Source organism: Xenopus tropicalis, chromosome 6, assembly GCF_000004195.4.
Source record: "Xenopus tropicalis strain Nigerian chromosome 6, UCB_Xtro_10.0, whole genome shotgun sequence".
Lineage (NCBI taxonomy): Eukaryota > Metazoa > Chordata > Amphibia > Anura > Pipidae > Xenopus > Xenopus tropicalis.
The window spans coordinates 119,899,882-120,044,060 of NC_030682.2; the positions used below are offsets into that span (position 1 = coordinate 119,899,882).

The 144,179-nt window shown below is 39.5% G+C and overlaps 2 protein-coding genes across 11 annotated transcripts in view; one reads left to right on the forward strand and one right to left on the reverse strand.

Moving 5' to 3' along the window:
- Positions 1-11,704: 11,704 nt before the first annotated feature.
- sulf1 (sulfatase 1) lies at positions 11,705-93,264 on the forward strand. 10 transcript variants are annotated; one of them, XM_012964156.3, is made up of 20 exons: positions 11,705-12,060; positions 29,269-29,357; positions 51,427-51,647; positions 52,494-52,733; positions 57,940-58,091; positions 63,805-63,974; positions 66,545-66,695; positions 67,949-68,124; positions 68,566-68,694; positions 69,009-69,065; positions 70,103-70,232; positions 77,571-77,787; positions 79,759-80,059; positions 80,878-80,974; positions 82,278-82,372; positions 82,850-82,915; positions 83,473-83,645; positions 84,023-84,165; positions 84,251-84,374; positions 91,219-93,264. In XM_012964156.3, the coding sequence occupies exons 3-20, from the start codon at positions 51,479-51,481 to the stop codon at positions 92,007-92,009; spliced, it is 3,381 nt and encodes a 1,126-aa protein (XP_012819610.1). In that variant the 5' UTR covers positions 11,705-12,060; positions 29,269-29,357; positions 51,427-51,478; the 3' UTR covers positions 92,010-93,264.
- Positions 93,265-97,264: 4,000 nt separating this feature from the next.
- The window catches only part of slco5a1 (solute carrier organic anion transporter family member 5A1), a 56,217-nt gene continuing 9,302 nt past the window's right edge, over positions 97,265-144,179 (reverse strand). The window contains exons 3-10 of the mRNA XM_002935324.5: positions 132,302-132,434; positions 129,983-130,206; positions 123,115-123,279; positions 119,179-119,377; positions 118,180-118,339; positions 109,304-109,545; positions 106,487-106,551; positions 97,265-100,375 (exon numbers count right to left, since the gene is read on the reverse strand). Of these exons, the coding sequence (XP_002935370.3) occupies positions 99,918-100,375; positions 106,487-106,551; positions 109,304-109,545; positions 118,180-118,339; positions 119,179-119,377; positions 123,115-123,279; positions 129,983-130,206; positions 132,302-132,434 (1,646 nt within the window). The 3' untranslated portion in view covers positions 97,265-99,917. The remainder of the gene's footprint in view (positions 100,376-106,486; positions 106,552-109,303; positions 109,546-118,179; positions 118,340-119,178; positions 119,378-123,114; positions 123,280-129,982; positions 130,207-132,301; positions 132,435-144,179) is intronic.

A 144,179-nucleotide genomic window follows, 5' to 3' on the forward strand; every position in this document is an offset into this window, starting at 1 on the left:
AAATGCTTGAAACCTGGGGATTTCTGGATAAGGAGTTTTCTCTTATTTGGATCAGCATACATTTCGGGGCCTATTTATTGAAGTACGACAGGTTTGAAATACAGGAAATGCGTATTTGTATTTGTATTGTCGCGCCAAAAACAAAAGTTTTGGATTCATTCAAGCTTCAGTATCGTGACTATCCTTGGGCCAGGTTGGAGCTGCAGAGTGCCATTGAGCCCTATGGGAGACTTTCCTTGGGCCAGGTTGGAGCTGCAGAGTGCCATTGAGCCCTATGGGAGACTTTCCTTGGGCCGGGTTGGAGCTGCAGAGTGCCATTGAGCCCTATGGGAGACTTTCCTTGGGCCAGGTTGGAGCTGCAGAGTGCCATTGAGCCCTATGGGAGACTTTCCTTGGGCCGGGTTGGAGCTGCAGAGTGCCATTGAGCCCTATGGGAGACTTTTCTTGGGCCGGGTTGGAGCTGCAGAGTGCCATTGAGCCCTATGGGAGACTTTCCTTGGGCCGGGTTGGAGCTGCAGAGTGCCATTGAGCCCTATGGGAGACTTTCCTTGGGCCAGGTTGGAGCAGCAGAGTGCCATTGAGCCCTATGGGAGACTTTCCTTGGGCCGGGTTGGAGCTGCAGAGTGCCATTGAGCCCTATGGGAGACTTTCCTTGGGCCGGGTTGGAGCTGCAGAGTGCCATTGAGCCCTATGGGAGACTTTCCTTGGGCCAGGTTGGAGCTGCAGAGTGCCATTGAGCCCTATGGGAGACTTTCCTTGGGCCGGGTTGGAGCTGCAGAGTGCCATTGAGCCCTATGGGAGACTTTTCTTGGGCCGGGTTGGAGCTGCAGAGTGCCATTGAGCCCTATGGGAGACTTTCCTTGGGCCGGGTTGGAGCTGCAGAGTGCCATTGAGCCCTATGGGAGACTTTCCTTGGGCCGGGTTGGAGCTGCAGAGTGCCATTGAGCCCTATGGGAGACTTTCCTTGGGCCGGGTTGGAGCTGCAGAGTGCCATTGAGCCCTATGGGAGACTTTCCTTGGGCCAGGTTGGAGCTGCAGAGTGCCATTGAGCCCTATGGGAGGCTTTCCTTGGGCCGGGTTGGAGCTGCAGAGTGCCATTGAGCCCTATGGGAGACTTTCCTTGGGCCGGGTTGGAGCTGCAGAGTGCCATTGAGCCCTATGGGAGGCTTTCCTTGGGCCGGGTTGGAGCTGCAGAGTGCCATTGAGTCCTATGGGAGGCTTCCAAAAAAATGCACTGAAGTTGCAAAGTCAGGATATGAAAATTTAGTGACTTTCAGATCGCCAATACGATATTATCATAACTAATACGTTTTTTTTCGTAAGCATTTTCATGATATTTGCGATCATCATAAATTATCGTATTTCAATCCGAATTTTTTCCATTTCGGGATTCGAATTCGTACTTTAATGAATAGACCCCTTAGTCTGCTAAAAATCATTTAAACTTTAAATAAACCCAATAGAACTGTTTTCCATCAATATGGGTTAGTGCAACTTAGTTACCAAGGTACTGCTTTATTATTACACGGAAAAGGGAAAACTTTTGGCATGTGCTAAACCCAGCCCCCCCCCCCCCCCTCCCCAGAGGGTACAGGATAACTAATGCAATTTTAGAATGTTTGTTCTTATAGTTTGTCCTTAAAGTACTTTGTACTTTAAGTCAGCAGTTGTCAAACTTTCTCAGTTTAAGTCCCCTTTGAAGGTCCAACCTTTAGCTAGGGCCCCCATAGAAGTATCCACCTTTGTTCCAAGCCCCACATTAGCTTAAAATATAGATATAAAATTTTTAGATATAGGAAAAGTCTACAATATAAAGAACAGAAAATCTAACTGATCTCCAAGCTAGGCTTTTTAGGTGTATCTAGGAGAACAAATGGCCATTCTGCCCAGTTCTCCCCCTACCTGGCCTTCAGACTGAGCTTTTTTTTCAACCAATAATTCAGAGGCAGTATGTTGCCTGGTTGCTATATATTAGTGGACTTACCAAATATTGTCCATTTTACTTTTCTGCCCCACAGAAAAAAAACCTTAACTAGCAGGCTCAGTAGGCATGGCCTCATTATGGCTAAAATACGTCTATGTAAACTGCTGCCTGCATAAAAAAATAATATAATAAACACATAAACCCACTAAAGATACATGTAAGATGTGTAATGGCAACAATTGCACTGTAAAATCGTACATTATAACATTTTAGTATTTTCAGCTTAACCTCTGACTGTTTTATAAGGTACAGTGTGGGCTTATTCCGGGCTTAGAATATTTCTAATTGATTTTTGGCAGCAAATTTGTTGTAGCGTCATTAAATCCAGCCATCCCAACAAAGGGTTGTTTGCTTTGGAAAACAGCTGGAAGGCTTGAGCACAATTTGTAATTCAAAAGGAATATTTCATATTTATGACACTAATTATACAGAGACTGGAAGATGTGCTGATGTTATTGTTGTTCCTTATGTTTGATGATACCCCTTGCCTGAAGTGTATATGTGGCAACACACTAAGATTGTATTTTTCTGATTTATATGTGTTCTCCTTAGCCACATGAGAAACTTACATAGTGGTAAGGCAACATATATATATATATATATATATATATATATACAGTATATATATATATATATATATATACAGTATATATATATATATATATAGTCTATAGAAAGCACTCACGGCATGTATATCCAAAAACGAGTAACATTTATTCAAACAAACCGTCATCCTGATGACGATCCTATATGGATTTAAACGCGTAGATATTTTTGTTTAAATAAACGTTACTCGTTTTTGGATATACATGCCGTGAGTGCTTTCTATGGACTATGTGGATTTTGTGGGTCAGCACCCGGCCGTTGCTGGTGGGATTGTTGAGTGCCGATTTTCGCGTAGTTATATATATATAGGAAGTCCTGAGAGAGCGGCTTCTCCTTCTTCCTATTTTTGCTCCGATTTTGAAGACTGCACCCAGGCAGATTTGCGGGTTATACGTGAGTGCCAGTATTTTATTTTGATTTTATATATATATATATATATATATATATATATAAGTCCAAAGCAACAGGCACTCACGTCTAATGCAGTATAAGATACAGAAGAGTTTCTATGTGTGCATATTCACTTTGAGAAAGGCTGTGGTAGCAGCCGAAACGTTAGGTTGACGTTGAAATAAATAAGTTTATTTTTTCATCACTAAGTCCTGTGAGTGTGGCATTTTCTTTTTGCATGCTATATATATATATTAAATAAACATTTTCAGTTGCTTTAAAGGAGAAGGAAACACCACTCCCTCCACTTGCCCCTCTTCCCAGTACCTCCCACCAGCCTCAAAAATGTCTCTCTATGTGTACCTCCTTTAAAAATGAGTTGTGCAGCAGGGTTGGCAATTGGTATCTAATGCCACTTCAGGTCCTCTTCTGTTGGAGATCAGCAAAGCACATTGACACGTGTTTCAAGCCAACCCTGGCTGATTTTGGAGGATGAACCGAATTGGTGCAAGATGGCCCCTACCAATTCCACTGCGCAACTCTGATGAAAGGGGGCTATTGCTAATGCTGTAGCAGACCTGAGTCTATTTTATGCAAATACATTATCATGTATTTATAAAGGTCCACTCTATTCAACTGCACTGTACAACACAATAGTGTATACCTCAAATATACAAATTACATACTAACACTGATTGATACAGAAGGTTACAGAGCTTATAAATTAACAACTAATATGATTTTTGACAGCATAGCGAAATCCAGGCCAAAATTTAAGGTTCATCCATCTACTCAATGGCCCAAGGCCAGGAACCACTACTTACCAGATGATTGTGGAGAGACTCAAAGATTGGAAAAAGCTAAGGAAAGAAAGCCTTTTTCTCACTCCACCCAAGGGAAGAGACACCAAAGAAAGACCCCAAGCCTAGAAGAGTCAAATGTCTTTGAATAAAAGTAGTAGGAGACTGATAAGTGAGTCAGGATGTATTAATCTTCTACAGTTACTAGAACTTAGTGGGGAGTATGCAAGAATAAGGCCAAGTCTGGTTATTCAAGACCAGGGGAAAATATAGGAAATTATACTTGGCTTTTAACGGTAGTAAATTTTGAAGTGCTCCAGCAATTTACACCAATATATAGACAGAGGACCTTTTCATAAACCCATTGTCCAGAAAGATCTATTTTATGGGAAGGACATCTACCATAGAGTCAATTTTAAGCAAATAATTCATTTCAGTTTCAATGATCTTCTTTTTCTCTGTAATAATAGTACCTTGTGTTTGATTCTGTCTAAGCTAGCCTAAATCCACATTGGTGTTGAAACAATTCTTATTGGTTTATTTAATGTTTAAATGTTTTTAGTAAACTTAAGGTATAGTTAAGACAGTCAAATGTAACTTGCCTGTCTGCTTTTGGCTGCTATACAAGGCAATAGCTATATAAATGCTGCTCACACAGATGGTCTTTGATGGCATCTCCAGACCTGTACATATAAATATAGCTATAATACATAAACATTGAAATCCTTACAAATTAATGTTTACAGGTTACAGGTTTCTCGGGATTGGATATTTCTGGAGATGCCTATAATCCAGCACTGCCTCCTACTGGATTGTTAGGATTGGATTAGTATTATAATTAATTATAAAGTCACAATATACAGATATGAAACCTGTTATCCAGAATGCTTGGGACCCAATGGTTTCCAGATAAGGGGTCTTTCCATAATTTGGATCACCATAATTTAAGTCTACTAAAAAATATTTAAACATGAAATAAACCCAGTGGGATTGTTTTGCCAGCAATAAGGATTATTTATATCTTAGTTGGAATCAAGCACAAGGCACTCTTTTATTATTACAGAGAAAAAGGAAATAATTTCTAAAAGTTTAAGTTATTCAATTAAAATTGAATCTATGGAAGATGTCCTTCTCATAATTTGAAACTTCTGGATAATGGATACTATTCTGTATTCTGCAGAACTGTACATGAAAGCACAACTGACATACATATACAGTAGGCAATGAGGGCCCTGCCCTCAGTCTATAAGGGTTACAACAAATGAGACTCAAGTTATATTGTGGGATATACTGTAACACAGAAGATGACTAGAAATGGTTACAATTTATATTTATAATAAACTACAGTTTAGTTATATAAGAAATAAAAGGAGGAAATACATATAACAAGATGGAAAGGTATTAAAATAACTGGTTTATGGGAGGGAGAAAGGGATCACCATAAACGCTAAATTTAAGATTACCAATGTCCAGGCCATGGGTCAAATGCATCTGCAGCCATGTGGGATATCCAAGACAGCTGCAATCTTAATGTGACCCTGCAGCTGTACTACTTGCTGTCATTTCAATACTTGACTCAGATCCACCCCATGAAAGGTGAGAACAGCTGTAGGGGCCTATTCACTAAAGCTCAATAAAACGAGCGCTATTTATAGCATGCGTTAAAAATTTTATTGCTTCTTATTTTTTGAGACTTAACGCTTGATTCACTAAAAGGACAGACGTCATAATTTAGACGCGATGTTCTTTGCGTTATTTAACTCGTGACAAGCGTTTTTCTTGCTTTATTTTCTGCTGCGTGCGTTATTTCCCGATGCGTGCGATATATTTCGCCGTGTGCTATATTAGTGCACAATTTAACGCACGTAACCATTACTTTCGGAAAACTACCATTTCCCTGAAAACTGGAGGATGCATCACTCTGGGGCCAACACATACTGCAATTCCATGTTGTGTTGCCAAAAGCTCATGAACCACAATTTTCTTTAAGTACCGCTTGCCCCAAGTAGGTGTTAATTTTCGCACAAACTAATGTGATATTTAGCACATTTAACGCTTCATATGTGTTTGTGAATCATGCATTGGTATTATATCTATGCGAGAATTAACGCAATGAAAAATAAATAACGCATGTGATGGTGCGTTTACTTATTTATCCCGTGCTTTTTAACGCAAAAAAGCATGCGATAAGCGTTATCGCACCTTAGTGCATCGGCCCCATAGTATTAATTGTTTCTAATAACAGGCATGCATGTACTTACGGAAAAAGGACCCAGTAAGATCCAAATTCTATGGTCAAGATCAAGATTGATACTATGGTCAGGTCACATTCCGATACTCTATTCTCCCAGTTATAAAAGTAGAGCTTCAGCGTGTGCCATTAAGTCCACAGTATGCAAGTATAAGTGCTATTGGCAAGCAGGTAACTCACTAGGGAGCTGACACCGCTACTTGTCTCTTTTACCACTGTCGAAGAGGCAGACATAGTAAAAAAAAAAAAAGGTTTATGGAAAAACATACATTGATTCTAAAAGTAACACTATGATTTCTTAAGCCTTTAATCCCCAACTGACAATAATTACTGTTCTTAACATTTCAGCCTTGCGTGTGGGCATTTTTGGCAGGTTTTAACACTTGCTTAGTGAATGCTGGCAAAGAAAGCCATAGTTACGTAAAATACACGTTGTCGCTGTATGAAAGCAGGTTTTTAAGCAATAATAAACATTTAAAGCTCATTGCCGCGTGTATGAATTCTAAGGATGAACCGAAATCATGCATATGTTTAGTACTTAGTTCAGATGCACACTTCTACAATATTAACCACAGAACTAATTACTAACCACTGATACAGAATGTGTACTTTAAAGGTGTCCAGTTGAAATGGATTATATGGCTGGCAGGGACAACCCACACTACCTGTCCAACCTGATATTTTCACTTGCTCCCTAAGCAGGGCACTAATCAATCAGCAATTAGCTTTAACTATACAAGCCCCATTAGAATAATAGAGGTAAATATCTGATAGGTTTCTAAGGAAAAATTGATGCAGCACTTTGCAAATGCTACTATATTACCCCCTTTATATGGAGGTAGATTTTCCCCTAGAAATAGTGATCTCCAAAACACTACTTTAGCTGTTCTCCACTTGGCACACACAGTAATTATCTGGCATTTTGCCTGACAATGTTTTTCACTGCCTAAATATGTGGTTTGAAAATCTGTGAAACTGGCCCCTGTTGCCTCCCATTCAATGGGCATCTTGTAAAAGGGCAAGTGCTGAAGCTTTTTAACCATTATCATGTACATCAGAAAAATCCATGAATAACCTGCACTATTTGCCCAATTTTGCCCCAGATATCAGCCCACCATTATGGCTTGCTGCTTAAAGCAGTTATTTGGGTAATATAGTGATATATATATATATATATATATATATATATATATAGGGTCTTTTAATCACATCAGGCACTTCCCATAGATTTAAAGTTTTAATTTTTCTTAATATTTATCTCCTGCTTCAGGGTGAAAATTAAAGTGGCAAAATCACAGTCACTGAATATCTGGGCTACAAATTGCTAGTTTGAAGTATTTGTATACAGAAACATTGTGTAGCCACACAGAGGTGGATCTGGGGGGAATGCCCTTGAACTGGAGAAAAGAAAGAATGCAAATCAGGAATGTCCAATCAGCTCAGAGCATGATAGGCTCTAGGTTGGACATTTAAGGTGAATATAGTAAAGGCATCCAAAAGTCTCACTAATCATGGGCTTTAAATTGACTATTATGGCATATGGCTGCAACAGGCACCAGTGTAATTTAAGTATATTCCCTTCCTTCTATGCGAGATGGAAAAAAGAAAGTGGAGGTTGATTGGCGGCCTGTAACTTGAAAGATAGAGGGTTGCTGGCTAAGACAAGCGAATGTCAGCCCTATTCCCTAATTCTTATTAAAAAAAACATTTTTAGTCCTTCTGTTACTTGCCCTACAAATGCTGTTACTACTAATAATGTATCTTTTACCAAGTAAATATTCTGAACAGTGAGGTCTCTAAACACTGAGGCCCAGAGTCTATACTTTCTCTGCTCTTCTCTAAAACCAGCCCCACACCAACACACAAACAGGTTACATACTAAGCCAAGCCAAGGGAACTCTCTGTAGAACGTAGTAATAATAGCAGCTCAATTAAGAAAACAGCACTGGAATGTTATGAATTCTTTTACAGATGAGAAACTGATAATTAACCATTATTTATATTTGAAGCAGAGGCGAGAAGGATCCTAACAAATGCTGAGGATCCCCACTGCACTTGGGGCAGATCCCACGGCTTGCACTGCTAGCTCGCACCCCTCAGCATAGCCTTTCACACAATGCTGCAAAGAGACGGGACAATGGCATGAGCAGCAGGATCTCGTGTAGCAGCACATGGCCGGTGTAGGCAAGTTCACAGTTCAACTCACTGACATGAAAAGGGGCGAGTTCTTTTTACTGAATGATATTCGGGTATGGTGGGGAAGTCCCTGCCATCATTCACATTAACCAGCACATTCATACTCTAGAGCAAAAAAGCATATTTAGCAACTTGCAGGCCTCACTTCTGTAGTTATATATTGACAGCTAAACTAAAGGAACTCTATGAATTCATAGGCACATGGCCTGCGTAGCAAATCAAGATGTGTGTATATTTCACCTGCTTATTAGGGTTGCCACCAGGCCTGGACTGGCCCTTAGGTAAAATACCATAGACAGTCAATATTTACTGGGTTGGTAGGGTGTCGTTTGGGCTTCTGTGTATTCAAAGTACCAGGCCCTTTTTTAAATCCCACTCCGGACCTGGTTACCACCTTACCTATTCACATTCATGCTGCATGGCTTCAAAAAAATCAGGGTCAATTATGCAGAAGTCACCAAAATATATTTGGAATTGGCAATGAAGGATCTGTATATCAAATGTAACTATCTTTTAAAGGAGAAGGAAGGGTAAAAACGAAGTAAGCTTTATCAGAAAGGTCTATGTAAATACAACCATAAGCACTTACAGGGAGGATGAGTCTTCTATCAAAAGAAACATAGGATTTCTTGTCTCTTTTTTTTGTAAACATGATGTTCCAGTGTCTGACTTTCTCTCTCAGAAACATCTTTAATTCCCAGGGCCAGAGTCTGTGCAGTTCTCTAAAGCTTCTAAAGCTGTTTACTCAGGTATGTTAATGGTTTCTGCAGAATAAATATATTGTTCTAGGTGGCACTAATGTGGCAAATCTATTGGCAGTAAAATGCCAAAATTAATTTTCTTCTCCTTTAAGGGGTTGAGGTGGCAACAATACAGTGCCCACATACACATCTGTGTGTAAAAGTGCCAGTAACACCCAGGAATGAAAAAGCCCCCGAAGATGTACAGGTACTTGTACAGGTACTAGTAAGGAACCTGTTATCCAGAGTGCTTGGGGTTCTCTGGATAAGGGGTCTTTCTGTAATTTGTATCACCAAAAAAAAATAATGGATTAAAACATTATATAAATCAATAGGAATGTTTTGTCTTCATTAAGGATTAAACATTAAGGCACTGTTTTATTATTACAGAGAAAAGGGAAATCATTTTTCAGAATGTAAATCATTCGATTATAATGAACTTTATGGAATATAGTTTTTAGTGGAGACTTCCAGATAACAGGTTTCTAGAAAACAGGTCCCATATCTGTACATATATTATACTTTGTATGCACTTTTCACATTTGGCACAATTTCTGGGGAGCATATTATTTTTATTTGTAGTTTTTCTGGTTGAGCTTGTGGCGGTGGCACTGTGGATAGCATTGCAGTCCTAGGTTTAGTTCCACCCAGGGCACTATCTGCAAGGAGTCTGTATGTACCCTCCGGGTACCTTGCCTTCTTCCCACACACCAGGTGGCACACATGGGCTGACTTGTATGGTTCACTGGCTGATCAGCCCATGGGCCAGACAGATACTATATGAGGGGCAATACATGAGGGGCTGTCCAAGTTATCAGGGGTGGCAAAAAGCCACTTCTGGTAACTTGAACTAATGATGTGGCCCCCAAACCAACTCTGATGTGAAAAAACAAAGTAAGGGGGACATTCACTTGCCCACCTCATGGCGGCATTGAGCGCCGAGATGGTGCTGACCACTGTTTGGCCCAACTGCTCAACAATGAAACAGCAGGATTTAAGGATCATTCCTTTCAGATAACCAACGGACATTTTCTATCTGCACAGATACTCCTTCATCCACCAGGATCACAGGATTCTCTGTCTAAACAGCACACAATTTGCCATACATGCCCAGATGGTTGGCAGTATGGTCAAAATCGACCAAATCTATGTAAATTCCACTGGGTAAGAGAAAGAGAATGATGTATAATCTCTGTAAAGCCCTGTGAAATCTGTTGCCACGATATAAAGAGTAGTACTTAAGCTGGCCATACACGCACTGATGATATCGTACGAAACCTTGTTTCGTACGATATTCGGTCCGTGTATGGCAAGTCGGTGAGGCGACCGATACCGCAGAAGACTGCGGATATCGGTCGACTCGCCGATCGGGCAGGTTAAAAGATTTTGATCAGGTGCCTTTGAAGACACTTGTGCATAATTTACTTTCAGGGTTGAACCTCCGTATCTTCAGCCTTGAACGTCTGTGGAGGGTGGGAACGATCTTTCCTGCGACCAATGGTGTGTGTGGCCACCTTCAGACTGTAAACTCCACAGGGCAGGGATCGCTTTCTTCTTGTATCTTTGACATTTAGATCTTAATCTTTAATGTAAGTGTATTTTGTATTTCTTTTTTATTTATTGTAATGGCCTCTGTTCTATTCATTTATTGTTTAGCTGTACACTGTTTTGTACGTAAATAGCACTATATTATTAAAAATCATATGCATTATCGAAAGTTCCACTGAACACAATAGACAGGGTGTGGATTTGTTCAGACAACCGATAAAATGGCCAAACACAGCGCAGCTTATGATAACAGCTCTGCTAATAAAAAACAGAACTACTACTTCAAAGAAAGACTTTTTTACGCGCACGACACAAAGGAAAACAGCATAGCAGGTCAAAATCTTTGTTGTGAATTTATTCATTTTACTGGTCCTTTAAACAGTCAAAAATACTCCTTGCAACATCTGAAAAAAAGATCCAAAATGCAATATGGTTTAATGGCACCACATGCACAGACTAATGCCTCTGTCAGGGCAGAATACTGTAGTGGTAACAGATATTGGAAGCATTTTGGGGGTTCTTTATGGCAGATAAAGTGCAATAATGAATAAAGGGGGAATTCTTTGTACATGGCATGAATATAACAGATATAAGTTGTGTGTTGTACTGTTCAGCAGGCTGGATCAGTGCAGTAAAGCTTAACGGGCTCTGCAATTATTTCAGTCTCCAGTATGGAGTTAAGCAGCTCGGGTTTGTAAGCAAATGCTGCGTTATTGGACTGGAACAACTGCATTTAGACTCCCAGTCACACCACTGGACTTATATATTAGCCAAGAGGCATTCGAACTACAACTCCCAGAACCCTCCAAAAGCTTGCTGTTGAGCGAGGGTTGGAAGGTCCCAAATGAAAGCGCAGTTGCATGGAAGCGCAGTTGCATGGAAGCGGCGCAGAGCTGAGTAATGAAATGCGCACTTGCCAGCCCCCTGCTAACTAGCCCTGTATTAGCACTCTCTAGCAGCCGCGGAGGTGTCCCTTTCAGAAGGGTGTCACCAGCAGGATATTGCTGCGATAAAACTTTTGTTTTCCTTCTGGCTGCCCTACTGTGTAGGGTCCTAGTGGTCCCAGGGGATATGAAGGGGGGGTGGTTGTGAAAAGTAACACAACGGGTCATCAGATCACTCCCCTCTACCTTCCCTGCAGCAGCACCTCCCACCAGCCCTCTTTTTATAGCGCTCCCCTCTCCCACTCTCAGGTTACTTAGGGAAGAGTTTGCAGACCTGCCGAGCGTGTGTCCGTCCCTCTCTGTGCGTCTGTGCCCGCAGCGCTGTGAGGAGACAAGCAGCCGCAGCGATCGGATTGGGCAGCCGCTGCCTTGACACAAGCCGCGCTGTGCCGCCGCCGAGTGCCGCCGCTGAGTGCTTCAGGACGTGTTGCAACAGATGGTTGGGGTTACACTGTGTCATCACGTTGGAGTGGGGATTAGATGAGGAAGGGCGCTTTGCTGGAGCTGTGTGGTCCGCTGTCCCGCAAGGGAGAAACTTATCAGAAGAAACCTTTCCAGTTGTGTGAAAATAGGAAAAAAGTGGGTGCCCCCTGTCCATGAGGTAAAGTGAAATGTTCCTGCGTGAGGGAGTGTGTATGCATGGAATGCCTGCCCTGCTCACTTGTCAGGGGCTGCCGCCTTATCAATGCTCTTATTGTGCCCCATAGATAACACTGTGCAGAAGTGGATGCTGCTCCGGCTTGGGAAGAGACAAGGTGCAGATTCACTCACACTTCCACATGCACTGCCCTATGCACTGCCCTATGCACTGCCCTGTCCTAGAAAGAGATCCCTCACACTACCCACAATTCCCTGCTATATCAATTGGGCAGTGTGTGGTAATGCTGCTTTAGAAAGTTCGCTTACTGTATCATATGTGGCATATTTGGCCATCTACTTCTTAATTGTAGTTTCTCGTACAGTTAAATGTTATGTGTCAGGGACAGTTTTAGGGGGAAAAGTGTATTCCTTTGGCTCTCACCATTACTGGGGCCGCTTGGGGGGGACTTAGAAGCAAATTAAACACTATGGGGCAAATTTATTAAAATGTAAGTTTAGATTTTAATACATAAGAACTCACCCACATTCTATTAATTCCTAGAAGCATATTTTTTAAATGGTGAGTTCTAGCTTTTACCAACTAAATATTCTTCTAAAAACCCCATAGGAATGAATAGAACGTGGATGAGTGTTAATGTATTAAGCTCTAAACTCACATTTTGATAAATCTGCCCCTATGCTACATATTTTACTCTACACACAAGGGAGGACAGCATGCTGCTTTATAATTGGTGATTAATTGCAACTCCGCAATACTACACTGTCACAGAGGAGCTGTTGGGAAGGATGCAGGGAGTTGCAGTGGTGCCAGGGAACCCCCCCCCAAACTCTGGCCCTGATACTGGAACATTTATATCGGGTAGGAATGACAGCCTTAATGACTTTTCCACTTTGCACAAAACAGTCCAACATAGCTGGGTCCTGGCCTAAACCCTCTCATATGGGTAGCACATGCAAATAATATGTATGTATTTTGGCATGCATATATTTTTTCTCAATTCATGAATAAAATACCCTAGTGATAACCTCGCCTCGCCAATAAAGTACTTACAGGACACTCATTAGATAACTACTTATATTGAGACAGTGAACAGCACATATCTCTGGCATGAAGATTGCTTTTCCACGTAATCAGATGTAAAAATATAAAAGTTCTCTCTATTACTATTTCTGTAATATGGGTGAACTATATAAATGTAGCACCTTTCTGATTAAAGGGAAAGTTATAGCAAAAGATAAGGGAATTTTAAGTGAAAAGAGAATAAACTGATTTGGTGTTTGCACCAGTTGGTGGTCTTTTGGAAAAGCGAGTGAAAATGGGCAGCCAAAAGGCTGAAGAATGTCAAATTGAACAGTAAATGCAAAGAAATTCACATTGTCAAAATAATGTTACAATGTAAAATGTAGGAGCTTATTTGATTATACTACATATTGTATCAACCTTGTTGCTTGCGGGCTGTAAAACCGCAGATTGTGTTTGCATGCAAATTGTCATTATGACGTTTAATTTTGGGTTACATTATACATTTCTGTTGAAAGTCGTTTTCTTAGTATTTAAGGCTAAGGACATGGAAGAGAATTGTGCATTTGAAATGAAGTACCAAAGTCTTGCAAACATCCCATTTGTAGTGAGACAGGAAATATTTAATGGTGTAGGCGTTGAGCATCATTAGGAAAAAAATGTCACCAGCCACAAATAGCTAAACACAGGATATGTAACCCATGAGCCTTGCAAACGGCAAAACAAAGCTTCTATAGTGAAATGCCTATTTGCCAGTCCGGTAGCTCTAATTGGTATGGTCACTGCACGGGATGTCATACAGATGGCTCTGCTCAGTGCATGGGGGGCACATACAGAAGGGCGCATTGTGTGTGCAAAGTTGTGTTGGGAACCTATCTGCACTAACTGTGGTGTAAATCACTAAGGTTACTAGATCAGACAGACAGAATTCATTGACTAAATGGGAGATGGCTCATTTCCTAAGATGTGTGATAGAGAATCAAGTTCTATTATTCATGCCTGTCATTGGATATACCTGTATGCATTGCATGCTGCTTATCAAGGCTTATGTCATTTTCGGTTACACAGAAATTCTCCAGCCTGTACAGCTACCACCAGCATCCTCGGATATCCTCCTGGTGCAGGTTTACCATCCCTGACAGTAAATATCAACACCTGCAATAAACTGATTTGTTACGTTTTTTATTTCCACTTATCTTTATGGGCCTGATTAAAAACAATGCTGATTTACATTTTGGGTAGGGAACTATAAAGTAGGACTAAATCTGACTACAAATAAGTCCTTAGTAGAAGAATGTCAAATTGATCATTAGACAGGACATTTGGAAAGTATAGATTGGACACGCCATTTGGATGGGCAAATGGGCACACTCCGTATTAGGTTATCAGCTGCCTGAATTTTGCAATTTGCTGTTGTACGATCAGCAGGGGGTAAAATGTACTGAAGTTGATGGAACTACAAGAAGTATGTTTAGGTTAGGTTTAGTCTGCAGAAATCTGCTTCCAAGAAATACCTTCATATGTGCAAAAAACAAACTTTTGTATTAATTAATGGAATGGCTTATTTTATGAATGCAGACTAATGACTTTGTTCCACAATTTCTCCATCTCGCTTTTCTGATTTCTATAACAGCACTGTAGTCTGATGTGCTATATATGTACAGCTCTGTTGCCTGTGTTCTTGGTTCTGGTACTGGATCCAATTGCACAGACCTGATGTTTTGGAGTGGCAGTTTTGAATTGATTTACTATCCTACTGTTGTGTGAAGGTCATATCCACTGGCTTCCTCACCAGTTGATGTATTGTACGTTCCAATAATCAATAATCACAACATATGTCTAAAACAAACTGATTCTTACATTAAATGTATTGCTGGTAATATGCTTTTTGGTGCTTGCCACTAAAATTGTCTTTTTTAAGTTTAAGGGAATCAATTTAAGGTCATTGTCATGCTTGCAGCCATGTCTAAGCTCCGTGCAAAACACTTGGCACAGAAGGATCTATGTGTGTATGTACACATTGTATGTGCATGTTGTACCACTCTTGGATAGGAGTTTGTGCCAATACCTGTGCAAGCCATACATGATCAGTGGAAATGCCAGAGCCTTTAACATCACTTGCTGAGACACTTGCCCCTTAAGATATTTAAAACTTTATTTGATTCTTTCATAGTAGTCATGGTTGCTGGGGACACAGATTTCTTTGTATCCTTATGACATCATGTTCTTCTATACAGAATTCCGCTCTAGGGCATCTGTAAAGCTGCTGTAAAACACAGCAGGGGTTTATTTTGAACCATAATCATTTTACCAGTACAAAGAAGACTGCTCCTATTCAATCAGTTTGAAATCAGAACATAGACAAGGTTGTATTGATCTGTAACCCACCCATCAGTCAGACTTTTTTTTTTTTTTTTAGTCTCGTTGCACTGGACCAGTTAAAGCTAACGTCTGGTTGGTTTTTATGGGCGGGACTGGGGCAAACTGCTTGTAGTTGTGCATGACTAACTTTTAGGTTACATACAGAGTACAAATTTTCAACTGATTTACATAAGAAACATTAGAATTGTTCTGTGCTTAGATCAAATCACCACCAATATTTCTACCAGTTAAGTCAGAAATTGTAGCAAGAGGATCTGATCTAAATCAATAAAAAAGGGCCTTTACCAGACACAGTTTCCTATGCATATAAAACCCTCATATATAACCCTCGTTAACTCATCACGTCATGATGGCAACTCCTTTATCATTACATTGCTCTTTCCATAAAGCCAATATCAATCCTAGCAGCTGTTAAATAGATTAAGAACCTTATTTGTGAAGGCTACAAACCACTGTTTTACTTAAGATCAACAGTTATTGATTTCCTTTGAGCTGGTTAGTTAATAAATCCTATTGCCACCAGAGCATGCGGTCTTTTTACTGCTCTTAATATATTGCATTCATAAACACAAAGCTAGGACACTTGCAGACACCAATTTAGATTTTTTTTTATTAAGTTATTTTCTGTTCCTCTGGTCTTGGGATTTGCACCTTATTATTCAGCTGCTCTTGCTCAACAGTAACTACCAATATGTTCACCCACTTTCTGAGGATTATGGGAACTGCAGGGTAGAAGGTTGTGGGTTACGGTTAACATATTACCTAAATTTTTAAGTAATCTGGTAATCATATTTTGGGCTCAAATATTTGACCTCATAACTATACTACTACCAAATCTTGACATATCATCATACAGTATTCTGGAAAGCTCAAAACATTGTTTACCTTTGCAGAATATGTAGCGTTACGTTGCCTTTTCATGTAAAGTTTTGACATTTGACCAAATAATCTATCAGTCTTTGCCTGGTTTGAGCACCCACTTTGATAGCTAAATCAGGCTAAGCAAAGCAGATCAGAATCTCGCGTGTGGAATAGGGCATCTAGTGCGGTTGCCTGTAAAAGATATACATGGGCCATTGTGACCCTCGGTCAGCTGGAATTTCTGACTAATCAACAAGTCCGACTAGACATTTAGTAGGAAAGTAGATCATATCGTTTCTGTGTTGGCCACTTTTTTGGTGGTTCCTGTCATTGCTTGTCTTAGATGGCAGTACAATAGTACTCCTAGTGGTCCTTGTCCTAGATGGCAGTTGGTGGTCATACACAGGTGATACATTATCACTGCAGTGTAATGACACACAGTATGGCTGCTCACGCAGAGTTGGAATGATTGTGTATACATATATTAACTGTGCCCTGATACTATATGGTATGTGCAGGTATTCTGCTTTTCCTCTGTGCTACTATATCTGAACGGAATGTATTGCTCAGTCGAGCCAAGCAAACAGTCAGCCACTTTGAATAACAATTTGGCCACTGGGGGGAACTGTTTTGTTAAAATTTTGGGAATGAACTTGCTGTGCATAATAACAACTCATTGGAGATATAGAGAATCATCAAGTCCTATTTATAAAAGGGGAATATTTCACTTGCTTGTTTTAGGGTGGCAGTTATGCTAGCCTGTGAGTGGAATTTACAGGGTCCATTATTTTCGCACTTTAGTAAAACATATGAAGTGTGTGGATGAAGATGGAAAGTCATCAGACAAGCCCCAAGGTTGCTGCATTTAATTGTTTGCCTCAAGCACCTTTAGCATGCATTAGTTGTGAGGGATATTTTTGCTAGCAGGCCAAAAGCCCACAAGCCAGACTCGGCTGTCTGTATCTTCTAAACACCTGGTGAGAAGGGAGTATGCAGCTGATTCCTGCTCTTGCGCTCCCTTACTCCTAGAAGCTAAACCAGCAAATAATTACAGGGGATAAGTCTTTCATTACAGTAACGTACTAGGAAATGTGATATGCTGCTATTACACACTGAAACAAGTGCATACTAACTTTGGTCGTATGTTTACAAAATTCAGTAACTCACATGGTCAGAACTATCCACTGAATGGCAGTTGTTGTGACAATGGCACCCAGAGACTCAAGAGAGCCTTCTGCTCATGGAAGTGAAATGGGAGCAGAGTATTGCTATGTATGGGGGCCCTGCAAGGTCTTGCTCTGATTTTTAGAAATGGTTCTTCATTCATCTGACCGGCACATATGTAATGTAAACCTTTTACTAACAGGGCTTCTATAAAACTGACATAGCGAAAAGGATCTCTTTGGTGAGCTCTGTATTTGATTTTACAAGATAATAAATCCACAGCTTTTTTGCTGGATAAAACCCCAAGGTCTTGATGACAAAGCACCCCTGGGACATAAAAACTTGTAAATGCAACTGCATGGTAGTCTAGTACAAAGGAACCCAGACATTGTCCTTTTGGGTCCTAATTTTGCTTTTATTATTTTGTTAGCAATTGCAATAATTGTCCAAATTTTGTTGCAATGCCACAATAAAATCTAAAAGGATAAGTACTATATAAAGCAGAGGTAACCAATGCCCAATGCCCTCCACAGACTAACTAGGTAAGCTATGCTGTACCCAGGTGCATTTTTTTGGCCACTTCTTGGCCCAGACAGGTACACCTGGCTTCACAGATCACTTCTAACCCCCTAACACATTTTTTAAAATGTGCTGAAAGGGAAAAAAACACCTGAAACCTACAGATTTATTGGTGGATAAAAAAAAATTCAGCTGGGTGAACTTAAAAGAAATGAAGTAATTGTCCCAAGTGCAATAAATAGAACACTTCTATGCGTCTGCCTCTAGGGAAGTCCAGCATGTTGTCAAAAAGTAATTTACTGTTCCAGGTGGTGAACACTCAGGCAAAATATTTATGGTGCATTCAGCATTCCTTCATGCCCTTTTCTAGTGACAGCAAGTGTGCGGTACAATTGAGCTCTTACTAGCAACCATGAGGTCCTGTTGTCATTTATAGCAGCAGTCTGGGCTACAGCCTTCCAGCAGACATACAAATGTGCACACAAAGCCATTTAATGGTACTCATTTACTTCAGTGCCTCAGGCCTCATTCACACAGCCAGCATTTATACTAATTTCCTTTCCATTTTTTGTTTCAAGCTTTGCATCATTTCACTACTATTTATTTAGAAAGGCTCAGATTTGACTTATTTTATTCCGGGGGACCCTGTCGAGACACTATGACAACATAAAATGGACATAGACATTCTCCATAACATCACACAAATAAAATGTCAGGCCCTGTTGTGCCAGAAATGGGTATGTCCACCTTAAAACTTGGAAGGGATATACTAAATCCAAGAATTACGGGCACATTCTTTATATTTCTCTTTTTTTATTGAATGTTAATCAAAACTTACTTCCATGAATGTCTGACATTTTCAAAAAAATCCAAACTGAAGGAGTCACCGAAACTGCTTCCAATCTAAACTTTTTCAAATCATCATCCCAAAAACTCACATTTTTTGAACTGTCACAAGAAACCTACGTCAAAAATCCGTAGATGATCTTGCCAACTTTTAGATGGGCAATTTTTGGATTTAAATTTTTAGTTGTTTTGTTGCATAGTAAATCTTGAAAAACGTTGCAACTTTTTTCCTACTACTTTTAGCGCTAAAAATCCGAATCGGGGGAAAAAAAACGATAGTTAGTAAATGGTCCCCTTAGTGTCAAATGTGACCGACTGCTACCATCAGTCAAACCAAACCCTAAAAGGGGACTAAAGGACTGCACAACCCTAGATGACCATTTTTATGTGAAAGTGTCATGCCATGTCACTTAACAGGTCAAGAATGGCTATAATTCTATATGCAATTGCCATAAATCTGTGACTGGTGGCATGGGAGGTTTTGGGTGTGTTGGTCAGCCGTGAAACCACCAGCCCATAGGGTTTTTTTTGTGTTGTGAACAAAACCCATTGATTCGGCTATAACTGAATCTTGGAATTTCACTAGATCCCATGGGATTTTTAAGCTTTGGGCTTAAAAGTGAGCATTTTTATTATGAGAATATCAAGTTTTTATCTTTTTCCAAATTTTTGTAAATTAGGTTTTAGGTTCAACATTGGCCAAAACTGTGGAATCAGTTTTCAACTGAATCCTAAATTTATGGATTCAGAGCATCACAAGGAGATGACTTTCTTTCACTAGATACATATTGGCCTTTGTTACAGAATGTTTCGAGATGACAACTGTGCCATAAATACCAATGATATCATCCTGTAGAGATATGTAGGACACTCACAATGTTGTAGATTCAGTACTGTGATAATTTTGGAAGCAGTTGTCTTGTGGTTTTAGATACTTTAATAAAGCATCAACATTGAACACTGTTCTTCAGTTGTTCATGTTTGATTTATGCAATCATACTTTATGGTGCTGTTCCCCCTGACATATTAAGTTTTTTTACACCAACTGTTAATGTTGTTTTAGACACTCATTCTGTTACAAAACTGTATTACTGTTCTCAAATCTATTATCTAGATTATCTAACACATTTACATTTTACTTTAATATAGTTGTTACTACATAATAAATATGCAGGCTGTTTCACCATAATACCAACTGCTTTATTTAGATATTTTAACCGGTTGCCTAGTCACCTAGTAAGTTGTGTTTTGTGTTCATGGGCTACTCCCAAAAGGCCTTCCAAACAAAGCTACATATATTTTTAAAAATGCTTTATCGTGCTTTGTAGATATTATGCAGATTAAAAAAAAAAATATATATATATATATTTTTCACATTCTAGAGTTACAGTTAGATTGATTTAATGGTAAATCAAATAAAGAATGTTTTAAAGTTCTTGATAATTTTTGTGTAAGCGGAGTGATAGATTTTATTTCAAACAAATGATGACGTTTCCATTGGTCTGAATGAATCAGAACGACAGATTCCAATTCCCAAGAAGTTTGTCAAGAAGATTGATAAGTAGAAAAAAAACCTCTTTTTTTGTCAAGAAGCAATATCTTTTAAGCATTTAGAACAGATTTTCTAGCCAATAATCTGCCTGTAGATTTAGTGCTCTTCTGTCTGCTTACAGCACCATATACATTAAAATCATACAACCCTCTCTCCGCAATTCCTTGCTTTAGTTTCATTAAATAAAAAAGCAAAACATGCAATTGTGGCTCACACCATATTTTCCAGAGAAGTGGGAAATGTTTTGTCTCTTTGTATTATATAATGTACTGCTCTCCTGAAAGCATCTGTATAATAATGAAATTAAGGAATCAGTCTGTAGGATTGGCACATGACAAAATTCAATAAATTCAACAGATGGATTTAAAAAGTAACTTTTTTTTAATGGAGCACTTGAAAAATAGAAAATAAATCAACAGCACTGATAAAGCCATTCTGTGTGCCCATAGCACCTTTTGATGAGACATTATGGGGCAGATTTATCAAAATGTGAGTTAAGAGCTTAATACATAAAAACTCACCCACATTCTATTCATTCTTATGGGATTCTTAGAAGGGTATTTAACATTGCGTGAAAATTAGAATTCACCAGTTGATAAATACAATTGTAAAAGTCCCATAGAAATGAATAGAACATGGATGAGCTTTTATTAAGCCCTAAACTCACATTGTGATAAATATGCCCCTATATGTTAGCTCCCTCTAACAGATATTACAGATATTAATTATTTGGAAACCCATTATCTAAAACCCTTGTAATATGGGAATTTTGCTTTTCCTTGAGTTACATTAAAGCAAACACGTATTTTTTGACTAAATTCCTTTTTCTCTGTAATAATACACAAAACAGTACTTTAACATGATGTTAACCAAGCGGCATAAATCCATGCATGATTTTTGGGAGCTTTAAGTATGGTAATCCTAATTATCCTCTTGTCCAGGAAAATCCCACATCTCAGGCAATCCAGATAATAGATTCCAAACCTGTTTAAATTAATACAAATATGTAGACAGAACTTGCTTTTTGTATGGAATAGTCTATTACTTTATGGCATACTGGACTAGTCTAGGAGAGATAAAGGCAACTTGTATTTCACCAGCCTAGCCACCTAGCCAGTAAAATACCAGTCAGGGCCGGGGCGGTATTTTACTTGCCACTAAATTATGTAATATCTAGTTGTTCTGCCATCCTAATCATTACCTCTTTTACCCTTTCTCCTCATATATTGGCCACCAAGATTATAGTGCCACCCCCTTTACTTCATCAGCATGTCCCCTTTGCATCATATATCTGCCCTTTCTCAGTCCTATGCCCACCCCCACATCCACCCCCCCCCCCCCCACATCCTCAGCCAGTAAGGCGAACCAAAGGGTGGCAATAAAGAAATAATTTACCTTGAAATTACCTTTAATTTTGGTGTTAGCAGCAGAATACTAATAAAACAAATTATGTTTGATATCTAATTAGAAAATGAAAAATAAAGGGCCTGGAAAAAAAGCAATAAAAATGAGACCAACAATAAAAGGCACAAAAATCAATTTGTTTTTTTGGTTGCCTGGGTCAGTGACCCCTGATAAGAGGCAGAATAGGAACAGTAATAAATCAAAAGCAATATGAAGTTAAGGATGAAGATCAGTTAATAAAAATACCATAGCTCTTAAGAATTCTCAAGTAAATGGAGTGATAGAAAGATTTCAAACAAACCCTGACTTGCCAATTGGGTTGGATGCAGTTCAACAGCTTTGAAATAATATTGGTACTGAGAAAAATATTCTAAATCTTAACATTTGGGAGAAATGTAATTCATACAGCTACATTTCTGATTTCAGCTTCAAATATACATGAATGTTTTAGTTAATCCTGAATTAAAAAGCATTGACCCTTTTCAACATAGAAATTATTAAAATATTATTTGTCAAAACACCTCTTTTAGAGAACTTCTCAAAATGCGATACATTCTTGTCTCTGATATTTCACCTGTGTAGAGCGGAATATCAAACATCCAGTGTATGTGTTTACTGTTAGCTCTGTTTAATATTTACTAAGAACTGGAATAAAGAAAATTGTTTCCTTCAGGTTAGCTGTATACTTTTAGCACATGTTAGAATATTAATACAGTATCTCATATACAGGTATAGGACCCGTTATCCAGAATGCTCGGGACAGAGGGTATTCTGGATAAGGGGTCTTTCCGTAATTTGGATCTCCATACCTTAAGTCTACTAAAAAAATCAATAAAACATTAATTAAACCCAGTAGGAGTGTTTGCATCCAATAAGAATTAATTATATCTTAGTTGGGATCAATTACAAGGTACAGTTTTATTACTACAGAGAAAAAGGAAATCAGTTTTAAAATTCTGAATTGTTTGATTAAAATGGAGTTTATGGCAGACAGGCTTTCCACAATTCGGAGATCCCATATGGGATCCCATACCTGTACAATGAGCGACATGCAAACAGTTTTTAGGCTTATTTAGGTGCTTTTCTCAATGCTTAGCCTGATATCTTTAATCTATTGTTGAGTAATGGGATATTCTGCAGAACAGCTAGAAAGCTAATGAGATTGATACTCACTGTTGATCTTGTGTTGTCATGCATAATCTAGCATCTATCTGCCTGTCTATTTGCCTCAAAATCTGAATTGCTTTCTTTTTAGAATACTGTTTGCCAGCAAGGAGCTTCATTTTTACAATTAAACATCCATTTATTAATCTAAGCAATTCGGCACAGTATCCCTCACTGTGAAACTCTTGATGGACAGAATGTGATGGCACTGCCTGATTACAGCTTACTATAAGACCTTAAGTCTACTAAAAAATCAATAAAACAAAAATAAAAACCTAATAGGATTGTTTTGCATCCAATTAGGATCATTTAAATCTTAGTTGGGATTAATTACAAGGTACTGTTTTATTACTACAGAGAAAAAGGAAATCAGTTTTAAAATTCTGAATTATTTGATTAAAATGGAGTCTATGGGAGACAGGCTTTCCTTAATTCTGAGCGTTCTGGATAATGGGTTTCCGGATAAGGGATCCCTTACCTGTATCAAAGTTCTTTGTTTCCCCTTATCATATGCTTATCAAGCCAATTCATAATGTATTGTGAGTTGCCATATCGTTTACTCTACAAAGATAAAATATATTTTCTTTACACACCAATAATACACTTCTCTCATTGTGGATATGGTAGAAAATTAGCATGTCTGTCTTCCCCCCATCATGTGGTTTGTACAATGTTTCTGTCATGACATGTCTTATTGAATATGGCGCTCTCACTGGCACAATTATCTTCTAGGGTCCCACCCATGTGATGTTGAGTTTCTATGTATATTTTTCTTTTTTTAAAAAATCATTTAGATATTGATCAGACAGGTTTAAAAATCCAGTTGGGGTGAGGACCACATCAGATTCTGATGCAGTTTTGCATTTTCGTCAATTGATTACCCTAATTTGACCTGCTATTGCCAACCTTAAGGGCTCTGGCACACGAGGCAGATTAGTCACCCGCGACAAATCTCCCTTGTTGCGGGCGACTAATCTCCCCGATATGACATCCCACTGGCGAAAATGTAAATCGGCGGTGGGATGGCATACACGGCGGCGCGATCGCCGAAGTTGCCTCTCGAGGCAACTTCGCCAATTTCCGCAAATCGTGGCACCGCGTATGCCATCCCACTGGCGATTTACATTTTCACCAGTGGGATGTCATATCAGTCGCCCGCAACATGGAGGATTTGTCGTGGGCGACTAATCTCCCTCGTTTGCCAGAGCCCTAAGTATAGGCAGTTTTAGAACTACTTCTAATGGTACTGTGTGGAAAGCTAAATTAATCAAATGATGTATGCAGAATTCAATGTAGTTATGGACAGATGCATGAAGCATGGAGATTCCTGATTCCAGGTGAACACATTTATGGTGTGCCAGGGTGGTAGATCTTGGAATATAGAATTGGCAATGTGTTAGCTCCGTGTTTTTGCCAGTGTTTAAGCAGGTGGGAATGTGATACTGCTAGTGTGGGGCAGATTGGAAAGTAGTAAATCTGTGCAACTGGCAGTGGAGGAGAGTTGAGAATGTTGGAATGCTGGGGTACTGCAAATGTGTGTGTGATAACTAAGAATGTGCTGTGCTATTGGCAATGCAGGAAAGCTGTAATAAACCTGTTCCATCAGGCAGTGTTGGAGGTTTGGGAATGTAGGAAAGCTGTGCCACTGCCAGTGTGGGAGGGTTTGGAATGTTGGAAATTTGTGCCCCTGCCAGCGTGGGAGAGCTGGGAATGTAGGTAAGCTGTGCCACTGCCAGTGTGGGAGGGTTTGGAATGTTGGAAATATGTGCCACTGCCAGTCTGGGAGAGCTGGGAATGTAGAGAAGCTGTGCCAGTGTGGGAGAGCTGGGGATGTAGGAAAGCTGTGCCACTGCCAGTGTGGGAGGGTTTGGAATGTTGGAAATTTGTGCCCCTGCCAGCGTGGGAGAGCTGGGAATGTAGGAAAGCTGTGCCACTGCCAGTGTGGGAGGGTTTGGAATGTTTGAAATTTGTGTGTGTGGGAGAGCTGGGAATGTAGGAAAGCTGTGCCACTGCCAGTGTGGGAGGGTTTGGAATGTTGGAAATTTGTGCCACAGCCAGTCTGGGAGAGCTGGGAATGTAGAGAAGCTGTGCCAGTGTGGGAGAGCTGGGGATGTAGGAAAGTTGTGCCACTGCCAGTGTGGGAGAGCTGGAAATGTAGAGAAGCTGTGCCACTGCCAGTCTGGGAGAGCTGGGAATGTAGAGAAGCTGTGCCAGTGTGGGAGAGCTGGGAATGTAGGAAAGCTGTGCCACTGCCAGTCTGGGAGAGCTGGGAATGTAGAGAAGCTGTGCCACTGCCAGTGTGGGAGAGCTGGGAATGTAGGAAAGCTGTGCCACTGCCAGTGTGGGAGAGCTGGGAATGTAGAGAACCTGTGCCACTGCCAGTGTGGGAGAGCTTGGAATGTTGGAAAGCTGTGCCACTGCCAGTCTGGGTTGGTAGGGTGGTTATACGAGCATCAGGAAGTTACATTATCATAATCCGATTCAACTACTGTGTTACTATCACATGATGACAGGTTGCCTGATATGTAGAATGCCGCATTCTGATTTCCTGAGCATATCGGTTACGCTGCTCATTAATATTTTGAACACCTGTTGGCCATTAGAGAAATAGATCGGTTTAACTGTGTACTTGTTCCCAGAAAAGCACTAGCAGCACCGAGCAATGTAGGTATCAGTGGGTCTGCAGTTAATGAGATATACAGCCATACATAAATGGTAATTTATCGATTATTTACTCAAACCAGTTACACTGCAAAGGCTATTTTATTCTTTAACATTTAGCTGCAGTTAGACAGCTAGGTGGGTAACCAGTTTATCTAGTAAACCTGTTGTCCCAGTGCTGAAAATATTAATTGCTTAATTGTGTACTGGTTGGAACTCTCATCTCCTATACTTGTTACTGTACTGACTGGAACCCTAATATACACAACTGACTATTGTAATTTATCCTCCTTATTAGTGTATGTGTTGGAATTTTAATCCAATACTCATTACTGTACTAGAATGAACTGTGTTATCACATGATTATTACTGCACTGGCTGGAACTTTCTCATCCACTACTGGCTACTGTACTTTCTCAGCAGCTACTTATTACTATATGTGTTGAACTTTAATCAAATACTCATTGCTGAAATGATTAATGGGCTCATTTATCAACACTGGGTAAATGTGCCTGTGGGCAGTAACCCATAGCAACAAGTCAGTGATTGGCATTCTTTAGCCAGCTGCAGGTAGAACAACAACAATTTGGTTGCCATGAGTTACTGCCCATGGGCACATTTGCCCAGTGTTGATAAATGACCCCCACTAGTCTAATGACCCAACTGTCTCTCATCCACTGCCCATCACTTCACTGGTTGGAACTATTCATTCACTGTGTCTATGATAGATTCACCCAGGTCATGAAATAATCTACTTGTGATATGTCTAAAGCAACTGGACTTGCTGAGTCATCTTTAAAAAGTCACAGTCTTTCCATTGAATGTAGCCTGATCGGTGTCAGCAGAAACTCACTGAGGCGTGAAAGTATGATCCAGTCACACTAATACCATGAATCTTATGGCTGTATACTTATTTCTATCCACACTGACCATTACTTCAATGGCTGGAACTCTCTCGCTCATTACTGATTACTTCACTGGCTTAAATTCTCTCTTTAATTCACCTCTGTTTGTCTGACTGAAACTGTGACAACTAGTATTGATTCATTAATGATTTGCAACTATTATTTACAATTTCTTTACTACATTGTTTTGAACTAGCACGTCCCATGGCCCCACAATTTGGAACTAGCTTGGGCACATTTCATTACACTACTTTTGGAACAACCTTATCTTTCATCATTGCGCCACTGTTTGGAATAAGCAAATGTCATTTTTACTCCATTGATTTATGTAGATTGGACATTTCTCATTGTTCTGTGGTTTGCAAATAGCTTGTCCACGTCTCAGCTTTACAAATTGGAATTAGCCTGACCACTTCTCATTACTCATCTGTTTGGCGGTAGCTTGGCCACTTCTCATTACTCAGCTGTTTGGCGGTAGCTTGGCCACGTCTTATTACTCAGCTGTTTGGCTTTAGCTTGGCCACTTTTCTTTACTCAGCTGTTTGGCTTTAGCTTGGCCACTTCTCATTACTCAGCTGTTTGGCGGTAGCTTGGCCACTTCTCATTACTCAGCTGTTTGGCGGTAGCTTGGCCACTTCTTATTACTCAGCTGTTTGGCGGTAGCTTGGCCACTTCTTATTACTCAGCTGTTTGGTGGTAGCTTGGCCACTTCTTATTACTCAGCTGTTTGGCGGTAGCTTGGCCACTTCTTATTACTAAGCTGTTTGGCGGTAGCTTGGCCACTTCTCATTACTCAGATGTTTGGCGGTAGCTTGGCCACTTCTTATTACTCAGCTGTTTGGCGGTAGCTTGGCCACTTCTTATTACTAAGCTGTTTGGCGGTAGCTTGGCCACTTCTCATTACTCAGCTGTTTGGCGGTAGCTTGGCCACTTCTTATTACTCAGCTGTTTGGCGGTAGCTTGGCCACTTCTTATTACTAAGCTGTTTGGCAGTAGCTTGGCCACTTCTCATTACTCAGATGTTTGGCTTTAGCTTGGCCACTTCTCATTACTCAGATGTTTGGCGGTAGCTTGGCCACTTCTTATTACTCTGCTGTTTGCCGGTAGCTTGGCCACTTCTTATTACTCTGCTGTTTGCCGGTAGCTTGGCCACTTCTTATTACTCTTCTGTTTGGCGGTAGCTTGGCCACTTTTCTTTACTTAGCTGTTTGGTTATAGCTTGGCCACTTCTTATTACTCTGCTGTTTGGCGGTAGCTTAGCCACTTCTCATAAGTCCAGTTACTTGACCACTACTCATTCATTTTTATTACTCCAATCTCTTTTCAGGGGTGCGTGTTCTCTCTAAATACATATCATAGAATCAGTCAGAGCAACACAAAGAGTCACACACACTATATGATGTAAGGATCCACTTCTATAATACAATTCTTGTGACTCCATTGTGGAAGTAGCTTTCCCGCTTTATAGTTCCACTCTTTGGAATTAGCTTGATCACTTCTCATTGTGCCACTGTTTGGAACTTGATTGGTCACTGTCATGAAGTAGCTTGGACACTTCTCATTCATGAACACATTCATCTGTTTCTTATTACTACTCTGTAAGTAACTTCAGTTGACAGTCTTGTTGTGTAGATGCACCATGTGCAGTAGTTCTTGAAAGAAATGAATGTGGCGAGTGATGTGGAGGAAATATTTTTTGCTATAATCAAAGTCATCCCAGCCATCATTAGTTTTGTAAAGACCTCCTTACAAGAGTTTTTCATTTTCCAAAGCAAAAGGCTAAATGTAACCTTTAAATAAAAGTTAAATATTTTGTTTGGCCAGACTGTAGAGGGAAATGGCTTAATTCTAAACACATTCATATATTTAATTTACTAGTTAACTGGTTACTAGTGTTTTTACAGCAGTGAATACTTTTCTCTCTGTGTACCATTTATTGGATGTATACAAAATATATTGGATGTGTGCAAAACTTTTGATGAAAAGCAAGCCAGTGACTTTGATTTTGCTTTCATCTATATCTGCAATGTGCAACCTGAATTCCCTAAGCTTATTGGGATGCTGGAATTTGTTTCATATCACCTGGAAGATTGCAGTCTGAACATCCATGATCTAAAAGCTCTTGTTTATCTAAATGGCCACCATTATTTTGTACCTGGCACTGATGCTAGTTGAAAAATAAACTGCAAATTTAGGAAGAAAAAAACAGCTAAATAATTTTGTAATGTAAGTGCAATGAGGCCTTGTTACACAAAGTACAAATGTGCTTTCAGGGACACTTTTGTCAACTTAGCTCATGTGTCACACAAGGAGGGATGCACAAATTTAAGTGGCCCTGATGATCTCCGTTCTTTATATTACAGTCATAGGAACATAAAAATTCACTTGTGCAATGCAATTATATAATTCCTTTAAGGGCCACATCAAGTCTGAGAACCTCCAGTTACACTTCCCTGCATTGGAATATCAATTCACAGAGTGCAGTGTGCAGGCTGTATAAGTTCTGTAACCCATAAAGGAACATGTGGTTTTTAAATAAGAAGCTTTCGATGATGTTCCTTTTCAATTCAGTACATGCATGGCTCCTTTGCTCTGACAAGAACAAAACACAACAAGATAAAGTTAATATTCTTTTGCATAGGAATGATTTAGCTTGTGTAAGAGTACAGTAATATGAAAATGAATTGCTTCCTAGGACAGGCAATTAAATTCTGCATTCTTCTGCTTTAGGTATATTCTGCTTTGGACCCTGCTGTTCTGCTTCAAGGATGTTCTAAAACCAAATCTAAGTACATTTTTCCCAGTCTATCTATAAACAGGTAAGATTTACTTGCATTGTCAGTAACTGGGCATAGTGACTTTTGGGATAAAATGGAATTTTAGATGTTTTCATTTTTACGAGTGTCAAAGGGTCATGCTGTACGTCACTGCGGTTCAATGTATGATATGAATTGTTCAGTGGCTGGACTTTATTGAAATTATGATTTCTTACAAAGATGTTTATGAAGCCCTAAAGCAGACTGGAGAATATCACTGAAAATTTCACAACTGTCCAGTGGGTCTTGATTTGTACACTCCTTATTTATATCAATAAAATGCAATTGTTTTATATAACTAATCCCTACGCCTTATCATAGCACTACTTCTGTCATTTCTCAGCACAGCAAAAAAAGTATTTATAAAAAAAGTCTTTTACATTAGGGTTGAGTTTAAATTTACTAGTGATCATGAGTGCTCACTAAACACTCTCTAAACATTGACCAGATTCTTAAATAAAGACTTGCTTTTCCTGAGTTAGGGGCATTCTGGTACTTAAGGTACATTTTTCCTTGAAGGTTCCTTGTGCATTATAAGAAGGTTCTAATATATTGATGGCTGCTGGAAGAATGATAGATTAGTAAAGACAACCTTTGGATCAATTTTATTGAACTCCATTACTTTTGTTTCCTTGTAGAAAAATACAAAGGTCAGCAAAAGCTAAATAGGAAGGCAAATAAAAATGAGAATTGGCAATACTGATAACAGCACAAAATTTGGATGTTGGCGTTGTAAAGGAAGCTGCATTAAATGTGTTATTGTATAACCAGACTGTATGGTCTTATCCAGTACAGTTATAGGATCTATTATCCAAAATGCTTGGGACCTGAGGTTTACTGGATAATGGATATATCTGTAATGGATTGCAGTATAGTAAGTCTGAGCCCGCGCCTTGTGTGCCCTCAACCTTAATCTCCCTGTGCCACAAACACCCATCTTATCATACATGCAAATACCCGCACTTTCAACAGTGGGGGTGCAGCCCCAAGCAGTTTGTTTGTTAACTTATAATGAGCTTTAAAACATGTGTGCTAATTTGTTACCCAAAATTGGTGGTTCTGACACCTCCATTAGTTTTTGGAGAATATGTAGAATGCACATATAAAAAATATGCCCTAAGCAGACAACATTGCATTCAGGGAAGGTGGTGTTATGACTGCTTGTGGCTCTATGAATACTTGCTCTTGTTTTGCCATTCCAAATATGTTAGTGTAGTCACATTGCTTTTTTATTTTTTTGTAAAGGTCGAAGCTGAAATTCTACTGTTAAATGAGGATAAATTACAGCCACTTTTTTGTATATAGTCAGGGATACAAAAAATGTCCTGTTGCATTTACATGAGTCATGAGAAAATTTAACTTCTTGGCTATATCCCAAAATATTCCCAGTATAGCTGTTTCTGCCAAGAAGAAATGGATGGAAATCAGCTTATGTGTGCCTTCATTCTGTGTGCCCTCTTTGTTCCAGTATATTTTTTCGTTTTCTATAGATATGAAATTAATGGCTAAAAGTACTAAACAATGGAAGGAATCAAGTTGAGATAGAGAATAAAAGTCTCTCCGCAGCTTTATATCAGTCTATTTTTTATTTTAATTTCTGCCCCAGCCCGGGTCTTTCTGCCACAAAGACAAAAGGGCTGACAGTCGGCAGGTATTAAGAGTACATAGGGTTCATAAATGGTAACTAACAGTAGTTAGGTTGGAGGATGTATTTTTTTCCCTTCCCCTGTATACAGAGCAATAAAGTGTCAGTATAGTTGTGGTTTCTAAAGTCAGCCAGGCATAATATGGTTATCATTGTGTGGCAGTAAGTAATTAATGCTGTTTGGTTGCTAAGGGGATGCCTACTTAGCAAAGAAGGCAGACTGATATCGTATTCTGTTAAGCTTTCCATCCCTTGGACACTTTTTCATGCAGTGTGGTCAATTTCCCATCAAACTTGGTGTATCCGTGGACAATTTTAAAGGAACAGTAACACCAAAAAATGAAAGTGTATAAAAGTAACTAAAATATAATGTGCTGCTGCCCTGCACTGGTAAAAGTTGTGTGTTTACTTCAGAAAGTCTACTATAATTTATATAAATAAGCTACTGTGTAGCCATGGGGGCAGCCATTCAAAGGAGAAATGGCACAGGCACATAGCAGATAACAGATAAAACACTATTGTATTCTACAGAACTTATCTGTTATCTGCTATGTAACCTGTGCATTTTCTCCTTTTTCCCAGCTTGAATGGCTGCCCCCGTGGCTACACAGCAGCTTATTATATAAATTATAGTAGTGTTACTGTAGCAAACACACCAGTTTTACCAGTGCAGGGCAACAGTACATTATATTTTTATTACTTTAAAGCTTTTATTTTTTGGTGTTACTGTTCCTTTAATAAATCAGTGATTGTCCATCTTCTGTGGTACAGAGGGCCAGAATTTTCCCTTGCACCCACTTCAAACCACACCCACAAGTGCTTTTAAAACCCACATTAATGGTGGTAGCACAGGAAAAACCCAAATGGTTGGTGCTCACTGCAGGGATATCACCCTACATTTATATGTGAAAAAAGTTCATTATGTCATATTAAGACATACCATTAAGTCCAAATGCCTCCCCTGTGGATAGCACAGTAACTCAGCAGGGACTCCGCAAGCTTGTTTTTTAAAAAAAATGGAGCAGTAAGAAGAGCTATAGAGTAGTAGATAAAGGCACAGCAGCACCAGCGTAACTTTTGTGACCCACAGCCTGAGCAGCACCAGCACCCAGGACAAAAAGAACCGAGATGACCCAAAGCACCTGAAGGAGCTGGAAAGAGCCGAAGGCAAATGCACAGGAAGAAGTCGTGAAGATCCAAAGACAGCGGTGACAGGAGGAGCCAAGAGAACCTGAAGGAAGACGAGCGGGACACTTAAAGGCTTTTGTATTCAGTTAAAAAATCCTTTCTGTTTCACTGTAGCAGTGAATACAGTATGTTTTAACTAGTCAGAACATAACAAGTTTAAATGGATAATTATTTGCTGTTAATACAAACTGTCGACATGCATTTGCAGGGGCAAATGTATCTTGGAGATCTTGTTGAGCTGTGGAATAAAATATCAGTTTATTTTCAGAGGCTTTGGATGGAAACCAGCTTTGAGGGCAGTGCAAGCAGCCTATGAATACACTTTCAGTTAACATTTTAATACTACTTCACAGGAGGTTTAAAAGGTAGCATGTTTTATAAATGAAAGCTTACCCTGCCACAGACTACAAAAGGGATTTGTGATTGTACAAATCCCATGACTTCAGCATTAATGTCACTTTCATTACTGTGCTCTGCGTTACTTATGTTAAACCCTTACGGGGCAATAAGGTGCAAAGGTGCAAAGGTCTCGCATCTTCAAGGCCTGAAAGGGCATGTAATGACAAGTTGCTTCTTTGTTGGGTCAGGCCCAGCCTTTATTGGCTTGGCAAGTTTCTGCCCTTCGAATATGCTGCATAGGGATTTAGAAAACCACAGGACTGACCTTTATAGCTTCATTTCATCTGGACCCCTGTGGAACTTTGTGTGCAGTTGGCTGACAAGTTAGAAAATCCTTAGCTGCCTTATGTATCTTCATATTGCCAGAATAGAAACTATTGTATGGTGCATTAAAGCTGCATTAACTAGAGGCCAATAAAAATTATTTAGATTTTTATATGTTGCAACGTCATGTTTCAATTGCTTTCCTTATATTTTTTAAACAAATGTCGGATGATAATGTATGGAGCAGTGAAGCTCCCATTAAATTTTATAGCTTTTGACTTCCACCTATCTGTGCTTTCATGAGCAGGCAAGGAATTATCTTTTTGCCACTCTCCCATTTTTCAGGGGACCTTTATGAGCCATTTGGCACAGCAGTTTTACCTGTGCCAGTAACTGTAACTGACTAAAGGTCCCCATACACGGGCTGATAGTAGTTGCCGATAACGGTCCCTTGGACCGATTCGGCAGCTTATTGGCCCGTGTAGGGGCAGAAACGAGGGGCCTGCCCGACCGATATCTGGCCTAAAATTGGGCAGATTTCGATCGGGCAGGTTAGAAAATTCAGCCGGATTGGGGACCACATCGGCTCGTTGATGTGGTCCCCGAACCGACTGCCCCATTGACGCCAATATAATTATTTGTTTTTTTACCTACACGCTCCCTGATATCGCCCACCCTTAGGTGGGGATATCGGGTAAAGATTTGCTCGCTTGGCGATCTCAGCATGCGAGCGGATCTCAACGTGTATGGGGGCCTTTACAAAGAGCGTTATTACATTGTTCTGATAAAGAATATACAAGAGTCAAAACTTTATTTGCACAGAACTGGTGCAATAGAGAAAGCATACAACCAACTTCATGCAATGAGAAAACAAAAGAATTATCTGGGCTTCAGTTACTGGTAGGTCAGCTTCAGTTTTAGGACAGGTAGGATAAATTCCTGCACTGGACTCGAGGCTGCTAGTACTACCAGTAGAAGGATTGATGAGCACAAATAATTTACTGTAATAAATGAATACTGATTTTAAAGGGATGACATGGAGAGGATGAGCATTGTTAATAGATAGAATGAGATGTAATGTGGTAAATGGATGAATGTATGGAGGGTTGTATGGAAGGGAAGGAGTATATGGTTATCTGGCACAAGATTACAAACCCAGAGTATTCATACGTGCCAAAGATGCTCTAGTTCATTCCTTAATAGCTGCCATACAGTCAATACATATCTGTAGCACAGTTCATAATTACCTGGTTTACTTTATTAGGAATAGGAATTTTAGATGGAATGTTACTACTTTAACTTAGAACATGATGAATTCAGAAGTTTCAAGTTCCTTGTACTTTTTTTGTTATTGTTAAATGAAATGCCAAAAGATGGGGGCAGCAATTAATGTTTAGTTTGTGATCGCTGCTTTTCTATAGGCTGCACGGTAAACATGTTCTGATTGATATAGTTTCTTTACAGACCTCCATGGCGAAGCGAGGAGGAAATAATGGGCAGGTGACATGCTCAGTTAGAGACGAGTTCTCCACTCTACATAATCTTTTATACTGCATAAATTCCTCTTGCCTACTGAATTCCTCACTTTGATCATTTCAGGGCTTATGGAAAAAGAGAAAACAAATGTGGGCACATTGGATTACAGTGCAGGCTTGTTTGTTAAATCAGCGTCAGGTATAGCATGCCTATTGTCTTGCTTGCATGCATGAGTGCCAAAAAGGCTTTGTGTTGGCAGGAGCCTTTCATAAGAAAGTTGCACTTAAGGAAAGTTTTTGCACAAAAAAATGTGGTATAGGGTTTTACTCTTGTTGGGGAGTTACTGGGAAGCTGTTATATTTCTTTATTTCTTAGTGTAACTACACAAGTTGTCATTTATAACCTTTGGGTTTTTCAAAGCTGCCAGATACCTGTCAGGCAGGGCTGCCGGTGGCCCCATACACAGGCCAATAATTTGCTGACTTGGTAGCAGCTTTTGTTAACCTATGTATGGCCACCTAAAACTTCTGAATCATTGCACTCATTTTGTATGTTTTCTGAAGTCTTCATACTTTTGGGGGCTGTAGCCCAACCTTGCAAATAAATGCAGGTTTCCAGAAACATTTTTGAGAGTGTTCTAACAAGTGCGCAGAAAGCCAGTGCTAAAGCTGTAGGTATAATTGTTAACGTATTGGACATACCCTGCAGGTATAAAGACACTACCTCAGCACTTGCTGCCAATGGCTGCAGAATTTGAAAATGGATTGCAAGATAGGGCCAGAGAGCAAAATAAAGCAATGCTGCAAAACTTGTACCTGAAAACCAGTAGAGGGGTTTTAATAGACAGGTATACATTGATATACATTAGAGAAAATAATCAAAGCATACTTTGCTCTGGGCTGCTCTAGTAATGCCAGTCCAATCTTTGATACACTCAGTTTTCCTCACTCTTAGGGCCGTGGTAGACCGGGAGATTTTCCGGAATCGCGGAAGTTTCCTCTCAAGGCAACTTCCGCGATTTCAGGAAATCGCGGCGCCGCATATGCCATCCCACGGGTGATTTACATTCAAGCTGGTGGAATGGCATTTCAGGGAGATTAGACGTGGTAGACGAAGAGAATAGTCGTTTGGCCAAACAATCGAATTATAATGACTGTTAAGGGCGCAGTTGGTTCGGGGACTGCATCAACGAGCCAATGCGGTCCCTGATCCGACTGAATCTTTTAACCTGCCCAATTTCAGGCCAGATATTGGTTGGGCAGGCCAGTCATTGCTGCTCCTACACGGGCCGATAAGCTGCTGAATCAATATCGGCAGCTACAATCGGCCTGTGTATGGCCACCTTAATTCTGGGGACAAAAATCTGTCTTAGCACAGCCATATTCAATACTTTATGAACTGCTTTAGTTTTGCTACTGTTCTTATGATAATGTAAGCCTTTTCATTAGGTCATTATTCTCTCTGGCTTTTTTGTGTTTGCTGAATGTCAGGAGCTAAAACCTCATTAAGATAACTATTCTTGTGAAAACAAGGGTTCAGGAAAATGGCACACTGAATTGTTCCTTATTGGTTTAAAATCGAGTTTTGCCAACAGGCAAAAAAAACTATTTTTATTACAGTTCCCAACGTTTTTTTACCTGTGACCCGCATTCAAATGTAAAAAGAGTTGGAGAGCAACACAAGCAAAAAAAAAAATAAAAAATCCTGGAGGTGCCAAATATGGGCTGTGATTGGCTTTTTTATAGCCCCTAGGTGGGCTGGCAGCCTCTGTTTGTCAGTAAACATGGTCTTTATGCCTCCAAAACTTGCCAGAATTTAAAAAATGGGCACCTGCTTTTGAGGCCACTGGGAGAAACACCCAAGGGGCTGGTGAGCTACATGTTGCTTACCAGCAAATGGTTGGGGATCACTGGTCTACTATATGTATTTTGTGACATTTGTTTCATGATTACCGAACCACCTTGTCCTCAGTAATGGTAAAGAACACCACTAATTAAGCCAAACATCAATTTGGACATTTCATTCACTCATTTAAATGCCCCCGTCTGTACATTTTGTAGGCGTTCAATTGACTTTTTTACCTTTTATAAATAAGAAGGAAAGAAATCACTTACCCCCATCCGTACTTCATGGTTGTAACAACAAAATGTAGTCCATTGATAGACACGTGTATATTGTGTTGCACCTACAGAACTCCCACATATGTTGGCGTGCAGCAGAACTAGTATTCTTTATTTTATATTCAGCAAACAGGAAATTAATGCCCACTTCTCATCTATAATCTTGTATTGCAAGATTATCAGGTACTTTTGCTCCAGATTAATCTGTAATATTGTGCAGCAGTGTTGCTGTGGGAAAAAATTTAATATTCCCTTGTTTATGCATGTAATGGGCAGTGTAATTCCTGGTACTGAAATGGTTGTCTCTACTTTATTTTTAGACAGTAGATCTGCCTTGCTTTCTGGTGTGAATTCCTAAATCAGAACATTGTATTAGTTTATCTCAAGGCGGTCTCATCAACCCTTTTGACTTTTTTGTTAATCTATCTGTAAGCAAACCTTCCTTCTTCCAACTATTGTACCACATCTAAAAGGAGAGCAACAAGCTGGAGCTCACTGATCCAGTTGAAATCCACCATGTGTTGACATATACCATTGGTGTAAAAACAGTGATCTTATCACTTTGAGAACTACTGTGGACACTGGCTGAGAATCTGTACTGCATGTCGCAGGCTACTAAGGTGGGCATATTGTTAAAAGAAATGTGTGTTCCACATTTAGTATGGCCTTTAAAGCAGTGTCATTGTAGCACAGAAGTAATGTACAGCATATCCTGGAAAAAAAATTATATGTGTGAATCCAATTGTCATTTTATATAAAGTGTGCGAAGCCATGCGCAAGTCTGATATTTAATCATCATGGTTTTTTTTTTACCTAAGGGTTTAAAATCCCTGTTTTCTTTTGTAACATAGCTAAATATGAGATTACATCAGAATCTGGATTATTATCGATATAACATCAGGGTTTTAATAAGCCTCCTGTATACCGGCCACATGCGCCTGATATGGCGTGGAAACCAAATCGCTGCAGAGAAGGGATTACTTGAGATTGCACTGAAATATGCATTGTTTGCAGTGGCCTCTGGTGACCAGCTTTCATGAATGACTGGTTTTACTTCAAGACCAAGTCAGTTGGTTTAATTATATTAGCCTGCTTTGTATGGCGTAAACATTATTAGCCAGAAAGGAGATCTGGAGTTTAAAGGCGCACAGCAGTGTTAATGTTTGTGAAAATGCTTATCTGTTTGTAAATAGATTTAAATTGAAAGGGATTCTCTGTTGGAATGCAACCATATGAGATCTGTAGTTTAAAGGTGAAGTTTGCCTAAAATGAACTTTTAATTCAGTATTAATTAGAAATCTCTCTGCCTGATACAGATTTATAGTTTGCCATTTTACTTAACATGTTTTACTTGCTTGACTTTATGGTATACAGGCTGCTTTGCTGCTAGAGCCACAGATCCTACCAACCAGCTAGCTGAAATCGTTTTTTGTGCCCTTAATTTGTTTCCAAGACTAATCAACTAAGCTGAAAGATTTCAAGCACTACAACTCCCAGCATCATCTCAGTATTGTATACAAAGGTTATGTCTTTACCTTTAAATCAATGTAGTTCTGACTGTCAGTTAAAACCGCTTACAATTTTTCATTAATGTACACTGGAAGAAGTGTTGAGCTAGCTCTCCAGCATACCAGAAAAAATCCTATTGGGCCCAGCTGCTCACCCAACCATTTTGCCTTGTATGCCTTTTTCTCTGTCATTCATCTTTTCTGTATGAGAACAAAGAGGAGAAATGAGGAGAAAGATAGATGATAGAAGCTTAAGAATAAGGAGCTGGAATAAGTGGAGAACAAATAAGGAAAGTTGGTCCAAATTTTCTGGTGTGCCTCTGGCATCCCAGTCCGACTATGATTGGAAGTTTGTATGGAATTACTTTTTAAATTATTATTTTTTCGTTATTTGGATTGATATCCCCTTTGAAAGATACAGCTGCACTTTATAGTTAAGTTACTGCTCTATTATAACAGCGGGGGTAAAAATTGTAATCACAGAATGTGGCACGTCGACTGTTACAATATAGTCTTCTATATAAAAGCAACTTTATTTTACGGTTTCTTTTAAAGATGTCTGTAAGCAACAAAAACGCTACTTAAACGAACATTGGCACAGCAAGACTTAATTATTTAATTATTTGCATATTTTTGTTTGTATACCTGAGACCCCACTGATCCTGACCTAAATGCCACATGTTCTCTGGTGGCCAAATGTCTGTAAAATGATGGAATGCTGATTTTGTGTTACCAGGCAGTGATCTCTCGCACACACAAGAGCCTTTATTTTAACCATAAAAAAAGTCACGCAAACCTTTAATTCTAATAATTGCTCTGTAAATCCATTATCAGTTAGTAAAAATCCACTTGGCTTCAGTACCTCACACCAATGTAGTTGTCCCTGTTCACTGAACTCAAGTTTGTTATCTCTCCGACAGCACAGGCAGCACAGAGAGAGAAGCTCAGGGACCAATACCCTTATTCCACCTTGCACTGAGTGGAACTCATGGAGGGGGGCTGGAGTAATGAGAAATAATAAAAAGTAATGGAGTCTTTAATGATAACAAAATAAAACAAGAGATATAGCAATTAGCCCCGATTTTATTTGAAGTAAGTGCCAGTCTTTGACATATTTATTTGATCTCTTAAGGTTGTTAAGTTACTATGCTGTGTCATGTTCAAATTATCAGAGGTGCCAATCGAGAAAGAATCTGCCCAGACACATTTGTCTGTAAATCAGTCATTCATGGCAGCACAAGTCCGGGGTGTGTACCTTAGATCTTCCAAATTTTGGCTGCTGGGGGGAATTGATGGGAGCTATATTCACTTGTGCTTGGGACTCGATGTATGCTAAGCAATTAGCAGTTCTGTAAGGATATGCATATATTAATGGATATATAGATATGTATGGGTAGTAAGGCCCCACCCATGCACTAACCTCAAACCCTTCTTCCCACACGTATTTTGCATAGTATCAAGCTGAGAGTTTATAGAATACTGGCTGTAGAGATAAGGAAAGGCACACACATAAGTACCGTTGCCCCAAAGAATGAGGTCTTTTCTTCTGACATACCCATCATTTTGACCATTTTAATAAATGAGTAACAGGGGCATTTTCCCTGGGCCCAGGATAGGGCCACAATATCACACCTTTCTTCTGGGATAACTTTTGGCAAAAGCATCCTGCAGAGATGGCAAACCTCTTATTTTGATGAACAGGAAGAGCTCTATTACCATTTAGTAATTTTTCTGCAGGACAGCACACAAGGGGATCATGTCTACCATAGTAAATGAACGCAATTTTTTCACTGTAGCCTTACTATATTAAACTTTGTTTGCTTGAGGGTTAATCTATAACAAGTTTCTTGGAGCAGTGCTGGCCCACCAAATTAAATTTTGCAGCCCTGGGGGAAGTGGGGTATTGTTGCACACAGTAGCTTACTAATATCCCTCCTTATTCTAGCCTTTTAATTGCTAAGACCTAAAGCAAAAGTGATTACCCCTATGGGGTGGTAAATGCGAGCTGACAACTTGTATTGTGTTCAGTGAACCTTTACCATAGATACCATATTTTCTTGATTTTCTTAACAGATAGAGGCATATAGGATGGGTTTGATGGGTTTAAAAGGGGACTATACCCACCCAAATATCTTAAAGTTTCAAGGTTTTTTTTCCCACCTTTTCCCACTGTAAATATCATGTGTTTTTAAAACCTAAGTTACTGGTACTGATGCAGGGGGTGTCTCCTGAGCTTCTGTACTAAGGTCTTTCACTCATTGTTACGAGCAGTGAAACTGAGCAGAGAAGGATCAAGAGACTTAAGCAATTGGTGAGCAGTAAGGGATACTCCTAAAAACTCCTAAAAAGTGTGCTCAGAAGAGCATTCTGACCATATTAAATTATTTGTGTGGATATAGTTCCTCTTAAAAACAAAGGTTTTTAGACACTTACTGCTTGGAGTTTCCCTTAGCTTTTAACTCATTTCAGGCATACTATTCCTCTGTTGTATTACTCATTCAACTAGAATTCCGAGAATGGCTAGAACAGCAGAAAAGTCGTCTCCCCAAATCTTACCCTAATTTAGCCTCTGAGTTCAAATGTATCTAGGTGAGTAAAAAAGTGGTTTACCTAAATTATATTTTAGCAGGTGTTTAGGCTGGGTTGTACAGCCACAGTTCTGAGTGCTGCTAGGGGCCGAGTTAAGAGTTAGACAGCCTGTAAGTGGAGGCTGTTATAGTCACACATTTACTTGATCTCCTTCACATGGACAAGATATAATGCTGTCCTCCATTGGTTTACAGTCTTTGTGTTCACTGCTTTTTTTCCTTGCAACTGAACAGATTTTAAAGAACAACTTCAGGAAATTCTTGACATTTTTCAGGGTTAATTAAGAATAGTGTATTTTTGTGCCTAAGTTGGCATACAGCAGCAATTTACCAGTGGAATCTGGGAAGTTAATCCTACCACCATAACGATTGCTACTGATCTGTAGAATGTGTGTACTAATTTTCTTTTATGTATATATCTTATGCACTTCTTATGCACTTCCTAAACAGTGTTGGCTGATCTACACATTGTCTTAGTGGTTTGCAGTCAGTGCATTACATTCATAACAAACTGTATTATTTTATTATTATTATTATTATTATTAACATTTATTTATAAAGCGCCAACATATTCCGCAAACTGTATTATATGAGCTGCCATATGAGCCTGTTTGTTAACAGAATAGGGCAGAGATTGTGATTGCAAACAAGAAGTAAAATATTCAGTGGGTTATTGCTTAATCTTGGTTATGGTACAGAAAAGGATCTGGATACTCATAACTTTTAATCTTCTCTTTTCAAATGAGAAATAAGTAGGCGAGCATGGCATCTGACATCTGTTCTGTCCCACATCAGGTATATTTCTTAGGCAAATGGCAGAGAAAATGCCAACCCAAGCAGATTCGCTCCTCGCTGTAAACACAATGACAGACACAGTGTCAGCATTATCACTGTCCAACGCCAGGCCTGTCAGCGCACCTACAGCAGGGAGCAGATCCACTTGGATTTGGTTTTTCTCTTCCTGCATGAAACATTCTGGTGTGCCATTGGCTTTAAAGTTGGCCATACAGTGGCCAATTTACATTAGTATTGTTGTTTCAGTTGTTCTAGTCAACAGCAGCATACCTGTACTGAAAATCTTATTGGTACATGTATGGCCAATATTTGCCTCATGGGGATGTTGCTAGGTATTCACATCTACTTTGTATGAGTTTAAAGAAAGGTTGGAGCTTATCTGGTCTGAAATTTATAATACCCACTGGCATTTCAAGTATACAGAGGCTAAAACAGCCCAATTAATAATGACTGTCTATGGCATCTTACAGCAGCCCCTTTGGCATTTGCAAGAATTTACAGATCTGGGCTTGATTGAAAGCGTAACATCAGCTATGCTGTAGGAGGAGACTGGTTGTGGTTCACTAACAGATAAAACAATTAAAAGATGTAGATATCAGTGTGGGGCATAGCTTGCTGTGTGCAATAGGGATGTGCAAAATACATCATTTCTGGATTAAATACAGAATCCTTCACATAAGCTGTTTACAAATACAGTACTGAATCATAAGATTACTTTGCATAGCAAGTTTCCCAAATAATGAAATATATCTGCACTCATCAAAAATGTTGAAATGCTGAACAGTATTTTTATTTCTGCCATTCAGCAATTTAAAATAGCTAAGTAAAATTTATTAAAGGGTCAGATGTGGTATAAATTTTATATTTATTTTTGGTTCCAAATCTTGCAAACTCACATTTGGTTAATCTTCAGCTGAATCCTTGATGTAGTGACCCCCTAATGCAGTGATCCCCAAGCAGTGGCCCGTGAGCAACATGCTGCTCGCCAACCCTTTGGGTGTTGCTCCCAGTGGCCTCAAAGCAAGTGCTTACTTTTGAATTTTTGGTTAGGAGGCAAGCTTTAGTTGCATAAAAATCCAGTGTAATTGCCAAAGAGAGCCTTCTGTAGGCTGCCACTCAACGTAGGGACTGTCAAATAGCAAATTATAGCTGTCATTGGTACAGTCAGGAACTTTTTTCATGCTTGTGGTGCTCTCCAAAACTTTTTCCGATTTGCCGAAATCGCCTGCGCAGCGTGTGCCATCCCACCGGTGACTTACATTTTTGCCGGTGGGATGGTAGTTCGGGGAGATTAGTCGCCCGTGACAAGGGAGATTTGTCAAGGGCGACTAATCTCCCTGTGTGCCAGAGCCCTAAAAGGTTGGGGATCCCTGCCCTAATGTGTACAGATGTCATTGCATACATGTATTTATTTAAGTGAAGCTGGTCTAATGATTACCCTGAAGAATTCACATGGATATGGGTGGCAATGAAGCCATGTTACTTTGGGCTTTCTGTTGTGACTCAGAACACTTTAGCAAATGCAAACAATATACCAGCTATATCTGATTGTATGACTAAATATTAAAGGAAAAGTCAATGGTGTAAAACCCTACAGAACAAAAGGGCAGCACCTTCTAGCTGTTTCTTTATTTTGCTACTTTCTGTAGAAATTGATTGCACTTGTTAAATAAACATAAAATAGACGAGAGACCCAAAGGATTTGGAGGAGTCTCTGTAGTTAGTAAAAAATGTTGGGAGTTTATGCAAAAACACTGGGAAAGGAATGTGCTATGTATTTAAACAATAAATAATGGAACATGGTAACGGGTCACAGGGCACATAATAACCTTGCTAGTCAAGGGAGACGAGGTATCGCAGTTTATTTTTCTAATGGAAGTTATCTTTCAGCTTCTAATAAATTGTCTCTAGTAGGTTCTTATTTCTAGAGCTGATGTAGGTTTCCTAACCATTCATGGGAAGTTTTATTCTGTGGGAGAATGTCAGCAGCAGGAGTGAATTGTAGATGAGGGGCCAAAGTCCAATGCAACTCTACATAATTCGGATTGGAATGGTGATGACAAGAACTGAATGTGTGTGCAGATTCGTATACCTGCCAACATTCCCACTTCTATTTGCAGTTCAAGTATAAAGGCATATTTTGGCATAGACTTCAGTCTACAGCTCAAGCCCTTGCCTTTTAAAGCTTGCAATCAAATAACTGACATCGGACTTATATATATGCGAAAACGGAGCTCTGTTTCTCCTGCAGCTAAGCCCATGATTATTTATTGCTCATTGAAGGCATTACTCATGCATTTGTCCTTTGTACTCATAAATGTTCTCTGGAACATAGACACCACTGAACTTTAGTAAATCCATCCAGACCACCAATATATATTTAAACTATATACATTTATAACTCTAAAGTTGTTGGTAAGCTCCCCCACCATTTCCAGTGTTAACTGGCAAGTTAAAAAAAAAAGTCCTGTATTTAAATATCTCTACTGATTTAAGCATAGATCATATTTTGATGCTGCTTAGAGGAAACCCTATACCCTTTAACCAAATATAGGTAGAAAATAAGTTTTTTTATATACTCAAGTTACTACTCCACCCTAAAGGTCCAGTAACTCCTAATAATTTAAGGCTCCAAAGTTTTGCACAGGGAGTTACCATTTTATTAGGAGTGTCAGGGACACTCACATTCTCAGTGGGCTCTGAGACATGTTGAGAAGTTAAACTTAGAGGTCATTGTAAATCATCAAGGTAGAAAAATAGGTTTGCCTGTCATAGAAAGTAATGCTACAGGGCTGATTATTAAATACTATAGAAAAATGTACCCACTTTATGTTCATTCCGTACATATCCGTATTTATCAATGACTAAAAGTTAGAGTTCACCATTTGATAAATACACTTCTAAAAATCCCATAGGAATGAATAGTAAGTAAGTTTTTCTGTAGGGAGTGCTTACTTTGATAAATCTGCCCCACAGATCGTCCTTTTATCATAATTAGGAATATATAACATTCATTTTTTACTTGACACAGGCATTGCTAACAATTTTAGGACAGTTTATCAATGCTAGTATCCAATTTCCATTTAAACATAATGGGAGGTAGCAAATGCCATTTTTGGGGAATTGAAGCTGCTGCATTTTTAGACAGGGATAGGCATTATCCTATAGGGTATTCCATGGAAATTAGAATTTTAGGAGCAATATTGAGTTTCCTTCTCATTGTTCAGTAAGTAAACATTAAAACTGACATATATTTCCATTCTGCACCCTTTAGGTTTAGGACAGTGCACAGCCCTAAACTATGAACATTACATCCAAAACAATGTTGGGTTATAGTCTGTTGTAACAAAGTTACACAGGTATGGGACCCGTTATCCAGAATGCTTGGGACCTGGGGTTTTCCGGTCCAGAATGCTTGGGACCTGGGGTTTTCCGGATAAGGGGTCTTTCTGTAATTCGGATCTACAAAAAAAATTATTTAAACAGTAATTAAACCCAATAGGATTGTTTTGCCTCCAATAAGTGTTAATTATATTATAGTTGGGATCAAGTACAAGGTACTGTTTTATTATTACAGAAAAAAGGAAACCATTTTTAAAAATGTGAATTATTTGATTACAGTGGAGTCTATGGGAGATGGCATTTCCGTAATTCGGAACTTTCTGGATAATGGGTTTCTGGACAAGGGGTCCGATACCTGTACCAGTGACAAAGGGCTATCATACTGCGTAGCACAGGCTTACTGAGGGTGCTTCATAGCTCAGTTGATTTAAAATACACTGAAGCTGACTCAGGAGTGGGTGATGGGTCAGTCTGATGTGTCACGCATTTGCTAGTTAGGAGACTGCAGGGCTGGCTTCAGGCTCACTGGGTAAGTGATAACATTTTTTAATTTTTTTGGTTCAAAATTGTTAATGAATCAAATGACAAAATAATTAAAACTATTTATTTTATAGTACTCGGTGACTCACTAAGAACAATTCATTTTCATTCATTTTTTGTATTCAAATCTTGCTTGTTGGTTTCCTTAAGGGCAAGGCCTATACCAGTTGGCTCCATCAAATACAGAAAGAAAGGATTATACAAATAATTCAAAAGTAATTATTTTTATTAGAAACATTCCTATTGAATGCAAACAGACATCAAAGGGTAGGAGATAAAGGCAAGGTCTCTAAAGAAGTTCAGTGCCTTATGTTTACCCTTACGGAACCCCTACATATAATATTTATATGAAACAACACAGATGTTCTATATTATCCATCAGCCATTACTTTAGCTGGAGCCCTGGGCCAGGGGCACCTTTCATGGTTTATTGTGAGTAATCTGCGGCCACCTTCTTCAGAACCACAACAATGACCCTTAAATATCATAAAATGCCATTTAGTAGATTATGTATGTAAGGATTCTGCCAGATCATGAAAATATTCCAGAGGAAATATGAATTTCTTGTTTGTTCCAAGAGCTATATTATACTTTTTTTTATTCTCTGCAACTGCAGCCGGAAGCAGAGCTGAGAATAAATGATACATTTGTGAAGGTCACTGTGAAATAAAGAACTGTCTGTATGAAAATAGAATCTGTTTTTTGAAATGCAGAGGACAGTGTTAGTAATTATTTCCTTCTAAATCTTTAACCCCCTTAACAACCCAGAAGCTATAGGAGGCTGTAATAATTATTCAGGTCTTTTTCAATACAAGGTAAATAAATAAAAGTACCATATTGTCGGCAGATGTGTAGGAAAACACAGAACTATTAAGCTGAACTCATGTACAGTATTAGACCTAGTTTCTTGATGTGGTGCTGTGTAACCCCTAGCAATTCCCATCTTATAACCACTTGTGTAAGGCTGTCCTGCTCGCAGCCTCTGGAAGTCATTAATACTCTCCATTAGGCATTCGCTGAGTCTTCAAAGTCCCAAATGTTTCCTGAAATGTCATTTTATTTAATCTGCACGTCCCACGATGGAAGTGGTTGGTATGTTTGGGTCCTGAGAATTATTTGTCACCCAGCATTGAATTTTCCATTGTGCTGGCTATTTAACCTTTAATCTCAAAACCCTGCTCCTGACTAATATGTCAAAAGAAAAACCTCAATATGTTCATCAAAGGCAATGGATCTGCATCACTGTTCCAAAATGTCAGCATTAAAAATGCAAACACTTGTAAAAGCTTGTGTGTCCCAGGGAATGTTGTTAGGAATTTTGCCTGTTTTGTCATTAGTTTTTGAAAACCCATTGGATCAACTTTAGTCAATAGGTTATTCCATGGAAATGGACTTCTGATGAAGCGTCTAATGACGCGTTAGGAGGAGTTCAGGGACCATGGAGGTATCTCTGTCCTTTTGGTATGGTTGATTTTTCTGCATAAATGTATTAGTTTTTTTATGCACCAAATAAACTTCTCATATGTTGTACTGCCTGCAGGAACTGTAAAATTATTATTGGCACAGATGAGTGCCATAAATTGTAATTCTTGCAATACAATTCAAACATTCACATTTTCAAGGGAATTCCATGGAATTTTCATACAGTTTAAAAAGGAAGCCATGGTGCACAGTCAGAAATTATTTCAGTCATGTTCACACAGTGCAGGATAACCATATGTACCTGTAGGTTTAACTTCTAATAGCTTCTAATATCTGTTTATTACTACTGATGGTGTTGCATGAGACAGTCATGTCCTGTGGAAGCTCCCATTTATTCAAATAGATGCATGTATGCAGAGGTTTTCTATTCTGGAAATTAAACCAGACCAAGGAGGTAACATTTTCCATTTAAGCAACACTAGAGAGCATGTGCAGTGTACCGCATCAGATGTACAGATGTGTATTTGGTGCCCTGTACCCCAACATAGCAACAGTACAGTGGAAGCAGACTGGTGAGCTGTATCATAAAGGGGTTTTTCACCTTTGAGTTAACTTTTAATATGATGTAGAGAGTGCTATTTTGAGACAATTTGCAATTGGTCTTCATTTTTTTATCATTGGTAGTTTTTAAAATTATTTTACTTTTTTGTTCTGCAGCTCTCCAGTTTGGAATTTTAGGTTGCTAGGGTCTGATTTACCTTAGTAACTAGGGAGTGGTTTGATAGGGTGATTGATATCTTTCTATTCAGCCCCTCTTCTATTCATATAAGTAATAAAAAGTAACAATAACAATAAAACTGTAACCTCCCAGAGAAAAAGATTTTTGGCTGCCGGGGTCAGTGACACCCGTTTAAAGGTGGCCACACACGTGGCGATTTGCGATCTTTCGTGCAACCGATCGTCAAATCCGCCACTAACCTTCAGGGCTGAAACAGCAGATATGGAGATAGAAACAATAGGATTTCTACCTCCTTCTGCCAATTCAGCCCTGAAGGCAGATTTTGATCAGGCGCCTTCTATGGCGCCCGATCAAAATCTTTTAACCTGGCTGATTGGGGAGTCGACCAATATCAGCAGCATAGAGCTTCTGAATGTGGGCACATCAATCTTTTGTCATAATAATAATAATAACTGTGCATTACGGCAGGCTTTATTTCCTCTTTAATAGAGATTGTACTACTCTAGTAGTGACTTGGATTTAGTAGTGACTTGGATTTAAGCAAGAAGACATAACAGTATTTATGGTGCCACATGGGGGAGGGACTATATCTAGTGTTTTGGGATGGTGTGAATTTTATTAGCAGTGAGGTGTAATTGTCAGGCATTCCATATCACAGGCATAGTCAAACACTTAGCTGCCAGTGTTTGCACAGTGTAGCCAGGATGACTGCACTTTCTGGGTCAACACTGTCTGAAATGTTCTCTGTATAACACAAATGCTGTTGGAATCTTTGCGTGCAGTCTCTGCCGTCCTGATGTTCCACCGAGGTGAGTTCTCTGTGGGAGCTAAATTGTGTTTTTATTTCATAAACTAGTGGAACCGCACCAGAGAAATATCTTGTGCAGCACATCAGTTACCTTTGTTTGTGTATTTTTGGCTCTGAGCAATTTTAATATTTTCAAGTAATGGGGATCTGGAATAACTTTGCTCCTGTATATGTACGTGACTGCTGCAAATTTGTATCATTTTAACAATGGGTCTGATTCTCGGAGCTAAACTGCTCCTTAATGACAGCCATGTGTAGTCCTCAGGTGGAGCTGGCACCAGATCAGAAATCTTGCGTATGGTACAGCATGGAAAGGAACTCCAGTTTATAGCACAGATCTAAAGCACATTTATCATTCTTTTTATATTTCCTGAATATGGGAAAATGTTTGCCAAACTAAAATCTTACTCTACTCTGTATATTGTGCTTTTAATTTTAGCCCTGAGGATACACTGTATAATAATATAGTAGTTCAAGTTGACAAAAAAGTTCAGCTCTTCTGTCACATAATTACTTCTAGCTGATACAGGGAAGGTGGAAAACCTGTATATGTATGTATGTATGTATGTATGTATATATATATATATATATATATATCCACACACACACACACACAGGTCTGTTACGATATAGTGGGCATTTGATAAATCAGCTTGTTTTTGTCCAATCATTTTTTCCCACAGTTGCAACCAAATTAATGGCTCACAGACAGTGTGAGTCAATGACCGGGAAGCGCAGCTGCTTTCCAGACATTGACTGACTCAGCATCAGGTATCTGATTTCACCTGGAAAAATAACATTAGGTTGAGGAAGCACAGAAAGGAAATGTTCAAAAAAGTCTAAAGAAAGACAATGAAACAGATCTATTAAACATCCTGTACATGTTTGTAGTATACAAATGTAGCTCCTTTTAAAGGGGAAACAAAAATCCAGTTAAAATAAACTGCACAAGGCTTCTGTAAGTGTTCCAATGTACCTCAGCTCTATGCAACTAAAGCTATTACCCCTGCTTACTTGCCTCCATCATCGACCAGAGTATTTGGGCAAAATGTGGCATTTTAAGGTGCATATGGATTAAAAATGGGCACAGAATTAGCAAATTGTACTGGAGTAATTGTAGGAAGTAAAAACAGGGCTGTATTTTCTCTACAGGCCCTAAGCACCTGTGCTAGGGCAGAAACTTTAGGGGACAGCCTTTATGGCTTGCCTAATTAAAAATAATGAGACCTATTTTTAATTTAGTACAAGCCAAGTTGTGGGCCATAGCTCTGTTTGCCAGTGGCAATACAGTATTATAAGTCTGTCCAATAATAGCGCATAGGGGCTTAATATAACTAACAGCTGGAGCAGTAACCCATTGCTTTCCTTAGTCTTAATGCAGTTGACTTTTCAGAGCCAACTACTGTTGCATTGGGTTATTAAACCCCCTGGAATGGCGTCTTTTTACTCGTTTAAAGGAGACGTTGGAGGATGTACTGGTAAAATATCTGTTATCTAGAAACTCGATATCCAGAAAGATCTGAATTATGGGATGATTATCTTTCAGAGACTGCATTTTAATCAGATAATTAAATGTTTTAAAAATGATTTCCTTTTTCTCTGTAATAAGATAGCTGTTCCTTGTACTTGTTCCAAAACAAGATATAATCAATTATTAGGATTAAAACAATCCTACGGGTTTATTTAATGTTTAAATGATTTATTAGTAGACTTAAGGTATGCTGATCCAAATTATGGAAAGACCCCTTATCTGGAAAACCCCAGGCCCCAAGCAATTTTGCTAACATATCCCATACCAGTATTGTGATGAGCTCCATTGATATTTGGGAAACTTCCCAAATGATTTTAATGTGCATGTACACAGTAGCCTTAGTTTAGCGGTATACAAGACCTCACTGCATTGCAGGCCAAAAACTTTCAAAGATATCAATTTAACTAGGAAATTCTGAGCAGCAAAACAGGCACTCTACTTTTAATATAAAGCCCAAAACATATTCCAAGAGAACTGGCAAGTTATCTTGTATCTTCCATTAATTCTGTTCACTAGCAGTGCCCCATGAATGATAGAATTCACCCATACTGTCTCCTAAATCTCCCTTTCCTAATGATGGATTTTTCACACACAATTAGCTTTCCTTACTTGTCTGATTCAGGGTAATGTTGCATGTCTAAACTCTACTGCAGGGAATGTCTCAGGTGAAAAACAGCCGTGAAACTAATGAATCTCGGTCAGTTCTAATTAAGACTGCAGGAAACAAGCTCCACGTTATTCTCTTGGTTCCTGAAAGATGAACCACTCTGTTCTTTTTGTGGGTTCTGGGCCTTGGGACTATGGTATTATAACCCAGTAGGGGTCCGCTAGTGAGATTTATCCAGTCCAAATGACTTATGACCCCAACCTGATTGCAGCCTACATATTCTACATATATATATATGGACAGCACTGAGTTTCATGGTACAGTTTTTCAACAGGCTGTTCTCTTACCTTTACTAAACAATCTCCTGCACTAACAAACAATCTCTTATTAACTCTTACACCTCTAGTTGTGTATAACCTAAATTCCTATTATTCTGACCAACTGTAGTGCTGGAATGGGAGCTTTGATTGTGCCAAAGGTAAAACACAGACATGTTGGCTTTTGCTACAGTGGAGTAATAGGACTTAAATTCTAAATTAGGTTGTTACTTCCTATCCTGTTTTTTTTTTTCACAACACTACCTAGATTTATGATTGTGGCCCCATCAGCAGTATATGAAGGGCCTTTATTAGATCTATACTTAAGTCTAAAGGTCAGGATCATCTCTGGGTTATTTAAAGGATCATGGGATTTTCATGCAGTTTGATTAGATGCAGCTTTGAAACATAGGGGGAACATAATTTCCAAACTAAATCTTACTTGTACTATAGACATTGGCTGCCACTTAGTGTGCATGAATGTCTGTGACCTAGGAACGTACTATTAGTAGACAAGGGTAGAAAAAGTCTATCCCACTGAACAAAAATTAAATCAACTTAATTGTTAAAGATCCAAAAAAAACTTAGGTCATGTTTGAAACCTTCTTTCTTATAAATATAAGGTTTCAGTGTCTTGAACAAAATAATAGATCATTTTTTTATGTGTAAGTGGGATTCTGGGAATTGTAGTTTAACAATACCACGGCTCATGCAGTATAAAATAGCACTGTGCTGTATTGGTTTACGTTGTTTAATTTTATTCTCATACTCTTGTATTTTCAGAGCAAGTTATCCGGCATCATCTGGTTACATAGAAGCAACTGCATGTGCTAAAATGAAGTTTTTGAGCTTTGCGCTTGTCTTTATCCTACTGCAAATGGAGATTCCTGTGGGCCTTGGCTCTTCACTCAAAGCCAAATTCAGAGGGCGAGTACAACCCGACAGAAGGAATATCAGGCCCAATATTATTCTTGTTTTGACTGATGACCAAGATGTGGAGTTAGGTGAGAGTTTTCTTATACACAGAACTGCATTAAGTAAACAATATACTGCCACTAATTCAGCAGGGTGTGATAAAAGCATGGCAAAGGGGCACATCTTTTTTTCTGATGTTTTAAAGGGGAAGTTCAAATAGCAGTTCAGGTCCCAAGCAACTTTGCAATTAGTTGTTCTTGTGTGTATTTTCGTAATTATTTCACCTTTATAGAAGCTATGGAATTTAGAGCAAAAGTGATTAATCTTTGCATTCAGCTCTCTGTTTCCATTAGAGAAAAGCAAATAGAGCATAAATAATAAATATATTGGAGTTCTTTAAAGGAACCGCTTTTAGTATGTTATAGAATGTTGAATTCTTAGCAGCTTTTTATTAATCTTTATTTTTCATAGTTTAATTTTATATCATGTATATATTTATATCTCTATTTTTATCTGCCTAATTTCACCTTTCACATGGATGTCACTTAAAGTGTATGTTACATATATTTCTATTCAGGCCCTCTACTGCTTGTCTTTAAGTCTTTCATTCAAACCACTGCCTGGTTGCTAGGGTAAAGTGGACTATAGCAACCAGGTAGCTGCTTAAAATTACAAACTAGAGAGCCAAATAATTGTAAAAAAAAAAAAAAAAAAAGACCACTTGCGAATTGTCTCAGAACCATTGTAAAATTATATGTAAATGTTCCCATTTAATTGGATTTATGAGCAGAGTGATTGAGATAAGAACATGTTTTATAGTATGTAACTAAAGGCCACAAACTAATTTTGGATTATCTGTGTGACTCATGGGGTTCTGATTATGTATTTGTGCATAAAATGAACTGTACGTTAGCAAAGCGTATTATTTATTTCAGGTTCGTTGCAGGTGATGAACAAGACAAGAAGGATCATGGAAGAAGGAGGAGCTTCATTCATCAATGCTTTTGTGACCACGCCCATGTGCTGTCCTTCACGCTCTTCAATGCTAACAGGGAAATACGTTCACAACCACAATATATACACAAACAATGAGAACTGCTCTTCTCCGTCCTGGCAAGCCATCCATGAGCCTCGCACATTTGCTGTATATCTCAATAACACGGGCTACAGGACAGGTAGGGAACTATAGACTAATTTATTCCAAGCATTTATTCCAGGCACTCCCAAACCATAAGAAGTGCTGAACTGAAAATAAAAGAGACACGGTTCACTAGCACATTCTCTGAACCACTGAGTGTCATTAAAAGCGAAAATCTACATAATTTACCAGCACAATTTATTCACCTGCCTGATCACTGGTACCACTGAAGGTATAATTTTAATACAGAATATATGTTTCCGCTTCTTGGGAGGTATTATTTTAAAGGGGAACTCCACCCAAACACTTGAGCTTTTTGAAAAGTAAACATAATTTCAAGAAACTTTGTAATATACATCAATAAAAAAATGTGCAGCCTTTTTATGATTTTTAATGTAATGGCTGGCTACTTTGAGACTCAAAATGTAAATGTAGTCAACTGTTCTTAGCCTGCCCTCAGCCTGCATCCTCCAAATCCCACAATTCCATGCACATGTGATGTCAATAAAGAAAGGAACGTCACAGTGCAATGCATTGTGGGTTATGTAGTTTCTGAATGCTGTCTGTAAGCTGTGGAGAAGTTGTTACAATATGTAACATCAGTATTTTGTATCATGTATTGTGTGGGGCTTTTTAACAAATTTTGGTTTTGGAAAGCAGAGTTCCCCTATTACAGAATATTCTGACCATGTTACATTTGTTGTGGTCATAATCGCCCAGCTGCATGAAAGATTATTTTTGTTAAATGAGGACGGAATTAGCAGTGATAAAAAAGAAAATTGCTATTATACTACTAGAAGGAACAGAGCTGATTGTCGTCTCTTATTTGATATATCATTCTTTTATTTTACACCACACAGATGATGGTGCTTTTCTTTTAATTAAGTTATACTTAATGATAATTAGCACTGGTAATGTAGGTTTCCACTGTCAATTGTAGTTATGATGGAAAGGGGGAATATGTTAAAGAGAAATTGGCCTTCTTTTTGAATGAAAGAAATCCAATTTCCCCCCAAAACAACTAGAATGGGCATAGCTTATCATGTGCACAAATAATTCCTTTTATGCATATATGTGTTTATACATATGCAATGGAGCTGCCACATTTCTTGCCTCTGAAGAAACATTGTGTGTAGACTTCTCAATCACATTTTATAGAAGCCAAAAAAAGTTATTCTGTGGAGTATATACACAAATAATATGGTAGTACTGGCTCATGTATAAAAACAAATCTGGACACTGAGTTGCTGTCTAGAAAAAAATGCACCTTGAAAGGCAAAAAGTATGTCATCTAGCCCCCCATGTGTATTATCCAAATATGCAGCTTTAAATATTGACTTGACTGAAGATACTGGGATACAGCTGAGCCAAACATTTTATGTGCCCATTCTAAAACAATGACTTTCATTTTTCTCCCATAGAGAGCCGAGCTTAAAAAATGTGCCAAATTGCATGCTGTTAATGATTCATCAAAACTATGTTTGTGTTCTGTCTATAGTATCAGCAACTTAACTCACTCTGTGCAATTCAAATAAGATGTGGTCCCACTTATTCTGTTATATTTGCCTAGCTACAGTGCAGAAACTATGTGGCTATCCAGACAACCCATGCAAAGGAAGAGAATGTTCTGTAAAGAAGACTTGCCCAGTATGTGCTCAAAAGTGTGCCACAGGATACAATTTTTACTGCTATATGTTATTGGTATCTTCCGGTTATCCAGTCTTACCCTGTGCTGAAGTGGGGGCAGGGATAGTCAAGGATCACAGAAGTGCTGCATTGCACCAAGACCTATAAACTGGAACTGATTGAAGCTACTTAGAGGCAGATATATCAAAATGTGAAATCAGATTAAAATTCGTCCACTTTCTTTTCATTCCTGTGGGATTCTTAGATGTGTATTTATCGAATAATGAACTCTAACTTTCACTCACTGATAAATACGCTTCTAAAAAACCCATAGTAATAAATAAAAAGTGGGTGAATTTTTGTTTGGGTGAGGTTTAATTTCACCCTTTAAATAAATCTTCCCTCTAGTGTTCTGTAAGCTATGAAATATGTGTTAACACCAACACTTTATGTGTATGCCCCTAACATTAAATAATTCCCATTATCATGTAAACAATGTTGATTTATTGTGCTAAGATTCTTTTTACATCAAACGGGAAAGCAGTGTTTGGTTATCCCATTTTTTCTCTAGGTCTATGAAACGTGTAAGGGCTCTGGAACACGGGGAGATTAGTCGTCCGCGACAAATCTCCTGTGTCTCGGGCGACTAATCTCCCCGAATTGCCATCCCACCGGCGACAATGTAAGTCGCTGGTGGGATGGCACACGTGGCGGCGCGATTTCGGCCTCGCGAGGCAACTTCGGCGATTTGCCTAAATCGCCTGCGCAGCGTGTGCCATCCCACCGCCGACTTACATTGTCGCCGGTGGGATGGCAATTCGGGGAGATTAGTCGCCCGAGACACAGGAGATTTGTCGCGGGCGACTAATCTCCCCGTGTGCCAGAGCCCTAACAGGAGTCAGGTCTGCTAATCAGCTGGCTGGACAGAAAGAGAATAACCAAATACTGCTTTCATCTGCAATTGCACTTAAAAGTACTTTAAACCACTGAAAATGTTTAGGAACACATACTAAAATGTTGCTTATAATTTCAACTGCAATTACACTTATACATGCACTGTTCTCCTCATTCATGTATATTACAAAGTTGCCTTGAATTAAATTTTCTTTCATTATGCAAAACATACTTTTTGGGTAGAATCCCCTTTGTGATAAGCATGGCACTGCCATAAGCAACAACTTGATTGTGCTTTCAATAGGTCATGTTAATGCAGTGTAATACTTTCCCCTGGGTGTATCTTTGAGTCTGTGAATCAAGGCAATATTCTGACCAGACTCCCAAAATCCCCTTCTCCCCTCTCTGTCTCTGCTTGGGCTCCTGAACTTTGAACTGCCTCACAGAGCACCCTTTCTTAAAGTGACAACATTCATCATTAAAATATGTATTTTGCCTTGTGTCAGTGGTTTCTTGGAAACAAGACATGGATATTTATTAAAACTCTACACATAATCAGGAAATTCCTATTTAATTGCCTTTGGAATTATAAGATTTAGGCCAACAACTGAGTGACCTTGTGGCACTAATATAATTACACTGGTTTGGTTTTCATAGCTTTCATTTACATATTTTTTTCTATTTGTTACCGAGGGAGTATGTTCAAAACAGTATGTGAGGATGCATTAAAGGATATTATTTATTTAATTGCTCGGGGAAAGGATATTAAATAATTTCACCTTGACTTATATACATTTTTAGCACTGATCACTATTTTGTGCTTAATAGTTTCAACAGCCCATAATACCGTGCGTGTCACTAGGAGCTGCATTTTAATGGTAAAAAGCTGTTCTATAGGCTCCCTGTCTCTGTCTGGAACAGGAAGAAATCAACTAACCCACCCATGGGTGCAGATCCTTTGCAATATAGAGCACCATGGATGTCTAGACATTCTCTAGACATCGTACTACAGTTACCAGATTCCCTAACAGAAGCATAGTTTAACAAAAGCTGGAGGCAGCAAAAGTCAGAATGGAAAGATATTTTTTTATTAAACAATAGCCTTATTTTTTTTATTAAACACGAAAATGCTTACCTAGTGTAGATCATAAAATCCTAGGCACTGACTGTCAAGTACCCAACTACTAGTGCCACAGATCTTATTTTATATTGTTCCATTGTTTTCTGTGAACAAGAAATTCCAGGTTTTATTGTTTTCTATGAATGAGTAATCCTACTCATGAAGAAGCCCTCAGGCACAGCCAGCGTCGAACAGGGTTCTGTGGCAGTCGTGGCTATTTAATTACTAAATTGATGTGCATTCTCAGGGAATAGTAGCTATAGTGTGCATAGGCAGCTGGTTTCTCAGCCGCTGTAAGTGAATGTGGCATGTAGTGGTTCAGGGAGGTTTAATGTAAAAACTGAACAAATTCAAGGATTATGTGGCTAAATTACCTTGAAAGATGGCACAGGTTATTTGGCTTTACTGGGCAATTTTGTAACACGTTTAAAAGAGCAATATATCCCCTTTTCAACATGTTTTCAATGGATAGTACTTGTGTCAAACATACTTCTTGTCTATTGATTTAATTATGAACAATCTATGGTGTTTGTTGAGCTAAACAGGGAAACTGAAGCTACTCCATGTTCGGTCCTTCTGAGTGTCATAATTACATTACCAGTGCACAGATAATTATAATGGACTGTTTATTTGAGCTCTGGGAATCTGACTGTAAACACTTTGTCCCCCAGGTGATTAATAGATCTGACAAAAAAATGTGAAATCACTAACATTCATTTGTAAGGGCTCTGGTACACGGGGGAGATTAGTCGCCCGCGATAAAACTCCCTGTTCGCGGGCGACTAATCTCCCCGAGTTGCCTACCCCTGCCATCCCACCGGCGAACATGTAAGTCGCCGGCGGGATGGCAGACGCGGCGGGGCAATTTCAGGGAATCGCCGAAAAAGACTCGCGGCAGAATCGCGCCGCCGCGTCTGCCATCCCGCCGGCGACTTACATGTTCGCCGGTGGGATGATTAGTCTCGGGGAGATTAGTCGCCCGCGAACAGGGAGTTTTATCGCGGGCGACTAATCTCCCCCGTGTGCCAGAGCCCTAAGGCAAGTGTGCAAGCTGCCTCTCTGTACCACCACCCTCCTTTTCTCTGTCCAATTACAGGAGAGGTTCCAGTGGGAGAAGGATGGTGAAAAGGGCATTAGCTGAAGCTGCAGGATCAGAGTTGCCTCCGGCTAAAACTTTTTTTACCCATTTTTTTTTTTAGCTAGGGGGTAACTTTAATTCCCTGCATAACTTTACTGACCCTAGTTCAGGGGTCTCAAACTCGCGGCCCGCGGGCCATTTGCGGCCCTCGGTACAGTATTTTGTGGCCCGCACCAACGCCTTCTCAAAAGCAATGAATGGATCGCGATTTTTATTGCGATTCAAGGGATAATGCAAGGCACGGCGGGCGGGAGCTGCTGATTGTGGAAATGACGTTATGCCATCATAACAGTTATTATGGGAAGACGTTCTGTGTGCACAATTGCATTATCCCTTGAAAGCCAATTTTTTGTGAAATCCCTTATGCGGCCCAGCCTCATCCTGACTTTGCCTCCTGCGGCCCCCAGGTAAATTGAGTTTGAGCCCCCTGCCCTAGTTAGTTATGGTTTGTCTCTTTTTTTGCAGCTTTTTTCGGAAAATACCTCAATGAGTATAATGGAAGCTACATCCCTCCTGGGTGGCGGGAATGGCTTGGACTTGTGAAGAACTCTCGCTTTTATAATTATACCATGTGCAGGAATGGCTTTAAGGAAAAACACGGATTTGAATATGAAAAGGTAAGCGCTACATTTTTGCTTTATTATAATCCAAATAACTTCTTTAATTCCATGTATTTGTAAGACAGAGTAAAGCTGCGTTAGTTCTGCTATGACACATTTGAGGAAAACTAACTAGGAGACGGTCAGTTGTAGGATTATGAGGTACAGGGAGCTGGCTTTATAGGGAACCCTATAAGCAGGACCTTAGGACTTTAAATACTGGCTTTTTTATGTTTATTTATTTATTGTCATGATAATACATTCAGCCAATAAAGAACAAATCCATTCTCATGGACATATGATGGATTCCAGGACTTGATGTCCCTCTGGTTTCCTGAGAATCGGTGCTCTGGCCACCATGGAAAGCAGAGGTTCTTCAAGTTCCAGAATCCATCACTTCAACATAGAGGTGTGCGAGGGGTTGAATAATTCTGTATATAAGGTATATAAGTTTGAATTAGATTTTAAGACATTGCTTATTGTAGTCTTTAAAATCTTACATTTTTTGTTGCTGATCCCAGTGACAATCCCCAGTACCTTGGTACAGATCATATTTATAATAATACAGTATTATGCAGTAGTATAGATAATGCATTCCCCATCCTCTAGTCTGACACAACAACCAATCAGCAGTCATCTTTTACTAGTCTTAAAGGACAAGGAAAGTCAAAATCTATTAAGCACACTATTAAATAGTACTACTATTGCTGTGTAAAAACGCTATATTTCTGGCTTGCCTAATGAAAGATTTACAGAGATACACCTGCTATAGTCTACATACTTGTTTCAGTGAACGGCGCCACCATCTTTAATAAGGCATGCCCTCTCCCTTTCCCTCACTGTCTCTACTGCGCATGTGCCCCCCAACATCCTCCCTGCGCCCCCCCCGCGTTCCTTCTGTGTCTCCCACCCCCAGCAGCTGCGCCCTTATATGTATCGAGATATCTGTATCCATAACATACATCCTCATCTGCACAACCGCCCCCCCCCCCCCCCTCTTGTCACACACCACCCGCTCCGGTCTGCTCGCTTCCTTTTGTCTGTAACCCACATCCCCCCCCCGCTCGCTCGTTCACTCTCCGGTCCGCTCCCCCCTTGCCTCTCCCCCCCCCCACCAGCAACCCCCCCGCCGCTCGGAACTCTCCCCCCTTGCCTGGAGAGCTGCTGAACACAACACTAAATAATTCATAAACAATTAAAATTAAAAATGAAGACTAGTAACTTATTGTCTTAGACTAGCATGCTCTATATCATGCTAAACATTAATTTAAAGGTAAAAAACCCCTTTAATATGAAATACTAAAAGCAACTGCTGATTGTTTGCAATGCGTTGCTGGACTTCGTCAAGCAGTGCCAATGTTACTAAGCATCTTCCAGTGTTGGTTGCTGGGGAAAACTTTCCCTATACTGATGAGATATAGAGTATACATCTGAAGCAAATGATAATCCTAGGCTATGCTTTGACATTGTGAAATAGTAAAAATAATCCATTCTGTGGAACTGAAATATGGAAAGTCGAGTCTGGCAACAGAAGTGATTCACAGGACCTTAATGTTCCGATAAATGATGTTACCATGTATTTCCATCTATAAAACACAAACAAGCCTAACTTCATACTGATTCTTATTATGCTATGGAAAAAGTAATTCTGTTGGGTCTCAAGACAGTACAATTGGAATAGATATGTGAGAAATAGCAATGTTTTGGGAATCTTTTGAAGACTAGACTTCACTCACAACAAAGCAGGGCAATGTAAGCCAAAGTGACCTGCCCACAACACTGCTATTTCATAGAACTTCTAAGCGCTGTAATCCACAGGCCTTTCCCAGTGGGATGAGGGCTGCTCACAAAATGACTTGCCACTGACACAGATTTTCCACTTACGCCATTTAACCAGGCCTGGTTTACACAAGAGGAGGCCCCAGCAACGTACAAAGGCTTGGGACATTGCTCTAGAATATTAAATACATCAGTCTAGCCTGTAGCCCTCCAGTTGTTATGGAACTGAAGCCCCCAGCTCCCCAGTTCAGTGTTAACAGGTAGTCATGAGTGTGATGGAAAAAATTCAGCCCAAACCTAACTTTGATCCACTGCCGTCATATTTTATACTCACCCTAACCTTATAGTGACATGTTTATAAGGGGAGTAGCCAAATGATTGGAGGTTGTCATACAATATAATCTTTGCTAGATTTTGTACCTGTGCAGTGTAAGTATGGCAGCCAATAAGGGCATTGCTTTTACTGATGGAACTAAAGAAAACTGATTAAAGATGGCTACTAATTGGCTGCTGATAGTAGCCAGCATGTTAGTAGATTAGTGCTACTGTTTTGTCAGTAGAAACAAGTCACCCTTTCCTATATTGCCTCAAGCATTTCAATCAGAAAGTCCTAATCTTTAATACTTAATTCCCCTCAAATTTAATACTACAGCATACAGAATAAAAGGTTTGCTGGGAATTAATTACAGTACAGTCATTTTGCTTAATTAAATATTCAGCAGGGCAGAAAGTAATTAGAATTTTGTGTCTGAAAATTCTCTTGTGCTGTACTTGACAAGTAAGAAAACTCTTATATTCATTTATATCCAGAGCAGCCTTCCAGCCTGTGTAGTGATTCTGCTACTTATTGGTAAACCAAAAAGAAGATAATTAATACCAGATATTTAAGATGATGTAGGCTCTAGTTTATTACATGAATTCCTGTAAATCCTGAGCTATCAACAAAAGCTCTGGGCTGATGTAACTGCAGTGCTGCTAAGGAGTATCTTTCAGCAGCATAAGCCCACGCTTTCTGCGACGGATTCCTTTGAACCAGCTGCATATTAAAGTGCAACTAAAGCGTCTTATTTTATTGTCCTTGTATTTAGCTAAGTATACATTTCAAGACACAGTGGTTACCATTGTTGCCTTGCGGCTCTGGGAATTTTAGGTTCAACTCCAGCCAGGACACAGTCTCTTAGGAGTTCGTATTTTCTACCTATGTCTGCATGAGTTCCCCCCCCCCCCACACACACATTTCAAAAACATACAGGCAGGTTACCATGTAAAAAAAAAAAAAAATCCACTGGAGAGCCAAATGCGTTCTGTGTTGTTTATTGGTTTAGAGATGCATAGCATTACATGTTTCGGACCTGTTTCGTACTGTGCAGTACTTCACCAGAGGAATGACCCCAGAGGGGTCCGAAACATGTAGTGCTATGCATCTCTAAACCAATTAACAACACAGTACGCATTTGGCTCTCTAGTCGATTTTTTTATTTTTTCATGGTACTTATTGAAGTGGATCTGGCGAAACCTATACCATTGTTTGATTGAGCCCCTTCACTGAGTTTTACACTTTGTGGCACACAGGTTGTATTTTCTTTTGATACAAGCAGGTTATTTGGCTCCTAATTAAACTGGCTATAGTGCATGTGAGGACCCCACCGGAGCAGGAACTGATCTGAATGCAAAGTCTTGCGTTTTTATGAGTATTTCGGCTACATGTGCCTGCAATGAGCGTATTCCATTTATTCGGGTGTAGGCACAGGTAGGAGGCTTATGGCGGTATTTTTGTCAAGCGGTTTTCAGCTTGCTGAAAATATACATCATATGCCTGGTCTGACATTAGCCTTAGGGGAACTGAGACTTGCAGCTTAAAGGGCAATTCACCTTTTTCAGTAAAACTGTAATAACACATAAAACAGGACCCAAAACCCCCCCAGAAATGTGTTCAAACTTTAAATAACCTATCAGATTTGGACATGTATAGCCAGATTATTGCTTATAAAGTGAAATACTATAAAACTTTATGGTGCTTAGGTATTTATCCCTACTGGGAACAATTCAGCATTTTTTTTTCATATTTTTGGGTCTATTTATCTTCCTTATATTATTCATGGAAATGTTAGGATCCTGGGACTATCTGGCTGGTGGGAAATGTTGGTTAAGCATGATTTATGTATTCTTCCTGCAGGTTACTTGATTTATGTATTTCTCAACTCAGATGGGATCCCTAAGCCTTGTGCTTCCAGGGCCCCCTTTTCAATAACTTTGGAGAGACTACAGGCAAAAATATAGGTTAAAGTTCCTTTGCACCTACTAAAATAGCTGATGGGCTCAAAGCACATATTGCACAAAATAGCTCATTAGATGCATAGATGGTATTTGCCACTAAACAAGGTCATGTCACACTGGGTCATGATGAACTACAACAACCATCCTCAACTGTAGAAGCATATTGGATTACTGGAATTCCAGCTTCAGGTCCGCAATTTAAACATCAAGGCTTTAAAACTTGTCATCAAAATAGAACAGAAAACCAATAGGTTAGTAGCTCTTCTGAACAAATGAAATGATTTCTTGTTGTGGTGCCCTTTAGAATCACTGTGGGACCATTCATTTTGCTGTACAGATCCATCTCAGGAGCCTTACGCTGGTCTGAACTGTAACAGTGGCAATTACATGATCTGGTTAAAGGAGGAAGGTTACACCTGGTTCACTTGTGTCAGTGCAGCGAAGCCCCTCGGGGCCCTGTTTAGCAGCTGTGCAGCCTTGAATACCTAGCACGTGATTGGCTGCGCCTGGAAAGTGCTTGAGCCTCTGAGAATGTCCTCAGCATTTTCCCCATGAAGTCTGCAGGATAACTACACTGGCAGGTGGTTTAATTTAAAAATTCATCTTCCATCTCCTGCTTAGGTTCCATTTCCTCAATTTCCCTGAGCCCCACAATTTCCGTGAGCCATCTTGACTATGTGTTAGACCAGTGTAGTCGGAAGCTGGCTCTTTTCAGGGTCAGCAGCTGTACAAACGGAAATAACTGTTTATAATGACATATACTTTACTGCGCACACTGCTAAAGCCTTTGCGAGCCCCACTGGCAGCATAAAGGTTAAAAATCCAATTATCCCCACCTATTTAATCCTACAAATCTAAGATAGAAAACCTGTATAACTACATTACTCTAATCCCCTGTATTTCACATTTTGGTGCAGCTGCATACATTTGCCATTGGGACAGGATTCCAAAACGAAAGGAATAGAACGCCGTCTGGTGCATTTATTGCTTAGATTATTGAACATTCATTATTGCAGTGGAACAGTCTGAGTCTCTTTACGATAATGGATTATCCTCTCCGCATCTGATTGAAGCCTTATAATGTGCTACTGCACTTCAGATAATTTAAATATTCCTGTGGGCTTTTTCATGTTATTGTTCCTATTAAAGGAAAACTATTGTATTCATTAAACAGGAATTCTCTTTATTTTCTCTTAAATAGATAATGAGTGCTTTACTTGTTAGGGTCACTGGAGCAAGTGGTGTGCTTATCTTAGGACCATACACACCTATATGACGTTGTATATTTGGGCAGGTGCTTCCTATCTGAACATTATTGTTATGATAAAGTGTTGCTTTTGATTAGAAAAATAAAGTTTGCTACGTGTTAATCAAATGCTTCAGTTCGGCAGGATATCATGGGTTTGGTTTGGCCCATTTAAAGGTGTTGCCAGGAAACTTGTATCAGGGTGGCACACATCCTTTGTTGTGGCTGATAGGAGCTTTAGTTTTGCCTCACTCTGCATTTTTTTCCCTTTTCCCACCTAAAGTTTAATGTAATGTTTAGCCACATGTAAAAGGCTCTGCACCTTCTGTTTAAATGCAACAGAATGGAATAAGGGCGTCACATGTGTCTGTAAAATAAATTGAACTGCAGAACAAGCTCTAATATTATTTTTTATTTCCCATTTTACAGGACTACTTCACAGACTTGATTACCAATGACAGTATTAGCTACTTTAAATTATCAAAGAAACTGTACCCTCACCGTCCCATAATGATGGTTATTAGTCATGCAGCTCCTCATGGACCAGAAGATTCCGCTCCGCAGTTTTCAGAGTTTTTTCCAAATGCTTCGCAACACATGTGAGTACTACTTGGAAAGACTGGTTTTCCCCTACCCTGTGTGCCGGGATATATGTGTTTATTTAAATTCATGTATATTGTCTATTCTTTGAATTTAAAAAATCCATATTTTGTAATTTTTTTTATTATAAATCATAGTCTTTTCACCATCACTACTTCCCACTCTCCCCCTGTAATCAGGATAGTGTTTTTTTTGTTTTTTTTTTAAATAGAGATAAGTAGCATAAGAGCATAACCATATCCCTCCCAACTTCCATCTGCACCCTGTGTCAGGCTTTTAGATAAGGAGCAGCTCATTATACAGAGGGCTTATCTGTAGACTAGTCATTTGATTAATTACCTTCTCCTCCAACAGTTGCTGGCAAGAACCAAGGCAGTCAGTGCTTTCAGCTTCAGATTATGTACCATTTAATGCTAGAAAACCAAGTTATTTACCAAGGATAAACCTTCATTAAACAGTAGTCAGCACAAACCCCTTCATTGAACTTGTGGTGTACAGGAGTATACTTAATATATAATATAATAATATTGTATAATTATATATAGTATAGATTTTATTTGATATATTTTTTTACGTTACCAACTTACGGGCTCTAAATGTAAGATCAGCCTTGGCTAAATCATTGCACTAATAAACCACAAACTATATAACACTGTACTAATAGGATTTTAACAATTGGATTAATCAGCAGTAAGAAATATATCGCCATCCGCTGTCAAAATGAATGTGTATAAATGAGATTTTTTTATGTACTGGCATTTAGATAGAAATCACAAATTGTATATCTCACAGCTGGTGATGCTGCTGAAAAAAGACACTGGTCCAAAACAATATAAGCATATGTATGCTTATTTTGTGCGATTGTGATTTTCATATTTAGTGAACTTCATTTTTCCTTTACTTTTACTGTTAAAGTTTCCTCCTTAATTACCAAAGCAAATGCCTTTGTAGCATTTCATATTGTCCCATCAGCCTGTATTACACCTGATCCAAGCCATCTGTTGCGTTTTCAAAATAGATGAGTCAACTTTTAGGTTTTTAATTACACCTTCCTTTCCAGAACTGTGGATCATCTCTGCATGCATTAGAATTAGTCTGAAAGGTCCACAGACAGGAAATAAGGGAACAAAAAAAATAATCCAAGTGAATATTTTGGCAGAAATTAAAACTGTACTTTTCCAGAATATATTCCTTTAAGATTAATAGCATCTTTAATATAGTAGGCTTTTTACTTTATATGTTTATATCTTGAGTCCTTCCCTTCGCTTTTTAATACCATCTAGTAGATTAGTAGGATTTTTGTTTGGGCCACTAAATGACACATATGATTTAATGTAGATATAATTAAGGATATGGTACAGGGTGGCCATAAGTGGCTGCATATGGAAAAGGGTATTTTGACTGCTGCTGTTCTACATGTGATGCTATGGTGGGCAAAACCCTACACATCATCTAATAGCTCTTGTACATAGAACTATGCCTTAGCAAGAAATGCCAGTCCATGGAACAGTGCCAGCCAAATACTGTCCTGCATTCACTTAGCTTTAACTCTTGGAAGGAAAGAGCTATTAAGTATCTTTATAACTACAGTAAAATTATTCCCATTGTCTAATGAGAGGATCAAGGATTTGCAGAAATTCAATAGATTCCTGAAAAATATTCTGCATATGGCACATCTCTGGATTATTTTGACTGCAATTCACAACTGATTTTTATTTGCAACTATATTAATGCATAAATTCCAGCTGATTCTAAGCCTGGCTACGTTAACATGAATTGACGTCATAGACTAATACCATCTGAATTGTGCCCAGTTGGGTCTGTGTGCCTGCACTGATCAAGGCCGGTTGAGTTCTTTGTAACTTGAAAAAGGGTCAGTAATTATATCTTGGGATTTACAAGTGCTTTTCCTAGACACTGAAAGCTTTTGCATAAGTATTACTCAATCCTGAAGTATTCACATAACTGGCCTAATACAAGGCTGGGCTGCGAATTATAAAATTATACTAATACTTCGGAGCTTAAAAAAATAAAATAATGAAGGAATCAATAACGTGGAATTTGGTAATAAGACCTGAAGTGAAGCATTCTAGGTGATTCTGAATCCTGTGACAGTGGCTGCTGGTGGGGCCTGGAGTTTGAGATGTAGGTTTGATAGAAAAAAAAATTCAGGGCAGAAGGCCACCTGTGACGCTAGCCTTAAGGTTACACTTGTAATCTGTTCAAAGGGTTGCTAGCTTCCAGGGCTGTCATAAACAAAAAAAACCAAAAACTCAGGGGCTCCTGGACCATAATGAACAGTATTAAATAAAACAATGTTTAATACTTAATACTATAATAATTAAATATTATTTTTTAAAACCCCTGCAATGTCGGGGGCCCTTAAACTAGTTAATCCTTGATGACTGCTCTTCCTTTTGAGTTGTAGAGGTCCCAGAGGTCCCAGTCTAATGATAGCTAAATGAAAAGAACACAGTATTGGTTAGATTAGAGAGGTGGCGCTAGGGTAATAGTTAATACTACAAATTTTGTTTCATTTGTCTGATATATATTTCTGTATTTCCTTCAGAACTCCGAGCTATAACTATGCACCCAATATGGACAAACACTGGATCATGCAGTATACAGGCGCCATGCTTCCCATACACATGGAGTTTACCAATGTGCTTCATAGAAAGAGGCTACAGACTCTCTTATCAGTTGATGACTCTATGGAAAAGGTAAAATATATCAAACGTATAATGTCAATTGATCATAACAAAAAGCAGTAGGTTATTTTGGTATTATGTGTAATTGTGTTCTTTTCTTAAAATAAGAGGAATATGTTTCCCCCATGCCTATGTGGCTGGTATATTTTATGGATGCCTGACTAGGTATTTCTAGAACAGACAGAATGTTTTTAAAAGAACCTAGGTGCTGTATTTCTAGCAAAATAGTGAGACTGTATTATATGGGATTTGTTTTATAAATATTTTAGAATTTGTTTTACTTCAGTTACATATTTTGCTTTCTGCAGTTCACTGTTATAATCCACTATAACCCTAATCTCTACTAATTGTTCAGCCCCTAATTAGACATCTATAATTTGTTTCTAGCAATGTTTTAGTATAAAGTCTTAGTATATTGGTGTTATACAGAACTAGTTATTATATACTAATTATTATAACTAATTATGCAGCATACTGTACACAGATTTGTCCTGCCACAATGAATTTCTGCACTGTATAAGAACTGTACAAAAACTGACAATGGAAGCATCAGCAATAATTGAACCTAGGCTTATCCATGTCACTGGTTCTTTGTGACTTTTTTTTGCTTTTGCTTTGGCTCAGACAAGCATTCTTTCCTATTTACTTTGTGCAGCCTTACTAGAGCTTGCATTACTTTCCCTAGTAATGTTTATCACCGTGTTTTTACTTTACGAGAAAAAAATACATAAGGGACAGTATACTTTTAAGTTCAGTTTTCTATTGATGCCCTATCTTATTCATATTCCAGTCTCTCATTCAAACACTGCCTGGTTGCTAGGGAAAATTAGACTCTAGCAACCATCAATTTAAAGGAGAACTAAACCTTAAAAAGGAATATACTTAAAAATGTCATTGTTTATATACTGAACATACTGCACCAGCTCAAAGATTCTGCATCTTAATAGCTGCAATGCTCCAGGACTTCAAATTTGTCACAGGAGCTCCCCATCTTGTGTCTGCGACACTCATATGCTCAGTGGGCTCTGGGCAGCTGTTGAGAAGCAAAGCCTTGGGGTTGCTGAAAATGAGGCTGGCCTGTCACAATATAAGCTGATGGATTACTAAATTCTTATGCTCTGAACTGCCATGTAGTAATTATCTGTATTAATTAGTCTTATATTGTGACATTTATATTGTGTATATACAGTATATTGTGAGTGGGCCCCTAAATTACTGGGGTCACAGATCTTCTTCTACTATTAATGTTTGGGTTTTTTTTGCAGTTGTATAATATGCTGGTGGACACTGGTGAAGTGGAAAACACTTACCTCATCTACACATCGGATCATGGCTATCACATAGGACAGTTTGGACTGGTCAAAGGGAAATCAATGCCATATGACTTTGATATTCGTGTTCCTTTCTTTGTTCGCGGCCCTAATGTGGAACCAGGATCAATGTACGTACTAGAGCACAATTGAGAGCAGCTGCCCATATTTTTAATCGGTTTCACGTATCAGCATAGCAACAGTGATTTATATGAGTTCTGAATGACCTGCTAACCACAGCAAGCTGTGTCCTGCTCTTACATATTTGTAGTGTAAGGCATTTTCTCTATTTTTTTTTTTTACAAAGTAAGAGACCGGCAGAGCTTCAGACCAGTCACTGCGTTAGACCGGTTGCTACCAATAAAGCATTCAGATTTTCACAATTCAAATGCCTTTGGGAAAATTTACATCCAGTAGGAACAGTGACACATTATAGTTAACTGCACTGTATACATGAAAGCCACTGTTTCAGAGCATGCCCCATCCTGAACTGCAACACCCTTGTTTATTCTATACTTACACTACAGTTAAACAATATCCTTTACATAAATGTCATTATGTTTGTTTTACAGAGTGCATCAGATTGTCTTGAATTTAGATATCGCACCAACTATTCTGGATATAGCTGGGTTGGACACACCTCCTGATATGGATGGAAAGTCTGTTCTACCTTTGCTGGACATTGAAAGACCTGGAAACAGGTCAGCACGCCTTCTTTTATTTACATTTTATCTGATTATTTTCTTGCGGCAAATAAATTACTAATGTCTGGGTAATCATGAGATTTTTCTTGACATAAATACTAAACATATGTAGATCATTTTCACTAATATATAACTGTGAATTCACAAACATGTCATATAACATTTTATTATTTTTTAAAGTTATATGTTTAAAATAGTAACTTCACTTCAAAGCAGCACAGTATCACTGACTAGTTGGTTTGCTTTTTTATATAAAATGGAACATTGTCTATGTATGAATAAAAATAATCACTTTTATCACTTACTTTTAGGCTACGCACCAATAAGAAGAACAAAATTTGGCGAGATACGTTCCTTGTGGAAAGAGGGTAATAATCAGATGATGTTTACTTAACATGATTGTCAAAGTTTATTTCTTGTACATGATGACAACTTAAACCCAAGTTAGACCAAACAGTTGGAGCAGCTTAGCTGTTCAACTGGAGGCCCATGGGCCCTCCAATTAATTTTTATGACGTCTACTTAAGAGTTCCATAGATTTCTTTGTATTACATCATTGTTTTAATATAACATACAGCTGCCATCAGAGAAATAATCAGAGCACTGTTTATTAACTTGAACAGAACTGTCATAACTTGACGTTGTTTAATATTTTTTTTTAAATTTTAAATAATTCTTAATATTACTTAAATCCCTATAGGGGCAATTATGAGCACAATTGCCATGTGGTGAGGAAAGCAGTGGCTGCAAGGGCAACTATATAGAAGTGCAAGTTTTACATGCAACTGCAGGAAAACAAATGCAACTGCATTAGTAAATGACCCCTTGTATCTTTGGGAAAAACAGAATTGGCAATAATGAAACCCCTATTTGTAAGTCTCGGTAGCCAACCTAATCCTTTTATGGCAACTTCTGTTTTCCCATAGATTGTAGGGGGTGGTGTGATTCATTATTTACGCTTGACTATATTTCAGTTCTGTAGAAAGCTTCCTTCCTAAATAGTAATCAATATCACATAACAGTTTTGGGAAATGAATTAGTCTTTATTTCACAAGACAATAACAATTTCAAGAAAAACATGCATACTATTACTTTATTGTAAATTAAAACTTCAAACATAAACTTATGTCATAAGTAAAACCTAAGACAAACTCAGCAAGTATGAAATCAGAGAACATCTGAGCATATGTCCTAATGAATAGAACTTGTAGACATAGGATCTGGAAAGATGTACATGCAAATGTTCCTTTAAGCATTTCAGGCGGTGAAGGTGGATATGGTGACCGTTATAATACAGTAACTATTATTTACAGTTAATTAGGTATAGGGGATCTGAAAAAACTGATCTATAATATCCTGGATTTGTTAAAATGAACAAAAACCTTTTCTCCTTTCATCTCATTAGAAAATTTCTGCGAAAGAAGGAGGAGCCAAGCAAAAGCAGCCCACAGTCCAATCACTTGCCAAAATATGAGCGAGTGAAGGAGCTCTGCCAACAGGCCAGATACCAGACTGCATGTGAGCAGCCAGGACAGGTGAGGTGAATGAGGAAGAGTGAATTTAAAGGACATGTAAACCTTACATTTTTCTACCATGTATATAAGTTGGGTACATCTCCCCCACATTAACCACATAATTTGTATTGTATATATCCCCTCTGTTCACTATAATAATCAAATTTTCCTTAAACAAATTGCAGCTTTTCCCTCTGACATCAGTGATATTTACATATGCAAATGGAACATGTGTGTCATAAAGTTCATGTAATCAAGAATGCAGGCTTACACAGGCAGAACTTACTTTGATAAAAAGTTCTGCTTGGATTGAGCACTGTAATGGTTAAACTAAGCCCAGGACAGGAGGTTAGGAGAAAAAAAAAGCATAGTGCATGACTAGAGCAGAGTTTCTATGGAAACCAGGAGTACCATCTTTCCATTGGCTGCTAGACTGGAGGGTGTGTTTAGTAAGCTTAGTTACCATCTTAGAAAAGCAGTGCTTGCTCAGTTAGCCAAGAGCCAAAGCAAATTCCTAAGGGAGGGGGCCAAGTGGGTTAGAGGAGGAGAAGGAAACTAAGTGATTAAGGGGGTGCTCCAGCCTTACTACTAAGCTTTGAACAACCAGGGTGACAAGTGTTTTGTGGGGGGTTGATATGTCCTTCAAATAGTACCCTGAATTGTCATCTATAACCCAGTCATGCAAAATTGGGTGGTAGCTGAGACAAACACTTTTTTTCTAATCCCTTCTCTTGTGGTACCTCCATCACAGTAATAAAGGGTTCATTTGTAGATGAAAACTACTTGTAACAACATAAAACTGACTTCTTTTACAAGTAATATTCTTGCTGTTAAGTTACACTTACAACATATTTGAATTTTCAAATATGTTAGTTAGTCCAGACCAGTGCAGAGTTGGTGCACATATCCACACATTCCTCATCCCTTCAATATGTGAATGTCTTTGCATTGTGGGCTGCATCTTACACATTTTCTGTTTTGAAATAGTTAAATAATTAGCTACATTTTGGCCTAGTTCACGGCTGCTCAAAACCTAGTTATAGTCTACAAGTAAATCATGAACTGTGGACCTGCACACACATCGTTATATTAGATCCCTCTTCTGGGTATTGACTCATTATTCATATGTAAAACATTTCGCTTAGGAAATGTGTCTTTATTTAAATACAACAATAATTGTTTTCTCTCTGTTCTAATGAAATTGCATGTTCCATATTCCGTTTTTAAAGATAACACTTGGTGGTTGACTTTAATATGAAAAATTCACAAAAAGTAATCCCTATAAGGGGTACCTCTGGCCGGTCTCTGTAGGCAGAAATTAAACTGTAGTTTAGAGGGCTATATGCTCCTCCTTTGTGTATAAAACACTTCTCCTATGTTTGATTTTACACTGTTCTGTATCATTATTATACTAACTACTAATCAAAATAGGAATTTTGACATAGCTTTGTGGTTGCCATTTGAAACTTGTTCAAACTGCAAATATGTTAGTCAGTAAGGAGCTCAAAGGAGTAAAACAGATTTGTTTAACCCTTAAATGCACTAAATGTAAGTCCCCCTTTTGGTTAACTGTGCCTCTTACTGAGTTTTACTCACTCTTCTCAGCTCTCCATATCATTTGAGTTTGACAGGATTCAGACTGACTACAGGTTTTTCAAAATGTTATATATTAAATATACATGATTGATAGTTTTTCTACTAAATGGAAAAATATTGTGGAATCTCACAAGAAATCTGCCTCAAAGCAGTTTGTCTACCATGCATGCATTGTGTTGCCGTCAGATTTGTAAAACACAATTTGACATAAAAATGAGTATTGACTCCACATAGATAGACAGATTGCTAAGAGAGCATTGTGTAGAGTAACAAAGGGAAAGTTAGTGGTGATCCCAGTGAGCCAGTAAAAGGGCAACCAATTGGGGGTTTTACCCTTGAAAGCAAGCAAGTTGCAGGTAAAACTCCGTCCATTTGTAAAAGTAGAATTTTTAATAAATCAAATGAAAGTAAGTGTAGGACTGGCCAGACGGGGGATGACTTTAACGTAGTTGACCAGCTTTAATATATTGCAATATACAGACAAACAACCCCTGTTTTGCTTAAAGGGGATAGCATTTCTTAGTAGCTTAATGCACTGAAATGTCTATAAAATATTTATTGATAATAGGTTAGGACCTCCTGTTTCTATCATGTAGAGTAACTCACTTGTTTCAGAAAGGGTACAGGATTTTGAATTAATTATATCTAGAAAGCTATTCATTTCGGTTTGATGAAGCTTACATTTTTGTTTTCTTCATAATTCCCCCTTTTAATCATGTCTAGAAAGTCATTTCTCAGCAAACTCTTGACTTTAGCTTTTTGTGCTGACTGTACTTTTACGCATAAGTACAAGTTTCCTTCAAAATTTATAAAAGAATTCCTTTAAAGATTATAATAGGATTGCATTCCTGTGAGCCAATATTAAGAGTATTGCTGCGCACAAATCTCTTACTAAAGAATTTCCTTTTTGCCACACAACTGATTATTTTCTAATCCCTTTACAAGAACAGGTTGGATGAGTTTTCCTTAGTATAGATATGATAAATCTGAGCTTTGTTTTGTGATGCCTGTCCTGTCCATGTGTAACTGCATCAGTTCCAACTGAAAGACCTTACTTTCAGGGTGAACAGATATAATTTCAGTTTATAGTTGGCAAGCAATTTTAAGCAAATGGTCTTCAATATGTTACAGTAAAAAGTTCAACAGAACGGCCATGAGAACTCCTCGCAATGACTGGCTAAGGATACTGGGACACACCAACAGCTGGTGGGTTCTAAACATAGCATCCCTGTTTTACAAGCTTGCCACATACTAAAAACATTACTTTTAGATAACAGTTTTGAACTTAAATGAGGGTTCACATGAATGTAATTATTTTATTGGTGTTCTCAACCACCCACAACAAGCACCCTGCCATCTGGATTTTGGCAGATAGCAGTTGGGGTAAGTTTGCTGGGCAGTGGGGTCAGAGAGGTTACTTGTATCACTGCCATTATTTAAAGAGAAAACAGTACAGGTGACAGCTGATGTTCTGTGGCGTTATAGAACCTTATAACAGCCAAATAAACCATTTAAGGCAGCTGTTGTATGCTTAGCCTGAGTCAAACAGAACCCCTAAATGCAAACTGAAGCACGGCTACTTTCTAGCCAAGTTATATTCTGTGCAATTAGAATGGAAGAAATTCCCCTTCTTTAAAAGCTACATTTAAAAATACTATGCAAAAGTGCATGAAAACTGGGCAATGATTAGTTAAGTAGAGTTTGGGGAAGAAATCATTTACAAAAATAACAAAAATATCTAGTCATGATTTGTGCTTGGGTAAATAAGCATAAACATGGGTTTCCTTCTACCTTTCAATGCTTCTACTCTTCTTCAGTGCTTTATGGCTGACAGTCTTTATAATACAACACTCACATGGTGGTCTAAGATTCTGTCTGGACCCATTGTTTATAAGATACCACAAATTTGTGCCCTTACCTGCATTTATTAGCATAGTAATTTTAACAAAAAATCAATCCTTAGCAAGGAAAAAGAAAATATGTTGCAGGCATTTTTAAATAATACAATGTGCATAAAAAGGAATTGTTGAGATGATAGTACACTCTTTAAGTATCATATAGGGGGTCCAAGCTTAAGCTACTTACATTTAATGCTGGAGGCAAGATGGATAATCCCAATGTACACAGTGCTTCTTACCAGATTTGAAGTTAGCATTTCAGCTCTGGAACTATTTGTATAGTTTTATGTATCTTCTCCAAGTAAATTTTCTAACCTACATTCTTTCTCTTGGTTATATTTCACAAACCAACACCTTCACCCTCCAGTGTATTTCATTCATTTGGGTATGTTTACCACTGTTCCACCATTCCTTTCCTTGGTGCGTTTTAACAGCCCTGCAAGCCTCCATTTCATTGTGTATATTTTAGCAGTAAATCAACCATTTCTTCTCTTGGTATATTCCCTTTATTCTCTAAACCCCCTTTTTTAAATAAAATTGTCCCTGGACAATATGCACCCATTGTCCATAGTTACTCAGATTTCCTCAAACCTATACATTTCTAATTCTTGTTTGTTTCTTACTCAGATATCCTCCCCAACTGACTTCTTTACACTAGTATCACCCTTCTATTGCTCCATTTGAATATGTACTTCTGGCTAATCCTGCACATGTATTTTTTACCAACTTCTTACTACTGAGTCTATGTTAACACTTCTTGTTTACTCACTTTTTTTTGCTATTCACATCAAATTTCCCACCCCAACATTCCTCTCCTTCCAGTTAATGTCTCCCTACCACTCCTTTTTAACAACTAATTGTCCCCTAGCAATCATTCCCTCCCACTCACAATAAATGTTTCCCTCCAGTCGCACTAAAGGTTACCCAGTATTCCCTTTCTGTGCTCTCTGTAACAATCCTACTAGCAGCACTCCTCTCAAAACAAACATCCATGCTCTATCCCCCAGCACTAAATTGTTGTTGTCTCACTCTCCTTTTAACAAACTGGCAGTGAAAAGTTCAGTTGCCAACATTTTCACCTTTCATGCAGATATGCAATTAATACTAAAAAGGCACATTTGTGTTACTTTTTCCTTTGTAATCAAGAGGGAGCAGAGGTAAGTTTCACACTTAGCTAAGCAGACACTTCACTTCATTATTCTATTTTTTCCTTTGCTTTTGTTGAATTATATTGACATTTTTGAAAAAATCATGTCCATACTAATAGTAATATTTTTGACAAAGGCTCTAAAGTTTGTTTTTCCAACTGTTCATTTGTACTTCTTTTCTAAATCCAGCTGCACAGTTAGTAAATCCATACACGTCTGGGATTGCTTGGTGGAGGTGTTAGATGGTGAGCCAAATATTGGCAAAGAGCTCCTAGGCAAACCCTTCCCGACACCATAGACTACTTCAGCCTTTTATTTGAACAGTTTATGAGTTTTTCTCCTTCAGAGAGGCTTTTTCTTCTCTACAGTAAATCATTGTCATGCACATGCATAACCACAAAGTTCCTGGATTTAAAATAAAGCAGCAAATAAATATGATCACTTTATAGTTTGCTTTCTTCTGGGTATTAAAGAACATTGAGCTTCTTCTATTGTTACTTTACGGAACACAATAGTCATTGATATTATTGTACAGCGCTGCGGAATATGTTGGCGCTTTATAAATAAATGTTAATAATAAATTGATCACAGCAGGTCAGTGGGCTTTCTGTGCATGGAAATGTTTGCATTCTTAAAGCTTTTTTCACACAACTTGAAATTCTAAAATGTGGTTTATATCTAAATGGTCAGCTGTAATGCAGTACATTTCCCATGGTAAACACAAGAGGGTATACACCTAAAATGTCACTGTTATGTAAGTCACAGGAGCACATGTAAGGCACTGTCGCCTGGGCACAATGCCGTTTCCAGATCCAAGCTGTGTGTATATTTACAGCAACACTTTCCAGACATGACTTGTCAGATGAAATGATTTATTAGTCAAGTTCCATAAGAGCTAACCAATTGCAATAAGCCTACGTAGTAAAAAACAAACCCTGCCTCACTTCACATTGTTACTAATTAAATATATCTGTGCTAACCATGTTTAGCTGTGATCTCTCAGTACAAGGAGGGACAATTAGAAACCCCATGACTCACCATTGGTCCCACCTATTGACTTAGTAACATGTCATGGAGTACAACCTTCTCTTTATCTGTCTTTCCCATACACTTTTAATAAGTCTTGCAGCAGAAATATGCCTTTGGAAGGATGAGCGTTACTTACTTACTCTTTCTTGACTTCCTGTGTTTGGACATCTGTTTATAGAACTCAAGTTTAAAATGAATCTCATAGGTTTTCTAAAGCTAAAGTGGCCTCTAAAGGGCAGGGGATTTTCATCTCTGATTACTGTGAAAATGTAAACAGCCCCTGAGGGATACGTCGTCGTGCAAGTGGCTTGCTACTAGGGTGGTGTGTATGCTAAAAATGTTCTCTAACACATGTATCAGCTGTTACCCTCAATGTGCTGGTTTGAAACCCCATCCATAAATATAACTTGACTGTCCAACACTTGAGCTGACGGGGGTAATGTGATACTTCACATAGAGACAGTTCAGCAGGTCTGGTGTAGGGTAAAGCCCATACATCTTTCTAGGAAGCAATAGTTGTAAATCCTGTCAGCTGAGAGAGGTGATAGCATGGAGCAGCAATTCATGTCTTTGATAAGCTAGTGATCAACTACTGTTTCTAGTTTGCCAAATATAATTATGATCCACTGGGTTAAGTATATACCCAGAAACAATAGCGTAATGTAATCACCCGTCATTATAGGGTTTTTTTTCTGCTGTTAGCATTTCTGTTACACATGTATTGAATAATTGCCTCCCCATGCCTGTCTTACTACACATTTTGTTTAATGCTTCACATGCTAATCCTAGGGGTGCAGCTGTTGGATCCAATCTGGAGCTATTTAGCTGTCTGCTCTTTGTACAGTGAGCAGTGTTACCAATCATCAGTAAATACACTGCTTTTTTTTAATTTACTCCTGGCAAAAATCTGTTAGTATTTATAGTAATAATAATGTGTTGTGGTTTTATCTTAGCCATGCCTTGCAGACATATCTTTATGTAGTATCCATTCTTATTAAAATTGCTTCTCCATTTTTCTGAACCCATGAACCCACACAATGAGCGTCTGGCCCAGGTTTGTGACACCCCACAACCTCTGCACAGGAACTGATAGGTGCAATGCTTTATGGGTCTGGATAGCAGAATATCCCATTTTTTTAAATTTGCATTTATATTTACTTTTTTTTTTTTTTAATGAGCAAAATTTCAGTACCTTATAACCTTGGAGAATTCATTTTCTCCTTTCATCAAGACACACAGCTCAGGTTTTATCGCCAACAACTAAAGGCTGTGGGATGCCCATACCTAATTTAAGTGTTATTTACAACATATATCCAGAAATGTTACCTAGATAAAGTTACTAGAATTCGAATTTAGACTCTGTAGGCTTTACATCAATAGAAATAAATGACTACCTCATTAGATAAATATAACAAATGTTACTGCTGCCCCTCATATTGCTTTCAGCCTAGGTGAAAGGTTCCTTTTGTAGCCTCTAAGAGAACTGCTTAGCAAGTCAATGTCTATTTAGGTGTTGTAAGCTCACTTCTAAATTTGTACCACATTCTTTCTTATTCTTTCCTTTCCATCAACATGTGTATTACTTTCTACCTTTAGAACCAAGTCATATTTCATAATATTGAACTTGACACGTTTGAAATAATTCTAAGCAGCTTTCCCGTAACCTCCCTCCTTGTCATCCCTTGTAGAAATGGCAGTGCATTGAAGATATGTCTGGGAAGCTTCGCATTCATAAATGTAAAGGGTCCGCTGACACCATTTCCCTAAAGAAGAGGACACGAAGCATAAACTCAAAGGGCTATGGAAGCAAGCATAAAGAGTGTGTATGTGGGGACGCAGATTACAAATCCAGCAGAAGTCAAAAGAAGAAACAGAGACTTTTCATGAGAACTCCCGGTGTTAAAAGTAAGCGCACCAGAGTTTTGATGTACTATTTGTTGTCAGTAAACCGGTACATTGGTATATTGTGAATGTGTTGGGTTGGTACATGGGCAAATCCTTCGGCTAATTATAATCACACAGTGGCCCCTAGTGGATTTCTAAAACAGTCTCATCATTCAAATTCCACAATTTATACGGGCATTATAACACAATGCCCGTTCCTAATGATAAACATTTAGAAAGTCCCAGGGGTAATGGCTGGATAATTTGTTAAATTCTGTTCTGCTGCTGAAAAAGAATCAAAGAAATGAGTGTAATGTGAGAGATTCATATGTTACTACCAAATGTCACTGATAATGGCTTCCACCTGTGGCCTGTGCGGTGCTAATAAGGGCTGGAGAAACCCCCCTTTTCTTTATAACAGTCTTGTTCGTGGAACTCTTCACACTCATAAAGGACAGAAGTAAACAGCAATTTGTGTGAGTAGAAAGGTTACTGGGAGGTCCTTTAAAGAGTTTTTCCCACACTTTAAACATGATAGTTGCTAAATGAATTTTCAGAATTGTTATTTGGCATCCTGAAAATATTCCTCACAAAATCATATATTTTAACCAACAGAAACCAGTGTGTGCATTTTGGGTTGGTGTGAATCTCAGTCAGCCTGTATTTTCACCATTTTTCAATTAGCTTAATTGATCTTACTGATGTCAGAGCTCAGTTAAGGACAAAGGTTGGTCTACTTAGTTAATGAAAGGCCACCAGATGTTTGGGTTACAGCTTCTACATGCTATGCGTACAGCTGCTCTGCTAAGTGAGTTACACAAAACAACTGTGTGATGGATGGGAAAACCCTATGAATCACATTAACTGTTTGTGTCTAACCAGAGAAACATTGCAGCTATGGCGCTTCCAATGAATATAATAACAGCAACACAAAGACAAAGCAGGTTTTTTAAACTATGTATAATTAAAAGAATATAACTGTATTTACATTTGATAAATTGGATAAACAATGCTGAGGTTTTTATATCGTAGTTTTTTCAAGTGTGCTGTAGACAGCATTAATATTTGCAATTAGTGGATTATGTGGACTTTTAATAAATACATCCTTTTATGATCTAATACTCAAAATGATACCAGGTTTGTGTGGGCATACTAGAGGTAAAATGAGAAAGGGCCAGAAAAGAACAATAAGTGATTCCAAAGCAACATAATTCATGTGTATCACTTGACCAAATACAAGGTATGAGACCTTTTATCCAGAATGCTCGGGATCTGGGGTTTTCTAGATAAGGGCTCTTTCTGTAATTTGGATCACCATGACTTAAAGTAACAGTAACACTAAAAAAACAATATAATGTACTGTTACCCTGCACTGGTACAACTGTTTTCCCCAGAAAAACTATTATAGTACATATAAACAAAGCATCTGTGTAGCCATGAGGGCACCCATTTAAAGGAGAAAGGGTACAGGTTACACAGCAGGTAACAGATAAAAACCATTACAGTTTACAGAGTTATGTATCTGTAATCTGCTATGTAGCCTGTGCCTTTTCCAGCTTGAATAGCTGCCCCCATGTATACACTGCAGTTTATTTAAAGAAACTATAGAATGGTTTCTGTAGCACACAAAGTCATTTTTAAAAATTATTATTTGCTTATAATGGAATCTATTTTTTAGATAACGGGTTTCTGGATAACAGATCCCATACTTGTAGTACTTTGAATGTGAGACCGGAGCACAGTAAGAAGAGGGAAACAGTAAAATTGGTACAAACATAAAGTTAATTAGATGTCTCTGTATGTTATGGTGATGGCACAAGGGGGATTTCTGGTATTTTGCCACCCAGGCACATTAAAGCTTAATGCAATGCTCTTTATGTTATCAGTGTGGAAGTGAAACTTGGACCCTTTTTTGAAGAATCACATTCAGTACTCTCATCACTTGCACCACTTGCATCAAGTACATGTAAAGATAACCTTTTTTACCTGCAGAATTTAATCCTCGGTTTGTCCACACTCGGCACACACGCTCACTGTCCGTTGAATTTGAAGGTGAAATTTATGACATAAATCTAGAAGATGAAGAGGACCACCAGGCTTCCCAGCTCAGGAGTCTCACTAAGAGGCACTATATTTCTGAAGAGGAAGTTGGCGATGAAGATGATGATGATGACAATGAAGAAGATGAGGAAGATGAGGAGTATATGACCACTGTTCCGGATGAAGATGAGATGATGTTAGCTGATGGGGTAATTAGCGCAAGCCAATCTTCATCTGTCAGAGTCACACATAAGTAAGTATTTTTTCTCTGAATTTTCAATTTTTTTCTTTAAAAAGAAAAAGTGTTTTAACAGAGTCGTGCACATGATACTTGTAACTCTAAATAAAAAGAAAAAACACAGATTAGGTAACAGTTGGTGAAATTGTGAATCATTTTGTCCGGAATACATTTCTGTTAAGGTATCTGTAAGGTATCTCTAACTTCCGGCCCCTTCCTCCTCAATTTGTTTTCATCTTTTACCCTTAAAGTGCAAAAATTATCTGTTGTATTGGCCTCATAGAATAGAACAGATAAGAATAGAAAACAGAAGATAAAAGATGGAATCTCTAGGCCATTTTATAATTGCAGTGTAAAAAAATTGATGTGGCATTACAATTTGTGTTGCCGTTTGTTTACCCCAATCTTCATGTAAAATTCAGTAAAATGAAAAGACTGTAGGGATGGTGTAACATAGATGGAAAAGCCTGTGTATGTGTAAAAGTGGCAGAAGATCTGGTAGTGTTTATAAAACTGCACAAGATACTTGCATAGCTTATGCTGCTATTAACTATTTGTTAAACTGTGTTCCCATTGACTTCCATTGACCTCACCAAGTTCAGGGTCTTCTGAAATAGTTGGGTAAATACTACAGTTTTTTAAACAGAGTTTGTTGTTAATTTATACCAGTGTTTGCACCTTTTTTGGCTTGAATGTTACTTTGCATGTATAAATGTGCCCTGTCTGTGTATGGCAAGTTACATTGGAGCCAATATATATGTGTGCATGTGTTTACAAGCCGCATTCTTCAGCTAATGAGGAATGATAATCTTCCTTTAATTTCTCTTGCTTAGGTGTTATATCCTTGCCAACGACACTGTACATTGTGAGAGAGAATTGTATCACTCAACCAAAGCCTGGAAGGATCACAAAGCTTACATTGATAAAGAGGTAAAGCGCACCCACGTCTCTTTTCCTGAGTAGCATCTGATTCCTCATTCCTCATTCCGTGTGCCTCCAGGGAACAGTAGAACACTGTACGTCTGCTGTGCACCAGTATTTCATGATTATAGTTGTGACAAATACATGAAGTTTCTTGCATTATCCTTTAGCTTTGCCAGATCTCACAGAAATGATACTGATCACCTAGAATTTACTTTTAGTAAAAGTAGACCGTGCTATTCTAAATACCAAATTGCTAAATTTGTTTTTATTTAAGTATTTTTGTACTTTAGCACTTACAACTGTTATCTGGTTGCTACAGTGCGACTTACCCTAGCAGCCAGGGAGTGGTTTATATGGCAGACAGGAGATCATTTGAACATAAAGCTGTGTAGAAAGTGATAAATAATGTAAATCTAGCCTTAGAATTGATTGCTTTCTGGTGGCTGTTACCTAAATGACCAGATTGCATTTCAAATTTGTGACTGGAATGAAGTAGAATGGAAAGGCAAATAGTTCAAAAAGCTTGCAAAATTAGGGCTAATTGTGTATTGTACTTAAAAGTAGTTTTAAGATGATGCACCACATTTGGTCTCCTATTTTCCCTTAATGTACCTTGGTGGTATGTTATATATCTTTTACTCACTAGCTTGCTTGCCTGGATAATCCAAACTATATTATATAAAATAACACTATCCATTTGTTTTAATAAAGTAAATCTTTATATTCAAAGCCAAGTTTCTCCGATCCCCCACTGCTTGAAAACTAATGGTTATTACTGAAGGGCATATTTTACTTGCTCACTAGCCCAGGGTTTGTGGCTGTAAACTCATGTAGACTAGGCCCTGCTTGTTTGTAGGGCTGTTATGATTATAGAAGAGAATTTTAAGAAGCATGGTAACTGCCCTTAAATCATTCAAAATAGTATCATGTGTATGATTTTGTTAGGTTGTTTTTAAAGGGACAATATTTTTCACAACACATTGATTTAGAAAACACTTGCTAAATAAAAAGAACAGTGTTCACATTTTCTTTGAAGTACTGTCACCATGACGAGCCTGCCAAAGCTGAAGTCCACTGTACTGCAAATAAGCCAGATCCATAGTACAGTATCCTTTGTCATATAACTTTTTGCAGGAATTTATTACTGAACACCTCTCTAACCCCTACACCGCATTGCTTTACCCTTTACTTCAGTTGAATACAGGAAATACTCAACAGAAAACAAGATATTAAAGATAATGTTGTAATGCCAGGCTGTAGGATATAACATCTAAATCAGAACCCCCATAAATATTTTGTACTTTTACAGATTGAAGCTCTTCAAGATAAAATAAAGAATTTAAGGGAAGTAAGAGGACATCTGAAAAGGAGAAAACCTGATGAGTGTGACTGCAGTAAGCCTGGGTGAGTGTGAAAATGTTTCAGTAAAGGAAAACCAGTATTGGGGAATACAAGATATTTAGTTTCTAGGCCCAGCAGGAGTTCTAGTCAGAAAATAATATTAGCACTACAGGTAGTGCCCAGTAGTAACTGAATAGTGTGTAATGTAATTAATCCAGGTAATGCCACTGAGCGACGCTCAGTACATCTAGGTTAAATCTAGAGAGCATTTTAATATACATGTACTTGGTAAGCACGAAGAATACAAAGTCATTATTTCTATTGATTCTTTTAGTAAAGGTCAAAATCTTCTACTCCTTCTGTTCCTCCTACACATCTAAAAACCTATTGTAAATTATATCTAAAAAAAAGTATGCTTATTTCATAATCATAGTCTTTGTTTTTAAACCTTGTCTAAAGTGAAGGCTTGCAGGAAGTATGTATTATGTTGTACCTCATTTCCTGCGATGCCCCTGATTATAATGCCACATTGTCTTGCAGGTTTTACAAGAAAGAAAAAGGAGTGAAAGTGCAAGATAGGCTGAAAGGCCACATGCACCCATTTAAGTAAGTATTGTTTGTGAGAATGTGAAATTCCCCTCCTGTATTACATTGCACACAAAGGCACCATATTTATTTAGTAGAGACACTGTGTGTAATAAGCATAAATAACAGTACTCTATTCTGCACATTGTGCTCACCTTCAGCCGATGCCCATTATTGCTTGAAAGAAATAAAATAAGGGGAGTTATGCACAGGTATGGGATCTATTATTCAGAATGATTGGGACCTGGGATTTACTTAATGATTTGTATCGCCATACCTTAAATCTATACTATATATGCATCTCATTTAGGATTTTTACTATTTTAATATCACAGAGAAAAAGAGAATCATTAAAACAGGAAATTGCTGATATGGAACTTGTGTTTGGAGGGGTGGTATGTAATTATATTCTGTGGGTTGTAGCCTGAGATAATATACTTGATTACATGGGTAGTCTGTGGCGCCATGCCTGTGCTGCATAAACCCCTTTGCTTCTGATTTTGGTGGTCCATTGGATTGTTCTTATTCAGTAAGGCCCATGGTAATGGTATTATTGTTTCCATTTGTAATTTTTATAGGGAAGGTGTGCAAGAAGTAGACAGTAAATTTCAGATCTTTAAAGAGAACCGCAAGAAGAAAAAAGAGAAGAAAGAGAAGAAACGTCAAAGAAAGGGAGAAGAGTGCAGCCTACCTGGACTTACTTGCTTCACTCATGATAAGAACCACTGGCAGACAGCACCATTCTGGAATTGTAAGTACAGGCAATCGGGGGGGGGGGGGGGAGGCTGGGCTTTAAAGAAAGAGCAACAGAACTTTTTGAGACATATTTATTAAAGGGCAAAAAGACAAATTTCTACAATATTCTCAAGGGTGTGAAACTATTGCATATGAAATTTTGTAAAGAAATGTCTTGACGGTGATGCAGTCCCATAATATTTTCCAAACAGAATACAATATCATGCTTGGATGGGCCTTTTTTCAGTTTTGAGTGATGAGCATCACGTTTATTCCCATCTTTTCCTATGCTGCTTGCATAGTGGTGACATAGATTCTATGATTTGCTGTATTGAAATGGTTAAAGTTTCTCATTGTTCTACTTTACTAAGGGCCTCATCCCTGTCATTACAGTGGGATCATTCTGTGCCTGTACGAGCTCCAATAACAATACATACTGGTGCTTGAGAACCATCAACGAGACTCACAATTTCCTGTTTTGTGAATTTGCCACCGGCTTTTTGGAGTACTTTGATATGAACACTGATCCGTATCAGGTAACCACTTGCTTCCCAAGTCCCATTTCTAAATAACACTGGTTGTATAGACTGTAACATATTTTATTTTCTCTCCCAATGTCAGCTAACAAATGCCGTGCACACCGTTGAAAGAGGAGTTCTGAATCAGCTTCACATACAGTTAATGGAATTGAGAAGCTGTCAAGGTCACAAGCAATGCAACCTACGGCCCAAAGGCTTAGAAGCAGGTAATTACGTTCTATCAGTCTCATTCCTATCAAACATACACATTTTGCTCTTGCAGCTGCTTGCCTCTCGTATTCTTGCTGTATTTGTGATAACTGCAGATTTTCAGGTTCAGCGCGTGTTGCTGGTATGTTATTCAGTGAATGAAGCTGCCTCTCTGGATTGCCATCTGCAGTTTACAAAACTGAAAAATAATGAATATTTTTACAGTAACTTAATTTAGCTTTTCATTACAGGCTCAGGCATCAATAAAAAAATCACTGTAAGAGTTCTTTTAATAAAAAGGAGGCAGCTGAAGCCTTAAGAGACCATAATACATACAAAGCCTTGAAAGACCGTAATACATACCTTTATTTAGGTATCCTGAATAAAAAAATTAAGATGCCCTCTAAAACCTCAGTGGCTGGAGAAGGAGTTACTTCTAGTCCCTGAGACTGCTATTGAATGCTGGGACGGAGTATATACAAAGCCTATAAAATAGACCAACCCTGCTCAGAATGGTGGTGCTTTTGCAAGATGCATTGGTTTCGCAGCTAACCACTAGTCGAAATGAAGCCACTAACCTGCTGATAACCCTGGGCCCTTCTACTTCCCCCCCTCATTCTGTGTTTTTTTGGCTTAGAGCTGAGCAGCGTCTGTTTATACTTGCAGAATGCATTGTACATGCATAACAGAACAGGCTAGTTTGCCTTTAATATTTTTATTTTTACTTTTTTTTTTTTAATTTATTAATTGGATCCGAGTCGTGTTATAACCTGACCCAGTTGCTCCTCTCTTGAACTGCTGTGCAAGGAAAATCTACTTTGTGAATAACAAACGTTACTCTTGTATTTTCCTACATCAGGAAGTAAAGATGGCGGAAGTTCTGATCTGCACAGGTATTCGCCCTTTTTTATCTACTTTTCTCAAGCGGCTTCTTTCCAAATAATTGCATGATCCAGCCCCATTCCAACTAATGTTTGTATTCTGTCATGTGGCACATGGCGTAGCTCTTGGTGCATGCAAATTCTAACCATGGTCATCTGTTATTCGGTCACTGGTTTCAGACCCACCCACTGTGCATTTAACATGCCTCGTTGTCACAGCGAGAATTCACTCATTAAACGCATTCCATGCCTGTGGTTTTGATTTTCTGCATAGGATTCATTTCATAATCAAACATTTACCCACTCCCACATCACTTGATAGAAAATAAGGTGCTTTGTTTTTTTTTCTCCTCTAACTGTGGTTTGTTTCTCCATTATCCATATTGTTTATCTACGTGCGGTGACAGTAATAAAATCTATATTTGTTGTATATATGTGTATATGTAAATATATGTATTACAAGAAGAATATCCAGTAGGGAAATTTAGCATGTATTTTTTTTTTGCCTTAGCTACACAGTGCTCAGAAAGGAACCATTCACTGTTATAAACCACATCCATTTTGCCGTTGGAGTTGTGTATTTAATTCCTTTGTTGCTTTCTCAACACCAAAGGTCCCCATACACGTTAAGATTCGCTCGCTTGGCGGGGAGCGTGTAGGCTAATTCTATCGTTTGGCCCTGGGGCTCATTCGGTGTCAGAATTAGAAAAAGTTCTTTTGGGCGATTAAATAAGGTACTTCCATGTTTCAGAGATTCATAGGTCAACTGTTATTGGTTGATAAATTGAAGGATGCTGCCTGTCATAACTTGGCCATGAGATTAGATTGTTTATTTACAACTGGGTAAATTGATTTTTATCTTGTTAAAGGGGATGGAAATGTAAAATCACTAAGGGGGTGAAAGTGTGTTAGGAAGCGCCCAGTGATTGTAGTCGTTCGCCTACTACTCGGGCCTGGCGCTCCTTACAGCTCATTTAAATAAGTACAGATATACAAAGAAACATGTATGTGTGTGCTCCTGCGTTTAACTGGACACATATAGGGAACTGTACTGTGGGCAATTTCCATTTAAACTACAACCGTAACTGCTTGTCCAGGGGGCATGTTTATGTGAACTCCACACTCCAGCCCACAATTCCCATAGCTTGTTAACCGGAACTGTAAACATTTTATTATCCTACAGCAAAAAAATTCATTTTGGTAGGAAAGTGTGATGTATTCCCTCTGCCACTATTACTCACAAGATAAACTACCTTGGTGTTTTTACTGTATAAAAGATGATTTGTCCTTGACCTCTCCTCTATCACTGTTACTATTTTTGCTAAAATGCCAAAAGTAATGCTGCACAACTGTATTGCTCCAACTCTCCCCTTTTTGTAAAATTAATCCATTCTCATTATATTGATGTAAGGAAATAAAAAGCGGCTATGGGTGATACAGCGCAACATACATCAGCAGAACAGCCCTGCAGTAGATGGGATAATTTCATAAATATCAGAATAGATAGATTGTTTTTTCTTTTTGTGTGTGATTATTATTACAGTGGCTTGCAAAAGTATTCGGCCCCCTTGAACTTTTCCACATTTTGTCACATTACAGCCACAAACATGAATCAATTTTATTGGAATTCCACGTGAAAGACCAATACAAAGTGGTGTACACGTGAGAAGTGGAACGAAAATCATACATGATTCCAAACATTTTTTACAAATAAATAACTGCAAAGTGGGGTGTGCGTAATTATTCAGCCCCCTTTGGTCTGAGTGCAGTCAGTTGCCCATAGACATTGCCTGATGAGTGCTAATGACTAAATAGAGTGCACCTGTGTGTAATCTAATGTCAGTACAAATACAGCTGCTCTGTGACGGCCTCAGAGGTTGTCTAAGAGAATATTGGGAGCAACAACACCATGAAGTCCAAAGAACACACCAGACAGGTCAGGGATAAAGTTATTGAGAAATTTAAAGCAGGCTTAGGCTACAAAAAGATTTCCAAAGCCTTGAACATCCCACGGAGCACTGTTCAAGCGATCATTCAGAAATGGAAGCAGTATGGCACAACTGTAAACCTACCAAGACAAGGCCGTCCCCCTAAACTCACAGGCCGAACAAGGAGAGCGCTGATCAGAAATGCAGCCAAGAGGCCCATGGTGACTCTGGGGGAGCTGCAGAGATCTACAGCTCAGGTGGGGGAATCTGTCCATAGGACAACTATTAGTCGTGCACTGCACAAAGTTGGCCTTTATGGAAGAGTGGCAAGAAGAAAGCCATTGTTAACAGAAAACCATAAGAAATCCCGTTTGCAGTTTGCCACAAGCCATGTGGGGGACACAGCAAACATGTGGAAGAAGGTGCTCTGGTTAGATGAGACCAAAATGGAACTTTTTGGCCAAAATGCAAAACGCTATGTGTGGCGGAAAACTAACACTGCACATCACTCTGAACACACCATTCCCACTGTCAAATATGGTGGTGGCAGCATCATGCTCTGGGGGTGCTTCTCTTCAGCAGGGACAGGGAAGCTGCTCAGAGTTGATGGGAAGATGGATGGAGCCAAATACAGGGCAATCTTGGAAGAAAACCTCTTGGAGTCTGCAAAAGACTTGAGACTGGGGCGGAGGTTCACCTTCCAGCAGGACAACGACCCTAAACATAAAGCCAGGGCAACAATGGAATGGTTTAAAACAAAACATATCCATGTGTTAGAATGGCCCAGTCACAGTCCAGATCTAAATCCAATCGAGAATCTGTGGCAAGATCTGAAAACTGCTGTTCACAAACGCTGTCCATCTAATCTGACTGAGCTGGAGCTGTTTTGCAAAGAAGAATGGGCAAGGATTTCAGTCTCTAGATGTGCAAAGCTGGTAGAGACATACCCTAAAAGACTGGCAGCTGGAATTGCAGCAAAAGGTGGTTCTACAAAGTATTGACTCAGGGGGCTGAATAATTACGCACACCCCACTTTGCAGTTATTTATTTGTAAAAAATGTTTGGAATCATGTATGATTTTCGTTCCACTTCTCACGTGTACACCACTTTGTATTGGTCTTTCACGTGGAATTCCAATAAAATTGATTCATGTTTGTGGCTGTAATGTGACAAAATGTGGAAAAGTTCAAGGGGGCCGAATACTTTTGCAAGCCACTGTATATATAGTTACTGTGCAACTGTTTGTTCCCTGCAATGTTTTCTCTCCAGCTTATCTGTAGGGACTGCCACTGAGAGAGAAATGATTGAAGCCCTTGCAGAAGGCAGCACATCATATTTCGTGCACAATAAATAAACCACCTATGTTCTCTGGCAAAACTCTGTGCCCACTGGGCAAAGTGTTTGGTCATTATCATCTGTCTACAACAATCAGAATTCTTTTGTACTTTTGGCACAATTACTCCTGCAAGTGTTTGCCTGGGGCCTATACTTTATACTTTGCATGACTGACATTCCTTATCACAGGGACTGGAAAAGCACTTTCCCCTTAGCCCCTGCCAATGATAACAGCCGGGGAATCTCCCATACCATTTCTGTTCTAGAATCTTCCCTGGTGTAAGGCACCACACATAGACATGGCTTCATTGCACTTACATGATTGAATAGATACTCCTTTACCTGTGGTTATTCTGTAACACTGGCAAACAGTTCTTGGTTTTATTGAGACACTGGGACACTACGCCAGGCTTTTCCCTTAATGTATTTGCCATTTTATATAAGAAGTATAAAATTATTCCCATCCCTATGAATATAGCAGGGGAAATAGTTTTATATTGTGCATTTACACAGTTCAGTTTCTTGGAATCTGGATTTCTATCAAGGGGTGTATGTCTTCTTAATGCATAACAAATGTGTAGTTTGTTCTCTTACAATATCAGCAGAAGAGCAACATAAGCAAGTAAATCCTAAATTACCAGAATTGAAAGCTCTGAGTAAAAGTGATTTTTTTTTAGTCAAATAACTTGCTCTTTGTATAGCCTGTACAGTGTGACTGCTCAGCTCCCCTGTTTGTCCACTCGAGGGGACATCTCTAATTATAGACATTGCTGGAACAAGATCAGAACTTTGTCCTTTGTCAGTTATGCTCTAAGTATGCTGTGTATGCACAATAAAGTGTCTGGCAGCATAGCTTCTGCGTAACGTTCTGATCTGGTTCCAGCTACTTCTACTATACATGTAGTGACACAGCACTGGGGACAGAGTGCAAGACCAGGCAGAAGAAGGAATTTGTATGAACAAGTGAAGCTCAAGAGTTGGGGCAATAAAAATTTATATTTTTCCTGTTGCTACTTTGCCTGGAATGTTTCATGTTCTTCATAGCTTGGCCATGTTTAATAAGGCCCATAATTAAGGAATTCTAGGACATGGCGTTTGTGAAAGGCTGAGGGTACACTAGGTCTACACTTTGTTCCAAAGCAAGGCTGTCCGACTGAAGGCCCATGGGCTGGACATCGGTAGATTCACGTCAATCTGGCATAAAATAGTACTTGGTGCCAGGTGGAGACTTTCTCCAACATGTTTGGGTGGTTGGATGGCCAGTCTTTTTCAGTGATGGGCTCATCTTCTGGACCTTGCTCTTTTTGTTAATACAGTAGAACCACCATTTTGATGGAAATGCATAATGCTTTATATATTGGTGGGACCACAAAAAAGTGTTGTAAAATGCAGGAAAACATTAGTGTCATTAAAACATCATATCTTATGTGGACAGCATTATTGTGACTAAATAATCTTCCATGTCCTATAAGCTGCCAACAACAGCTACTTCTGCATCCCCTTATGTTCATAACACACTTTGGGAGTACAGAAAATGAAAGAGAAATACACTAAATTCTACTTACTGGCCCTCCATTTCCATTTGGATTCACATCCATGTTGCGTTGATTGAGAAAAAATCTAAATAATACAATGGCAAACCCAGATCTGAGCTAAAACAAGATACTTTTCTTTATGTCTAACATTTTTAAACTGATTGTATTGGAATTATGATACAGGTATGGGACCTATTATCCAGACTGGGCTCTTCTGGATAAAGTATCTTTTCAGAATTTGGATATAAAATAATTTAAACATGAAATAAATATAGGATATAGGAAATATAGCATTTTTGCCTCAAATAAGGATTAATTATATCTTAGTTGGGGTCAAGTACAAGAAACTGTCTTATTATTACAGAGAAAGTGGAAATTAGTTTTAAAAAATTTAATTATTTAATTAAAAATAAGTCTATGGGAGACAGCCTTGCCATAATTTAGAGCTTTCTGGATAATAGGTCCTATACCTGTATTTGAAACTTCAATACTCCAATTAACTTTGCAGTATATATCATTTTTTATATCATTTGCCTTATTCATCTACCCTTCTCCAATCTGTCATTCTGCTGAAGGGAGCCATAGTAGTTAGGCTTTAGGATAGAAAGATATAAAAATAAAGCTATCCAGGCGATTTTAGGTGATTAAGATCTCTCTCTTACAATGATTGCTATGGACAATTGAAGGATAATAAATATGCCTCTTACTATTATATCTACATACCTCTGCTTTATATAGTATTATATGATATTACATCTATGGAATTCTTGGGTCTTTCTGTAAAGTGAAGCTTCATACCTTAAAGCTGCTAAAGGATTGTTTTGCCACCAACATAGAGACTTGTCAAGTACAAGGCACTGCCCTATTACTGAGAAATGGCAAATCAGTCAAAAATAAAGAATTATTTATATCATAGGGCATTGTGGGAAATAGCACTGCCATGTTTTTGATAATGAGTTTATAGGATGATAGACTGCATATATGTACATCTTTACAGGAAGTCATTTGAACACAGACTAATATGTTAGCTTCCTGAATGGACGTTTATGTTGTGAGACTTGGCTTCTGTGCCTGTGACACCACACGGTCTCTTTGCTTGCTCCATAAAGAATCATTGCTTTGGGAGCTGAATGCATTTGAAAATGTTTAAAAAGCCCATTAAGTTTTGTTTTATTATTGCAGGGGACATCTATGGGACAGATGGGAGGGCTAACTTGCCAAATTTCACAGAGGATGTCGACTGGAAAGGACTGGAAGATTTGTACAGCTTAAATGAGACTTTCTATGGATACAGAAACAACTATAGACTTAGTCTGGATGACTGGGCTACTTACTTGAAGGATGTAGATAGAGTTTTTGCACTGCTGAACAGTAACTCTAAACAAACTAGAAGAAATGAGACTTTGGTTGCTCAACCTGATGGTTCCTCCAACACATCGCTATATGAAATGGCCTCTGCAGAGTCTGAAGAAGAATTCAGTGGTGCAGCTGCAGAAGAAAGTGAACCCGTTATGGAAACAAACCTTAGTACTTTGAATATGAGCATAGAGTTATTTAATAACGAGAAAAAACTTGAAACAATCAATGATTTTCCTGAGCAGACAGATTTGAACCAGCCACTCTGGAGCAACAGAGACACAGAAAGGTCAACGTATGTAGCTCCCGACCCCTATGAAGTGGAGTTTAGTGGCAATGGACTAACAGAGATAGAATCCAAAAACACTTTTCATCATCAAACAAATATTTATCTCCCAAAAGAGCATCAGCAAGAAAAGAGTCTCATGGGTGGAGACATTTTTGAAGATCAGGTATATCTTCCCATTGACTCAGTGCAACATGTAGCTTTGCCTGCACGACAGCCAGACAACTCTAAAATACTGGAAACAACAAAGAACATATCTCAGTTGGATTATTCAGAGATCTCCAAGGACAATATAGAAGGCAGTGCCTTATCCCCACTTTTGTCTGATTAGAACATTTTTCAGAGTTTAGCGAGCATTAGCAACATCACCTTGGGCACTTGACATTCCAGGTTAATTTCAGACCATTCAACGTTTTATTCCCCAGTGTTATTGTTTCTATGGCATGGCTTGTGGGACACACCAACACCATTCACTTCCGGTTTCCTTCACCAAATAGGTTGGCTTGTTGGCTATTTTTGCTCCTACTAAATATATGTATTTGTGTTCTTTTTCTAACCACTGGAATTTCACCATCACCATTAAGTCAATTGTTTATTGCACTTTCAGAAAACATTTAGCACCATATTTACCCCACAATTTCATCTTCTCTATTTTGGTGGCATAGACGTAGCAAAGGCACATTGTGGAAATAACTTTTTTAATTTTAAAACCATGTTTGAACATCACACCTGAACTTACCTTTGTTGTAAAGGCAAAAATGACCCCCCAACCCCATTGGAAAGATTGCCCAAGAAAAGCCGCAGGGAAATGTTCTGTGTGTCTCCGGTTGCACTTACACAATGAATGTTGCATAGAAAGAGCAGCTTGGTGCGTTACTTCTATTTTTGTTCTACGGATAAACGTCTTGTTAAACCAGTGTGGCACATATTGTAGCTCTAGCTTCACACCATCTTATAAATAAACACATAACGGCACAGTCACCTCCCAAGGGAAAACGCGGTTCCTTCAGTCCGAGTGGAACTTATGTCTTGTTCTTGTCAATCAGCATGTTGTCTGAGCATTTTTATGATCAAGGCGTTTGTCCTTCATCGTTACGCCTGTGGGGTTTGAGCTTAGTAAGTAGCAGCTGAGTTCAAACCTCGCCGTTTTCTGACTCCTACTCTGTATAATGTACTCCGAGGGCAGCGGCTGCAATACCCCGCAGGCCCCTGGGGCCAAACAGAGTATATAACTTATAGGGCAATCCTTATACCGGGGATGGCAAACTCACAGCCTCTGCCATGCCTCTCTCACATACATGCTTTATGTACATATGTTTAAATAAACAGACTTGTGGCTGTACACATACAAGTGCGAGATGACAGAACAAACTATTTATGGTTATGAATGATGCTTTTTTTTTTCCTTTTGTAAATAGTTTTAAAAATGCTTAGTTTTCCGTTTTTGTGTTTTTGGTTTTTTTTTTTTAATCATGTATAGAATTCTGTTATACTTTTATAGAACAATTCTGACTTCAGGAAAGTCATGAAGCAAGATTTCTTTAAATAAAAAATGTGTTTTAATTTTAAAAAAAAATACCAAGATTTGAGCAAACGGATGTTTTTTCTGTGTTGGGGTGTTGGTCATAACAAGGTATGAACTGAGGCACAGTGTGTGGATTCAACCCCCCCCAAATAATACAAAGGAGCTGCCTGTAATAAGAATTCAAATTGAACAATCAATGTTAGTAACAGTTTTGCAAATGGAAACCATATATTGTCCCCAAATACCCAGGCAAGAGCCCAGCATTTTAGGAAATACACAAAGCCAACTATTCAAAAGCTTTATTTAGTCATAGTCCACCCCCTAACGAGGCGTTCCATGAGCATTTCATACAGGTAGCGGAACTCCTATGTGGCTTCTATTGTCCTCATATTTTACAACAGGAGGTAGATTGTTTGTTATTATAGACAAGTTTCAGTGAGTCATGTGACAGAAATGACATCACTAAGCACCGTTTATAACTGATGGCTCTGTTTATAAGGATATCATTTACAGTAAATTCATGGCTCTTGTGTATTATATAGTCTAACATGGGCATTGATCACTAAGAATAAGTGAATATGTTATAAATAAATATATATAAATATTTAGCCTGTATAGTTAATTGCTGACCAGAGCAAATTCGCCCAGTTGATACATACCCGTGGTATAGTTGTGCGGAAGACGTGTGAAAAAACATTACAGACTTGAGTAACAGGTGACAAGATATCGGGATCCAGAATCTCCATTTGTAATTGGAGCAATTTGGGCAATTGAAGCCCCTCTAGATGCTGTAAATTCCCAGCATTCCATTGGCAGCCAAAAGCCCCCTCCAATTGTGTGTTTTAGATCTACAGGTTAAAAAACTCCAGATAGGCTGCATACAACACTGCTAGAAATCTGCTTTTCCATGGGCACAAGCATTGTCATGCAACAGCAGCTCACCTCTGAGGGTGACTAACGAGCGTGACTGGCTCTATGAAATGCTGTTTCTGATAGGTCCATGCTCTAACTCCCCAAGATTAGTCTGCAGCTTTTATGTCACATACAGAATAGCGATACCCAGACTGAGAGCAGCAGTAATGCTAGAGTGCTAGTTGCATTTTGACGCTTTTTGGTGCATTTCTGATCACGAGCCTCGGTATATTTAAAGCATTACCTGTGGGGTGGACGTCTGGGTCTCCAAGGATGTGAATGTCCATCCTGCCTCCCTCTGTTGTGGAGCTGCTGCTCCAAGCTGGATATCTGCTATATGCTAAAAATATAAACTCTTCTACAAGTATCATTTGTCCTATAGTCACATTGGTTGTGTCAATGTCATAGCGGCCCATCAGTGACACCAGTGTGCCAGCATCAATGCCATAAGGCCAGTGCCAGGCCCTGAGATTTCCAAGGGCTCCCTGTGATGCTGGGTCCGAGAGTTGATACCATCTATACTACGGTTGCCGCCCGACTTGTTATTTTAGTAGTCTAGCCATAAACACCTGCCAGGGCCTGGAGCAGTATTACAAATTTACCAACAATGCAGTTCCTGGTAAGTTTTGAATACCTTTGTTGTTATACCCCAATCTTAACTTTTTTCTTCCAGGATTGCTCCATAACCTGCCCTCTGGTTGTTGTGTGTCATAGCCCCTCCCCCTTTTACATCACTGCCCCACCCCTTTAAGTCACAGCCTTTCCCCTGCTTGTTCCCTCCCCCAACCATCCTTTAAAAGTTCTTCAGAAAGGCGGCAACCCTAACCTCTCCCCAATGCTAAATCCAGGATGTGCGAGGGCGACACACAGATTGAAATGAGCCAACCAGTTGCATACAGTTTCTCTTTTATTGTCACGTTATCAAGTATTGAAAAGTTCTGTAAACAAACATTGTCATAAAGAATACAACAAACGAGTCTGACTTGCTTCAAATTAATTTAATGTCACTGTAGTAATAAATATCAGTTAAAAACAAACCTATATTAGGCAAAACATATTCTGCAACCAGCTCTGCATCTCTCTCTATTGCACTACAAGTAAAACACATTAATACTAGGTCTCCACACTTGCCAGTGGCGCCCTCCCCTGGTGCCTGGGCTAATGATCAGCATGGCGCACACCATCCCATCCACTCACTGCATTTACACATGCGTCCAACCACGCAGGCACACGGAGACACAACAAAGTCTAAACAATGGGTGTAAGAAGTGCACAGAATTTCCTTACTCAACACAGACCGTAATTCATTGTTTCATACCCAAACCTTGCAAACCATACAATATATATATCGTAGCACATCATCTCTCATTGCTTTTGCTAGAGGTACAATAAATGTTCTATAAATGCCCATAAAATACTTTGCACCCTGGCCGCCTCCAGCAACACAAATAGGTAGCACTATCAAACATGAACGGAAAGGCTGTGGGAAGAATTTTCAGTTAAGGTTCACTCTCTGCGGAAAAAACGATACTATTTGAACTCTCATTTTCTAATGTGTATATTCTGGAAAATAAAAGGGCAACTGTATTAGTTTAATACTGGATTGTGGGTAACACTATTGAGGAGCGTGTAAGTAAATACCATCCATGGCATATATTCACTTCTAAGTCGCGGTTATGGAGACGGATTCCTACTAGGTGCACACAGAACATCACTGGCATGCAGCATTCTCATGTAACCATGCCTTATACTATGGGTTCTAAAGAACTAACGGAACATTCTAGAACTCTGTACACTGCTAAGGCAATCTATTCTGATGAGTAGAGCGTTAGACGATTTCACTGGGTTGAAATTATGGAATTTCTTGGAACTCTTGTAAGATCTACATAAAATATTGGACAGGTTGTGGGAAAATAGGTAATTAAACCAAGAATTAAACTGTACATGACTAATAGTGGTGTTTCCACTGAATTTGGCACTGCTTTTTTCCTTTTTTTCCCAAAAGGCATTGCCCTCTAATCTACGGATGTTAATGTTACTATGGAATTCAGCTCCTATGATTCCTGGCACAGTGTTCCCTTTATCCCAATCCCCTATCAGTGGTTTTTAATCATCTTTTTCCCAACTATTAGAATATATTTACCTACCTCCCACTCCCTTTAATATATATATATATATATAGGTATACCATGTCACTTCCTCATTCATTACTTATTCTACACCCTCCCCCTTTGTACTATGGCCCACTCTCCCTCCCTTTAGCATCTGCTCCAACTCCCCCTTTTTTCCATCCCATGTATACCTTCTTTCAGAATTTCCCCTACTACATCCTCCAATCTGAAAATAGCTATGAGTTACTGCACTAAGAGGACCAATGTTGCAAAACTACTGGGATTATGTAATAAAAGGCACTAAGTTTACTGGTTGCCTGTTTAAAAGCAAACATCTTAGTGGTTATATGACTATTAAGATTTTCATTCATCCAGGTCATGGTATATCTAGTATAAGTAGATCTAAAGCAACTGAACTTGCTAAGTAATCATTGAAGACATTTCGCTACTCATTTGAGCAGCTTCTTCAGTTCAACTGACTGGTATGGGAAGTCCTCAGCATATATACTCTTCCACTAATCCAATCACAGTGGCACTTAGTAACTCTTCAGAGAGGTGACACCTGCAACTCAGAGGTGTGACTGCTGTGGGGATGCTGTGATAGGATTTACTGTGTGTTCAGCAATCTGTCCCAGTTTAGATTCTGGTGGCCACCATTCCTTGAAGGCTCATCCACCGTTGTACTGTTGCTGCTATTAACATTACACTCTATGGCTGTAGAACCTACAGCAGTCACACCTCTGTGAGTTTCAGATGTCACCTCTCTGAAGAGTTACAAAGTGCCATTGTGATTGGATTAGTGGAAGAGTACATATGCTGAGGACTTCCCATACCAGTCAGTTGAACTGAAGAAGCTGCTCGGATGAGTAGTGAAACGTCTTCAATGATCAGTTGCTATAGATTTACTCATACTAGATATATCTGATTGGTTACTATGGGTTACTGCACATGAGCAAACATAGCAGCTTTTATTACATAAGGTGGGGAGTATATAATTGCTACCACCCCCAACACGCACCTTTAAAGCCACAAATTACAAAACATTTTAAATCTTGGTTTAATTCTCAAAGATACATTATATTGCTGATTATCACATGGTCCCACCAAGCCATTTCATTTGTTCCCATGTGATGGTAACAGCTGCACAGAGTCCCTAATACAAGTAGATGGGGGATTTTCATAGAGATGAGCATAATAAATAAGGGAATCGTTATTACTAAGACAAAAAGATATGAGCCTGCCACCATCTTTCAAATCTTAATGTTTCCATTTCTTCATCCTGTTGGTTGTGCCCCATTTCTGTTCGATTGAAAGTGCCAAACCGAATACACAGGGTGATGACTGGGATTAACATGATACAGTACTGGGCGAGCTCTTATTCCCGACAGGCTGGGGGGCAGTTGGGGGAAACGGGAGGATCGGCTAATGCTGCCTCCACATTGATCCCTGAGTGAACATTTGCAGGGCACTTATACCAGCTAATACCCCATACCCAACCCTCTAGCTGAATCCTTAGTTCAAAGCCGTTAGGGATGGGGGTAAGACCCCAAATATATTCTGAGACACAGTAAGACCTGAAATAATTATTTACTCCACTGTACTAAGGGCTTAGGTCCCTGGTTATAAATTGTAGAAATAGAAAAATCTATTTTCCATTAAATTGTCTTTTTTTTACTTACTTACTTACTAACCAAAATGACAATGAATTTTCTCGACTCCAAGACTCGAGAAGAAAATTGAAAAAACATTTTTCCTACTCATTAAAAAAACATCATGAAACTAAAAAAAGAAAAAATGGGGTGTTAACATTTTACAATTCTAATGTAATTTCCACCCCTGACACTGATATCTCACATTAATAATTTCACTTTCTATAGATTTCAGTTCTGCTTCCTGGGCTTATACATAGGGACCCCAGGCACTCAATGGTACTGACCAGCACAGACTAGTTTCCCTTGGATGCTTGCATAGACCTAACCCTCTAATATAAACTCAATACAGATTATTGTTCTCATTTAACCTCAGATTTGCTTAATCAGCTGATCTTGTCAGGGGTTATAAGAGTGATTCAGTAGGACCTCCCCACCAGGCCTTTGGGGCTGCACATAAAAGTGAGCTAAAATCTCATTCTGATATCCTCATCTATTATAGAGTTGTTAAAAGGACCAGAAAGTGTCTTTATGCAGTCCCTTGGCTATCATGGATTTTTAGAGCCAGGGTTACTAAGCCTGTACCCCAGCAGGGAGCGGGATTTGAAGGGTACCTTATTCCCTTGATTTGGAATTATGCAGCCATGTTCCCACACTGTGGGCAAAGACTTAGGTCCAGGCACCCCATTAAATAAGTCAATTGACTTACTGTGTGCTCAGCAATCTGTCCCAGTTTAGGGTCTGGTGGCTACCATTCCTTGAAGGCTCATCCACCGCAGTACTGTTGCTGCCCTGAGCATTACACTCTATGGATGTACACCCTATACCTCAGGTGAGCTCCAAAGGCACTTCTCGATGCTAAACCTCAGAGGTGTTCTATTAGGGCTATAGGATGACAGTAACATTGATATTTGAAAATGTGAAAAGGAGTTCCCTTTCTACACCATGAGTCCCACTCTATACATGCATAGCTCAGTCCGGCTAAATAAATATAAAATATACTCATACATTAAAAAAAAGCTATGCCACTGAGAAGGGAGTCTCTCTAAGCCACTAATTCAGTAGAGATATCCCAAGGACATATATCAGGCCACTTTTATCTAATGTTGCGATTATGAGACGGCAAACATTTTACATGCTTGGTGTATATTAAGTCTATGCATCATAGAAGTCTGATAGAAAATATATCCTGAATTATAGCTTCTATGTGCCTTTTTACGTGATGTATGTTTGATCTCTTCCTATGCTATGTATTTGACATGCTTGAAATGCCATTTTTCAAATGTAGTTGCATAGTTTTGGCTAATTTAGTTGTGCTTTAAAGCATACCTCACAGTAAAGTTCAGATGCATTGTTTGAAGACACCTATCAACTGAGTGCTTGCTAAGCTTCAGCCAGGTGGAAATCACCAATCAGCTGAGTGGTTGATGAATTTCAGCCAGGTTGAAGACACCAATCAGCTGAGTGCTTGCTAAGTTCGAGCCACATTGAATACACCAATCAGCTGAATGCTTGCTAAACTTCAGACAGGTTGAAGACACCTATCAATTGAGTGCTTGCTAAGTTTCAGCCACATTAAAGACACCAAACAGCTGAGTGCTTGCTAAGTGTCAGCCAGGGTGAAGACACCTATCAGCTGAGTGCTTGCTAAGTGTCCATCAGGTTGAAGACACCTATCAGCTGAGTGCTTGCTAAGTGTCCATCAGGTTGAAGACATCCATCAGCTGAGTGCTTGCTAAGTGTCCACCAGGTTGAAGACACCTATCAGCTGAGTGCTTGCTGAATTTCAGCCACCAACATTTGTGTCAATCTATCACATAGGGTAGGAGAACAGAACAGATACCACTAAATATTAAAAACTCCAGTTATTAAGGAGAGTAAAAGAATAGTTGAGGTAACCAGCCCTCAATCACCCTGTAACTACTCATTAAATGCATTGTGATTTCTCCTTTGTAGTTCAAAAAGAAGGCACGTGTGTTCCACAAGGCGCCACATTGAGCTCAACCAAGGAAGCCAGAGGTCGGTGAAAGAGATTGTCTGCTCTAGGTTTCAGCTGGGGCTTCTTCTTGAGAGTTTTCAAAGGAGGAATTTATTGCTTCTAGGAAAGGTCCAGGGTAGGTTTGTGCCGTGTGCTGGATTCCTCGGTTGATGTTTATATTTTCATTAGGTTCTTCCCTAGCACCGAAAGTGGGACAGGACCTTGTCCGTGCATAGTTCTGTCCGGCCGTCACGTTACTGACCATCTCGCTGACTGTGCTTATTGGCGACGCCCTCCACCTTCTTCTCTGCAATTGATCCTCTTTGTGTTTTATGGAATACCAAGCCAGAAATATAAAAATGAATCCTAAGAATTTCAGACCAGCTGCCAATCCAAAGTAAACAAAGCGAAAGGACGTCACGTTGTATTCCCAGCAAGAGCCCTGCACGCCACAATCCTGCTGCCAGAGCATGCACGTCGTGTCGATCACTGCGCCAAAGTAAATCGGAGTGGGAATGTACGCTGCAGCAGAAAGAAAAACACAAGGAAACTGTCAGCAGGAAACCCACGCATATTCCATTGTCTCAGCATTAGCCTGGAACTGGGAGCTAGAGGCACGGCTATAAACCTAAATATACACTGCCATAACCTTAACCAGTTCTCTCATTTCAGCAATAACTAATCCTCCCTAGGCATTTCGTTCTCTGTCATATCTTCATTCAAAAAGCTGAATGTCACAATCGGTTTTAAATGTGACATTATTAAGCAGTGGTGTAACAACAGAGGAAGCAGACCTGCGGTTGCAGGGGGGACATGGAGGGCCCAGGGTATTTATACCAGATTGGGGGGGTGCGAGAGGAGGGAAGAGAGCTGGCTGGGGTTTGCTTCTTTGTGCCGGGCCCCTCTGAAGATTTTTTTTTTTTGCAAGGGGGCCCAGCCCAAAGCAGTTACGGCACTGGTTTCAAGTGAGAGTTGTGAAGTTGTGAAATTATCTCTCTGAATCCTTGAGTCGTACTGGCTGATACATTATATACCTTCAAGAAGGGCTTGGTTGGCTTTTTACCAAGTGAGGGAATACAGGGTTATGGGAGATAGCTCTCAGTACAAGTGAGGGAATACAGGGTTATGGGAGATAGCTCTCAGTACAAGTGAGGGAATACAGGGGTAGGGGAGATAGCTCTCAGTACAAGTGAGGGAATACAGGGGTAGGGGAGATAGCTCTCAGTACAAGTGAGGGAATACAGGGGTATGGGAGATAGCTCTCAGTACAAGTGAGGGAATACAGGGGTATGGGAGATAGCTCTCAGTACAAGTGAGGGAATACAGGGGTATGGGAGATAGCTCTCAGTACAAGTGAGGGAATACAGGGGTAGGGGAGATAGCTCTCAGTACAAGTGAGGATACAGGGGTAGGGGAGATAGCTCTCAGTACAAGTGAGGGAATACAGGGGTATGGGAGATAGCTCTCAGTACAAGTGAGGGAATACAGGGGTATGGGAGATAGCTCTTCAGTACAAGTGAGGGAATACAGGGGTAGGGGAGATAGCTCTCAGTACAAGTGAGGGAATACAGGGGTAGGGGAGATAGCTCTCAGTACAAGTGAGGGAATACAGGGGTAGGGGAGATAGCTCTCAGTACAAGTGAGGGAATACAGGGGTAGGGAGATAGCTCTCAGTACAAGTGAGGGAATACAGGGGTAGGGGAGATAGCTCTCAGTACAAGTGAGGGAATACAGGGGTAGGGGAGATAGCTCTCAGTACAAGTGAGGGAATACAGGGGTAGGGGAGATAGCTCTCAGTACAAGTGAGGAATACAGGGTAGGGGAGATAGCTCTCAGTACAAGTGAGGGAATACAGGGGTAGGGAGATAGCTCTCAGTACAAGTGAGGGAATACAGGGTTATGGGAGATAGCTCTCAGTACAAGTGAGGGAATACAGGGTTATGGGAGATAGCTCTCAGTACAAGTGAGGGAATACAGGGGTATGGGAGATAGCTCTCAGTACAAGTGAGGGAATACAGGGGTATGGGAGATAGCTCTCAGTACAAGTGAGGGAATACAGGGTTATGGGAGATAGCTCTCAGTACAAGTGAGGGAATACAGGGGTAGGGGAGATAGCTCTCAGTACAAGTGAGGGAATACAGGGGTAGGGGAGATAGCTCTCAGTACAAGTGAGGGAATACAGGGGTAGGGGAGATAGCTCTCAGTACAAGTGAGGGAATACAGGGGTAGGGGAGATAGCTCTCAGTACAAGTGAGGAAAGGGGGGGAATTCACAGGGGGATAGGGGGGGAGATAGCTCTCAGTACAAGTGAGGGAATACAGGGGTATGGGGGATAGCTCTCAGTACAAGTGAGGGAATACAGGGGTATGGGAGATAGCTCTCAGTACAAGTGAGGGAATACAGGGTTATGGGAGATAGCTCTCAGTACAAGTGAGGGAATACAGGGTTATGGGAGATAGCTCTCAGTACAAGTGAGGGAATACAGGGGTATGGGAGATAGCTCTCAGTACAAGTGAGGGAATACAGGGGTATGGGAGATAGCTCTCAGTACAAGTGAGGGAATACAGGGGTATGGGAGATAGCTCTCAGTACAAGTGAGGGAATACAGGGTTATGGGAGATAGCTCTCAGTACAAGTGAGGGAATACAGGGGTATGGGAGATAGCTCTCAGTACAAGTGAGGGAATACAGGGGTTATGGGAGATAGCTCTCAGTACAAGTGAGGGAATACAGGGGTAGGGGAGATAGCTCTCAGTACAAGTGAGGGAATACAGGGGTATGGGAGATAGCTCTCAGTACAAGTGAGGGAATACAGGGTATGGGAGATAGCTCTCAGTACAAGTGAGGGAATACAGGGGTAGGGGAGATAGCTCTCAGTACAAGTGAGGGAATACAGGGGTAGGGGAGATAGCTCTCAGTACAAGTGAGGGAATACAGGGTTATGGGAGATAGCTCTCAGTACAAGTGAGGGAATACAGGGGTATGGGAGATAGCTCTCAGTACAAGTGAGGGAATACAGGGGTATGGGAGATAGCTCTCAGTACAAGTGAGGGAATACAGGGTTATGGGAGATAGCTCTCAGTACAAGTGAGGGAATACAGGGTTATGGGAGATAGCTCTCAGTACAAGTGAGGGAATACAGGGGTATGGGAGATAGCTCTCAGTACAAGTGAGGGAATACAGGGGTAGGGGAGATAGCTCTCAGTACAAGTGAGGGAATACAGGGGTATGGGAGATAGCTCTCAGTACAAGTGAGGAAATACAGGGGTATGGGAGATAGCTCTCAGTACAAGTGAGGGAATACAGGGGTAGGGGAGATAGCTCTCAGTACAAGTGAGGGAATACAGGGTTATGGGAGATAGCTCTCAGTACAAGTGAGGGAATACAGGGTTATGGGAGATAGCTCTCAGTACAAGTGAGGGAATACAGGGGTATGGGAGATAGCTCTCAGTACAAGTGAGGGAATACAGGGGTAGGGGGGATAGCTCTCAGTACAAGTGAGGGAATACAGGGTTATGGGAGATAGCTCTCAGTACAAGTGAGGGAATATAGGGTTATGGGAGATAGCTCTTAGTACTAGTTGATCCAGGGACTGGTCCGATTGCCATCTTGGAGTCAGGAAGGAATTTTTTTCCTTCAATTCAAATTAGAGAGGCTTCATAGAATTTTTTGCCTTCCTCTGGATCAACTGGAAGTTGGGCAGGTTAGATATATATATATAAAAGGCTGAACTTGAGAGGCATAATATTATATATATATAACCTATACCTTTACATACAAGGCATGAATAAGTAAAGACAGGAAACGCACGGCTGCTTTGAACAGACTTCTACAAGTTGGAAAATGGAAACCAGTGTCTATTGGTTGCTAAGGGAAACTGCATAGCTTCTATGTTAGTAAATCAGTGCCAGTATCTTAATGGGAACACACTACTGATGCCTTGAAGTTTATTAACCATGTTATGTTTTTTATCTGTGGTTTCTAATATTTTTCCTAACCTCAAGAACAGGTTCCTTGACTAGAGCACTGTCAGAAACTGACCAGCAGGTGGCGATGTTGTAACAATTAATTAATATTAACAGTACACATTCCCCTAAATATACAGTATTTCATTCTTTCACATCCATTTATTTTAAATTTTTACTTATCTTTTAAGAAACAGTAAACTGGAAGGGTGAAGTGCAATAAAAACCCTAAACTGAAAAAATGGCATTTATTGTATAAATATAATATCTGTCATTGGACAGTTAATACAAGGCAAATGCTATTTGTGCATATGGCATTTTTCAGGGTTGCCTAGGAGAGTTCTATAACACCCAGACAGGCACTGCAGCAAAAGAAATTAAAAGAATTTTCATTGCAGCCAATGCCTGTGTAAGACTGCCATCTAGTGGATAAACAATGTTCAGCACTATGGGTTAAACATTCGGAAAAAGATCATAAGTGGAGCACTATATAACTGTGGAATAATGTTTGTCCCATTAGCCTGGCTCATGGGTTACCTTCCTTGTCACCTCCTAATAACAATGTCCCCATTCAACATATACAATGTATTTACCTATATATATATATAGTTTCTTTCATTTTACCAGTCAGGCTTCTGGCATTCATAGACATACATTTAATACTGATACCAGTTTGTGCAAATACAGCTGGTTCTTGTCATTCTTACGGACTTGCCCCCCTCTTCTAACTTTGTCCACTTGTTCCACCACATGCCAAACTCTAGTATCAGGCAAGCAACGGTGAGTTTGGCATGTATGGTCAGGGGCAGATTAATGCCTAGGCATCCCTAGGCTACCCTTTGCAATCAGGGGCCCCTTGTAATCTCTCTGAATTTAATGTACACACAATAATGCACCAGTGTGGGAGAAGGGAAGGTGTGTGTGCGCCACTGCACCCAGAAGTACAAATCATCCATGTGTGCAACGTGTGTGCACCTGAGCTCTCTATGTCGGGTTGGGTGTGTGCTGAACCCCCTATCCGCTCCATGTTTGTAGCCCCCCCCCTCAATGTTACAAGCTTCCTTCTTATGGTGGCCACACACGTGGCGATTTCCGATCTTTCATGCTACTGATCGTACAATCGGCCACTAACCTTCAGGGCTGAAATGGCAGATAAGGAGGTAGAAACAATAGGATTTCTACCTCCTTCTGCCGATTCAGCCCTGACGGCAGATTTTGCTCAGGCGCCTTCTATGGCGCCCGATCAAAATCTTTTGACCTGGCCGATCAGCGAGTCGACCGATATCAGCAGCCTCCTGCGATACCGGTCGACTCGCCCACTTGCCATACACGCACCGAATATCGTACGAAACGCGGTTTTATACGATATTATCGGTGCGTGTATGGCCAGCTTTAGCTTTTGCTATTCAGATTTCAAGTGGAAAACCCACTGGCATATCTCACGAATGTGCCCTGGAACTGCAGCTCCAAGACTACATTCAAGATACACAATAATGGCACAGATAAACCTGCAGTCTCCCACTTGCAATTCCTACAATTACTTGTGGGTGTCAAAATGTTAGGCACCCCCCAGTGATTGCAATCATATACCTGATACTCCGGGCCAGTGCTGCTGTTAGCAGAAACCTGCAATGGTCTGGGGTAGCAGCGAGCGACTCTTCCTCCTTCACACTGCTTGCGCACACAAAGTAGAATAAGCTGAACTTTAATGTAAAGTCGCCTTTTGCTCATGGGATTGTGCAGAAAGAAGACAAATGGTAGAAGATAAGTTGGGAACAGGTACCCCATGCCGGGGCAGTTTTCTGCTAACAAGAGCACCAGCCTGGGGTATCAGGCAAGTAAATACAATCACTGGGGGTCCATCATTTTGTCACACTCTAGTGATTGTACCTTTCCTTCTCTTTTAATGTCAGCCTTTTGGATTCTAACACTTATTCATATGCAACATTTAGGGCCATATTTATTAACATTTTTTTTTTCCTTGAATTAACGTTTTTAGCTAAAAAAACATATAGTAGTTAAACAATTAAAACCACAAATTGTTTCAATTTAATATGTGTAAAAATCACAAAGAACACTAATACAAAACGTTGCCATCTAAAAGCTGTCAAAGTCATGTAGAAGTCAATGGGATTAGGTTTTAGAGTTTTTCGGGGGAGGGGGTGGGGTTCAAATGTAATTGCACAAAAATTCTTAAGTAAATAAAGATTCATATTTGTTCCACAATATTTTTCATTCATGCAGAGAACTTCATGCTTTTTTTAAAAAGTGAGTTTAGTCACGGTAGAAAAAAACCACGAAAGTTACACAAACATGAACTTTAATAAATGTGACCCTTAGATCCCACACAGCACCCCCATAGCAGGGTGTAATTTATTGGGGTTTCCAACTGAAGAACATGGTTGGATACATAAGTTGAATGCAAATCTGCATTAATTAAGTTTGTATGGAAAAATTAAAAGGCATTATATAAATGAATGAATGGTGATTGCCAGTCAGTGTGCGGCCGGTCAGTGTGCGGCCGGTCAGTGTGTGCCAGTCAGTGTGTGCCAGTCAGTGTGTGCCAGTCAGTGTGTGCCAGTCAGTGTGCGCCAGTCAGTGTGTGCCAGTCAGTGTGTGCCAGTCAGTATGCGCCAGTCAGTGTGTGGGCAGGGCGGCTGGAGCCTTACCCAGAGTCCGGAGCAAAACAAACTGCATTCCCAATGCGAACGGTCTCTCTCCTTCTTCCACTGACCTACAGGAGACAAGAAATGGAAGTGTGAGTGTCACATACGCTGCAAACTGATTCCTTTCTTCTTTCCTTGTGTTTCTCTCTCATCTCTAAATTTGCAAGCCCAGAATTAGAAAAATATTGTAAAATTAGGAATGGGAATTCATATTTCCCAATACAGAAAACTTTTTGACCCATAAGTACAGGACTCACAGACATGAAATATTTTGCATGTTTAATGGCCCACTATCAACAATGGCTGCTGCCAGTTCCTGTTTGTGGTCGCTCATCTGCGGTAGGCCTTCCTGCTATTTGTGAGCGCTGCTTATGCTTGGTCTGTCCTTATTCTGCCTGCTCTATACTGTGGACTTGGACCTTGTTAACTGCCTGTGTGTTACGCCTTGGACTTTTTCCTGCCTATTAACTCCACACCACCTCCTAAGTCCCTAGTCCAAAAACTATGATCAACGATACATTGCTGTGGCCCCTGGTCTTTACACCCACCCACTAGGGTTTCCACCTGAGCAGTGTTTCACTAGCCTGGCTGGTAAAAAAAACAGCCAAGGCCAGGGCTGGTATTACAAATTTATGGGCAAAGCAGCTGGTGGTAACTTTGTAACCCCGAGTTGCTCTGCCTGCCTACAAACTGCCCTCAATTCCTTCCCCCGAGTGCCCCAAACCCTGCCTTGGGCTGCCTTTGTCTATCTCTGCCCCAACAATGTAATGACTCTGCCCCTGTGATGTCATGAACCTTGGACCCACCCCTTACGTCACTGGCCAGTTAAGGCCAAACGGTGGCAACCCACCCACACTAATGCCAGACACAATTTGAATGATGTACCAACTGGGACGCTGAATGTACCTGCATTGGTAAATCATGTGTTTTAGCACCCAGCCCACTGCTCCCACATGTTTTAGGGCATTCACTGCACTTTGGGGCAGACTAGAAAATGTGCAATTTTTCTTTCATCTGATGGATGAGCCTCTCAACACTTTTCCTCAAAATTCATATGAAATATGTACGAAGGAAATATGCACTCTCTTTTCTATTTTATTACATTCCCAACTGCTTTATTTACCGTCCACTGGCTATGATTGATAGAGATACTTCCAAAAGAGATCAAGAAGCATCCTTAGGTTTATACATAAAGAGCACATAATGGCACATAATAGCAGTATCTACATTTTCTGCAAAAACCATTGCATTCAGTAAGATGATTATTCTATGTCACTTACAATAACAGATGCAGCAAACAGTCACTAAAACAGGCAACTGGCCACCTTGTATTTAGAAGAAATGTATATATACTGTATATATGTGTATTTGTGTGTATATGCAATAAGTGACCAGGCACAGACCAACAGGAAAGGCAGCTCAGTTGAGTGAATAAAACAGGCCCAAGGCTGAAACTAAGAACTGGGCGCCTCGTGTGTTACGTCTCAGGGTTCTTCCCAGGACACAGATGATTCTCAATGTGTTTTCTGCTCTCTGCACAGAATGGAAATGTCAGCTCAATTCCCAGTGTTTGTTTTGCATCAGCCTAAAAGCAAAATACAATGCGCTACTTGCCTCGCGCCGAATAAATATTCTAAACTGACCTGAAAACAACAAATTACTAAGGCTGCAACCAAAAATATTTATAAGCGGAACCCATATTCCATTAATGACTAATGGAAGAGCCATGTATATTGTATCTTAATCATAGCCGAGTGGGGTCACTGAACATTTCCTCTCTGTATTTACTGGCACATAAGCAATCAGATGGTCTCCTACACAGGATTCCCCATAGACCTTCACAGAACAGCTCCTCTTGCAGAAGATAAAGAGATCTAAACTAGATATATGGGGTATATATCCCATTTACAAATTACAGGGAGGGGTTCCAGTGCAAACTGTCCAATGCATAGGCTTCCTGCTCTGCAAACTAACAGCTTGGCCCCCAGAATCTACATCGCTACCGGTGAGCACATTTATTTCTTTACAGTTCTTCCTAAGCATTTCCTTTTTGTTTCTGACTTGATTGAGCCCTAATTAATAACACCATTGCAGAGCCTAAAGACTAAGGGGTCATTTACTATTCTGAAGGCAGTGCGCAAACTGCACAATTCGAATTTCCATTCATTCTCCTGCAAATGCCATAAATGTGGAGGCACAACTCAGACCACAGTCCCAATTATGCTGGAATTAACTGTTACTATCTTGTAAAATGGGCTATCCTGAAACGATATGAAATAGGTCATCATTTTTTTTTTCATATTTGTGGTTTTCAAGTTACTCAGCTTTTTATTCAGCAGCTTTCTGAATTTTAGTAGCAATATGGTTGCTAGGGTTCATATTACCCCAGCAACCAGTCAGTGGTTTGAATGAGAAACTGGAATAGGAGAGGGTCTGAATAAAAAAGATAAGTAATAAAATGTAACAATAACAATAAAATAGTAGCCTCTCAGAGCAATAGTTTTTTGCTGCCGATGTCAGTGTCTCCCTTTTGAAAACTGAAGAGGAAAGCAAATAGTTAAAAAATGATAAATAAAAAATAAAGTTGCTAAGACCTGACCATCTGTAACATAAACGTTAACTGAAACTTGAACCACCCCTTTAATGCTGCATTATGGGTAAAACATTTCTGAAATTGACCCTGGCATATCACACATGTGATCATAAATGACCACTTGACCACTACAGTGCAGAGAGGAAAGGGAAATGTCCAATTCCTATAGTCAGTCTATCCATGGTTCAGAGAGTGGGCAAACAGAGTGCAACACAAGCGTTACTCACCTGAGTGTCACTATGATGGCTGAGGGTTGCGCACAAGCAGTGATGAGGGTAACAATAAAGAGAAAGATGAGGAATGGGATGAGTGTATTGCATGTTCGGTCACACTTCCCGGACACTGCGTAGCCATTCTCATTCAGGTAGGTTTTCACAATGACCACTCGGAGTTGGCTACGTTGTCCCACAGTTGGAGGGGTGATGACCTGGCGACTTTGGACACAGCCGCATTCTGTATAATTTCTTACCTAAAGCAAAAGAATATAAAAGATGAGGACGTGCCCAAATCATGCACATGTTGTGCTGCTTTCTCTGGCTGGCTGAGCCAGGAGGAGGAGCAATCCTTAAATGAAACCCTAAAAATAATTTCTGATCAAATGGATTGCACCTATGTATATATGAACTATTAAAGGAACAGTAACACCAAAAAATGAAAGTGTATAAAAGTAACTAAAATATAATGTGCTGCTGCCCTGCACTGGTAAAAGTTGTGTGTTTACTTCAGAAAGTCTACTAAAATTTATATAAATAAGCTGCTGTGTAGCCATGGAGGCAGCCATTTAAATGGGAAAAGGCACAGGCACATAGCAGATAACAGATAAAACACTATTGTATTCTACAGAACTTATCTGTTATCTGCTATGTAACCTGTGCCTTTTCTCCTTTTTTCCAGCTTGAATGGCTGCCCCCCGTGGCTACACAGCAGCTTATTATATAAATTATAGTAGTGTTACTGTAGCAAACACACCAGTTTTACAGTGCAGGGCAACAGTGCATTATAATTTTTATTACTTTAAAACTCTTTCATTTTTTAGTGTTACTGTTCCTTTAACTGATCTATGCGCTGCATTCCTGTATGTGTGTGTCAGTGTGTGTGTGTGTCAGTGTGTGTGTGTGTGTGTGTGTCAGTGTGTGTGTCAGTGTGTGTGTGTGTGTGTGTGTCAGTGTGTGAATGAGCAACTCAACGTTAGAAGCTCAATCTGTAAACAAGAAGAAGACCAAGTGCAATAAACCAATAATAAAAGGTCTGTTGGAGGTTTCCCTGCCTCAGCAGTCAGTTCTATAACCTGGCTACCCATACAATAAAGAAACTCTTCCTGTTCTGAGGGTAAAATATACCCTTGTCTTATGATTTAAAAGTATTTCACCCATTTATTAGTTCAATCCTACTCATGTTCACAATCTTAATCGTTATTTTCCTATTTTGCTTCTCACCCCTAAACCATTTTTAAGTTCCTTTTTGCCCTTATAGCAGATTACTGTCTGCACCCTATATGCGGCTAATGTGACTTATACCTAGACAGAATTCTAGTTTTTTTGCATCTACTCCAGTGTCTGCCCTTACTATATACTAACTAGTATATGGGCAAAGCATGAGTATGAATGAGGTGTAAATGAGAAGTAAATTTGCTCTGCTCCAGTACCAGCAGCACTGTGGGCAGCGAAATGCCAATGTGTTTAGTTATGAATAAAGTCGTATTTTTAGAAACTGGCAGTTGCCATGGTTCAGCCAAGTATCTCCCATCTCTGGTTTCAGCCTGATATATGGAAATAGATTTCTGTATAAATGCAAGCACTATGAGTGGGAAGCATTCATGATCTATCAGGGCCACACAAACAACTGCCTGATTAACCTCAGTTCTGCTGTGCTAAGTCCCCTCAGCCGAAAGGACCCCAAACGCCAAGGTGCACTACATTGGGCCAATTATCCAGCAGCTTCCTTTGTTCTTAAGCAAGACAAGTGTTATTAAACACATGCATTTAATGAAAGAGCAGCCAAGCACTGTGTGGTCCTGGTCTTGTTTGTGCTATCGCTTTGGAATATAACATGGTGCAGAGGATGCAGTGGAGGAACATCCCATAAAGAACAGTCCCAGTAATTGCTTTCCGGTGGGTTCCAATACTCCTAGCTGGAAGTCAGTTATTGCTTCAGTAAATTCCAGCATGGTTTTTGCTATTTTCCATGATCTGACCTCTTATTTAGATAAACATAATTGTTCTTATTAATGAATATTTGCAGACTATAATTTGCTATCATTTTATTTCCCCAAATATAAAGAGCTCTGGTCTTGTCAAGTTGAGTTATTTTTAAGAACAGTGATTCCTTGATCTTCAGTAGCATTAAGACATAATACAGCACATGTGTTTCTCATGTTGCATTGCCTGGCACAGAAAGGAATGCGCAATGCCACCAATTTGCTTCCTGACTACTGAGATCAGACCCTAAAGTTGCAACTGATACACTGTCTACACCCCCCAGCCCCCGGCCCAGCTCTCAGGTTGCATAATATTTCTATCTGCTTGGCCTTTACACTGAAATACAGATACACATTTAGAAGGAATTATCAGAGCAGATTCTCAGTTGTAGGCTAAACATAAAATAGCCTAAATAGATGTAGTATTTCAGGGCCCATTTACATTTGCAAGTGCAGTTGCAGGCCCTGCAATGTCCCAGCATTCAGTTGTGGGAACACCATGTTCAATAAAGGTATTTGCTTCATACTATGCCCCTTGCACCCTGTATAGTTGTACTGCTCAGTCCTTCCAGCCCTCCGTTCTGAATTGAGCGATGTTGAGCCTATTGATGCAGGGGATTCCTGGAGCAACCTCTTACTCAGGAGGTGGCAGTAGCTCCAGGGTCCCCTCCGCCCCCAGTATCAAAAGGTGCAGCAGACCAGAAATTATGCCAGCCAGACTTTTTGCAATTGCAGCCGATTTGTAAGGAAATATGTGTGCAGTTGCAACGTTGCCACCGCAATGCCCCTTTAATTCTTGGGGGGGGGGGGACACTGCATTGTGGGGAAAAAACATGCCATTTGTGCTCTATACTGTACTTTGCTCACTGCATAGCCATGTGGATATGGGTAGATAGTGAAGTAGCTCAGATATGTTCACAGAGATGAAAGGGTATTTGTACGTCCACAAGTGTGTGGAGGGTAAAATCATTAGGGGGTAAAATCATTCACAAGTCTTTATTTCCTGTAGTCCCCAGGGAGGTTTTGGCCAGTACTGAGTTGGGTGTTGTGGGTTTTGCTTAAGGAAGGATGTACTATTGTCCCAAAACATTTGATCCTACTTTGTGTCAAGAGTACCCCATCTTAAAACCTGTTACATTTGATACCCAACAATGGACACAAAGGGTTAAATTAGTCAGCAAAGTAAAAGAAAAGTGCTGCAGTGCCTGATTCAATATGCAAAAGGCACTGAGTGATAATTAATGAAAGTTTGCAGAAGTGTTTGAAAGTGAGGCCTGAGGTTGTGAGCGAGGAAGCGTGGGGCGTTCTGTGGTTATTTACCCGAGGCCCAACGCTCTACTTTGTTGAGAGGCAAAAGAAAGTGTCCAATCTGCTAGAAGGTGGCAGAAGTGCACCAGAACTAAGCACTGCAAGTCACGTGGGGACCTCTTGGGCAGCATTTTAAGTCAATGTGATCCCAGAAGGCAATGCAGTGGTTGCATCAAAGCAAGCTGCTTATCTATTACAAGTGGAAGAATGTCATTGGCTAATTCCAACAGTTCTTCGCTGAGAAGCAGCAGGTGATTGTGCCTAAAGGAGTTGTACCCATGTGTGGGTGGTGAAGGGGCCTTCAAAGCCCCATGCAGTTTTAATGGACAGTGCCCCAAATGTAAAACATGGGTACTGGATGGGTCCATGGCAGGATGAAAACTTGGCGAGCATACCAATGAACCACAGGATTGCACCTCAATGGAAGGGGGTCTGCTGTGCTAGGGGAGAGAATGGTTAAGAGGTTGGAGGAGTGTTTAAACTAGACAAGGGGGGGGTGGGTGAGCTAGAATTCCATGGGAAAATTAGTGTAGACGGGGTAGGGGGACTAGCAAAGGATTGTGGGGGAGGAGTGAGGGGGGCATATAGTTTATCAGATAAGGAGCTTCCGTTACAAGGAAAGCAGTCTCATAATTGCCTTAGCTCTAATTCTCCTTAGCTAATGTAAACATCAGAGGGAGAAGTAATAATCTCCGCTGCATGCTGGCTAATGCGCGTAGCTTGTCGGGTAAATTAGGGGAGCTGCAAGCTATTGCATGTATTGAAAATTATGATTTAATAGGTATCACTGAGACCTGGTGGGATGATAAATGCGACTGGGCTGTGAATTTAAATGGGTATACACTTTTTAGGAGGGACAGAGAGATTAAAAAGGGTGGAGGGGTTTGTCTTTACGTAAAGTCAGACTTAAAGCCATGTAATAAAGACATTACCAATGAAAACGTCGAATCTCTTTGGGTAGAAATTTCAGTAGGGCTGAAGGTCACAAAGAAAATGATCATTGGTGTATGTTATAAACCACCCCGTATAGATGAGGGGGATGAGGCCCAGCTATTGTTGCAAATGGAGGAGGCTTCAAAACTGGGTCAAGTTGTTGTTATGGGGGACTTTAATTATCCGGACATTGACTGGAGTAATGGGGTGGCTAAGTCAGAAAAAGCTAGTAGGTTTGTAAATATGCTAAATGACAACTTTTTATTTCAGGCAGTTCAAGAACCCACTAGGAATGACGCTATTTTGGACCTGGTGATTTCTAATAATAATGAACTTATCTCTAACATTTGTGTGGGTGAGCATTTGGGGAACAGTGATCACAACATGGTCTCCTTTGAGATAATGCTGCAGAGACAGCGCTATAAGGGAGTAACTAAAACACTCAATTTTAGACGTGCAGACTTTGCCAGTATAAGGGCATCTCTGCAATGTGTCAACTGGGAAAGGCTTTTCATGGGGTTAGACACAGAAGGAAAATGGAACATCTTTAAAACATTGCTTTGTAGGTATACGCAACAGTATATCCCCCTAGTAAGCAAGGAGAGGCATCGCAAAGCAAAACCTTTATGGCTGAATAAAAGTGTTATTGTCGAGGTTGGTAAGAAAAACGTGCTTTTAGGGCATTCAAGTTAGCTGGGACAGCAGAAACTTTCATCAGGTACAAGGAAGCAAATAAAGCATGCAAAAAAGCTATCAGGCAAGCTAAAATAGAGATGGAAAGGGATATTGCTGCTAGGAGTAAAAAGAATCCAAAATTATTTTTTAATTATGTGAATAGTAAAAAAATGAAGCAAGAAGGGGTGGGAACTTTATTATCACGGGGGGGTACGTTGGTTGATGAAAACGGGGAAAAAGCTGAAATTTTGAACTCTTATTTTTCATCTGTCTATACATCTGAGGAGCCAGATAATGAAGGCTTCCCTTGTAATATGCCCAGTTCTAGTAATTTAGCTACTGACGCATGGGTCACTCGGGAGGAAATTCAAAAGAGACTTGAACATGTAAAGGTAAACAAAGGTCCAGGGCCGGATGGGATTCATCCCAGGGTATTAAATGAGCTGAGCGCTGTGATTGCCAAACCTCTTCACTTAATTTTTCAGGATTCATTGAGGTCTGGCATGGTGCCAAGAGACTGGCGGATTGCTAATGTGGTGCCGTTATTTAAAAAGGGATCCCGTTCTCAGCCTGAAAACTATAGGCCTGTTAGTCTGACATCAGTAGTAGGAAAACTTTTGGAAGGGGTAATAAGGGATAGGGTACTTGAATACATTGCAGTTCACAATACTATTAGTTTGTGCCAGCATGGTTTTATGCGTAACAGATCTTGCCAGACTAATTTAGTTGCCTTTTATGAGGAGGTGAGTAGGAACCTTGATGCTGGAATGGCAGTTGATGTCATCTACTTGGACTTTGCTAAAGCGTTTGATACAGTACCTCACAGAAGGTTAATGATCAAATTAAGGAATATTGGCCTAGAACATAATATTTGTAATTGGATAGAGAACTGGCTGAAGGATAGAGTACAAAGAGTGGTTGTAAATGGAACATTTTCTAATTGGACCAGTGTGGTTAGTGGAGTACCGCAGGGGTCAGTCCTTGGGCCTTTGCTGTTTAACTTGTTTATTAATGACCTGGAGGTGGGCATAGACAGTATTGTTTCTATTTTTGCTGATGACACAAAATTGTGCAAAACTATAAGTTCCATGCAGGATGCTGCCGCTTTGCAGAGCGATTGACAAAATTAGATAACTGGGCAGCAAACTGGAAAATGAGGTTCAATGTTGATAAGTGCAAAGTTATGCACTTTGGTAGAAATAATATAAACGCAAACTATCTACTGAATGGTAGTGTGTTGGGGGTTTCCTTAATGGAGAAGGATCTAGGGGTTTTTGTTGATAACAAGTTGTCTAATTCCAGGCAGTGTCATTCTGTGGCTACTAAAGCAAATAAAGTGCTGTCTTGTATAAAAAAGGGCATTGACTCAAGGGATGAGAACATAATTTTGCCCCTTTATAGGTCCCTGGTAAGGCCTCACCTTGAGTATGCAGTGCAGTTTTGGGCTCCAGTCCTTAAGAAGGATATTAATGAGCTGGAGAGAGTGCAGAGACGTGCAACTAAACTGGTTAAGGGGATGGAAGATTTAAACTATGAGGTTAGACTGTCGAGGTTGGGGTTGTTTTCTCTGGAAAAGAGGCGCTTGCGAGGGGACATGATTACTCTGTACAAGTACATTAGAGGGGATTATAGGCAGTTGGGGGATGTTCTTTTTTCCCATAAAAACAATCAACGCACCAGAGGTCACCCCTTTAGATTAGAGGAACGGAGCTTCCATTTGAAGCAGCGTAGGTGGTTTTTCACGGTGAGGGCAGTGAGGTTATGGAATGCCCTTCCTAGTGATGTGGTAATGGCAGATTCTGTTAATGCCTTTAAGAGGGGCCTGGATGAGTTCTTGATCAATCAGAATATCCAAGGCTATTGTGATACTAATATCTACAGTTAGTACTAGTGGTTGTATTTATAGTTTATGTATGTGAGTATAGATTGGTAGGTGTGGGTTAGGTGTGCTGGGTTTACTTGGATGGGTTGAACTTGATGGACACAGGTCTTTTTTCAACCCTATGTAACTATGTAACTATGTAACAGTTGGCCAGCATACCTTTGAAAGAGGGGCCTACAGATGCAAGACCAGAAGAGGGCCGTTCGCAGTCCACACCATCAGTGGTTGTGGGTCCAGATGTGCCTGAAGTAATCTAGGGTGTGGGGCCCCTTAGAGGAGAGTCCCTTTATGTGCCCATGGAGAGAGACACGTGGTAGCTGGAGCTGCCCAGGAGCCGGAAGTTAAAGAGCAAGAGGCCCCTCCCCTGTCATTGTCTCCCAGGAGCCTGGGGTCCCTTTGGCTTGAAGGAAATACCCCAAGCAAGGAGTGAGTTTGAGGAGGTTTGACCTTGAATTAATCCTTTCTCCAGCAGTAAAGCGAAGGCCCATTTGAGAAGAAAGAGTCAATTTTACATATGCTATAGCGGAGGTTGAAGGTTTCACCTACAGTATACAGGTACAAAGTACCAGTAGGCAGGCCATACGCTAGCAAAACCACCATGTGTATTACTTACAACAACAGGATACTGAAAACACCATAGTAACCAATCAGAAATTTAATTTTGCTATTCTATATTCTACAGATGGAGCAAAGGTAATTATAAATAAGTAATAGGAACTGTAACTGGAAGAACCCAAAAGGGAAGGAATGTTTCTTTCTGAGCAGATGTGGAAAATCATAGGGGTTGTGCTCACAGAAAAGCCAGTACAGAAGTTGGAAATGATTAGTTATCACATATGAAAGGAGGCTGGGCTGGGAGTAAACCGCCAGGAACATGAGAACAAGTTGGTGTAGCTGGGAGAGCTAAGGAGTAAAATAAAAATACTGCAAATGAAATATTTGAAGTTACTGGATTGAGTTGCTCAATGGTCTCTAAAGCGCAACATTCCTAGGGATTTATGCTGCCAGTGAACCAGTCTGTTCTTGTTTTAGAATAATAAACTTTTTTATTATGTTTCTTTGCATATGTCATGTGTGAAACTGGAAAGTGGAAAATCCTTCTGTGAATAAACACAGGTGCAGACCTGCTTGGAGTAACACTTTCTTCCTTTGAAAAAGGTATTTGCCACTTCTGCCATTTAAGTGAATTCCCACAGTTGCTATTGGTTACTACGCTGGGGTAAATTTCACCATCCCTATGGGCGAGGTCAAACATGGCGTTTTTATGTTACGGTTTTAAAAATGCAGTTTTGAGTCTAAATACACTAATAAAAACACATGCGGCTGCATTTCAGATTTTTCTCATTGCCCATAATTCCACTATTGCACGAGTTTGTGCTTCCCTTTGCTTTGTAGTGTCACATGCTCTGTACACTTTCTGTATCAAAAAAAGCCTTGGCGAAAGACAATTTTAGTAAACTTGCTAAAAAAAAGGCAAGTGAAAAAGAAAATTAGATGAAAAATGAATCCGGACTGATCATCAATACGTAATGTAACTACGTCACTAGCATACAACAACGCAAATACGTATATACACAATCCATCTCACAAGAGTTTGGCCGCCATATTGAAAATACACAGCGTATTTCAGCACAGTGTATTTCCAAACTTGTGGATCAATGGTATGGCGTTTCCTTTACATATTGGCGTTTTTGCTAAACATTGGCGTCATGACATGGCGGATGTCAGCTTTAAACCGCCCCGTGGGAATAGGTATAGTGTGTTTATCGTTATAATCCATAGGGCTTCATTTTGTGTGTATTAATGCTCGAATCACCGTTTTTAAAAGCGCAACGCAAAAACGCTCCGTTTGACCTCGCCCTACAGCTCTGCATGTAACTGTGTGAATATGGGGGTAAAGTCCACTTTCTCAAAACACTGAACTACCCAAACTGAGTGTACCAATAAACCCCAAGCAGTCTGGCTACCCCTCATAGTTGTTTGGATGCCTGTGCACCCAAAGCACAGAGGTTGCCTCTCTCTATCCAAGAAAGGTCATTCCTTCAAGCCTCGTTTCTGCCGGTCCCTAAAAAGCTGCAGCATAATAAAACCCCTCCTAATATACTTACCGCTACACTATGATTTCCCACACTGACACAACCGGCAAGGCAGGGATTGAAATACGTTATTCCATCTGAACCGCACACTGGCTCGTATTCATGGATTTTACAGCCGCAGTTGACATTGCACCCACCAGTTAAATTTCTGTGCGTCATGGTTAGCGTGGGTCTATAAAAGATACAGAAACAGTCTAGTTATTCAGAGTAATCGCAACTGCAGGACTTGAAGTCTCTATGGTTTCCACTGTAGTTGGGGTACAGATTCTCTAGAACGCAGAGGGAATTTAAGTCAGAATTTATCTCTTTACAATGGAAAAGGTGAAGGAGGGGGTAAATCACTCTGCGAGCCTTAGGGTGAAGACACACTGAGCTACTAGTAGCAGCTACATTTCCATGGCTACTAAACTCCAGAAAATACATTGCCATAGACAATACTGAGAACTGCCTCTGCTAAAACACATGTAGAGACTGTTATCAGTAAATGATCAGCATTGTCTATTTTAGTAGCCACGACAAGTAGCTGCTACTAGTAGCTCTGTTTGTCTAAGGGGGGTTGGGAAACAGTCCCTACAACACAAACAGGCAACTATGGTTTCCTTTCAGTCTGTGGAATCATGTATGCCTGGGTTAACAAATACATGTATAGTCAGTGTTTATGAGCCTTTTCTACATAACCCAACTGAATGAGCTCAGGGCAAAATGTTTAGCTAAACTGAATGTCCTTAAAACTGAATGTGATGAATTTTCATAGCCCTGCCCCTTACTCACCTCAAAACATCATTAATTTGGTAAACCCTAAAATTAGTGAAAACCTGTTTCAATTTTTGGTTTTCAGTCTTTCACAGGCATAAAATATCTGTCTTGTTTCCAAACTGTAAATATGGGGCCATTTTCATAATCTCAGTAAACAAATATCAGATTTATAAAGATAATATAAATCATTTTATTGGGCTTTATATAACTGTTTATAGCCTAGCTAATGAGCTAATGCAAGGCCGCTATACTCACCCAGTGGTGTAAGGGATGTTAATACCCCCAAGATTAATACTGTCACATCCGACAATGAACAAGGTGGAAAAGCAGAGCAGGGAAACCCCACAGCAGATCATGGCCAGCTTTGCAGACTCTCTTGCCCCAAGTTTCAACTTCTTAATGATGTAACCACCCAGTACAATGCCAACCCCCGCGCTTGGCACAATGATCAGGCCTGAAACAGAACATACATTTGAAAAAAATACGATCATTTGGCCTGTTTGAACTGTAATTATAATAGAGAGTATAAAGAGTTTATGAGCTGTTGAGCAGGAAATAATAATATCAGGCAAAATGCCAAATGGACACAACCATCTTGTCTCTTGCCTTTTGGAGTAATAATGTGGTATTTTTATTGCAATGCTTTTGTAAACACAGCACAAATACCAGGTTCTAATGAAGAAATAAGTGCTGACGAATGGGTATTTTTGTGTTAGTGGTGAGCGGGGTTAGAGGCAACTCACCTGCTGTTCATTTAGCCAACACAATAGGAATAGAAGATAAGTCAGAAAAGTAATGTCTATGTGATGTTGCTCTGCTAAAAAACTGAGGCATCTGACATCTGGTCAGTTCCTATCATTTACTTTAAAGCTCCTGAATATTTTTCCAAAATATTTTTCATCAGAGAATAATGTCATGAGCACTGAATGCCTAGGCTATGGGAAAGGTTATAGAATGAAAGCACCCAGTAAAAGAAGTGCTCTACAAATATGATTAAAGGAACTCTGCAACAGTTTTAATTATATATAAAAACAATTAAAGGTGTTATGAGACTAACCATAGCTTACATTATATAGTTACTTGTGCCTGTATGAAGAAATATATTTCCTTATTCTCATGTGAAATCACTGTCCCTTTTGTGGGACAATCAGAGAGACAAGCCAGTCAGTAAGAGTCAATGGCACACAGGGCCGTCTGGGAATAGTCACTTTATAAGGGAAAACTGCAGTAATCACAGCTGGTGCTGATCAGTCACATTCTGGCCAACTGAAAGCGATTGGCTTTGGCCTTAATAAAGCCTAAAAACGTGATGCCGTGTAACAGTCACTGCCAAGCAAAAACACGATCAACTGCCCCTTAAACTGTATCTCACTAAATCTGGCCAAGTTAACTTTACATAAAAATGAATGTAAAATAGACAAACAGTTTTTTTTAAGTTAACCTTTACTATATTATTAAATGGCCTATTCTTAGCGACTTTGCATTTGGTCTTCATTATTTATTTTTTGTGGAAGGGGTTGAGATCTGGTGGGACAGAGGTAGAAGAATGGAAATGTTACCTGTAGACTTGCTAGCAGGCAAACACCCTGAAGAAGCCAGAGACAGCCTAATATTAATTGAAAAATAAGGTTTTATTCAGAAGAGATACATGCCTGATACTAAAGCCTTGCGCATTTCATGCCACAGTATACTTAAGCAACCCTTACTGTCTCAGACATGTTTCTTTTTTATGTAAAACCTTACTTTTCATTTCCTATGGGCTGTTGCCTATTGCAGGATACAACTGGGTGTCTCATTATTACTGACAGTGCTTCACAGAGAGACTTGAGGGAGATTTGTGGGAAAATTTATTTTTTTAGTTGGATTCAGCACCTCAGAAATGAGCAATAACGCATGCACAAACTCAAATGCAAAATATGAAACAATAGAAAAAAAATATACATATATAAAATTATCATTGAGTGGTGAAATGACAAAAATGGTATTTGTATAGCTACTAGATACAGGCAAGGGTTTATATTGCATTCTCAGCCCTTTGCTGTCACCTCTAAATGTACATGGCACGACCTTGGGAAGTTCTTCTACCCAACAGAACCCTGCTTTGATTCCGTGCTAATGTTTCAGATCTATTTTTACCCCAGCTACGTCTGGGAGTCCGGCATATTTAATCATATTGTTTGTTCTAAAGAATCAATACGTTCAGTACTTTGAAAGGCATCAAAAACATCTATTTTTGTCAACTGCTCTATCTGAACCAATTGAATGTTTCTCAGATTTTCAGATAAAACCTTTTGCTTAACTTAATTTGACAAACTGGGGGGGGGGGGGGTTATAAACTGGGGCTTTACTTAACAACTTGTGTCAAGAAATAAAGCATCAGCCAAAGCACCCCCAGCACTGACTGCACAGTACCCTAAGGTTTTATACTAGAATGTCTAAAATATCTTTCCCCCAAGGTAATGTGTTAACTTCCTGCAGACTCCATATCTTATTTGTATCTTATTTGTGCAGTTATTATCTGTACAGTTATTTCACTAGTGGGGGAAGCCCTTGGAGTCTGATGAGAAATACTGCAGTAGCTACTGATACATGGCAACTCCCAGCATGCCACAGCTGGAAACTGCAGCTTAACAAAGGAGTAGACTAGAGATGCTACATATTAGTGGTCATTTAGTAAGACCTCAGGAAGAAGTGCAAGAACAGTAGGGGGTGTAACAGCGCGCCTGGGGTCTGACTGCACTTTGCACCTCATGTTGTATGTGCAGAGGGCAGAATCAGCTGACACAGGCCAACACCATTGTGCCCTTCATCCACCACTACACCCGATGCACTGACCCAATATATGGGCACCCAGTCCCCATTTCCCACCCTACCCCCTACCAGCATCTTTAATCTTACCCAGGAATGCGCAGAACTGGAAATGACATCGCCATTGGGCAGAAGTGATGTCACTCCAGAGGCAGTGGTCATGGTCAGGTCATGGGGACAAAAATAACAACTCAGAAAATGAGGCCTGCAACAAGTACCCAGGCAGGGCTCCCATGAATTACTTGCATGGTCTGGAAATCAAGCCTGTCTTGCAGGTATTCTGTGGATACCCAAACCCAATGCAGGACTGTTCCATCTCCTTTTCTGCTAAATCACAAATGCTCTGTGCAGTATAACTGTCTATATAGAATCTAGAAATTCCCTATATAAATCGGATTATAAATTAACTTAGATTACATAGTAGCTCAGGGCATTGAGCATTAGAATTTAATTATAAGCTTCTATGACAATGCATTTCATTTTCTGCTTCATGATTTTGACTACCCCAAAGCTTGGCTTCTTAACAGCTGCCCATCCAAAACATGGCCTAACAAGATCCAGTATGGCAAGCTCCAGTGTACAACTGCTTGTACAGTAAGTTCAGTATATAAAATACAGAATTTCTAGCCATATTTATTTTTAGTGTTCCTTCTTTAGACCCATACAGACGTCTCTGATCTCTCAGCTGTAGCTCAATTTTTGTGGGGCCATTGTGAAAGAGTTATTATTCCATGGGGCAGAAATAAAAAATCACTAGGAAAAAGAGACCCAAGATAAAACATAAGGAGAAAGTTCATTGGAAAAGTGGGTACATGATGTCTTTCTGGGCTCCGCATTAAAGGAAAGCTGAAACATTCTATTGGCCTGCACAGCTGGGAATTTAAAAAGTCTTTGTATGATCTCTTTCAAAATAGTGTACCCTATCTGATTTTAGGACAAATATCTTAAAAACAATCAGGTCTCCGGAGAAATGAGTTCTGTACCGGAAGTCACACTGATTTGATAAAAACAAAAAGGAAAGAGCTTATGAAGTGTATTACAGTCCTGGCTACTGGCAACAAATGTGTATCCCCAGGGAAATCAGTTCCAATGTACTGTTCCAGGAGTCACACTGATTAGTTAATAACATAAAAACAAAGATGTGTTCTTCAAAAGGAAACATCTTAGGGACTGCATAACTAAAGGTCCAGCAACAAACCTTTAGTACAATTTGCCAGGCAGCAGAATCGACTAGAAAAAATAATAGATGTACTTACCTTTATATAACTTACCAATGGCTTGGGTTCCCTACGTCTGTTGCCTGCACTTACTCATGGCTCATTTTCCTGCAAGGATCACACCCCCCCCCCTTATTTATACCTACAGTGATAATGATTGTCTTACCAGTGTAGATGCTGGCACTAGAAGCTGGGATGCCAAACTGTGACTCGATGAACTTGGGAATGAAGGTAATAAAAGCGGTGACAATGGCACTCTCAGCTGTATATGACAAACTCACAAAAAGGAATGTCATGTTGCTTAAAATTCTGACTGCTGCTCTTGGGAGGTCTAAAAAATGACAAGAAATGAATTATAAACAATGAATGGAAAAGCAAATATAAGCACGATTCTGCGCAATGAAGGGCATGTAATGGGTTTCCGGCTGTGCAATTGCTTCGTCTCTAAGCTTATTTATAACTATAACTAAGTGCTCTTGCTTGTTAATACTGTCAGAATACAAGGGCAAGAAAGGGGGGCATACATAACCACAGTAAAAACATTAGCAAAGGTTTTATGGATGAGGTTTGCTGAAGAATCTAATTCCTCAATAAGGGGTAAAGATTTAAGGTTGTCACTTTCCTGCAATTCACACAAATTGCAGAGATCCCTGAATCCATTACTTCACAGTGTGAGTTCTTTGCTTTTGTTTTCTTACTTATAGGGGATCATCAAAAACTAATTGCTGATTGGTTTCTATGGGAAACATTACTGGTGATGTTTGTCTCCAATGTTAATAAATATTCCCCTATGAGCCTAAGGGGGGGTGGGTGAGGAACTGGTCCCAGTGATCACACAGGTAGACTATCATGATCATCCTTTTAATCTGTGGAATCAGGTATATCTGTGTGAAAAGCTTAGAACTGACTCAAAGGTAGGGTTATTTTCCCTTTAATGCCAGCCATATGCTGGTGATGGTTTGATCAAACTTACAATATATATATTATTTTCTGGGTTATATTAGAATTTAAGGCTCTAGTATGTTTTCAGTGCATCTCTGATTTAATGCTGTTGATACAAAGCCCATAGTAGTGGAAAGAAATTGGGCTCATTTACGTTTGCAAGTGGAGTTGCAGTCTCTGCAATTCTCCAGCAGTCATTTGCGGGTAAAACCCCTTTCACTTTCAACTGAAGTTAAAACACACTGCAGCACTCTGAATCTTGTACAAAGTGTTTATTGTGTCAACAAATTAGGCAACGTTTCAGGCATAAGCCCTTTCTCAAGCCTCCACCTCCTTATCAGGTGGTAGCTTCAGGGTGCCCATCGCATCCAATGACAATAGGTGCAGCACATATGGGCAACTGTGCGTAGGCGTCACTCGCATGACAAACACAGGAAATGATGCCAGACAGACTAATGGCGTCTGAACTGTGCGTGCAGTTGCAATAATCTTACTGAACCAGGTGCTCACCTCCTTGTGACTGAGATAACACTGGTTGCACTGCACAGTGTATTGTGCAATTGCACTGGAATTTATACTCACAGTACTTGTGGATATACATGTGCCCCTATATGTGTATTTCTACTTTTTATAGGTTAGAGGAGGTAGATATTACAGAAGATTGTACACATAGCCCATGCTACTCACTAAAATCCAACACTATTTATATGACAAAGGTTATATTGAGATACATAATTATAGACAGCTATTATTGAAAGCTGATTAGTAAAGTGCTACTCAGTCACACTCAGTGCTCAGGACACTGCAGAAAATGAATGTGTGATTATTGTAAGCTCTTGTGAGCAGGGCCCATGGATCCCATTTTTATTCTGTAACCCTTGTTTGTTAAATTATTATTATAAGATAATTATTATAAGATCCCTCACTATTTGTTATCAATTGATGTAAAGCGCTGTATAACTGTATTACAGGTGCTATATAAATAAATGATGGTGCTAACAAATCCAAGTGGTGCTACATTTGTAACCATTTTAAATGTTTAACAAGAAGCAATTGAATGAAAGTGAATTGCCCCAGTGGTGACATCTATAATAGATGTATAGTAATACAAAAGATCTATAATAGATGTATCGTCAAATCAAGCCACATTAAACTAATTATACAAGGGCACTCTTCCATATGCTGAATCCTTTCTTAAACAATGGTTTCCCAGTGAAGGACAAGTATGCTAGCAGGCCCGGATTTGTGGAGAGGCCACAAAGGCCCGGGCCTAGGGTGGCAATGTAGGTCTCTATAAAAATATATATATCATAAAATAATTAGAATATATAATAAAATAAAAACAGCCCCAAATATATATTATATAATAGTAATAATATATATAAACAGCCCATATATAAAACTCTGGTTTATCTAAATACAGAATTTTCATAAAAATATACTTTTTTATTAGTATGTGCTATTGGGTAATCTAAACGGCCATTTGTAAGAAAACGGCCATTGTAAGTACTAAGATTGGCCCATGGGATCATATGATTCACAGTGCACACAAACAAACCAAGGCACACATACATGCTAGGCCCCATCAGCCAATTACTGGGTGAAGTTCTGTCTTTTACTCCCATGCTACTTCCTGTTAGTTAGGGTGGCCATACACAGGAAGATTCGCTCGTCTGGCGAGGTCAGCTTATCAATTTACAAGGGCGGGCATACGGGCCGTCAGATTGGGGGCCGCATCAATGAACCAATGTGGTCCCCGATCCGACATAAAATTAAACCTGCCTGATCGAGATCTGGTCAACTTTAGGCCAGATATCGGTCAGGTACGCTGGCAGGGGTGCCAATTCACGGGAAGAAAAGCTGACAAACTGGTCTAAAGGACCTGCATCGGCAGCTATAATCTGCCCGTGTATGGGCACCTGTTTTCCTGTTAGGTGATCTCTGAGGGAGCACACAGACCATCAGTAATTGGAGGCTCAAGGGAAAGGATGTATAACAACAATATTTACTGATTATATATATATAAATATATATATATATATATTCCCTTTGGTAAGAATCTTTAATAGGCCACTTAATATGATATATCATTTTAGTTAAGTATTCATTCTGGGGGTATAGTTTTCCTTTAAATAAGTGCAATGAAAAGTTAAGCTAAGGACAGAGGCTTCAATGAATCAATGTTCCCTGCATCCAACCTGTCAGCTTTCTGTTTAGAATATCCGAACAAGGCCATTTTAATGAACATAACAAACTCTTATAAAGCACCAGATTATTCTCCACATCATAGCAATTTTCATACACTATTCACAAGCCCCACAGAGAGGAGACACGTGACCCAAGCTAACACAATCATCTTGCCTTGAACAAAAATCTTCTTTATTATTGGACTGCGGAGTACTCATCTTGATCAGAGCTTTATAGATAAGTGCACAGAGGGGTTTTGCAGTGCATTTGTGCTGCAGTGCAAGTGGAACAGTATATAAAAGAATTAAGAGAGTTGTAGTTATCCCAGTATGGTTTTTCAATGGGGTCTTCATCACTCTAATGAAGGTCAATATTGGTATTCAAAACATTGGTCTGATTTCTTGATGATGTATATATAACTGAAACTTACCTAATTTATTTTGGTGTGCATTTTTTTTTTTTAAATACTTTTCATTATCTGAAAACCTATAAATCTATAAAGCTATGAATTACATAAAGGCCGTCTCCCATAACTTCCATTTTATTCAAATAATTCACATTTTTTAAAATGTTTTAATTTTCTATGTAATAATAAAACAGTACCTTGTACTTGATCCCAACTAACATATAATGAATCTTTTGTTGGAGTAAAAAATGTTTAAATGTTTTTTTTTAGCAAACCACGTTTTATTCATTCCTATGGGATTTTTAGAAGCATATTTATCGATAGGTTCACCAATTGATAAATATGCTTTTTAAAATCCCATAGGAATTAACAGAATGTGGATGTTTTTATGCATTATGCTCTAAAGTCACATTTTGATAAATCTAAAGTATGCTGATCCAAAATAGGGAAAAATTCCTTATCTGGTTGCTTGAGTTGGAAAGTAACACCTCAATATATACAATATTGTAATCTGGGGCTTAATGAGGTGTAACAAGTAACATGGGCATGACATGAAGAAACTCATTTTTATAGAAGGCATAAGGGGCACGTATGTTTCTATCACTTGTTCTCGATTCTTTCAGACCTTTGTTCTTTTAGATGGCAGGAAGCACAATCCTATTTTAAGATCAATGTCAGAGCTAAAATAGTAAAAATCTTTTATCCTTTTATAATTCTAATAATAGAGTACATCTCTCATCTTACCATACCTCCTTCTGTTATGGCGAGTCTGTGGATTACACGGCTTGTACTGCAATACGTTGAAGCTGGGTAGCTTTTTATTTGCTGTGCAGTTCAGCTTGTCCATGTTGCTTTACTCAGGGATTTTGAGTTTTTTACCCATTTTCCTACATTTTGGGGTTTCTAATAAGCATCCATTTTGTACCTGTTATTTTAGCAGCAGAACAGCGAGCACTAGAAGTGGAATATGCTGTTCTTTCAAACAATGGAGTACCCTGATCATGATATGACTAAGGACGAGTGCCCTGTATCTGGCACACAACAATTTATCAAGAAGATTTAAGCTGTGCTAGATGCAAGTTTATTCCATTCGATATATATTCCGTATGCACAAAACATACAAAGTTCATCCAATATGTCATCACTCTAAGGTCTCTATAGAGAAAGGGTAATGAGTCTAACTGAACGTTTGCGACACTTACTCAGTACATACATAGAGACATTTACCAGCGCATTTATAGAATTGGTATTGGCAATTGACAGAAGGGAAGATATACTAAGCTGTGAACAACCATACATTATACAGGCAGTGTCATTCTGTGGCTACTAAAGCAAATAAAGTGCTGTCTTGTATAAAAAAGGGCATTGACTCAAGGGATGAGAACATAATTTTGCTCCTTTATAGGTCCCTGGTAAGGCCTCACCTTGAGTATGCGGTGCAGTTTTGGGCTCCAGTCCTTAAGAAGGATATTAATGAGCTGGAGAGAGTGCAGAGACGTGCAACTAAACTGGTAAAGGGGATGGAAGATTTAAGCTATGAGGTTAGACTGTCGAGGTTGGGGTTGTTTTCTCTGGAAAAGAGGCGCTTGCGAGGGGACATGATTACTCTGTACAAGTACATTAGAGGGGATTATAGGCATGTTCTTTTTTCCCATAAAAACAATCAGCGCACCAGAGGTCACCCCTATAGATTAGAGGAACAGAGCTTCCATTTGAAGCAGCGTAGGTGGTTTTTCACGGTGAGGGCAGTGAGGTTGGGGAATGCCCTTCCTAGTGATGTGGTAATGGCAGATTCTGTTAATGCCTTTAAGAGGGGCTTGGATGAGTTCTTGAACAATCAGAATATCCAAGGCTATTGTGATACTAATATCTACAGTTAGTATTAGTGGTTGTATATACAGTTTATGTATGTGAGTGTATAGATTGGTAGGTGTGGATTGTGTGTGCTGGGTTTACTTGGATGGGTTGAACTTTATGGACTCTGGTCTTTTTTCAACCCTATGTAACTATGTAACCTAACTACCCATAATGCGCATATGAGCAGCCATACAGACAGCCCAACTGATCAGCTCGTCTTAACTTTCTGCATTGTACACTGGCAGATATAGGGCATCAGCAGAATAAAGGGCTGATTTATGGAAAATACAGGTGCAGGGGCACAAGTTTGTCTGACGGCTGTTCAGAAAATCCTATCCGTTACAGGTAGATGCAATAAAAGCCGCTTCTTGCACTTCCACATAGTTACACACGGTGATGTTTGATCTGTCCTGCCCTCTCTTGTAAATTGGGTGCAGTGCGCCTAATGACGCACCCCCCTCGCAGCCGCAATTACACTGGACTAATAGGGAAAATGCTGGTAAACTTGCACTTTGCATACTGCACTCCTTTCAGGTTGTAAATGAGCCCTTAGATGTACATAGAACAAGGATAACAAGCCGGATTGTTCGGTCACCATTCACATACTGAAAGTTGTATAAAGCTTGATTTTGTACAATGCATGCATGGCCAGTTTTAGAGTTCAAACAATTTGGCCAATTATGAAACAACATACATCTGAAATAATGGGAGCAAAATAAAAAAAAAAAATCAGGGTAAAAGAAATGTCAGTGGGTGAATAGGGCACCTGCCGGGGGGGCTTGTCTTCAATACTGTAGAAAGTCTTCGCTGGAGACTGTACACTGGATTTGAATAGCTAGGAATAAATCTCATCATTTAAAATATTCAATACATGCTTTCTTACCCTCTTACTGGCTCCCTGGTGTTACGGGGGGCTGCACACCAAAATATCCTGGCAAATACTATGTACCACTCTGATGCCACTGACAGATGCCACTAAATGTCATAGTATTACCTGTTATGGTCATTGCCATATGAAAGACACAGAGGGGCCTATTTATTATGCTGTGTAAAAAATGGTGTCAAAATTCGTCAGGCTTTGCCATTTAAAAAACTGCTTAATTTATTTATGTGTTTTTCTTCTACCAAAACTTGTGTAAAATAATGATGTAAAATCTGGTGTTTGAATGCTGAAGTTACCCATTTATTTTACACAACTTTTTACTGTTTTTTTGGCAAATTTCATTTTACACAGCATAACAAACAAGCCCCAGAATGTACAGGAATATAGTCATATACAGTAAGTGGAAGGTGTCAAATACACCTTGGAGCTAACTTAACCTGCTGTACGCTGCCAACCCCCTTCCATAAAGCTTATAGCCCATGCAGAGCAATATATCTTTGCTACCACGGACAACTAATCTCTCCAAAATGCAGATTACACATTGTTAAGCCACCTTGTGAGGAAACTTCGGGTGGCTTTGGAAAAACGAAGCGACATGTATACCTTCCCACTAGTGATTCACATTATTGCTGGAGGGAAGGCATGTCGGGGAGATTAGTTACCCACAGTAGAAAAGATTTATTGCAGGCAACTAATCTCCCCATGGGCCATAAGCCTAAAATATAGCAGACAAATGGTATCAGAACATCATTAGCACACCTTTAAAATTCTTCCCAAAGCCAATAGAGGGGCCGGGGTTGGCATCTGCTTTTGATTTGTTGCTGGATTTCTCTTTCAAGACATCATCCTCACTGGAAACATCATAAGAGTTTCCTTTCTTTTTCTTCTTCTTTCTCTGCCGAGGTGGAAGCTTTTTCGGAAAAGTAAACATTGGGAATATGACAAGTAGCATGGCCATGGCGCAAAGCAGAAATCCGCTCCACCTGAAAGAAGCAGCAGAAGCACTTATATTAAAGCTGCACACAGGGCATGGCCATATATATATACAGTATATATTTCCCCTATTAAAATATGTCTACAGAAAACGCATATAGCAGCCATCTATTCTGCATGTGTGTAGCAGTAAATACCTGTAATTGTTTTTTCCCTTTTACAGCAATACCAGGGCATAATCCTACAGTAATATTAACTGATGTTACAGCATTGCTGCATTCTCCCTTCCTCTGATCTGCACTTCCATTATATAGAAGCTCATCCTCCTGCTACCCTAGCCCTGGCTTTCCTGCCTACACAGCATTATGGTTTATACTAATACCTTGCTTTTTTGTTGCTATCACTGTTCATAGCGCAATGCAGCATATCAAAGCTAAATCCTCTGTCCAGTTATGGATTTCCTGCAGACATTTTTTTGCCAATAACATAATACTGACTCTCTAAATCAATGTAAGCGACACTGACTACTTATAAAAAGAAGTGCGAATTTTGTAGCATTAACCCAATATGCTGTTCTGTGGGGTGCATGCCCATGAGCATTTGCTAATGCAGCTGCAATGCCATCTATTTTCTTTAATCAATTGTGCCCATCCCAGTGGGTACAAATCAGCAGAGATGAATGAGACCAATTAATACCTGCGGAGCTGTGTGTATGTGAATGTACAGTAAGCATATAAGCAACCTCTCATGGGTACAAACCCTAATTGTGCTTAGGCACTATATTAAAGATTCATTGCCTTCCCCTACATCTGTGTCTGTTGATTTTGGGAAATATTTAATTGTTACATATGTTGCCTGTTAATGTGGGATAATTTTATATGCATTGTTCATGCTTGTTACAATTTTACCCATGACTAAATTTCAACCGTTTTCCACGAAACTTGGTAACTTGTGCTGGTTACTGGCTGAATGCAGAGAGTAGATGAGGCCCTGGGTAAGGCAGAAAGCTTGGGCTTCTATGGATGATTCTGATAGTTGATAACAGCTTTATTTTTTATTTATAGAGATTACTTATCATTCATACCAGTCCCTACACTAGTGGAGCTTAGGGCTAAGACAGACGGAGTTAATAGTTGCCGTGATTTTTAAAAAACAGTCGTGGCAACTTGTGCCACATGGTTGTATGCACAGAGGTTAGACACCGCTATTAGTTGGTATTTCTTAAAAGTCACGACAGCTAATCACCCCATCTGTGATTCACCCTTATAGTTTATCAGTCAAACATTAGGTGTTATCACGGTGACTAATCGCTGCAATGACACCTGACAGTCTTTAACTAATACAGCGTTGACTAATGCAGACAGTACAGGTATTGGACCCCTTATCTGGAAATCCATTATCCAGAAAGTTCTGAATTACGGAAAGGCCATCACCCATAGACTCCATTATAAGCAAATAATTTTAAATTTTTCAAAATGATTTCCTTTTTCTCTGTAATAATAAAACTGTACCTTGTACTTGATCCCAACTAAGATATAATTAATCCTTATTAGAGCCAACACAATCCTGTTGGGTTTAATTACTGTTTAATTACTGGTTAAATCATTTTTTCAGTAACTTAAGGTGGGTCCGAATTACAGAAAGATCCCTTATCCGGAAAACCCCAGGTGCCGAGCATTCTGGATAATGAGTCCCATACCTGTACTGTGTTTGTGGGGGGATGCTGCAGGCCTCCTGTGCTCTGAAATGGAGCAAAGATGCCTGTGGCCATGTTTCAAGAGCACCACATAGTGTGCAAAGTACAGAAAAACAAAATGGACGACTGTGGCCTTTTTTTTGCACTGTGCATTGTAAATGACCCTTACAAACTTCATGCAGATCCAGTGCCATGGCTGGACATAGGAGACCCCAGCACTACTAGGCAGCAGTGCCAAAATACAATGTGGGTGCTTGGAAGAAGGATAATTTTCTGAGCTTGAAAGAACCCAAATTGTGTTCAAAACTTGAAGAATGTATAAATAGAAATAGAATAAAATATAGAATTAGAAGTTGGTAAGTGATTACATTCAGGGAAAAGGGATCATTAGCTCTAACAAAATAGCTACTTATTCAGCACTGTGTACATTAAAAAAAAAAAGTTCTTACCAGTTCCCAATGAAACGAGGATCACTCTGCTCGATGTGAATAATGCTTCTGGGATCTACATAAAACCCAATGAGGACTCCGCCCAGTAAGTACCCTGCAGCAGGGCCGAGCGCGCCCATGACGTACATGATTGCTGTGAAAATACAGAAGTAGAAAACCTACAATAAGAATGGAATTCTCAGGCATGGAGTAAATGTCATGTGGTCTCCATTTTAAATTAGAGTTTTCTGACTGACTCATTGTTATTATGCTATTTGTTTCCTAAAACTATTTTATGTATTTAAATATTTTTTTTAAATGCATAAAATAGGAAACCCCACCTTGCGAGTCATGTAAGTGAGGTAAGGGCCTGTCCCCTTCCCTGTGGGCCCCCAGCAACCACTGCTCCCCATGTTGTCACACCAATGGAATTAGCCTTCTGTCACATATTGCCACATAAAGTAAAAACAACCAACAGAGAAAACCCTATATTAAAAGAGGGCACTTGTTTTTTAGTAGCCTGAAAATGTAATAATGTATTATTATTTTATCACGCAGAAACTGTATGGAATCAATCTGAAAGTTTAAGAATAGCACATGAAATATATAAGGTACCACACAAAATGGAGAGAAAAATAGCAGTTATCATTGTTTCCTAGTAAGAAGTGATTTCAGGGAACACTGGCTGCAGTGGAACCAATCTGTCTGGGCTCAAGGGGGAATGTTGCCTCTGTGGCACCGCTTTTCTGTGTGTGAGATCTTACATTGTTTTCCATGTTGGGAGACAAACTGAGAATTTTGAAAGCTGGGAAGCAGAGAGCAAGGCACATGGGATTTATGTGAGGTAAATATATTATCTATGACAGGACTGTATTCGATGTGTGTTTATAAGGTTTTGTTTTCTACCCCACCTCCCTGCTGTGGCTAATTGACACCAACCTGGTCAAAGTGTAATTTGCATGTAGTTATATGAAACACTGCTTTGCCCAACTATCCCTTCCACGTAGTGGATCTGTGGTTACAAAGAACAAGTGTATATGGGCTCATTAATGGGGGAGTAATGGGGTGGCTAAGTCAGAAAAAGCTAGTAGGTTTGTAAATATGCTAAATGACAACTTTTTATTTCAGGCAGTTCAAGAACCCACTAGGAATGACGCTATTTTGGACCTGGTGATTTCTAATAATAATGAACTCATCTCTAACATTTGTGTGGGTGAGCATTTGGGGAACAGTGATCACAACATGGTCTCCTTTGAGATAATGCTGCAGAGACAGCTCTATAAGGGAGTAACTAATACGCTCAATTTTAGACGTGCAGACTTTGCCAGTATAAGGGCATCTCTGCAATGTGTCAACTGGGAAAGGCTTTTCATGGGGTTAGACACAGAAGGAAAATGGAACATCTTTAAAACATTGCTTTGTAGGTATACACAACAGTATATCCCCCTTGTAAGCAAGGAGAGGCATCGCAAAGCAAAACCTTTATGGCTGAATAAAAGTGTTAGGGTCGAGGTTGGTAAGAAAAAACGTGCTTTTAGGGCATTCAAGTTAGCTGGGACAGCAGAAACTTTCATCAGGTACAAGGAAGCAAATAAAGCATGCAAAAAAGCTATCAAGCAAGCTAAAATAGAAATGGAAAGGGATATTGCTGCTAGGAGTAAAAAGAATCCTAAATTATTTTTTAATTATGTGAATAGTAAAAAAATGAAGCAAGAAGGGGTGGAAACTTTATTATCACGGGGGGGTAAGTTGGTTGATGAGAATGGGGAAAAAGCTGAAATTTTGAACTCTTATTTTTCATCTGTCTATACATCTGAGGAGCCAGATAATGAAGGCTTCCCTTGTAATATGCCCAGTTCTAGTAATTTAGCTACTGGCGCATGGGTCACTCGGGAGGAAATTCAAAAGAGACTTGAACATGTAAAGGTAAACAAAGGTCCAGGGCCGGAGAGGATTCATCCCAGGGTATTAAATGAGCTGAGCGCTGTGATTGCCAAACCTCTTCACTTAATTTTTCAGGATTCATTGAGGTCTGGCATGGTGCCAAGAGACTGGCGGATTGCTAATGTGGTGCCGTTATTTAAAAAGGGATCCCGTTCTCAGCCTGAAAACTATAGGCCTGTTAGTCTGACATCAGTAGTAGGAAAACTTTTGGAAGGGGTAATAAGGGATAGGGTACTTGAATACATTGCAGTTCACAATACTATTAGTTTGTGCCAGCATGGTTTTATGCGTAACAGATCTTGCCAGACTAATTTAGTCGCCTTTTATGAGGAGGTGAGCAGGAACCTCGATGCTGGAATGGCAGTTGATGTCATCTACTTGGACTTTGCTAAAGCGTTTGATACAGTACCTCACAGAAGGTTAATGATCAAATTAAGGAATATTGGCCTAGAACATAATATTTGTAATTGGATAGAGAACTGGCTGAAGGATAGAGTACAAAGAGTGGTGGTAAATGGAACATTTTCTAATTGGACCAGTGTGGTTAGTGGAGTACCGCAGGGGTCAGTCCTTGGGCCTTTGCTTTTTAACTTGTTTATTAATGACCTGGAGGTGGGCATAGACAGTACTGTTTCTATTTTTGCTGATGACACTAAATTGTGCAAAACTATAAGTTCCATGCAGGATGCTGCCGCTTTGCAGAGCGATTTGACAAAATTAGATAACTGGGCAGCAAACTGGAAAATGAGGTTCAATGTTGATAAGTGCAAAGTTATGCACTTTGGTAGAAATAATATAAACGCAAACTATCTACTGAATGGTAGTGTGTTGGGGGTTTCCTTAATGGAGAAGGATCTAGGGGTTTTTGTTGATAACAAGTTGTCTAATGCCAGGCAGTGTCATTCTGTGGCTACTAAAGCAAATAAAGTGCTGTCTTGTATAAAAAAGGGCATTGACTCAAGGGATGAGAACATAATTTTGCCCCTTTATAGGTCCCTGGTAAGGCCTCACCTTGAGTATGCAGTGCAGTTTTGGGCTCCAGTCCTTAAGAAGGATATTAATGAGCTGGAGAGAGTGCAGAGACGTGCAACTAAACTGGTTAAGGGGATGGAAGATTTTAACTATGAGGTGAGACTGTCAAGGTTGGGGTTGTTTTCTCTGGAAAAGAGGCGCTTGCGAGGGGACATGATTACTCTGTACAAGTACATTAGAGGGGATTATAGGCAGTTGGGGGATGTTCTTTTTTCCCATAAAAACAATCAGCGCACCAGAGGTCACCCCTTTAGATTAGAGGAAAGGAGCTTCCATTTGAAGCAGCGTAGGTGGTTTTTCACGGTGAGGGCAGTGAGGTTATGGAATGCCCTTCCTAGTGATGTGGTAATGGCAGATTCTGTTAATGCCTTTAAGAGGGGCCTGGATGAGTTCTTGATCAATCAGAATATCCAAGGCTATTGTGATACTAATATCTACAGTTAGTACTAGTGGTTGTATATATAGTGTATGTATGTGAGTGTATAGATTGGTAGGTGTGGGTTAAGTGTGCTGGGTTTACTTGGATGGGTTGAACTTGATGGACACTGGTCTTTTTTCAACCCTATGTAACTATGTAAATTAATGGCTTTGAGACTGATATAAAACCCTAATTAGTAATCGCTCATGTAGCTGGTAGAATGCAATGTAGGCATTTACAGAACTTTGTGCATTTCTATAACAGTGGCCTTTTATAGTTGCAACTAATATCCGGCAGTGGTTAGGTGCCTGCCATGCTGCAAGCTTGGGTGGCCATATTTAATAGGGGTTACGGATGCCTCCCATGCACCTGCCTCGAGTGCTTAGCAAAGAATGATAGCAAGAAACTAACTAGACCCTGACAAAGGGATTACTGTTGCTAACCATTGCCATCTGGAAAACAGATTAGTGCTGCTGATTGCTGCCAGCTGGCAAATGGATAATGAATGCTGATCACTGCCAATGGCCAGAAAAGTTGGCCACAGCTACATGGAGGTATTTAGAAATGACTAAAGGACACACGTATTTACAAATGGGATTGTGTCCTTTGTTTCTATTGTTGCATACAATTTGCAGAGTTTGTAATGATTATGGATGCCAATGAGGACATAGTACTCTGTGTGTCACAGACACAAGGTGTTATATAAAGGGTCCCCTATACAAATTTCACCACAGTGCGCCAATAGTTACAATAGGTCAGCCGTGGTCTGCAACCTCACGCCGGATGTGAGAACAGAGCTCCGTTGCAGTCTGCATCCTCTGCTGCACTTGGAAACAAACCTGTCCCTTCACTTAAAAAAATAGAAATGTATCAGAGCTAATTGCAGTGATAAAAATACCAGACTGTACCATTCTCAGATGGATATGTGAAAGGTTCCATTACTTGATAGCTGTCTACACTACCATACAATGCCTGTTAGGGTAGGAGATTCTGAATGTCTTTTCCTGCTGTTGGAAAATGCAACAATTTGTGACTTGCAATATACAGAATGAGCCCAGTGATACAAGTGCTCTTCAAAAATGCAATTTCTAACCTTATTATCTTCTGCTAACCCCTGCATATCGTAATGGAAGCCTTTCTTTGTCCTAGAAAGAAGTTCCCATCATCCCCATACAGACACTAATATTTTGTTCATAGCAGCTCAGAGTTGTGATAAAAAAAATCCATTATCCAGGCAAAGAAACTGAAATATCTGCAATACCTACTGTCACTGGCTTTTGTTCATTTGTCCTACTGACTTAATGAATAATACCAAAGTGAATGGTCCTAAGGAATATACAACCTAAATTGTGTTAGGAGGCACCAAACCTGAGGTGCTTTCTAGGGTAGAGAGTAATAACTCAAAATATTGCAAGGGTTCATAAATACCCAAAAGTAGGCCTGGACTGGGATTCAAAATAGGCCCTGGCTTTTCAAGTAAAGAGGTTCAAACAGCCCCTCTGGCATTTTCCAAAATCAACATTGTCGGACTGGGCCTGCCCCATAACCAAGGTAAATGACCTAGGTCCTCGTCACCACCTTTCACCCCACACTAGTGGGACAAACAGGAATGAATGGGTTTTAAATGAAAATTTGCCACAGTCTTACTTATAGACAGCAATTGGTCTTAACAACTCATTTATTAAGCTGTCTGAAAAAAAGGAATAGTGAGTAGTCAAATCACTATTTACCTTGTGTAATAAAGCAGGCATATGTTATACAGTGAAACCTGAAATTTACATACCCTTATTTTAAGTTTTCCTGCACTTTACACTGTTTTTGTTGTCCGGATATTAAAACATTTTTTCTTTTTAAAAAACGGTAAAATGGCGTTTCTGTTGTATACAACTTCCTTTGAGACCTGCTAAAGAATATCCGAGATAAGGGTTTGTAAAGGTTTTGCTTATTTACTGATCTTTAGAGAGGATTATTGTGTATGTGCAGTTGTAAGGAGCTTTGGTGACTTTTTCTGGCGATAGTTACTTATGTGCCATAAGCGCTACAATTCCTTTTAGCTATAAAGCCATATTGGCACGTTCCATTAAGGAATTTAGTCACTTGCATTAGGCGCTCACTCTTTTTTTGTGCTTTACTCAGCTTTTGTGCTACATGAGAAGTGGTACATACAAAACTTGGGGGATAGCCTATAAGCATTCCCTGGATAGGTTACCTCGCACATCTAACTTGTGGAGCTTTCAAACACGTTTAAGGCTAGCTATGCACTGCCCACTGCCTTATCCAAAAGTACTGCTGTAGTGCTCAGTTAATTCTAGTTATGCCTTTAGAATCACCCTTTGGACTAGTGACTCTACAAACATGAAAGAGTAACTTAGGTAGGCAAACATTATAAGATCCACTTGTTTGATCAGGTCCCTGAACCCCATATATGGAATAAGCTGCTGATTTTAGAGTGGGGGAGTGCTCGAATTCTATTGGCCCAGGCATGGCCACCTTACTTCTCATCTGCACAAACGGTAGTAAGACTTGTAACCTCTGAATTGTTTTGGGAGGGGTAATCACTGTGGGGGGGGTTACAAATCTGTTAGACACCCCAGACATTATAAACATTACTTTCCTTGTAATTTAAAACATAAAGTTGTGCAATGGACAAATAAGAGCATATGGGTTAGAATTGTCCGATGGGGTGATCTGATGTGGGGGGGCCATGAACATTACGTGTCACTATAGTTTCTTCCTAGAGAGGCTATAAGCTTAATTTTTTTGTCAGTTGCTACCAGTGCATTCCATAATGTTATTTGTATTCTGCCATTTTTAGATTCCTGTTAGTGCAACATCACAAAGGCAGGGTTTTATATTCCTTGGCAGCTGTGGGAAAGAGAATCTGGAAATGGCAGATTTGTTATATTTTAGCTGTGGATACATTTATAATAATATTGATTCAATTTTGCTGAGGCTTTTTACGTTAGCTACGTTAGCATTAAGTGACACAACAGCCTTTGATTTGGCTAAAAAAATTTAAAAAAAAGAAAGCCATTACTGCGTATCCATCATTCCCCAAATACTGATCACCCCAATGAACAGGCCCAGTTTCACCATCTGTCAATTAACGTCCAGCTAAGTGGCAGCTGTCAGCTCTGACTGCAGAGTGCCGTATTGCTCCATGTGTAGGCAAAGGATGATGCTTTCATATCATTGGTTTTAACTTTGAGCTTACTCTCTCTCTCTCTCTCTCTCTCAATTTTTGTATAATACAAAACTCCAAATAAAAAATATAGCTTGGAATACAAATCTTGAAAGTGGCAGAAATGAATAATCCTGGTCTTAAAAATCCGATGCCATAACTACATGATAAAATTGCAAATTATGGGTTCAGTGCTGCCACGGTCATCTAAGAAGCAATCCCTAGGCCAACAAAGGGAAGCAAATATAGGCTTTTTGCATGTTCATCATATAAGCTGTTTTTTCCTGTGTATTACACCAGGAGGAGGGATGTTGCTTAAGATACATGTTTCCACTTATAATATATTCATAGACACCATAAGGTATCATTTGTGCTTCAACACAATTTTTGTAGAGATTTATCAAACGTAAGACGTCACAATTGTGTGTAAGCATGGAACATCATACAGTAGTTCTGTCTTTACACACATCTGTTACACTGCAGGCTGGGGTAGCCTGTGTGGTACTTGGCCTTCTGTCTAGTTGGCGTGCTTGAATGCTAGCTAGCAAACGCTGAGAAGGATTATCTCAGTCAGTGGCCAATGGGCAGTTGCTAGTGTTGAAGATTAAGGACTGTGTTACCATCTGTTACTAGGCAGATATGGGAATTATGTATTGTATAGCTGTAGCTATTGGGTAGATGTTACTGCACTACAAAAGAAGAAACAAACAAACCATTGTAGTGACAGCATCATCTGACTATGGAGACTGCCAACAGCAGCAACGTATATATCTCTCTAACCTCTACTGGCAGACACTCAGCAGGAGGAATAGTACATATACACTACAGGAATGAAAATCTTGACCCTTCTTCCCAAGGCCAAGTGCAGCCGATGGAAGTTCACACTGTACTATTTATCTTACACTTGTCGGCATTAGGTTGTCCCATCTACATGCTAGTGCCATTGGATGTGCAGCTAAAAACTTCCTAGGTAGCCCCTATCATAGGCTGACTGGTCCACATGAGACACTCAGAATCCATAGCTGGTACATTTACTTTAAAGTCCTGAGAAATCCAAAAGCTTACTGTGTGCACAGAATACATTCCTTCCCTCTGCATATTCACATTTATGCAGACAATAAGGAGCTTGCCTTGGGCACAGTAAATCTAGAAATTCTCCAAAGACTACAACTGCAACAGCCTCAACTATTAATAGCCATGCAGAGTATGGATAAAATTGCTGCATACGGAGGATTTTCCTCCTGCAGATGAACAGCTACATGGTACTCCTTAGGTTCCCCTTAGGCCAACTCCCAGGTGATTCCCACATAGAGATTAATATATTACTAATGCAGGGACTGTCTTTTTTGCCTTTGCCACTTCTGGGCAGATAAGTAAAACACAGTTGCTGGAGGATTGTGTAGCAGCGGAAAAACACAGACTTCTGATTGGTGGGTCTGGAGGAATATCAATAAAATTAGGTGGCAACCAATAAGAGAAAGCAGAACACATAGTAACAGTTAATTTGGACAGCTGCAGCATATATACACATACAAGTACTAAGGGTATATATAATATTATATAAAGACATCAGCAATGGATAAATATATGAAGTACTTTAAAATGCTTTTGCTATAGGTGTATTAAACCCCTATTATGAGCCCTGCGCTATCACCAACCATATAGACAGGAAACCTTATCCTAGGCCTAATACACAACACTGTGAGTCTGCATCACAAGACTCCTGGGAGTAGATATTGCTAAGCACAGAGCCATAGCTATGTAATTATCCCTTCAGATACTCCTTTGCATTGTTACACAAATCATGCTTGAAGCTGCAGTCTCTTGATGTTCAAAAAGTTGCATTCTAGTCTGTAGCAACATGGGGCTGCTGAGAGTCAACCCAAATGTCATTTTTTTGCTAAATAAAAGAAAACAAAATTCTAAGCAACTTTGCAAACCTATATTGATTATACATTTATAATGTTTTTTTAGTTATTTGTATATATAACTGCTATTAAAAGCAGTGTTTGTCCTTTTCTATCCTCTGCCTTGGTGGCTCAGACTGTTGAAACAATGTAACACTAGGCAGCAGACTAACAGACCTGACTTACTGGAGGAGACTGACTGTTGCAACATTGTTTAAAAGATAACAACCAGGAGTTCAGCAAATGCTGCTTTCAGCAGAAATTACATTTACAAATAACTTTGAATGCACTAATAATTTTTAACAAATTCATATTGGAAAGTTGCTGAGAATCATTTTTTTTCATTTATTTTTGGGGTTGACATGTCCTTTAAGACTAATGCCATATGAGGGATAACATCAGATCCAACTAGTCTTCAGTAGGTATTCACCAAATCCAGGATTCAGTTCTAGATTTAGCCAAGATTCGTTTTTTCAGCAGGCTTGGCCAAATCCACACTCCTGGCTGAATCGAATCCAAATGCTTAAAATCACTTGACTTTTTATCATAAACACTGAAGTTGAAAATTCTCTTAAACCCTTCTGTATCCTAACTTGCATGGATGGATTTGGTTCGGTATTCAGCCAAATCTTTTACAAAGTGGATTAGGGGCATTCCTAGTCTCTATGAAACCCTTTTCTATACAATTTGTTTGTTACTCCATAGATCTGAATGTAGATGCAATGTCTTTTGTGTGGCTTGTCAAGTTGAGGTTGGATCACAAGGTGGGCATTAACTCTTGAAATACCTTTAAAGACACAGCAGTGTGATACCACTACCTAACAGATCACAAGCTGTTATTGGATTATGGGAAATGTCAAGCATGTCATGGGAAAACATGTTATTATCAAAACCCCCAGTTAATAGAGCTTCTCCAACAGAATCCTGCATTGAAATCTATTTTTTAAAGAGAAAACAGATTTTTTTTTATATTTAATTTTGAAGTGGACTGCCCCAGGGTCACACAGACATGTGACTTGTGCTTTAATAAATGTCAGCCTCTCTTTGCTGCTGTGCTGAAAGTGATTTCACCCCCCTCCCTTTCCCACCCCCAGCAGCCGATCAGCAGAACAATGGGAAGGAACCAAGATAGCACCTCCCAGTAGATATCAGAATAGCACTAGATAGTAAGAAATCCAAGTCCGGCTTGGGACTCCCCCAGTAACATGGGAGTAGGAGAAACAATAGGTTATCTGAAAGCAGTTCTAATGTGTAGCGCTGGCTCCTTCTGAAAGCTCAGACTCAGGCACAATGCACTGAGATGGCTGCCTATACACCAATATTACAGCCAAAAAAAAATACATTTGTTGGTTCAAGAATAAAATTTAAAATAGTAGAGCAAATTATTTGCTATGTAGCAAGTGTAATTTAGAAATAAAAAGTGCACCATAAAAATCAGAATTTTCCGTGTGATATACTTTGCCCATTAGTCGTCTGCCCACAGACCTCTGCTCCTGAGGGTCTTCTTTATAAATAATGAATGTTCCCATGACAATCTATACATATCACTGCAGTTGTTACCCACCATGTCACATAAGTAAGTAGTCTCTCCAGCTCGACCCAGGAGTCCTTGCTATTGCCTACAATCATTTCCCATTTCTTCCTATCATATATGCTCTCTGTGTGTTACATTTAATAAAAGACACTACTAAAAACATATAGACAAATAGAAACAAATAGATTTGTAACTGCCATTATGCCATTTATGGTATGTGTGGAGCAAAATACCTGTATCACTGTGAAAGATCTAGCCACTGACAAAAAAATATTTTGTGCAAAATAGGACGGGCCTACTTTGTACATCATGGTACCCTTTTTGGCTTCTGCTGAACACAAAGGGCAGTTAAGGAATCTACAATGTAATAAGTCTGTGGTTGGTTGTTACAACAAGCAAAGTTGAAGCCGGCTAGCAATACTTTCACTATATGCAGCTGTAAGGAATACTGTTACACTGGCATTTAAACAGAAGTGTAATAGTTTTGGGGGAATGTGACAATTATAATTATATTTAGCAGCTCTAGGATCTAATAGAGACCATAATACAAAACTCGGGCTAAAAAAATAACTCTTTAAAGACCAGCTTTAGAAAACTAATTTAGTAAAGAGAGTACCACTTGTAGATAACTGGAAGCAAAAGGAAATTATTATCCCTTCCAGTATATCCCTCACAGTTTTATTCTGCCTCTACATCATTCCAATTTTATTTATAAGTTTTTCCACAGTTTATTGATATCTATTTTTGCAATACCTTTTTTATGCAGATTTACCCCAGTGCAGTAATACTTTAGCAGTAGAGTTACGTCAGTCTAACTGCATTAAATTAATCAATATGAATTAGTTGCTATGGGTTACAGAATTGCACCAGTGTTATTGAATAGCCCACCATATTGTTTGAGGTTAGGTTACTTAGGGGCACATTTACTAAGCCACGAACGGGCCGAATGCGTCCGATTGCGTTTTTTTCGTAATGATCGGTATTTTGCAATTTTTTCTGAAAAATGTCGCGACTTTTTCGTTACTAATACGATTTGTGCGAAAAAACGCGATTTTTTCGTAGTCATTCCGAAAGTTGCGCAAAATCTGGCGATTTTTCGTAGTGTTAAAACTTGCGCAAAAAGTTGCGCTTTTTTCGTAGCGTTAAAACTTGCGCGAAACGTCGCACCTTTTAAGTTTTAACGCTACGAAAAAGGCGCAACTTTTCGCGCAAGTTTTAACGCTACGAAAAAATCTGGCGATTTTGCGCAACTTTCGGAGTGGCTACGAAAAACTTGTATTGGTAACGAAAAAGACGCCGAAAAAATCGCAAAAAATACGAAAAAGTCGCAAAATGTTAGTTTTCAAATCGGAATTTTTCCAATTCGGTTCAGATTCGTGTCTTAGTAAATGTGCCCCTTAGTATACTTGCTGCTCTAAATTCACTGGAATGGTCTATGTTGCCCCTGGAGACTCCTGCATTATAATAGGCTAACTACAAGCTTCAGGGTCACCAGGAAAAAATCAAGGAAAAAATATCTACTGAAATTGTGCATTAGGCTGAACCTTCCATTGGCACTCTATAGACCAGGGTCTGCTTGTTCATCTGTTACAGCCATGCTGTGCTGGAAATGCACTGGAAATATTCCAGGATTGTGAAGTGACTGGATGCACATAGGTATTTCAATACTCCTTTTAGGGGAAATACAAATGCCCTAGAGTTTATAACAGGACAATCTGAAATACAGTGAATTTGGCTATGTATGATGGGATAAGAGAGCTAAAGCCACATTCAGAGCAAGGCTTTAGCCATTGGAAATGTACAACAACAGATAGAGGGTACAGTTGCCAGCATATTCCCTTATGCAAAAAAAAAGTGATACCTACCTATGCGCTGAATTGCAC

Coding starts and splice junctions, on each gene's coding strand:
- sulf1 (XM_012964154.3), top strand. CDS start 51,235: ATGTTTGAAACCTTCTTTCTTATAAATATAAGGTTTCAGTGTCTTGAA. Junction 51,648..52,493: donor TGACCAAGATGTGGAGTTAG/GTGAGAGTTTTC, acceptor TATTTATTTCAG/GTTCGTTGCAGGTGATGAAC. Junction 77,788..79,758: donor GAGAACTCCCGGTGTTAAAA/GTAAGCGCACCA, acceptor TTTTACCTGCAG/AATTTAATCCTCGGTTTGTC.